The sequence below is a fragment of the Rhododendron vialii genome, chromosome 11a (assembly GCF_030253575.1).
Source record: "Rhododendron vialii isolate Sample 1 chromosome 11a, ASM3025357v1".
NCBI classification, from domain to species: Eukaryota; Viridiplantae; Streptophyta; class Magnoliopsida; order Ericales; family Ericaceae; genus Rhododendron; species Rhododendron vialii.
Window position 1 is genome coordinate 28,931,654 of NC_080567.1, and position 124,332 is coordinate 29,055,985.

Below are 124,332 nucleotides of genomic sequence, written 5' to 3' on the forward strand. Positions count from 1 at the left end.
CAAAGCACCAAGCAGTGTTTCTAATCTTAACTTCAGTGCTGGGAATACCAGTCATACAATTGTGCGACCACATAATCCTACCATCCTCAGCCAATGCCAGAGGGGCAATGATCTTCATATTCGTTGAGGAACAATAATTCTCCCCTGGGGGATGCTAGAAAGAATACAGATAATGAGTAAATGTGGATATTGAGTAGCATCACATAACAAAATGCCTAGGAATGAAGCGAGTGTGTAGCAACCTTAAGAATTTTGAACTGACAAACCTGGGGTAATACAGTCTGCACTTCTTCAGGAACCGCTTTGACCACATTTTCATGCAATTTCCCTTTAAGAAGATCCATCTTGTTCACAATAACGACCAAACCACGCCCTTCTTCCACTGCTCGTCTGGCTATAACAACTTCAGCATGCTTCATGCTCCTCCTAGTTTTTGCTATCTGGCCATCATATAAATGATACCCATGAAAAAATAAACTAAGAATACACTAAACATTTTCCCCTACAGTACATGACTGAAACTGAACAAAATAGACTCAAAATAAAACTACTGTGTCAATCAATAACTGGCATGCAATGATACTGACTAGGGGTGTATAGCCACATAATAAAAAATGAACGAAGATTTAAGACCATAGAACAAATCAACTCAACCCAATCCAATCCAAGTTTTCACGCATTGCAGACATTTGATACTTGATGCACCATGGGTACCATAAGTAACCAAACCGAGCCTTAAGTTCCAGTCAATTTGGTCGGCCTCGTGAATATATTTCCTCTTTTGATCTCTGTCAAGGGCATTGTGTAGTGTGATATCCAACAAAACCTAGATCCTCTCAAACTACTGCCTCTAAAGTCAGTTAAAGCTTATCAGAGGGTCTAACACTCTAATGTATAAAATTAACAGAGAAGATTTCATAGGATGCAAGTAAAGGAGAATAGATGCAGGAACATCCCAGAGGCCTGGCAATGCCAAGCCAGGACACAACGTAAAATCAGCCCATTTTGAGGGGAGGGGGAATGAGCACATAGAGCATTATTACACACTTGACACTTCTAGTGAGGCCTTTCTGTGTATTTGAAATGCATTTATGTGTATCAGTTGAATGGCGTCATAAAACTTGTTCTAATTAGGATGTTGGGATCAATTACATACAAAGATACAGACTAAATGCCATGTACGAGCAACCTTCTTATTCTATTTCTTGAGAATCAACAAAAACAGCATTCATTGGAACCTTGAAGCCCTTCTCCTTTTTGAGCAACCATGTATTCCCCATTACGTGCTGTTTTACTTGGGTTCTGAGCCAGAACTGATCATATAACACACATCAGCTAGGGATATGCACCAGAACTAAGCATATAAGACAATCACCCAAAAAGAAAAGCAGGTAAACTTTCGCAAATAAGAGAAGGATGGAATTTAATAATTTCCACCTGGGGAACTTGTTTCTGCACATGAACATGTAGAGATAAAATGTTGACTTTGTCCTTGTCCTTAACTCGCTTTAAGGAATACACTGTATGCTCATATTGATAGCTCACAGTTTTTGCAAGCATTTCCAGTTCCTATCAAATCTTTCTACACCAAGAAAACATCAGCATGCTTGGATATTGGGCTCCATTAAACAGCATTTTTTTCTGGACACACACGTAGAAAATACTCATCTGATGTGCAACAAAGAGCTTCAAAATGAAATAAGGTTTGGGCTATAAGCATACAAACACTCTAAGTTCACTAAAACAATTCAGCGGCATAACGAACGAATAATGGAATATGTTACGCACCTCTTCAGCATCAAGGACCAAAGCAACTACATGAGCCCTCATAAGGTTTTTTCTTGATTGCATAATGCTCAAAGATGCTGGTCCTTTGTCCTGCTTTGTCCTGCCCAGCCAACCAGCAGTGTCAACCTGACCACAAAACCGAACAAGAATGCATGACTTAGATCTAAAGGAGTTCAAAGGTGTAGCTAAAAATGCACCAAATCAACTAAAAATATGACTCCTAATGTGTACTATAAGATCCCAGCCTTCTGGAAGGCTAGTTCAAGGTACCATGAGGTCCAGAAAACAAAAAATTGGGTAGACCCACTCCATCCATGGCAGTACACAGCAACACACATTACATAAGAGAAGTAGAATGAATGCTCTAGAAGACAAAGTGGTTGTTTACCAAATTAAACCAGAAAAAAATGGAAAAAGATCACAAGGGGCACAGGATGGAAAATGGGGAATGCGAATGCTGAGTTCGGCTCTAATAGTTGGCTTCCTTTATGAATTTCATATTGGATCCTCCTCCACTTAGGCCACCGAATGTGGGAATGGTATTAAATGCAAAGGTTCAATTGAAACGAACAGTATTTGGAACAATAATTCAGGAGACGAGAACTAGCTCTGCACACATGTAGTGCTCAATTGTCTTATCTTCTTCCACAGCTGGTCCCAGGTAAATGGAGAGTACTTGAAGGTTAAGCAGCAATATAAAACCTACGATCTTGGGAATCTTCAACTTTGTTACGGCTGAGTGGAATTTTCAACTTCGAATTCTGGAAATTCAAAAAAAATATCGTAGAATTGTAGTCTATCCGAAGTTACTCCGATAAAGACCAGTTACGTTGAGTTAGGTATGCCATAGAAGACCAATACTCTCAAAGTACACATGTTATTGTGAAGAAAAGAAACTGGTATTTACCAAATATATAGTTCTGTCTCGATATTGAAACTGAGCTCTAACTGAATCTCTGGTCAAACCAGCTTCTGGTCCGACGAGAACACGATCTTCTTGTAATAGTGTGTTTAGCAAGGTAGACTTCCCAACATTTGGTCTTCCTACAATCGCCAGTTGTAGCGGCAACTTAGACTCCTCCTCCTCCTCAATGGAAGCTTCCTCCTGATAACCTGCATCTACAAACAAAGGGAAGACAAAACAGGTTATACAAATAAGAGCCCGAGACAAAGACACTGAATTCATCACCAAAAAAGCTACTTAAGAAGGTAATGCAGCAGTTCTTATGCTAAAGAAAACAAAAACAGAAGTATGTGATTTAGGTCAACACAAAAAAATGGATGTCGCACAGGTAAATCAGAGAGAGCACACGCAAAACCTGAAGAAGTACTTAATCTCCATTATAATAACTGTCTACGGAATGCAGAGAAAACATACACCTTTGATATGATCTCTAACTTTAAATCTCACTTGGTTCACAAACTATTGCTGATGTCCGGATGTCCATTAGATAATGGCAGCTAAAGAGAAACAAAAAGTCGAATCTATTGAGAGATGTCTTGTGTAAAAATTGTATATTTGGATGTTCACTAGCAATCAATACGATAGTGAACCAAACCTTCTGAAGACTAGCAAATTTTTCCTCGCACAAACAAATGAACAATACAAGTGGAAGTTGTGCAACTTGGAAGCAAAAAGGCAAGAAGGAAAATTACGAAATATGTTCTGAAAGTTTTTCAGTGGAATAGATGCCTCAGTTATCAAAGGAAAATCTCTGAGAGGTGGTTTCTTACCATTTACGACCCGAAGCATATGGTCCTCAAGCAATGGCTTTAGTGCTTCATAAAGTTCCGTCATACCCAATCCAGTCTCAGCAGAGAGAGCAATAGGATCCCCAAACCCTAACATATGAGCTTCACCAGCAGCAGCAGCAATAGATCCAGCACCATCATCAAGTGACTCGGATTTATTCATCACTACTATGGGCTTGATTCCAGGTGCATGCTTGCGCAACCACTTTCCAACATCCAAATCCATGGGCTGCAGTCCATCTCTAGTAGCAAATATCGACCAGAAAAGAAACTGTCGTCAACACTCAAAAGAACATAGAACAACAAGATAACAATACTAGCACATAAGTTTTACTTTCACCAATGAAGCTACATCTAAACTATAACAGAGCTCATAAAATTTAAATCAACTTCTTCAACAATGACATGACCCTGTTTCCACAAAAAAAAAAATATAGAATTCAAGTCAAACATTCATTCCTTAAAAAATCCCAATGCTGAATAATACTTGCCTACGTTTCTTCACATGATTCAAATTCTCATAATGACTAAATTTACTTCCTTTTTGGATCTGATATGTTTTGCCTAGTTCATGAAACTATATGGCTTGGAAAACTAACAATTCCTGAAGCAAAAAGAAGGTTAGAACTCATCCATGAAACTAACCTTGCATCTATGAGGAAGAGAGCGAATTGAGACCTTGCCAACACATTTCCAGTCATTTCTGCAGTTCTTCTAAGAACAGAGCCAGAGGAAGCCTCCGCTTCTAAGCCAGCCGAATCCAACACCCTGAACCGTAAATCACTCAATTTGGCAATCCCTTCTCGTATGTCCCGTGTAACATGAGCAGTAGGAGTATTGTACACAAGAGCCTCTCTCCGTCGTATTAAACTGTAACATCATGAAACTAACTCAACATGACGTAGCAGTTGTGTCTAAGCACAAAGGTCACCATGACAACTGCTACAAGTAAACACAGGCCATACATGTATAAGAAACACTAACCGATTAAACAGAGCTGACTTGCCTACATTTGGCCGCCCTATGAGAACTACCGTAGGTAGCAAGTTAATATCAACTTTTGTGAAATCAACTGACTTCTTCCTATCACTCGTAAGTTTTGGTTTCTCAACAACAGCATCATCTTCAAAGCCAGGAAAGAATTCCTCAAAGTCACTTCTCCCATCATTGCCCGGAACACAGACATCCAACAACGCATCCTTGGTTGCTCGGGCCGACAAGGTGCAAAACCCACCAGTGTTTTGAAATGCAAATGATATCAAGTTGCAATTAACCAAACCCGGATGTGTTTTTCCAATGCCATTTGCACCAATCCTCTTTAGCAAATATCCTAATGACCAAAACATCACAAGCAAAATACCAAATTTAACAAAAACCCATGTTGTCAAATCCTATTATAGAGATTCACATCCTTCCCAGAACAACAATTCCATATCCTTATGTGATGGAACCACGTAAGAGAATGGAACCATCAGTCAAATGGGTGTAAAATTACAGCATTTCTAGTTATTTTACCATGTTGGATACACCCATAATCCAGAGTAGCGTTCAAGAGTGCCCTGCCATTGTATAATCTGGGAGTTGAAGCACCGACATGGTTGTGTTGAGTAGCAGTGCTAGAGATGATACCATAACCACTGCGAATCTTTTGGGGTAAACGGGCTCGAACCCACGAGTGAAACATCCCAAAATCAGCTGTTATCACAGAAGATGTCTACATAGATGGTGAGACTGGTCCGGATTTAATCGGCCCCGCGAGTGGACGGTGGGACTGGTAGGATTAGTTCATATGCGCATAAGCTAACTGGACAGTTACTGAAAATAAGATGGTTCTTCTTCAATTGCATATGGATTAGAGAGGCTATATTGCACCTACAAATGTGTAATAAGTGATTGGTACTTGTACAACTGATATATACTGTAGATGCTCGAGCAGAAATGTTAATGATCAAAATTTGAAACTCGGCGGAATACCAAGTATCAAGAAATGGATGTGCGGTAGTGACGGAGGTGGACTGCGGGGCGGAGGTAGCGGTGGGTGGCGGAGGACGCCGATGATGGCGGTTCAGTGGTGCTTCTGGTGGGAAGAGGGTTTCACACGGTTTGGGAGAGAGAAGGTTTCCGGGTGGAAGGCTGGTGTGAGAGAGATGTTCGCCGGAGGGGGATAGCGAGAGAGGGAGGAGGGGATGGAAATTTGGAATTCGTTTGTCTCTGCGAGAGAGGGGTTTCACAGAGCAACGAATACCTCTTTTGCAATTGGCAGTAGAAGGATAATGGGCGGTGTTACTAGGGCCGAATAATAAACTCTCTGATGGGTTAACCATCGGATCATCAACTTTTTTTTGTATGATTTTTGTTTCAGATGAAAACTTATTCACAAGTTTTTTACGGCAGTAACCAATTGCAATCGTTTAAAAGTGATATATTCGGTCCAGATTTTATTGAAATTTTCATCATTAAAATCCGGACCGTTTAGAATATTTTTGGACAGTCACGATTGGCTCCGTAAACAACTATTCACGGCTCCATCGTTAAAAAAAAATTCCGCGATTGGCTCCGTAAACAACATCCGAACCATCTAGAATACTTTTTTAAAGTCCTCATTTAGCAAACACGACGATTATTTTTGAACGAAAGTAGTAGTTGAATTAGGATTGAGAAAGTTGAATTAGGCTTCATTCGGATTTATTCATCACTATTCAGATCTTGGAACAGTAACCCCCCTCCCTCCCCCCTCTCTCTATCGGCCTATTTGGATGCCGGAGTTAGAGACCAGATTTGGAGCCGCCCGGATATAATCTCCTGATCCCACTCAAATCCGATGTTTGGGAGTGAAAATGGCAAGGGGGATTTGAGCCTCTCCTGGATTTCTTCTCCGCCTCTTCCCAGATTAGTCTACCTCTTCCCGGATTAGGTAACGACATGGTGTACCCCTATCGTTAGTGAAGTGACTTGCCATTTTGACTGTTTCACCCTTCACTTTTCCTTTTTCATGTCTCCTTACACGGGCTAACAGAGAGAGATCGAAGACAGATGAGAGGTGAAGGAGTGGTACCTCGAAGAGAACATCTGCGTCGGAGAAGAAGGATGTTGACGATCGTCGGCGTTGGAGTAATCAGACCAGGAGTGGGCAAGGACGGAGGAAGGGGTTGGGTTTTGTCGAGTGGAGGCTGGAGGAAGGGGTTGGGGGGAGTGAGGGAGGCGAAGGCGGCAGAGGTGGATGTAAAGACCCGTAAATTCGTAAAATTTATTTAAATATTTTATAAGGAATAAAATGGAAGAAATTGATATGAAAAATTGAGAATTTGAGATAATATGTTATAGGGCTATACTTTAGGGGTGAGTGTGTGATTTATGCATAGTGTGTATAATATATGTATGTGTGCAGGGAATAAAAATTCCCCAATTCTCTTTTCCTCTCACTCTCTCGTTCCCTCATCCCTCTCTCCGCCCTCAACCTTTCTCTTGCTCTCACCCAAAATCACTCAAAACCTCCACAAAATAGCCTTCAACCTTTCATTTATTTGTGTATTGCAGCCCGTATTTCGTTAGTTTGAGCTCGAAGGAGGCGAATCCCATTCAATTCTAAGATTTGGGGTTAAGGCTTGGAGGAATTCTTTGGCTTTGTTCTTCAATCTTGAGGTAGGGAATTCTAACTTACAATATATGTTTATGACTTGTTTCTATTGCCTTGGTTTGAGCCATTGATCGTTGTTGTGGTTGTTATTGTTATTGTTGAAAAATCCATGAATATCTGCTAAGAATCTGCTCGAACAACAACGTTATCGATACCTTTTGTAATTGTTATCGATACCTTTAAGTTACCAAACCCAGAAAATCACTCGTTATCGATACTTTTAGCCCTTGTTATCGATACCCTTGCGTCTGGAATGCCTCTGGACCAAATGGTATCGATACCATTTTCCATGGTATTGATACATGTTGCTTATCTCCAGCTTTCACTGTTTTGCTTCATTTTTTACTATTTTGGTTCTCAATCACTTCCAACTTACCCAAACACTTCCCAAATAACTTTTAACTTGGTTACTTGTAGTTTAATGACTTTGTTGAATGTATTCATTACTTTAATGCTCGTTTGGATATGATTTCACAAAAATACTTTACGGATCAAAGTTGGGTTTGAACGATATGAACATGACGGATACATGATTTTGGAACTTTACGAACACGATGAGAACATTCAGGACATCCAAATGGGTAAGGTGCCTCACAGAGGACATCGGGGTCCTTTAATTGGCCCGGCATGAGTTATATACTCGTATTTGATACTTTAGGACATTCCAAATGAATAAAGTGTCTGGCAGAGGACATTGGGATCCTTTAATTGGCCCAGTTGAAGCTTCGGCTCATGACACATGTACGAGACACGTCTTGACATATGGTGTTTTCAAATTTTGTTCAGTAAGACACATGATTGGTTTTGAAAATGAAAGGTTGGAATCAGATTACTATTGTTGCCCTTTCCATTGGTTTTGGTTGCCATCTTTCATCCTGTGACCATTTTTGCATTTCATTAGCATATATTGGTAGATTAGAGCTTTCTATTGGGTTAGTGTAGCTCAAACTTTACATCATTTTTCAGGTACTAACCCTGGGCAGTAACTTCATGTTTGGAGTGCATGGAAGTGGACATTCTTTTGAAAGCTAATACGGAAGAGTTACTAACCCATCTTTGTAAATTATTTTTGAAAGATGTATTTGTAACTCTATTTGTAAATCTTTAGATTTTGGGAATATTTTAAGTTCTTAACTCTGGTTTAATATTTAGTACTTATGTTGATTTAGGACATGGAGCCAAAGATGCACTTTTTGAAAATATTTGGATGTTGAAGTGTTATTAAGGAAATGAGAATGTTAAACTCTTTTGGGATATTATCCGGATTATTATGAGGTTTTATGTATGAAAATTCATTTATATTTATGTTGAAAATCGATGGCGTGATAGTGGATCTGTGGGTGGGGTATTATTTTGGAAAAATGGGGAGTGAAGGAATCTGTGTATATCTACCCCCCTTTACATACACACACACACACACACACACACACACACATATATATGTATATGTATATGTATATAAATTTTTCTAATGCATGCTGATTTTTTCATTTTTTCACTTACTAATTACTACATTTGTAATTTTTTGGAAAATAATACTTTTTTATGGTAAAAAACATGATTTCAACATTTTGTAGTCTTCATAAAAAAACATTTTGTATTCTAAAATTGTATTTTCCTAATATTAAAGATAAATATCAATTATTCTAATTAGTATGAAATAAACCAATCTTGACTTCTTGAGCATTAAAAAATCAAAGTGGGGGCAATTAAGTCATTCAACATCTAATCTCATCATATCCACCTTTCATATCCTCCTTTTCAAAAAACTATCCAAACACCTCATTACAAATCCACCCTTCTTAAAAGATGGGGCCACCCTTCTTAACATATCACCCCTCATTACATATCCACCTTCAAATCCATCCTCATTCTATATCGACCCAAAACAAATCCTACATCCAAACAGGCCGTATGTGTGTTAATTTTCATGTGAAGGAAAGTTTTTTAAAAGAGGTGGGAAAAAAACAAGAATAAGTAACTAGTAATTATCAAATGAAATGCACTTATTTATTCAATTATAAGTTGTGTTGATGAGTATTCCTAATTTAGTTCTCATTCTCTTCTCTATCGCAACTAGACTCAGGAGTTTAGAGGTGCCTTTCATGCATTTTCATCATTTCATTCGGATCTTTCCATATATAAACAAAGTAGCACTTCCTTTTCCTTCCAAATGTATGCGCCAAAAAACCATTTTTATTTAACTAAAGCATGTCTATCGTGTACAATCAAACACAATGTGCAAAAAGAGGGCGGGGAAACAGATATTGAAACGCTTAGCGAGGACAGAACTATATGGTGCACATTCCAATTCTTTATTTCCCACCACTGTTTGACATATTTGGGATGTTCCCTGCAAATCACATAGTAGTTTAGTCAGCACCGCAGATTCGTAATGCACACAATCCTACGTATAACATCCAAATGCTGCAAATTAAAAGCATAATATGAGTGTTTGTTGCAACTTAATTGCTCAAGTCTCCTCACAAGATTAATCCATGGGGTGTTGCAGTAGACATGGAGGAGTTTTTGATAGAACTGAAGAGTTACCACATGGCGTTTCAGCAAATCACACATGACCCTTTATTTTAAAAACAACTTTAATGACTTACAAATCTTCATCACTCTCAAGATTTAGACAATGATTTTTTTAACTTGCATGTCTTTCAAAATGGAAGTCAATCTGATAAGATATATAAATATTGTATATGGGCGTACATAATCAGTAGAGATACTAATGTTACACGGCTTAACCATAATTGCCTCACCCCATTTTTCAAAAGTTATAATAGGAAGCAAAAATGCATACAAACATTACGTATCTGCTAAAAAATATGCAATTTCAAAAAATTCAGAGGAATTCAATAGAAATGGCAACATTATTCCTAAATCATGATATTAGAAATGATGAACTACAAATGTTGCTGAGTTTCTCTTTATGTATGTCATTCTCTAGAAGTATCTCATCAATGAGAAAGTAATATGACCAAAGACAAAACATCTCCCCATTAACAAGACATGCCCTAATGGAAGTTTTAAAAAACCATTACAATGAAACAACATTAACATCATTTGAGTTCAAACATCAACCTCCCTAATGAAAGTAAACATTACAATGAAAAACAAAGAACATTAACTGAATCAAATGAGAGATTTAGTTCCAATCACTATCCTAGAGATTTAGTTTTAGTCACTAGGCTCACCAGAACTTTTTCTCCTTCTATCTCCAGAGGAATGACACTTTCCTTCCACAGCAGGTGATCACCTTGCATAACTAGCATCTCTAGCCCCCTACTCCAATTCATGCTTGTAAACTGAATGAGCATACTTAAGAGATACACCGAAGGTAGCTACCACCATTTGATTGTAAGTATATACTGCAACAATTACCCCAACAAAAGTACAATCTCCCCTAAAGACAGGAGCATCAGATTTCCCAAAACCCCCAACCAAATCAAACTCCACCATATCAAAATACAATGCGTGGTGAAGTTTAGACAAGAAAATATTGTTGACGAATGGATGTTTGCAAACAATCCAAACAATCCGAGAAGGGTTGGCGACTACGCTAACCCTCAAAGTAGCAGATAACCCAGAAAGACAACCAAATGTGAAGACTTCATGACCCAAGTCCAACTCCATGAAACTTTCAGGTATTTCAACAATACGTCAGAAAATGAAAAATATTGGTCGAGCAGCGATGTAAGGACCCATAATTTTAGAAATTATTAAAAGGTTTATTCGATATTATACATGAGGAAAATATAGAATTTGTTGAGTTTAAATGAGTTGGGGTTAATGTGATGAAATTATTTGTAGGAGGCTGCAAGTGCAATATGTGTTTATGTTAGTATATATATATATGTGTGTGTGGGTGTGTGTGTAGAGAAATATTTTTACTCCTCACACTCTTTCTCCATCTGACAATCTCTCCCCCTCTCTCAGCACTCTCTCTCTCTCCCTCTCCAATACTCAAAACCCATGGCAAATAACCTCCAATCATTCATCCATTCGCGTTATTGAGCTCGTATCCCGGTCGGTTTAGCTTGAAAAGGCATATTTTGCTTGATTTGAGTTTTTGGAGTCTAGGGCTTGATCGATCTCTTTGGGTTCGGCTTTGATAATCGAGGTAGGAAAATCTAACTATCTTTATGTGTTTATGAGTTGATTGTGTGCCTAAATCGTATTTTAGTTCGTTGGATTTCGAATTTGTGTTCATTCTTGATTTTCTATAAATCGCCCGCTGTAATGCATTGGTACCGGTACCTACTTTTTGAGGTACCGATACCTTGCTCTCTGGATTGGTTTGGTACTGATACTTATATTTTGTGGTATCGGTACCCACGACTCAGAAAAACTGTTTTAAAATTTTGTTGGTCATTCGTCGATTGTGTTGATCCTTCATCACTTCTAACACCTCCGAACCACTCCTTAACATCAAAATATTTATTCATTTTGGTCACTAGATGTTCTTTCGTTCATAACTTCGTGTTGGGTGAAACTTGGATATTATTGTACTTTCAGTTGATTATTAATATTGAATGAGATCCGAACTTGATACACTTTTGATCCTTACTCGGAGATACATTTTTTATTGAGCTCATATCCTATCGTTTCATTCCATCCTTGTTACTATTTGTATAGTCTCTCACGTTGTGGTTCCTTCTTTGGGATTATAACACACGCGTTCATGAGTTTGATGGTAATCTTTTATGTTGGACACCTAGTATTGAAATGTTTGAACATAGACAATCGTGGAGTATTGGAATGAGAATCATGATGCGTTATGAATGATCCGTGAATAATTAGAACACTTGAACACTGATTATGAAATGATGACGATAATGAGAAATGTGAGACAATACAATTAACCAATAAACTGACGTTAAAATGGTGATGTGACGAGTTGTTATCGGTATGAGATAGGTTAATGCGATATGGGACGTGATGGAAGTACTCATTGACATGTAGGTGTCCCTCACATAACGATCATCGTAGGGTTGATGCTATTGTGAAGTCGTATCGATAGGTTTACATCGTGACTATATGTTGAATATGGGAATAGACCCGAGTAAAACCGTGGTGACCCTACTGCTCTACAGATTTGAGAATAGACCTGGGTAAAGCCACGGTGACTCTCTTCCGATTCGACTCAGGGAAAAGATCCGGGAAAAGCCGTGGTGACTCTAAGGGCAACGTTGGTTGTATTGAACTAAGATTTTGAATATCATTGTAGTATATGGTGACTAGAGGAAGATTTAAATGAGCATCCGTATGTTAGGCTAAGGACAAGAATCCGACTGTAGGGACAGGATAGATGACAAGACGTGACATAAAAGAAAGAGGGTTGGTATGAGGGAGTCTTCCGAGTTTTTAAACGTCTTGACTATGTAGTATGCTCATGGTTGGTTCTAATTGCCATTTCTTAACGATGTGAGCTTTTTTCTTTGCACTTGTCATCTCATATAAATATAAAGTTAGAGTAGATTTTTCTACTGGGTTAGTGTAGTTCAACCTATTATTTTCAGGTACATTTCATGTCACTGTCATGGAGTGCGTGGAGCGCATGCTGATGCATGATTCAAATATATTTTTTGAAGAGTACTCTATTATCCTTGTAAACTAAACCGCATTGTTATGTATTTTCTATTTTGGATCGTTGGTTATGTGGACAAGTTTGTGGAATTGGATACTGTATTGTATTTGGGGTATTGTATGTAATATTGTGAGGATTTTTGTATTTCAAATGGTATTGTTAATTATGTTGAAATCGATGGCGTAACAAGCGAAGCCAAGTTCAAAAAATGAAAAATATTTTCAGCCACATGAAGTAAAATGTTTTACTTGGTAAAATATTTTCCTGTTCTTTTTCGCATCCAAATACCAAAAAATCAGAAAATATTTTACGCCCAAACAAACGGAGCCTATATGACAATCTTGAAGACAATTGAAAGTGACCCGTCCCTTCATTAATGGCATTAGAATCAAAATTATTCTTTCATCGTGCGTTTTATTCCTATTTCCTCATCTAATCAAACATGAAAAAGGTATTCTAAATCTTTTTCCCTGTCATTTTTCCTTGGCAAAAATCTGTGATCCAAGCACAATGGAGTGATCTCCATTTCTAAAAGCAGTTCATCTCTACTAAAACCTCAATTTTGGTTTGATTGAAGTAGTGGGGAGGATTTCCCCTCAAGTGGTAAACCGCATGTTTAGAGCTAATTTTTATCTTCACAAAAAGTAATCAAGAGTTCTCCTCTCCCCTTTTCATGTAATATCTCATAGTAGTTACTCCATTTTTTGAAAACCAGCTAATCACCTTTCCTCCTTTTTTTTGTTTTTTAGGAAAATTTTAAAATAGCACATGATCTTTTACACAAACCACGCATAGATACTTGGCCTTTTAATATTATAAAAAAACACTTGACCTATTTAAAAATCCATCAATTTTCCACCGGCCATTACCTTTACATCCAAAAACATACGAAAATGCTGAAATAGCCTACATCTGGCCATTTGGAGGGAAACCAATTTACATTTTGGAGAAAAAACATATTACTCTACTGATTTCTCCCACTAAAACCCACCTGTGGGGTCATTGAGTTCCAATAACAATTATTTTTACTTTTTCTATAACTTTTAATTTTGTGGAACTACTTTTTGTGAAACTGTATCTATAATGTTATGATTTTGTAGTAGATAGTATTTATAATTTTTTGTTTTAATACGTTTTGAAACTTGGCTAGTTTGGACTTGGATGAATGTAATATGTAGTAAGCTGGTACAAGTATTTTGGATGGGCATGTGGTCCATAAATTGGTTATTGTAGTAAGAAATTGGTGCTGCCATTTTGAATGGGCATTTGGTCCATAAACTGATTATGGTATTAACTTGTTATTGTAATGGTTTGTTATGGGAGTAATGCTTACAAGATTTCATCTTGATTATTGTAACTATTTGTTTTTGTTGAATTGGTTATTGTACATTTTAGGGATTAAATTTGTGTGCCATTTTTTCAGCGGAGCTTGAGATGGTGTGAGGCAAATGAAGGAGAAGAATGAGATGTTTGGCGATTTTGGGACATCCTCATTCCACTTAATTTTTTCTATAACTTTTAATTTTTTTCGTATTTGAATTTTTTTCGTATTTTTTAGTTTTGCGCCTCACTTTTTTTAATTTTCAAAGACAACCCAGCGTCATTTTTTTCTCATTCGTTAATCTTAATTTACTCTATTTAGGGGGACTTGGGGAGGGGGATGAGTGTTTACGGGAATCGAACCCTACCCATGTGCATGGGAGTATAAGGGAGGCGCCAACTGCACTTCACTCCACTTGCCAGCGGCATTTACATAATAGAATTCATTACAAATATCTTGAACAAAGTCAAACTAATTATCTAACTATTGTAAAATGAAAAAAACATAAGGCAGACGATGTTTTTTTCCATGACTCAAACGTTGAGCTTGACGTAAACAGCGGCACTCACAATCTGCTATATATTCTCATCATCTAGAATTAGCAATCTCAGTGAGATAAAGTACTTGCCAAAAATAAAAGACAACAAATACTCAGAAGATCAGATGAACTCTAACCAAGTATAAATGTACTAATGAACTCCAAAATCTACAAATTTGACAAGACACGACGAGTTGACTCGCCAAAAATATTATGTAGGTTAAGAGTATTGTTCACACGGATATAATTGTGAAGCAACATTCTTCCTTGAAAGAACCGATCTATAGACGAAATATTTGTTTAAAGACGAAACTAACAACTCTCAAAAAGACAAGAGACAAAACTCTTACAGATCAAACAACGTGTCGTTGATCTGAAGAGACGAGATGAAAACAAAATAAAGACAGAACAATAAAAGAATATGCTTAGAACTACTAGCATCACCTTCCCCTTTGGCCGCCGTGCTAGGGTGTGAAACCATATGGTGAGAAAAAGGGAGAAGAGATGAGGTAGACTTTACATTTTCCCTTCTTCTTTTTCCCCTCTCTTCCATAAGTTCCAAAGAAATATTTAATGTATTCAACTTATATGTGAATTTTGAATTTCTGATAAATTGGTTCGATTATCATATCTCATCTTCTATAAATTACTCATACAAACTATCTTCATCCCTATATACATATCAGCCATTTTATCACATCTCCGTTCATATTATATCCACACAGAACTAATCCAGTCAGCAAATGACTTGTGAGAGTATCCTATTTGAATAAAGATCCAAATTCTTTGTATCCGTAGACCGTAGTGCACATCTGCACTACATGGTGTAATGCATTATTATGACTGCCCATCTTAACAACTAAGAGCATCCACAGTGGAATAATCAAAAATGGATAATCAAAAGTTGCCACATCATCATTTGGTTATCCATTTAAGGGGTTGCTAAAGTTAGCAATGTAGAGGTCCACAATGGTACAATTTAAATTGAATAACCAAAAATTGCCACATCACCTTTTTAACTTATAAAAATCTAGAAATTTTGACATAGAAAATAATTTTTTTAAAATAGTTTTCAAACTAATAAAAATAGGTTATTAGAAAAAGAGAAAATAATTTTTTGAAAACTTTTATTAAAAAAAAAAAGTTTTGGGGAAAAAGTTAAAAAAAAAAACAGTTTTTGAATAGAAAAAGTTTTTTTTTTCAAAAGAACAGTTTTTGAAAAAATAAAAAATAAATAAACTGTTTTGAAATAAAACTTTTCAAAAAAAAAAAAGGGTAAAACAATTTTAATAAAAAAAATGTGTAAAAAAACTGCTTTTGCAAAAAAATAAAAAACTGTTTTTAAAAGTATTTTTGTTATAAACATGTTGAAAATGACTGAAAGAAGATTTTTGTGTAATGATGAAGTACTTAATTGACGAAATGTGAAGATAATTAAATTTGATTATTGACAAAAAGTTGGTAGTTTTGATTATCCAATGGCCAAAATTTGATGAGTTGCTAAGATGTTTCTAAATTTGGTTATTCCAATGTGAACTCTTTTTAAGCAAATATTGCTAACCTTAGAGCATTCACAATGTAATAATCAAAACTAAAAGGTTGTTAAAGTTAGCAATGTTTGCTCAAAAAATTGCTCACATTTTAATAACCAAACTTAGCAACCTCTTAGCAATTCATCAAATTTTGACCTTTGAATAACCAAACTTAACAACTTTTACCAATAACCAAAACTCAATAACCAAACCCAATAACCAAATTCAAAACTAAAAAATTAAAAAACACCTCACATTAGAATCGTCTCATCGAGACGAATAATTTGGTGTGGTCGGGTGCGTGATTGGAACTCGTTTGCAATTGGATATAGATGCATTGCGTATTGTATGGGGTTTTTTTTATAGGGATACAAAAATAACCAATGTGGAGATCAAGTTTGTTAGGTTTGATTATGAACTAAATGGATAATCAAATGCTGACTTGACACATTTTGGTTATCGATTTTGATTATTCCCATTGCGGATGCTCTTAAAAACCTTTTTATTTTGATTATACCACTGTGGATGCTCTAATAGTATGGATTTAAAAAGACTTCAAGACAAATTATTCAGTGGTCTTAGGGTATTAGGTGGCGGTGCCTCGAGATCACCGAATAACAATAAGTCTATGAGTACATACATAAATTCATATACATACGTATTTTGGACCTGTCTCGGGTCCTAAAAAAATGATCCGGGCCACTCATTTTATTCAAAATAGTTTGTTTACGGTCCTTATAAAAAATCAACAAAATCTGATATCGATAAAGACGTTTACAAAATATCCAACTTTGCTTTAGAATTCGGGCTTGGATTCTGTAGCAAAGGTGGATGTTTCGTAAACGCCTTTACCGATATCGGATTGAGTTATTTTTTTTACAGGAACTATAAACAAAACTATTTTGAATAACATGAGTGGCTCGGATCTTTTTTGCAGGACTCGAGACGGGTCCAAAATGCATATGTACGCGATGTGCACACGAGTGTATGTACCTATAGCAGCACTCCATTTTTACTCCCATCTCAAACAGGTCATATAATCCACACAACAATTTTCTCTCTTTTTCATCGACCCGGGGGCTCTGCTGCCCAAAGGGCACAGCAGCTCCTACCCACACCACTAAAACGGGAACGTTTTGGTTAAAAAAAAAATACTTATCATCAATTTGCAATCCTATGGAGCAAAAACGTGATTATGAGAGTCTTAGAGACAAAATTTGATTATGTCTCGTTAGAATAATATGATTGGAATAATAAGATATTCACATCCGTTCAAACGGCTAAAAATTAGAGCACTTAAATTTTTTAACCATATTTTTTAATATATAAACGGTCTAAAAAATTAAGTGCTCAAGTTTTTACTCTGTTTGAATTGGTGCAAAGATCTTGTTATTCTTATCATATTATTCTAAAAGGTCGTAATTTATTTTTATCTCTAGGGCTTTTATATTAAGTATATGTTCTTTATTTAGGACCCTATGGAGCAGAAATGTGATTATGAGAGCTCTATAAACAAAAATTAATTATAACCCTTTAGAATACTATGATAAGAATAACAAAATTTTTGTACTGATTTAAACGGGGTAAAATTTTGAGTATTTAATTCTTTGAGACCATTTATATATTAAAAAATATAGTCAAAAAATTAAGTAATTCAATTTTTAATCCGTTTGAATTGGTGTGAAAATCTTATTATTCTGAAGAGACATAGTCAAATTTTATCTTTAAAATTCTCATAATCACGTTTCTGCTCCATAAAATTATAAATCGATATTAAGTATTTTTTTTAAACCAAAACGGCAACGTTTTGGTGGTGTAGATAGGGACTGCTGTGCCCTTGGCAGCAGAGCCCCCCGAGTCCCTTTTTCATTGGCCAAAGATATCCGGTTTGACTTTCCTCGACAGCCACGTAGGTTCTAGACACAAAGGTTAGACTCACGCCCATATTTTTTTTACTACATCAATCACCAAAATTCGAGGGTCTAAAACCCTTTCCCCTCTCTCTCTCTCTCTCTCTCTCTAATCCATCTCAAATTTCCCTCTTGTTTTCTCGTCAAAATTCTCCAAAACCACTGCTTATCTGCAAATTCCCTCAACCCAATCACGTACACGTGCTCAATTGCGGATATGAGCATCACCGACGAGAAACCCTAGTTTTCCGGAAAACCCTAATCTGGGTTTTCCCACTCTGATTTCGCTTGCAATTCCGTAAACCCAGCTTCAATTTCCGGACTAATTACTGTTCTAGTCTACATATAGACGCATTTTGAGGAGTGGGGTAGAGGAGAGAGAATGGAGGGGACACCGCACCCGATACCGAGGACAGTAGAGGAGGTGTTCAGCGACTTCAAAGCCAGAAGGGCTGGCTTAATCAAGGCTCTTACAAATGGTTCGTGTTTCCTTCTTATACATGCATACGCACATAGTATATAGAGCCGCCCTGAGCTAAAGCTCGGCGCTTTAGGCCACCAAAAATTTACAAATGTTAGGGCCCTCTTTGGTACTTCTCCTTGTACTAGTCCGACAAAAAAGGGGTCATCTTGCAGGTTCTGCGTGTATGTATCGCATAGGCTGCCTTGAAAGCCTTTGTTTTGGAGAATTTTTGTTTTGTCTTTGTCCGAGTTTTGAGTCCAATTGTTAACTTTTCCAATTGTGGAAAGATTAGGAACGAAATTTTATGAACCTAACTGACATACGATTTGCAGTTTTTTTGAATATTTTTCGGGGCTTGCTAAAATTTTGGTTCGTAAATTTCATTTTTTCCGCTTGAAGGACCCAGTAGAAATAAAGGTTTTTTTTTTTTATCCAGAACTGAAAATAAGTTGAGTGGAACCGATAAGATTTTTTACAAAATCGTATGTTTTTTTTGGCATGACTCTCTCTCTCTCTCTCGTGGGCCCACTTTTTGTTTTTGTTGTTTTTTGAGTTTTCCAGTCCTCCAGTAAAAAATTATGGATCAAATTGGAAAAACAGTTTACTTTTTTCCTTTTTAAGTTTTCCAGTCATCAAGTAACATGTTTTATTGATCAAATTAGAAATAGAAGCTAAATAAATAAATAAATAAAACGAAGTTTATTTTTCTCTTTTTTTCCCCAATTTTTACCGAAATATGTTCCGTAGTTTTTGTTTCTTCAATTCCCTTACGAACTCGAAAAATACTTCTTCTTTTTTTTACTATAAACTGAAAATAATTTCACTTGAGACAAAATGTCTTGAAAAATAGCCCTCTTTCCCTTGTCATTCGTTTTTTTTTTTACTCCCCCGTGTGATTAATTGGTTTCACTGTTTGTGATATGCAGAAGTTGAGAAGTTTTACCAGCAGTGCGATCCTGGTGAGTCCCCGTTGTTTTTTCCCTGTTTCCAATCTTATTCTGCAGGAATTAGATCTTATAGCCACTGTTGACTAGTAATTGTGGATTTTGTTGTTAATTTGAGTGATATTTAATGTCTTCATCTAATGATTATGACGCTTTGTAGGCTGAAAGTGTTAAATTGCGCGTCCATAGGGTTCGCTCCCATTCTCTTCCTGTGTGTCACCTGCTGTCAGCCAGACACATTTGCTTTAAGTCAACCTTGTGCGTCTGCATGGTTCTAGGAGTTTTTGTATTTCGCAGTATTTTGAGTATTTTTTTGCATGTCGCATATAGGGCTGAAAAACTTGTCAATACTATGGGAACTAATCAGTCTCTTCCTAGAAACTGGACTTAATAAGAAGTTTCTAAACTTATTTTCCAATTTATATGATGGCAAATCGATACCTTGTTGGAGAGGTCATTGATTCGTTGCTAGGAGTGGCTTAATGGTTAAGTTTGGTTTATCCTGTCATAGGTAAGGAGAGTAACTGATTGTGTTTTTGAACTTTGATTTGTTTTCTAAATACACACTTTTACTCTCACTATCTAATGACTAACTTTTCCTCGCTCATTCCGTAAGAACACATGTTTGCTGTTATTATTGAACTTGTCGGTTCTATGATGTGGTGGTTGTATAATGGGTTTGTGTGAACAAATGGTCCTTGACAAAGCTCAATGGAGGAAAATGATTTATATAGCCGACCCCAAGTGATTGAGACATAAGGCTCAGTTTGGTTTGGTTCTGTGATGTGGTTGGCTGCAACAGGCATGGCCTGTTATTAAAAGATTTTATTGGAATTGTTAATAAATTATCTTCTTGTAGTTTTTGGGCATCTGGGCACATGTTGCAACTCTTACATAGCATGCATGGCCATTGACACTAGGTTGGGCTAGTGCTAATCATTAACCAGAGAGGTGAATGTTCATATTGGAAGAGTGATGACTTATGCATTTTGATGCTTAGTATTATTTCTTGATTTTCATATAGTATATGGGAAGATATGAATTGACTGATGAATTACTAGTTGATCAGTGGTGTACCTGTCCATACTATGCAATTCTGTACTACGTGCATTACAGTTTGTAAGCTTTTCAGTTCCTGGGCTTATGATTGGAAGTTATGCTCCTTTGGCTGGTTAAACACTGAATTATGTAACAATGCTTGTGACAAGTTTTAGCTGAGGGAAAACCAGGGTATGTGTAAGATCACCAGTTTTTGAAATTTTATGTTCTTCCTCCCAATGCTCTTTCCTCAATAATTTCGTTTTTTTATCCCCTGAAGCAGTGCAAGTCAATGTTCTGGACCTCTTGTTGTTTAAGTGAACGGTTTATTTACGAAATCTGATCGTAGATCTTCATTGTTTTACCTGCTGCTATTTGTTTTCTGTTAGTTATCTTACACCACTTATGGTTGAGTTGCAACACGTTTCAGAATTGACTCCAGAAAAGTGATCTCAATAACTATGGTGCTAGAAGAATTAAGGTTGACTTCAATCTTAGTTATTTAGTGGAGTTTTGTTGATATTCATGTTACAAATTACTTCTCTCTTGAAATATTGAAAGAAGGCCATCCTTGTTGGGAGCGTGGGATTTCTTTAAAGGAAACTTAAAGCAGCAAGTGTGTCCATTTTTTTTTCAATTTTCAACTGCTGTAGTTGCTGGTGATGCGTTACATAAGTCATAATATATTTGTCATTATGTTGGAAAGAGTGCGAATTCGGAAATTTAGGGATGCATTCGATTGATTTTTCTTATTCATGTATATTTCTTGCAGAAAAGGAGAATTTGTGTTTGTATGGACTTCCAAATGAGACATGGGAAGTCAACCTGCCTGTTGAGGAGGTGCCTCCTGAGCTTCCTGAGCCAGCGTTGGGTATAAACTTTGCTAGGGATGGAATGCAAGAGAAGGACTGGTTATCACTCGTTGCAGTTCACAGTGATTCATGGTTGCTTTCTGTTGCATTCTATTTTGGTGCACGTTTCGGGTTTGGCAAGAGTGAAAGGTAATACCTTTACTGGAAGTTAACAGGATATTCTAGAAAGTATGTCTCTTGTTGTCTATTGTCTTTTTTGTGACCATAGTATTAGTATGTTTGAATGTAATTGTTACCTTCACAGGAAGTATTAATGGAGAAAAAGACATTTTTATTAGAAGTATATGCAGAAAGAACAAATTACTGCAAATGGCATGAAGCAAACCATTACACCTTGACTCTTTCTGTTTTGCGTGTTTGTGTTGTTTTCCAATTTCCATTGTTGCATTGTTTGTTTCCAGACATTCTCCCTTGATTATAGCTCTAATGTAGCACCTTCTGTAAGTGTAATCTTAAATTGAACAAGGCTCTTTTTGTGACTTTCTTTGTACCGATTCCATCCGGTGCCAAAATCACATGCATCTGTAACTGTCTTAATCAATTTGGACAGCAGTGTATGTTGTAGTTGCTTTGATGGTCACACTGTTTTCCTTTATTTTTATATTTGTATGTGTGTGTTGGTGTGGCTCTCTATTCTAGTTATCAACTCCATTCAATCTTATTTGCTTCCTGATAAGAACTGCCTTCTACGAACTCTGTTTCAATTTTCTTTCCACTTGCATGCTCTATGTATATTTACCTTGCATATATTATCATTGAGAATTACTATCTCTTTACCTCGTATAACCTCATAAACTGTTGATTATGCAGTTAAGTAATACTTACGACATGGTGCATCAATACATGGCTGATACCAAGTACTAAGCACTGGTGAATTCTGTGAAACAAAGTCAGTTGTGATCATAATTTTATTTCACAAGATCAACCTTTACCTATTTTAGACAACTGTTTGTAATTATTTGGTGTTTCTACTTGTAAAAATAGTTGGCAAAGTGCTACTCTCAGTTTACCACGCAGTAAACAATTATTATGTCTTATTAGTGTACAGGATGTAATGGTTTTGCATTGTCAGAATTTCTGGAACATCTGCTTCCCATAATTGCATACACAATGTAAAACACTGCCCTCACTCTTTAGTATTTCACTAGGTTTCTGCTTCTTTGTTTATGAATGTGAAAATTTGAAAACGTTTATTGCAGGAAGATTTTTGCTTAAAGGTCTGACATTTAGATGTTTTATACATTTTACTATTTTTCAGGTGGTTGAAGTCATAGCTTAGAATTGAATTTTTTGTCCGGTTCCAGTTTCTTTCCATATCTTCTTTGACTCTCGGATTGTGGATGGACTGCCCTCCCTCATTAGCATTCCCTTTAGAAATTGCGATAAATTAGCCATGTTTCTGTCTCTTTGTTTATGACAAGAAAATTTGAAAGCATTTGAAGTCATAGCTTAGAATTGAATTTTTCAGGGTTCCAATTTCTTTCCATATCTTCTTTGACTCTTGAGATTGTAAGTAGCCTGCTTTGCTGGGGAGATTTTCTCCTTGAGGGTGTATATCGGTTTTATCACATATTCTGATGAGATAATTTTTTAGGCTCTCTCTCTCTTTTTCTTTTTCTCTCTCTTTTTGTGTGTGTGCGCACAATGCACCATTCTGTGATGTCTCTGCCCTTGTAGATTTTTAGTCCCTCTATACAGGAGAAAAGATACAAAGTTGCTGTAGGTCCAGTTGTTCCTAGAATTGGCACTGGATTCTGACGTTGTGTGGAAAACCTTTTGTCTTGTTTTTGTTTATGGGTGGATATTAACATACTTTGTTCTTTGCTGTTATATGCATTTTGGCTTCATGTACTTTCTCTTGTACAGGGGTCGATCCCTCTTATAATTGTTGGTAAGAAAAGATCCAAAATTTCATTCCTTCCGATTGCACCTTCAACAGCCACATTTTTTGTTTTCCACTCGGTTCATCTGTCTTATGGAGTCTTCCTCTCCTGTTTTGAAGATCACATGGCTGTAAATGTTGACTAACTAATACAAAGTTTGAGCACAAAAACCACCAATGTTTGAGGAACCTATGAGCATATCAATGGCGTGCGCTTCATGCATATTATTAGCAAATGTTGCTTGTGTGCAAATTCTTTCTTTTCTGTTTGCTGTACTTCCATTTCTTCCGCTTTTCTTCTGGGCAGTGACACAGTTCAGTTTTAGGGGCAGGTTTGTGATTGCACAGGTAGCAAGACTTATATTTTGACCCCCGACTCTCCTGTGAGTAGAACTTCGTAGGAGGTTAGGGCTTCTGGATTTTTGTCCCAAAAAGGAAAAAAACATGGTCTGGATTTCAAGTAATTCCCTGTTTTAAAAGTTTAATAGGTTGAAGGTTTTCTGGTCGTAAACACGGTTATCAGTCTGGCGTGACAGCCTGATATATCAACATAGCATATGAGTTGGTGAATAAGCAATTAGGGAGAAAACTTATTCACCTATAAGTTTCCTCATTTTTTTAGTCAATTGTTGCATCAACATTTTTACAATAGGAAGCAGTAACTTGTTTTAAGAAGTCATGCAACTTGAAGTGTGCATAACATAGTTGTCATGATGCTTTTGTGTTTTCTTGATTGTGGTATGCCCACATAGATTAATTTGCTGCCAAAATAAAAGAAGGAAAGGATTTGTGTGAAACTCGTTCCAATATTATTTCCACTCAAGCTAGTAAAAGAAAGCTTTGTTGAGCTGGTATGATACTTGCGAGAAAGCCTTCATTTGCTCTTTCTGACACAAGTGTGGATTTGTTAGTAGGAAACTGTAGGAATGCATGCCATTTGCCAGTGAACTCAAAATTTATACATGAACTTGTGAATTGTGTTCTGCCCTCCCTTGCGTCCCCATTTCGTTAGGAGTTAAAGCACACGGACATGCAATGGCAAATCTTATTAATTAGCAATCTTGATTTTATGTTCTTTTTCTTCCCTTGAAGTGCTGTGGAGGTGCTTTGTTCTTGCAAATTGTGGTAACTTTTGTTTTGATATGAACTAGTGTTCTGAGGGCTGTAATTTGAAATTTAGAGAACAGATGGACCTGTGGAGTGGAATTTGACTAGTATATCCCTCTGGTAACACCATCCGAAATGAGATGCTTCTAGTTTTTAAGGCTGACCTTGTAACCTCATCGTGGGCAGTTCCCCAACTATCCAGACTTGCTCTTTTCCTGGCATAGTTTGTCTTTCTTTAACTCAGGTTGTTTTAGGATGTTTTGCCTTTTGTTTTTCAAGTAAATTGGATTGCTGTCTGCATGACTGTTCATTTTTTTCTCCTATTTGAAGGTCTTGAGCTTATTTTCCTCTGATGTGGCTATGTGGGTGAACATACTGCCATCAACCCATCACCTGTACCATTTAATCACGTATATTCCGGGCAAATACCAATCTGAAGTTGCAGATTTAAATGCTAATTCACCCGTAATGATAACCGAACTTGGCTCGATAAATGTCGCCGTTGTCTCAAATAAAACAGGAAGAAGGCTTTTTTTGCATATAGAGTTGATTCTGATCTCTTTGGAATTGGCATTTTCAGGAAGAGGCTTTTCCAGATGATAAATGATCTCCCAACTATATTTGAAGTTGTGACAGGAAATGTTAAGCAACCGAAAGACCAATCCGGTCCCCCCAACACCACCACCAAAAGCAAATCAAGTGGGAAGACGGTAAATTGGCCTTTTTACCTAACAGGTGTTCCTTTTCTGCATATTTTCGACTTCATTTTGTGATAAATCATATTCTCTTCTCTCTTTTTTCTTTGCTGCTTACATAAAGCAGTCTCGGCCTGAGCCCCAGCCCAAGGCAGTGAAGATTTCCCCTGCACCTCCCAAAGAAGAGGATGACAACGGGGAGGAGGAGGAGGAGGAGGAAGAAGAAGAAGAAGAAGAAGAAGCAGAAGCAGAAGAACAGGGAGCCACACTCTGTGGCGCTTGTGGAGATAACTATGCAAACGATGAATTTTGGATCTGCTGCGACATCTGCGAGAGATGGTTCCATGGAAAATGTGTGAAGATTACGCCTGCAAAAGCGGAGCATATCAAGCAGTACAAGTGCCCAAGCTGTAGTAGCAAGAGGGCTAGGGTTTGAAAATCTAGGTTCTGAAGCTGGAGAATGAAACATTAATCAAAACTGAAGGACGGTGTTTAGAACTTTTTCTCTGTTGTACTATTGTAATGTGAAACAAGGCAAGGTAATGAACCATCTTTAGAAGTTACTGAACTTAGAATACCTGTTGATGGGATTTGATTTGTGCTATGAAATTTATGTGACCTGTGTCTAGGGACTATGGTTTTCTTTGTGAATTATGCTTTAGCAGTTGCTGGCAAGAAATTTTTAGAGGTTGTTGCACTTCTTTCAGAGTTTGATTGTGCTTGCATTTGTTTTCTGATGGTTTGCTTGGGGCCTTGGGATATAACAGTTTTGTGCCACACTCTGTTTGGTTGTCAAGAAAAGCAAGGGAAAGGGCTTGCAAAATGAAAGTAAGTTCTTATATTTGAATTGTGTCACTATACAACAGTTTAGCCATATAGCAGAAATTGAAAGGTCAAAAACTAACACCGCTAACCTCACCAGTAGTCATTACAAGAACACTGTCCTTTGCTAAAACTATGAAATCTGTTATTGTCCCTAATAATAATCTCTCTCCCCTCCAATTTTGAAATCATCTTTATAGCCATGTGGCAATCCCAACAAATTCTCAGATTCTTCACTACCCTGATCACTGACCATGCTTCACTAACAAGTAGAGCAAAAGCAATAGCCAATTTCTCACTATGAGTCCCCACCATCTCTTCCTTTTCTTCCTCCTCAACATCTCTCAACACACAGCTCTTATCAGCTTTATATCCAGCAGCCCTCATCTTCTTCCTCAATTCCGTAAGTAACTGATAAATATCACTAGATCTTTCGTGTGACCGGTCACCAACTATAAACTTGTGCATCTTGCCACCATATTCCATCCAACTCCATCCGGTTGTCTTTTTCACTCCCCCTTCTCTCATTGCTTTTCTCACCCTCTCAACATCTTCCCACCTCCCTTTAGAAGCATACATGTTTGAAAGTAAAACATAGTTCCCAGAATTTTGCGGTTCTAGCTCAAAAAGTTTGTTTGCAGCAAGCTCGCCAAGGTCAGTCCTTTTGTGGATCTTGCTAGCATTTAAAAGAGATCCATACACCCCTGCATGGGGGTTCATTGGCATTCTTTCGATTAATTCCTTTGCTTCATCCAACTTACCCATGCGGCCTAACAAATCAACCATGCACGCATAGTGATCTACTTCTGGATCTTCAATTGAATCAAACATTTCACGACCTTCTTCTAATAAGCCACTGTGGCTGCATGCTGTTAAGACACCAATATTGGTTACACGATCCGGTTCAATGCCTTCCTCTTTCATCTTCAACATTAGTTCCAGAGCTTCAGAACCATTACCATGGGCTGCAAACCCCGTGATCAAAGTGTTGTAGGAAACCACATCTCTTGTTGCCATTTCTTCGAAAACCTTTCTGGCATCTTTCATGCTCCCACATTTGGAGTACATGAAAATCAGTGAATTATACCCCGAAATGCTCAACTTTATTTGGTTTTGGGTGATGAAATTCACCACCCAATTGCCTAATTCTAAAGCTCCAAGATGTCCACATGCTGAGATAACACTAACCATAGTAACCTCATCAGGGTTTGATTCCTTAGATGTGGCCATTTCTTGGAAGAGTTCAATTGCCCTAGCTGATTGCCCATTTTGAGCATAACCAGCAATCATTGAGTTCCATGACACAACATCCTTCTCAGACATTCTCTCAAACAGCTCTTTAGCTGAAATCAGGTCACCAACACGTGTATAACCCGAAATCATCGTGTTCCACACGACAGAATTTTTATGCTCACCCAACTCATCGAAAATCTTTCTAGCAGTCTCAAGGCTTCCACATTTTGCATGCATATCAATCAGTGCCGTCTTGACAAAGTAATTCAGATGGACGCGCTTCTCATCCATCATTTTGACAAGTGATTCTGCAAGACAAGGATCACCCCGCGATGAACATGAAGAAATAACCAAGACTAATGTTGTCTCATTTGGTTGAAACCCTGAATTTGCCATCTCAGTGAATAGTCGTATAGCCTCTTTGGGAAACCCATTTTGAACATAACCAGAGATCATTGCATTCCACGAGACAATGCTTTTCTCAGGCATCTCGTCAAAAACCCTCCTTGCGCTCTTCAAATCCCTCATCTTCGAAAACCCAGTGACCATCGCAGTCCAAGAAATAACATTCCTCTCAGGCATCAAATCAAACAATTCACATGCTTCAAATCCACACCCCCAACTCCAATAACCCGAAATCATGGAGTTCCAATCCACCACCGTCTTCTCACACATTTCATCGAACAGCTTACGTGCAACCTCAACCGGACCATTCTTCACATACACCCCCATCATCGCGTTGCGTACATAAACATCACAACCATAACCCAATTTCAGCACATGAGCATGTAGCTCAACCGCGGCCTTACCCACCGATTTCATCAACATGGGGTATGCAAAAACATCAGGCCTCACCCCACAATTTTGCATTTGACAAAAAAGAGTGATCACATCACTGTGGGCACCCGTTTGGGCGTAAAATCTGAGCATGTTTGTGAAGACAAGGGCATTAGGATTTGGTGCAGAGTCGAAAATGAGGCGGGTATAGGGCGGTGGCGCATGGAGGCGCGTGCAGTGGGCAATGAGATAGGCGGCCCAGTAATTGTAGTGGTGGAGGTTGTGGCGAATGGTTTGTGCATGGAGTTGTTTTAGATGATTTAGAGTGCTTAGCTTTAGTGCAGTGGTGCATGGATGTGACATGGGAATGGGGATGTGGGAATTTGGACATGAAATCTTTGTGAGAATAATCTTATTTGCAAACTTTTCCGTGAATAAGGTTTTGCTGGGTCATCTTTCATACAATTTCCAGACTATACTATCTTTTTATGATTTTGTAGATTATGATTTCATCGTTATACGTATCGCAGTAACAATTGGCCAATGACAGCTCACCTCAATGCTTTCTTGATCACTTCACCCCCTCAATACTTATCTCAATATTACATCTTCGCTGCAAACTACAGTACAAGGCATTGTGAAGATTTTTATTAGTTTCCAAATTTAAAGAGTGGCAATCTCTCTCTCTGGGTAAAACAAAGTGCAAAAATTGAAATCAAGAGTTTACATCACGAGGGTATTTAACCCGATTTAAATCCAAGTCTAGCGAAGTAAAAAAATAAAATAAAATGAAGGGAGATAACATTTATTAACAATAGTATATCCTAAAACAAAGGTATTCTCATTGCAAGAATTTTAAGTCTGTGCTAATATTTGGCAAGAATGTGTGCATATTAAATTAAATTAATTATTCAAAATAACTGTGGATTGTCAAATGATTTTTAGCCCTACTTTAATATTTGAGGAGATTGAGAGCATTAACTTAATATAATTACTATTGCGTGCGTTATTCGTGTCTAAATAAAATACTACTTTCCTAAAGCTTAGTGTCAAAAACATTTGTTCAGCTAAATAATCCACCCTAATACAACAATTATCTATAAATCTTTTCTAACGATATATTCTTTCCCTTAACAAGTTCTTTACAGCAACCTTAAATTCGTTCGGATTAGTCCATTGATCGATCAATTAAACCTCAATTATTTTCTAGGTACGTACAGAGTAAAGACTTATGGATTGTTCAGCTAAATAATCCACCCTAATAATTTTTTGTCCTTATTAAAAAAAAATTGCATTTGTTCGTTTTTCGTCAATTTTTTGAAAATTATTGCTTCGTCATGACGAAAGGAATCTAAAAAGTAAAAATTTATGATCAAAATCCGTTTTTTTAATAAAGACGAAAAAATTGTTTTATTGGCGTCTTTATTCAAAAAAATTGAGTTTCGGTTATAATTTTTACTACTTTTTAAAATTCTTTCATCATGACGAAGCAATAATCCTCAAAAAATTGACAAAAAACTAACAAATGCGATTTATTTTTTGAATAAGTACCAAAAATAATCCAAGAGTAGATTATTTAGCCGAATAGATAACTCAAACATCAATCCAAATCTCACTTCAATAACTGGAGATAATGTCCGGTGGTTCATGGACCAAACCTCGATTATTTCCTGTTGCCTGTTGAATAAATTTTGCTGCTGTTTTAAAGTGGATGAGAGATTGAGAATAAAGTGTGGAAGTGATCAAATCAAACTATGAATTAAGCTGTCAAAAAACAAATGGATATGTACAATCCAAACATGTCCTCATCGTTTGTATAACTCCAATTAATGAACATGCATTAACTTGAAAAAGAATGAAATAATTATGTGACTTCTTCTCACACCAGAACTCCATGTTAGAACTTGTGACTCGTATGTTAATATGAAGAGATACTAAGAAGTAAGAAGTTTTAGAAATAGGCCAGATGTCATCGCTCCGCTCCGACATTTGGCTCATCACCGATGATCTAGTGGAGTGGATTGGGCCGAAGGCCTGTGGGTTGGGGGGTGCGAGGGGCTACATATTTTTTTAATACATACAAAATACCGGATTAGGGTTAGAATAGACTACGTTTAAATATGGAAATTGATTTTAGCACTCCAAAAATTAATGGAGGGGCTCCAAAACGATGTCGTTTTGTGTATCAATATAGTTCAATTTTGGAGCCCCTCCATCAATTTTTGGAGTGCCAAAATCACAATCCATAAATATTCTATGTTGTAAACCTTGTTTCAGTTGATGATTGAATAAGAAACGACTGCTGCTCTCACTCCTGTGAACGTACTAGGTATTGGGGAACCATGTCTATTCTGTGTGTTGATTTCTTTACTGTTTTCTATTCGCATATCGTGTGTGTTTCGATCCTACACTCCATCTCCCACATGTTCTATGAATTTATCAACAGGCACTCTGCTGACATAGAACAAAGTAATGTAGAATGGGATGAACTTCAATAATGTTTTTATATATTTATTTATAGTGTTTTTCTTTCAAGGATGTAAGTTTGATTGTTTACGATTTTCCGCTTGACCAAAAAAAAAAGTAAGTTTGATTGTTTACCAAATATTTAGAATAAAAAGAGTATTTGTTTTTAGAGGTCACTTGACTCACGTTAACTGTCCTACAACACTGGTGATCAGATCAGAGTAAGACCCAAAATATATATGGTATTTCGATGCATATATATTCACATATTTTGCAAAAGAAATTCTTTTTACGCTTTTTTTTTTTGCATCTTTTATGCATGTATCCAATCCGATCTTTTATGCACATCGAGACTATACATGCACCATGAGCACATTTTAACAAATGTTGTATCCGAAGATACAATAAAAACTATTTACCTCTTAATTACTTACAAAATTCAGTGTTGTAGGTTCAGGAATAAAAATCTTGAAATTTATAACGGAAATTTCGGGAGCTATTGAAATAAAACACTAAAACCAATTAACTCAACTGCCACATCTAACTTTTTTTTTTTTTTTAATCACCAAAAGGGTATGAAGGGATGACTAGCCTAACAACCCCTTTGGACACGACCTACTTTCCGTGATAACAGACTATCATGACCATGGCACCAACTAAGTACAAGATGGCATAAGTACCGATATACCACCCCTGTCACCGGAGAGACTCGGAGCCTCCGCTAAATTAAGTTTGTAAACTATGGCTAAGACAGGGCCTGCTACTAATATTCGATAGACAGAGATGGGTACCCCCTAGCCTAGCCATACAAAAAGAATGCATGTGTTAAAAGTCCGCGGAGCATGTTCTTCGTACTTAACCCAAATTGGATTAGATTCCACTAATATATATAATCTGGAAACGTCATGCCATTTCCTACCAGACAAAAAATACTCACTCATCTTTGACTAGCTAGCTAGGAATACTTGAGAGAGAGAGAGAGAGGAGTTTTGGGACCGAGCAGGTAACAAGTGGCAGTATTGGTCGATGATCTAACTGTCCAAACGTATTTAATTTGGACGGCCCGTATTTACTCTCTCTCTTCTTTCACCTGTGCGATCACTCTCTCTCGCTCCTCTTTTTTTTTTTTTCTAAAATCCGAACCATCCGAAACACGTTTGGACTGCTGGAATCTACCACCCGCCCGGCACCCAAAAACTTCTCAAGGAGTAGAGAGGTCCAAAAACTAATGAAGATGGGATGAGAATAATTGAGAGGGACGTGATTTTATTTATTAGTGGGGGGAGCCCGGGGAGAGGGACGTGATTGAAAGAGGTGGGGTGGTGCGTGTGGCCCAAAAAAAAGTGTTTTGTGGGTGGCCCTAGCTAGCTGAGCTCTCACCCACATGCTTTTTCATCATCTCTCTCTCATCAATATGCTAAAAAAGAAAGAAGCAGGACTGGACATTGATTTTACTAATCCCAACTCCTTCGAACAACAGAGTTTTATTACTCACTGAGATTTGAGTCACTGTGTCTTCTTCTACATGCTCAATATTGTCCATATTCTTTTTTCTAAACAGATAGATACACATTTACACCTTCAAATCAGATCCAGATCTTGAGAAGAAATTAATTGGCCTCTCTTGCAAGGTAGGAGTAAGAATCTGTGTGGATTTGGCATTGGGATTAAAAAAATTCCCTAGGGTACTTAATGAAGGGGGATGGAATAAAATAGTTGCATGCGACGTGTTACGTTAACGATGAAAATCTGGAGACGTTTTGATGTTTTTAGTCAAATCCTGTGACATTGATGTTTTTAGTTTTCTTGATGATAATCTCTAACATTAATACTCGTGCCAGAAAGAAGGATTTTTTCCACTTGATAGTTGCTTTCATATATCAAGCGGTGGAAAAATAGTACTTATGTTTGCATGTATGAGAATTACAGCGACGCACAAGATTCTTTTTAATAGTATGAGCGTCTGTAACAATTCGCTAAGCCTAATTATGAGATTTTACATTTGACCTATCCGTGTTGAGATTGTATACGGGTAACCAACTAGATAACAACCCAACTGGTTAATAGTAGCTTTGATGATTAGTGATATACTTTTGTTATCATTAATTTACAGTCCAAAGCTAGTTAATTAGTTAGAACCCTGTTACACACAGATAATCTGTGCACAAATTTCATTGTGGGGCCCACCACGAGTCCCACACAAATAATTCGAGCCGTTCATTAAATGTAAAACAATTTCTCAAGGGTCTCCACACAAAATCAGCTCAATACAATGCCTATAGATGCTTGATCCAATCGTCTAACTTTTCAATATTCTAAAATCTTAATGAAAACTTAGACGATTAGATCGAGCATCTATTGGTATCGGATTGAGCTGATTTATTACGAGGACCCTTGAAAAAATATTTTACATTTAATGAACGGCTCGAATCATTTGTGTGGGACCCTTGGTGGACCTTACAACGAAATCTGTGCACATATTGTCTATGTGGGTAGACTTTTTGAATTAGTTATACTTTTTCTTGATCATGTTTCCACTTTTTCACTTCTACTTCCTTTTCTTCTTGAGTTATTGTGAATGAAAGCTACTTTCCATGATAATGAGTCAAAAGTACTATCCATATCATGTAAGTATTGTTTTTCTTATTGCTTTACCACAATTAACATTGTTAATTTTATCATTATGTGCTATGCAAATGGTTAAAAAGGCTGTAATCCCATTGACTCTTTTGGCCAAAAGAGTCAAGTCGTATGATTGATTTTTACTAGTAGAATTATAACTGACCACCAACATCAAATAGGCATGCAGCATGTACCAAAAAAGAAAAAGAAAATAAATTAATAGGCTTGATGTACTTTAAGATGAGAAAAAGGGAAATATAGTATATTTAGACTCCTAAATATAAGTTTTTTTAAAGAGATTAAAGTAGGTCTTGGCTTATTTGTTATTCAAATTCTTCATGAACGTATAAATTAAGTACCTAATCTTGCCCATTTAGGTCAACAGTTTGAACTTGAAAACTATTGTAGCATCATCGCTAATTAAATCCATCGTGAAAGAGCTTTAGAAGGGACCATGAGCCGAGTTCGAGTAATTTGATTCTTTTGTAGTAGTAGCACTTTATACTACCTCCATCCTTATTTATTTATCTATTTTTACTATTTTACACACTTTAAAAATTTGTACATATATTTTAATGCGAATTTTTAATATTATTTTTTATTTTATAGATCTCAATTAATTACTCCTGTATTATACGAAAATTTTAAAATCAAGAAACCCATTACAAATTGAAAAATATAAACAATTTAAAATATAATATAAATGTCAAAAATGAACCAACAAACTCAAACAGGATCCTAGCCATTATCGTAAAATAAGGAAAGAAATGATTGACCTAGCTAGATACACTTAGGTAAAAATGCCAATAAAACCCAAATCTAGAAAACAATCTTGTAAATCGTATACTATATTAAAAATTACTATAAAATGTGAAAACAATCATTTCATTTTGGGTTGTGGTTGTTAAGACAAAGTAAAAACAAAACCGAATCTAGTTGTCCGAACAGAGAGAGAGTAGGACTAGAGAGAGAGAGAGAGAGAGAGAGAGAGAGAGAGAGAGAGAGAATCCGCGTGTGGGGTGAAAAGGGAAAACCGTGAAAGGTGATTGTCTCGGCGGGATTGGAGGGAGTTTCGATTTTCATGTCCTTTTCCGCTCTAAAATCAATCCTTCCCAAATCTCTTTCATCAGCTTCATCTCCTTCCTTTCTTGTCTCTCCTACTTATTAAACCCTACCCATCTCTCTCTCTCTCTCTCTCTCTCTCTCTCTCTCTCTCTCTCTCTCTTGCGTGAGAGAGTGTGAAAAAAAAGTCTTGTCAGATCTGCACATTTCCTCCCCACTACCCACCACGTCTCTCCCTTGAGTCAAAACTTATCTCCACATATACATCACTCTCTCTCTCTCTCTCTCTCTCTCTCTCTCTCTCTCTCTCTCTATGTATAATCATATGTGCATTTCCGAAATTGCTGCTTGAAGCCCCACAGCCTCCTCCTCGGCAATGTCGGAAATGCACAACCGTGCCAGCGTCGGCGGGGGTGGATTTGATCCGAGCAATCTGCACTTGAAGAAAGAACTCACTCAAATCCGTAAAGCCGCTCGATCTCTCAAGGACCCCGGCACCACCTCCACCTGGCGCTCCCCCCTCAACTCCGCTCGATCCGCTGCGCCCTCCACTGCCAATGCGGCCTCATCCTCCAATAACAACCCTAAGTTCTCCGCCACCAACGGAGAAGGTCTCGTCAGCCAGCTCCCGCTCCGCCCCGAGACCAGCAACGGCAGCAGCGGCGCGAGGGAGAGGAAGGTGTTTCTGTACAACTGGAGGAGTAATCAGCAGAGATCGAAAAGCGGTCGAAGCCGTGGGCAGGATGGGGAGTCCAGTGACGAAGACGATGCGGAGGAGGAGGAGAGCTTGAGCGACGCGCGAAACGGCGGTGGCGGTGATTCGAGGAGTGATGCTCACGTTGGTGATAGGTATGCTTCGTTGATGATGTTTAAATGCAGAGGTAGTACTAAGCTAGCCCCGTCGATTAGACGGACTTCGATTAGGAAGAAAACTAAGATAAACCCTCACTTAGCTAATGTGTTGAGGCAACAGATAGTTAAGAGTAGGAGTTCAAAGCAAGCCCTAGAGGGTTCGGGGAGGGATGATAATGATGATGAACAATCTGATGATGGTACGGAGGATTATTGTAGTAATGATAACTCTGAGGATTTACGGTTGCTTTCTAGGCTTAGTAAGAGGAAGAATTGGCCCCATTTGTCTTTGAAGCCTTTGAGGAATAGTGGAAGAGAGGACTCTTCTTACACTTACAACAGTACCCCGGCGTTGTCGACAGGGTCTTTCAATAGGTACGGCAATAGGAATCCAAGTACGGTTGGGTCGTGGGATGCCACCACTGCATCGTTCAACGGTGGGGATGATGATGATGGGGATGATCCTTTGGAATTGCCGGGTCGCCAGGGATGTGGGATTCCTTGTTATTGGTCGAGGAAGTCGACCCCGAAGCATAGAGGGGATTGTGGCGGGAGTTACTATTCGCCTTCGCTTTCCGAGACTTTAAGAAGGAAAGGCAGCAGTATTTTGTGCGGGAGTCAAACTAAGTACCATAAACATGGTAGGGGATCAACTTCGAGTTCCAAAAAGAGGAGACTGATTTCGAGGGCTGCTCAAGGTGTTATACCATTGCTAACCAATAGCGGTGATGGCCAAGGGGGCTCATCTATTGGGAATAGTGACGACGAGCTCTCAACAAACTACGGGGAGCTAGATTTGGAGGCCTTGAGTCGGTTGGACGGAAGGAGGTGGTCGTGCAGCTGTAGGAGTCAAGAAGGATTAGAGCTTGTAGTTCCAAACGGGGATGGGGAAGGAGAAGGAGAAGGTGAAAGTACACCGGAAACCATAGGTAGCTTGAGTCAGAAATATAGGCCGGTGTTCTTTGAAGAAATTATTGGGCAAAACATTGTGGTTCAATCCCTTATGAATGCAATATTAAGGGGAAGGATTGCCCATATTTATATGTTCCAAGGTCCTCGTGGGTCTGGGAAGACATCAACGGCCAGGATATTTGCAGCTGCCTTGAATTGCCTTGCCAGTAAAGAGTCCAAACCATGTGGGGTCTGTAGGGAATGTGCTGATTTCATCTCTGGTAAGACCAATGATCTCATAGAAGTTGATAGCACTAGTAAGAAGGGAATCGACAGAGTTAAGCACCTTTTAAAAAACCTGTCCGTTGGTCCTTCATCAGCATTTTCACGATACAGAGTTTTTATTATCGATGAGTGTCACTTGTTGCCTTCTAAGATGTGGCTGGCATTTCTTAAGTCTCTCGAGGAACCACCTCCGCGTGTTGTGTTCATATTTGTGACTGCTGATCTTGACAATGTGCCACGTGCCGTGTTATCTCGGTGCCAGAAGTATATCTTTAACAAGATCAAGGATAGCGATATTGTGGCTAGACTGAGAAAGATTTCTGCTGATGAGGATTTGGATGTCGAACCAGATGCATTGGATTTGATTGCTTTGAATGCAGATGGTTCGCTTCGAGACGCTGAGACAATGTTAGACCAGTTGAGTTTGCTTGGAAAGACAATTACTTCTTCTCTTGTGAATGAACTTGTAAGATTGCTTCAACCCTTGCTTCCTTTACCTGATCTACTTCATTTTTGAGTCCCTTTCTCCTTCAAATGATTGAATGCTGTGTCATCCTCTCATTGGCATCGGTTCACTTTGGTGTTTATGCTTAGCTTCTGCCAACGTTGTTTGGAGCATAACTGCTTGCTAATGAGTGAAGGCAGTAATTTGGATAACTTTTTTTCTTTTATTATTTATGGAGATTTTGCTCTTTATAAATAGTTTAGCTGTGTAGTTTTTCAGCCATGTAGTTTAGCTGTGCAGTTAAGTGGTTCAAATCTATTTACTTTGTTTCTGTAGGTTGGAGTGGTTTCTGATGAGAAACTTCTGGAACTTTTGGAGTTAGCCATGTCATCGGACACTGCAGAAACAGTAAAAAGAGCCAGAGAGTTGATGGACTCCGGGGTTGATCCAATGGTTGTGATGTCTCAATTGGCCACCCTCATTATGGATATCATTGCTGGTACATATCACATCATGGATTCTAAGGACAACAGTTCATTCTTTGCTGGGAGAAGCTGTAAGTGCTGACCCATTTCACTCTTGTACATTTTTGTTCAAGGATAAATTTTGTTTTTGGTTCAAATGAAATACTCACACAAGTTTCTGCATGTAGAAGATATTGGATTTCTTCTACATGGTGGTTGAATGTCCTTTGTTGAATGAACAGTCCATTCATTCAATCCATTCTTTTATTTTGAGGTTGATGGTTTGCAGCCGAGACCACCTGTATGTAGACACGACTAAGGTTACGTTTGGTAGCTTTGAGTTTCTTTCGTATAAAGCACTATGAAGAAAATCTGGTGAACTCATCTATATCCTAGCAATGAACTGATTTAATTAGACAATAGGGAATTAACATCCGTGGGATGGTGAATCTCCTATCAGTACTTCTATTGATCAATTATTTAACAATTAACATTAATTTGAGGGTTTTGGAGCGATTTTATGTACCGATTGCTAATTGACATTGTAGTCAGTTTACAGAATCGTGGTCCGTATGAGCAGGTTAAAATTGGAAATAGCACTCTGCTCTCCAATCTTTAACAAAAAAAAAAAAGTGAAATTCTCTTACATGAAGGAGAGACAAAAGCCCAAAAAGATGCCAAGTGTCAGATAACGAATCGATGTCCTCAAACTTATTAAAAACCAAGCATTCCGCTCCAACCAGACCCAAAATAGAGTGTTCTGCATTATTCCTGGATGCTCTTACTCTCTTGCCGCTTTGAAAGCTGCTAAAATCATTCAAGAGCATTTGAACTCAATAAGCGGTGTGACCCTACAAATTTCCACCAATAAAAAAGTAGATGCCATAGGACGGAAGCCGTAGCAACACCTATATCATTCAAGAACATTTGAAATCAAGTAGACGGAGCCACCTAACAAATGTCCAAATAAAAGAGTCAATCTCATAGGATGGAAGCCCAATGACAGTGCAAGAATAAATGGTCCTATGATTTCGTTGTTCCTCCATACACATCTTGAACCATTATGGGCAAAGATAGGTAAGATCTCAATTGTGTTAAGTTATTATTAGTCGTCATACTTTTGTGGACCCCAACAACCATAAACACATCTGAACTTTAAGAGGCATGAACCCTTTACATAGACTTCTAAAGGGAAAGGAGGGGAAATTAGACTTATCATTGGCGATTTAAAAAAAAAAATTGACTCATCACCATTATTTGATCTTAAGGCAAAATTGTGAAGCATGACTAAGAAAGAACCCAGCTCAGAGTTTTCTAAATTGAAAATTGGGGAGGTTTTTTAAGAAGTTGAAATGGAATGAAATTGATGCTAAATGGGAAACAAGTGATCAACTATACAAATATGATAAATAGCTATAGAAACATGAGAAATTTTATGGGAATGAACGAACTGATATAAATGTGAAAACGACCCATCAAAAGAGGAATCTCCTTACCAAACATCATCTAAAAAGTGAATATTATCATCATTACCCACTTTCCAAGATACAGCCCTAGAAACAAGAGGAAACCTTCGAGAAATAGATTATCACAGAGATTGTCAAATATTCCTATTAACAATGGCATTCATGGAAAGATCCCTACTACTAGCTTGAGCCTCATATTTTCAAAATGAGTTACACTCATGGGAAAACCTCTATAACTACTATCTAAGTAGACCAATATTTCTTGCCACGATGTTTCTAATGACAAGATTGCCTTTTTCTTTGTAGACAGATTGATTAACTAGATGCTATATTTTTTTTCCCCTTTTGTCCCGACCACCCCGTATAAAATGTCGCGTCTGCAACCACAACCAAAATCTTAACCAAGACAATTGATAAGATTGGAATGCTCCACCAAAGTGTATCTATCTCCTCTAGAGAACAAAGTTGTTTTCTCTCTCTCTACCCTTTTCCCAATCTGGGCTATTACTGGAGCCCAAAAAGTCTTCCTTCTAGGATTGTCCCCCAATGTGATGCCCAAATACGTAAATGAGAGTTTCTTTGTGAAATTGATGCCAATGAGAAGCAAATATAGAATTTTGAGAAATAGCGATCGAAACATGATAAATTTTGTGGGAATGAACCAACTGATACAAATGTGGAAACAACCCCAAAAAAAGAGGAATCTTACAACCAAACATCATCTAAAAAATGAATATCTTCCTCAGTACCCACTTTTAAGATACAACCTATGAATAATAGATTGTCATGGAGATCATCAATTAGCCCTATTATCCATGCGAATTGGGAAGATCCCTACCACTACCTTTGTCGTCACATTTGTTCCTAATATGGAATGCTATAATAAGTTACACATGGGGAATTCTCTAACTACTTTCCTAGTAGATTATATCTCTTGCCGTGATGTTTCCAATGGCAAGATTCGCCATTTTGTTAGTAGATAGAAACTATGTTCTGATTCACTAGATACCTCCATTTTCCCTTTTGTCTATATCTCCCCATAAGAAATCCCGCATCTTTTTGTCTATTTTATTTGCAACCCTGTTCGAAATCACCGAGACTAGTGATGAAATGGTAATCAGACTGCACCAAAGTGTATCTACCTTCTAGAAAACAAAGCTGTTTTCCATCTCTCTTACATCTTACCAATCTAGGCTAAAACTGGAGCCCCATAAGACTTCCTTGTAGGATTTCCTCCTGACGGGATGCCTGAATACGTGAATGGAGTTTCTCTAACCCAATTGAAAAGAAGATGGAACAATCGGTCTCCTTGCCTTAGACTCTTGGAGACCTTAAACTGTTCCATTCCTGTGAACCAGAAGTGAAAAATTGGAAGAAGACAAGCACCTTGCATTACAAATTTGGGTACACAAATAGGGCATTAAGGGAATTCCACCCATGCATACAAAAGACACGGCCACACGACAAATGTCAGAATACACCTACAAAAGCATCAAAAAGCTTTGTAGTTTAAGATTTGGTTAAGAGAGGGAATTTCTCTTGCTCGACTCCCATGTAAGCAACATGCTAACAAAATTACTCTTAAGTTGAATATAGGACTCTCAATGCCATTACTAGTGCGTCAGTTCTGCTCTCACCTAATAAGCCACATCAAACATAAAGGTGCATACTGCCATCATCCAAATTTTCCTACACTGTCTTCCAATCCTTATCCTTTTTGGTTATGTCTTAAGTATAATATTGCATCATCCATATATCTGTGCTCATATGTTCTTTGAGTTCGTAATATCATAATCAAATTATAAGTGACTAGTGTAGGGAAAAATGCTGGAATCCCTTTTGCCAAATCAAACTGCAACACAGTGATATAAACAATAGTTCTATGTTGGTTAGATTGGAATTGCTTTGAATAATTTCGTTCGTGGCATTATGCACCTGAGTTGATACTTTCTTGGTGGGTTGTTGGCTTTAATTACTCCAATTGGTATTGAAACCAGTAAGGAATCGCCCAAGTCCTAAATAGCTATGATCCTGTTTGAATTTGCTTAACTAGATTCTGTTGTGTGAATGAATTGGCTTCTGTTTAAATGCTCATCTGTGTCTTTATGTGTCATTATGGCTGTTGTGTAACAAATACTCTGATTGTCCTGTATTATGGAAGATCATATAAAATGCATCTAGTACCAGTTTGTGTTTTGCTGTATTCTAGGTTACCATAAACAGTCTTGCTAACCTCCGCCCACTAGGTGTGAGGATAATATGCAGTAATTTCAAACAAGTTGGGATATCAATAGATATCTCATGGATATTAATACATTTTCACAAGTATCAATACACTTTTCCTCGGATATCAATGCATTTTTTACCTATTATCCTCTGTCCTTATGGTGGAGGTTAGCATTTTCCTACCATAAATTAGGTACATCACGCTGTAATGGACATATAGATAGAGGAAAAAAAGTTATGTCTACTGATTATGTGAGTTTCACCTTGTTAGTATTCAAAGTTCCTGGACCACATTAAATTTCCATTTTCTATTCATTTCTGCGGGTTCCTTTATTTATGGTCTTGTACCATTATTGCAAGCCTTTATTGATGATTGGAATATTCTCCAGTGAATGAAGCAGAACTGGACAGACTGAAGCATGCTTTGAAGCTTCTTTCAGAGGCTGAGAAACAGCTACGAGTTTCAAGTGAGCGTTCCACATGGTTCACGGCAACCCTTTTACAACTCGGATCCGCGAATTCATCAGATTCAACTCACTCAGGAGGCAGTCGGAGGCAGAGCTCAAAAACAACTGAGGAGGATCGGTCTAGTGCTTCTAAGGAGGCCACTACCCAAAAGCAAAGGGCCCAAATGTCAACCTCTCCTGCTGTCGTGTCTAAAGCTGCTCTCCAAAATCAGGCCATTCATGAGGATTCTTTCCTATTGGCTAATGGGATCAATGCCAATCCCAAGCACACCCAAAGAAAATTCAAAAGTGGTGATCTGTCAGCTGTTTCACACGATCAAGTAATGATATCCAGATGCGTAAACTCAGACAAGTTGGATGATATCTGGGTGAGATGTATTGGAAGATGCCATTCAAAAACACTAAGGCAGCTGCTTCTTAGTCATGGAAAGCTCATCTCTATCTCTGAAGTTGAAGGTTAGCAAACCTTTCTACATGCTATATATATAGTCTACTTGTCAAACTAGAATGCACAATGCTGAATTATTTCTCTATGAGCCATGTTACATGGACTCTTCGTAAATGTATGAAGTATTCGCGCCATCCACATTCTTAGTTGGACACTCGTGGAAACGTATTGGTATGCAAGTTGCCCGAAAAAGTATGCATCAAACTATCATATTATGCATGAAATTGTCTATGGCACCTAGTAAACTCAGTTTACATTGAAGAATAAAAGCAATATAGTAAACTTTTTGAAGATTTTGCTGAATCCCGATGGCCTTGGTTTGAGAATTGCATTAGTCCGACAATTAGTCTCATACCCACATCCCACTTCCGTACACGTCAATGTGATTTAGTTTATAAGAAGCATTAATGTGTGTTTACAACAATTCTTTGCTCATCAATACTTAGAGGTGCCATACTTATCGAAAAACTTAAAGCTATAAAGTGTACCAAAGAAAAAGGATCCTTTAGCTGTTGCCAAAACAATTGCTGCCAATTTCCGGAGTATCAACTATGGAGTTAATAGGATTTTGAGCTTCATTTTCTATTTGCAGGAACATCGTTTACAATTTGTACTTGACACCTGCATTGTTACATAAATCTCTCCCGTGTAAATCTGTTTTCTGGAGTCTCAGACGTTCTTCTTGCAGGTATTTTCGTTGCTTATATCGCGTTTGGGGAGAGAGACATCAAAGCTAGAGCTGAAAGGTTTTTAAGCAGTATCACAAACTCGTTTGAAACTGTTTTGCGATACAATGTAGAGGTTAGAATTATACTGTTGCCAGATGATGAAACTTCTTTGGGTCGGAAGCAGATGGACACAGCCGAAGAAATTAGTAAGGAACGAAAATCATTCCCCAATGCCAAAGATGGATATTCTGATATTGGTTCGCGTCAGGAGCCGCTGAAAAGATCTAGAGGCTTTGTTGATTCTGATGGTAAGCTGGGTGGAACCCTTCAGTCTGCTGCTGGATCACCAATCCCATTAGCAGAAGGGAATTCTAAAATGAGTGCGAAGGAGAGAAATCCAATGCAGAGAATAGAATCCATTATCCATGAGCAGAGGTTAGAAACTGCATGGTTACAGGCTGTGGAGAAGGGCACACCTGGATCATTGAGTCGTTTGAAACCTGAGAAGAATCAAATCCTTCCTCAAGAAGGCATCTATCCTCAGAATCAAACGAAACCCCTAAATTCTGTGGACTTGTCCTCCCAGAATTGGGAAGATGAGTTGAACCATGAAATGAAGATTTTGAAGATTAATGACAGGAAGGCTGTCCAGAAGGACCAGATCGGTAAGAGGGTTGATCATTGTCCCATCTCTCCGAGCTTGTTGCATGATAGCACCTATGTGGGCAGTTTCAGCAAAGAGAGCATGTGAGTTCTTATCAGACCTTCTATATATTATAGTTGTTTGCGCATATGCGCCCATAATTTTTTGGTTATCATATTGTCTCTGTTAAGCATCTTTAGTCTTTACTTGCACACGATTGTTAAAACTATTGAACTCCATACGTTTACCGGATTAACTCTTTGGCATGACCTGTTTAAGCTTTGCAAGATGCACTCCAGACCCACATATCGATGAATTTTATCTTGCCGAGGAAAAAGTTTACAAGATTCTAGGGTTCAAATAAGATTCAAGAAAAGTTATGGTAGATCTATGCACAAGTCGGTCTAGGAGTCAAACACCATTTCAACCCTTGTAGAGTGTAAATGCAGGTTTTCTGTGCTTCCCACTGTTGATATCTGAACAAATCCTGTAACTTTCATCTTAATTAGAAGAACTTGTGTGGCTATACGGGTAATTAGTGCATAGAAAGTTTAGTTCTTATGAGTGTTTTTATAGCAAAATCATCTTGGACTTCCTAGTCCTTGACAAGATATTGAATGATGGCCTCCAAATTACTTATTTGCTGTTGACACTCTACTGATGTACATGGGGCCACTGAAAACAGCCGGATCCGTGATCACTTGGATTTTTTATGTAATGTTTCATCAGCATTTCCTCCGTGGCCCCACTTCAAAGGGCATTCATTATATTCCTGCTGTACAATTATGTTGTGGTGACTCTGTGAACAAGGAAGTAGTGGATTATTTAGGATTCTTTTTAACCAAGTATAAAAGTCGGTAATAACAGCCAGAATAATGTGTCTTAACCCCATGTATTCTGTGGAATTCTTTTCTGTTGTAAAAATGCTGATACGATTTTCTGGTTGTTTCTACAGGGGATACGAATCAGGGTCAGGAGCTGGAGGTTGTAGTGGCCTTTTCTGTTGGAATAACACCAAACCTCAGAAAAAAGTAAAGGTATGCTACTACGACTGAACTGGTTTTATCTCATCACTTGATACAAAACTCTCTTTATGACATTGGTCCCTAAGGAAAAAAAATCAAATGATATAAACTTGGTGTATACAATCAGGTTAAACAAGGGGCTCCTGTTCGTGCGCATAGAAGTGCACGATTTTCATGGTTTGGTGAGTGTGCCAGATCGAAACCGACTGAGAGAAGTTTCAGACAATAATTGAATAGCTATGGACCATTGAAGTGCAACGTGCTTGGTCCAACGGCAAGGCTTGCCATAAGCGTGGCTGGTGGCTTGGATTTGAGTCAGAAGTGCCCTTTTGCTTTAACATGATAAGGTTGCGTACCTCTTGCCATCCCAAACCGTGTTGCCCTTTCTTATTTAACTTTCTTGTAGAGCCATTTTTCATGGATGTTGGGAGGGAAATGAGGAGAAGATTGTGAAGTTCATGCAACTGGATTCCTGCATTTCTCTTGATGCAGGAATATTTTATGAAAATAATAAGGAAATGGAGGTGCATTTTCTCTTCCATTCAGAACGATGCATAGCTTTACTAGCGACTTAGGAATGACTTTCCCGGAAGACCTAGTTTCACATTCTTGATTGTTTTCCGGACGAGTCGTAAAAGATGTTCCGTTTAAAAAATTTAACTTCTTATATTATGGAGAAAAATCAGGTGTGATGGTTGTTTCAGGTTGTTAATCACAAGGGTATTCTTTGACAACGGTTTTAGACCTGTTTATTATTCTTGAGGAAAAATTATTCAGTAATGGTGCCATTGTTAAGTGCTTGAGTTATTGCTTCACAATAGTATACTCTGAAAAAGACATACAACCTTGGCAAGAACCGCATTCCGCATATTATATGACCCGTGCTCCTTTAGGTTCATTAGTATTGTTTCACAATTTTGGTTTGGATCTTTGTCACTACTGTTCTTGGTTTAATTACAAACTTAAACTTTTATCCCATTATTATAGTAGAATTTTGCTCCAAGTATTGAAATATTAGGTTAACAATTAACAAACCAAATTTATGCAAACCATATTTGAGTAAGTTATGTTTTGATCAGAATCATCAGATATATAACCTGAAAAATTACCTGTGCCTCACTCATTTCGCTCCAGAAATTGATTAGCTATTGCATGGAAAACAGTGCAATATATGCAGATAAAAGCATTTTTTATAAACTACTCGACAGAATAAGCAATTATGTTCTGTGATCCAGGTTGTCTGGGGGAATTCTATTGAAATCCTACATTAATAGGATTACTCTATTTAGACATGGCAGTGAATCAAGTAAAAGTCCCCGCAGCAGAAAGTTTAACAAGACTCCCATTGCAAACAATTTATTTCTGCATCGCCAAAAGGATTTCATGTACGTACACAAGATGTTTGAGTAGCATTAAGATGGTATTCCCTTCATTTCCTTTCCCTAAATTAAATAAAATCCCTCTACAAACCAATGATCCAAAGACGGCCTAATCTTTTTTTTTTTTTTTGATCCGCAAAGACGGCCTAATCTGAAACTTTACTGAATTGACAAATTATGACTTTTCAGCTCAAACAAAACTAGCTCTCCATCATTTTCTACCATGACAAAATAGAGATCTCAGTACCTCTCAATTTACAGACTACCGATTATACTTCAGAATCTTCCGGTACAAACATTTATAATCAGAACCATCTTCTTTCCCATTAGTTCATTGTCCTCTAATATTTTGAGTGAAGTATTTTCATTAAACCTTACCAAAACCCTCACATAGACATGCTTATTTACAATGTGTTTTCCCAATCTGCCTAAAGAATGGAACAACAAAAAGGAGGGCAAAAAAGAGGGTGAATTTTCCTAGGATGCCTATGCAGACCTAGCTGGTACTCAATATCCTTTCTGCAAGCAGTAAATCATCAGGGGTAGTAACCTGCAGTTCATACAGATTCGGCATGTTAGTTCATAAGTAAAAAAAAAAAAAAAAAGCAAGTTATATTCACCACAAGAAAAAGAATCCACAAATCAATCTAGTCTGAAGTACGTGTACAAATCCACAAGGTGAAGCAGCTGTATTGAACTTCAAGATCATAGAGCAAATTCGAATTACCTTGATGTTGGTATAAGATCCTTCAGTTATGTAGACAGGATGTTTCAGGTGCTCCACGATAGACACATCATCAGTGACTTCAAGGCCATCCCTGCAGAAACGCTCGAGTATCAATCTTTGTCCCGGTTTCAATAGTTACAAGTATTGGAAGTCAAATAACTTTGTAAGAGTGTTACTCATAAAAAAGAAGAAGAAAGAATAACTTTGTAAGAGTGTTGCTTTCTATAGATGACAAATCTTCATCTCATTGCTTGGGTGCACTAGAGAGGTACCGAGAACACTTATACAGTTAGCAGCAAATTTATGAAACTTTCCATTTGTTGCAGAACCTTCAAATTAATGTCAGGTATTTCACATATAGAGATTCATGCTGCTAAAGGAAGTAAAAGTGGACAACAAAATCGGGAATCCCATCGAAGAAAATTCTTGCAGCGGAGTGACAAAATATTGACAGATTGCCAAACATATCTTGCCTCACTGCCTGAAACTTCATTTTGCAAAACTAGTTTTTCCTGGTCAGAGAACTTCAACTTTAATTCAAGAAACCTTGCCATTTTAATCACATAAGGATTTAGAGACAAGTATTCAACTGCGATATGCACATGCAGCCTTTTTATTTAGAATCTGTGCAAACAGAAGAGCCAACAAGTTGCATTACACCAGCCAAGAGGCCTTCGGCCCAACGGCATCAAGAGTGCATGTAGTGCAAGGAGAAAGGAGGTCAGGAGTTCAACTCCTCTTCCAAGTTGCTAATCTAACTATTCTAACACTACTGACTTTCGCTGACCCAAAAAAAAAAAGTTGTATTACACTAGAACTATGAAGTACCTATTGACGAGTTCAAAACCCTCCTTGAGCAACTCTGGCTTGATGACCTGGGGAAAAAACAGAGATTGAATGCAGTCTAATTCAAATCGGGTTTTGCAAAGTGAATTCAATACTTTCAATATTAAACCTGTGGGGTCTGCATTTCCCAAAGTGTTTTCCTGTCCAGAGTCCTTACAACAAAGGATTCACTATTTGCCTGCACAGAAGTTTGGAAATAATGTTCACTCTTCATACATAGATAACAAGGTAAATGCAGGCAGTTTGAAAACCATTTCAATACTCACCAGAAGCAAAAAGTACCCATAACAGATCTAATAGCATGTGGGTGATGGAAAATTCCCAAGTGATGATCTTTCACATAATCTTATTAGAAAGCTCACCTCAGTTCCCAATTATAGATATTGCAATTAGTACAAGGAGGAACTTAACAGTCCACTTACTGAACTAAAGTAAAATTGATCAGTTAACGGGTATCTATAAGGTAATGAATTAAATAAAGCCCCATTCCACCACCCTAAACATGTTTCTAGTTCTTTTGATTACGTACATTTTGATAGTATCCCATCGACCACGTTTTCTGCTACTAACTGATAAGATGCTCAGTTCACTCCTTGTCACCAAATCAGGTATAAAATTTACGTAATCAAAAGAACTAGAAAGAAAAGCCTAGAAACTTCTTCTACCTGGAACATCATTCATGGTAGAAACCCTCACTCTTATTGTAAAATTATTGCCATGATCTGCAAGTAAAAGTTTGTTTGGAGGCTTTTGTCCACATCAGCAGTTGCAAGAAACGTGATTGCAGCACCAATCTTATTGTACAAGTCAACTTGTTAACCCCACGCAGAAGTGGCTTCAAGGTGACAAACAACTATTGTCATTAAATATTAAACTTTATCAGGGCTAGTTTGGAAGAGAGCAACAAGAGGACTTCGAATGCAGCAACTATTATTCAACAGGGTGCATTTTGGAAGAGAGCAATTGGCAATTGGGTTCCGTTACTGTTGTACAGTTTTCCTTTCACCAGTGTGATACTGCCTTTGTAAAATTTCACCAGTGTGACACCTTTTGTGTGATACCTTTTATTTTATTCCTTCACTAATAGCAGCTGCTGAAAGAAAATAGTGGATAGAAATTCCTTCTTCAAACTATATTACACATGAAAGTAACACTATCACCTCTTTTATGGTAGCTTTAGCAGGAACACCAAGTACTGCCGCTCCATTCAGCCAACCATCCTTAAGAACCTGACCCAAAATAGCAATTGCGATTCTCAAGGACACAATTCTGACATCGTCAAGGAATTTATCCAAAAGCAATGAAGCATAAGAATGGAGCGAGTCTGGGAGTTTATGTTCTACTTTAATACATGGAATCACACGTATGAAATATAGCAAGTTTAGCAACAAGTAAATAAAGCATACAATGATGCCATAGAATATTTGAATTGGAAACAAATAACTATCCAGATATGATAAGCAAGTAAATCCAAATCACATTGCACCGGCTGCGTGGAACCTCAATCTACTTAACCCCCAAATCCCCTACATTGCAAGCTCTTGTTCAAGGACTACAAGGATATAAAAGATAATACGAGCAATTAGAGATGCAATAAATTCGACACCCCCTACTAGGAAGATCCAACCAGTTATATTGTCAATTGTGCCCAAAACTCAAGCTGTAAGAATATATGCCCAGGACAGTATGTTAGGCCATCTAACACCTACCCTCACGTGCAGGCCTGTATTGCACATAGAGATGCAAAAATCCATAGACACAGAAGCAAAAGCAAACAGGGAAAAAAGGCATGGTCAGAGACTTGTGGCAGATCCCTTAGGTTTATTTCTTAAAAGAACTTAAATCTCTTCTGGTGAGAAAATACAAGAACTCAAAACAAATCGAAAGAAGCAAATAAAAGAAACAATGAAATATTACGATGAGAAAAACAGGATAAAAAACTCTGAAAAGGGATAGCTGTTCTGTTTGTTGAGAAATCTGTTCTCATTTCAGCCAGGCTTTGGCCCCTTAAGAATCAGCAGCGACATGACTATTTTAAGTAATCACAATAACCTAATGAAATAAATTGGTAGTTGCTCATGCAAAGTCCACAGAATTGGCAGTTTGTTAGCGCAACACACTTGCATTGGTTGTTCTGGCTAAATATGTAGAGGACACACAGCGCTGACCACATATCATGTACATCGGTGCGGAATCAGAAGATAAGTAACCTTAGCTCTCTCTCTCTCTTACAAAATGAGGAGCTACAGATATCATTACGACTGTGAACTTTTCTGTTCAAACAAGTCTTTCTTCAGGACCATTCAATCCGAAAATCTAAATATGTAGAAATCAGTTCCTGACAGCAAACCTTTTTGACATCTCCAGGGGTCACCAGTGGTCTTGCAGAATCATGGATGCACACAAGTTCAGAATTCAAATCCACTGCCTGAAAACAGAACATCATGCAAGTTTTACCAGAAAGCGAAAGCAAGAATGATATCATTTGATACTCATTGGTATTAGCAAGACTTCAAAGCACATATAATCGGGATTACCTAATGCAACGAAATGAACCTATCTGACATTCTGGAAAATCTAAACTACATACCGCACAAGCACATTTGTTTCTAAAATATCTAGCAAAATATAATATTGCCTTAACCACCTACTACGACCTTTTATGACTAAGGGTAGATCACATAATACTAAAGATCTAATTTTGGAGGAGGCAAAGATAAATCTCATTTGAAAATAGTAAATGTTTCAGAACCAAATGCTAAGCAACAACCCTTCAGAACCAAAAGAACAGCAAATAACCTGACAAACTTTTCTTTTCTTTTGTTCTTTGTTGAAACCTATAATGCTTATTAAACGAGTAGAGCAACCGCATAATATGATCATCATGAAAAAGTAAGACACAAAAATAGAGGACAAGCAGGAAAAGGAGCAATAATGTACACAATAATAACGCATGCACCTGAAGTCCACTGTACACAGAATCTTGTCTCTCCTTTCCAGGTAATGCGAACTTCAGGTCTACATGAATCTTCTCTTTGGTGTCTGATAAGAGGACCAACCACTTAGTTTGGAACTCTTTGAAAAGACTACCAGAATATTTAAAAGCGAAGAGCAATCAAACAAAATGAGAAGGCAATGCATGAATGTGTAAGTGGTTTGACCCATAAAAGAGTATCTACAACCTTGAAAAATGTCCTTGTAAGAAGGATCACAAACTACGACAATCTCCTTCACTTCAATCATGTGCGAGAAAGTGTAGAAGCTGCAACATCATATACCATTCAGAAGTAGAGACATGAGTTTACGCTTCATACCAATGCTGGCTATAGTACCGAAACACAATTCATGAGTACTCTGCCTTTGAAATCTCTGAGCATAGATTTGAGCAGAAAAATGTCAGAGTAAAATCATAAGTCGCTTACGGTAACGGTAATGAGCACTCCCTGCCCGCTGTGATAGGTGCCAAATATAACACCCTTGAAATATGCAATAAACAAAGTACTATATACAAAACTCGGATACTACTGAGTAGAGCTGCAGAGGGCTACAAAGCACCAACTTCGACATGATTCTACCAAATCTCATTGACGTTAACTACTGTCTCGTCACTCCCACTATGGTCTACCTGCCTAAATCCTAATGATCTTTAAAATCTGGAGCTCAATGTCAATGAAAGTTGTCAAACCCATAGCAAACGAAGGTGTCAAATCAAAATAATCCATCAGATACAGCCTGGCGGTTGTATGTATCACCTTTCAAGTTTGAATAATGCCTGTACCATGTGACCTTCAAGGGGGACATCCTTCGTTTCCAGAAGTCCCTATTCGTTATAGGAAAATGCAAACTCCCCTGAGCAATGGTTAATGTGCAAAAGTGTGTTGGTATCCATGAAAACTGTACGTAAATCTCTGAAAGATATTGAAATGCTATATGTCTAATGTTTTTGACTTTGCATGTGATACAATGTATCCACCATTACCAAGACCGTGTATCAACTTGTAATCCATATACCGGTGATAAGAATGTGTCGAGTGGAGATGAGTTGTTGCAAGCTACCTATACAAGGCAATAGGCTGGCCCAGAAGTGGAAGATACTGCTTTGGCATGCTTGCCTAATTACAAAAACATAACAAATCCGTCATCTGGCAAATGAAGATTCAAGAGCTAAAAAAAGAAAAATTTAGGATTAAATATAGATGAATACAATTGTCTTTGGAAATATTTGTGCACGTGCATATAATTGCACCACAAAATTATAAATATGCATGCACAAAAGCAAAACCTGGCTATACACAGTCACACATGTGCAGGTGCAAAAGTACATCCAATGCATGGGTTTGAACTGTATATCTTGTTAGGCACACAAAAGAAGTATACTGGTCATGGTGCAACAGCTTAGAAATGATGGGAGTTTAATGAAGTGCAGTGGCATTTTGTTTGGATGTAATAATGAGAGAGAGAGAGAGAGAGAGAGAGAGAGAGAGAGAGAGAGAGAGAGAGAGAGAGAGAGAGAGAATTGTAGTGAAACTTGAGAGAGAGGTAACTTGTAAGTATTTAACTTTGCCTAGTCAGTAGTCACATAGAAGTGCATTGAGTTAGTGGTATGAAAACATAACATCATTAAATCCAGGATCGGGTGTTTTCATGTAACATGGTACAATGTAGGTACAAAAAAATGATACCAAGGTGACTGAGGTCACTTGAGTTTTATCTTCGAAAATCTAGTATCCATCTAGACTCTAAAGTATTATTGCTGAACCAAGTGAGGGTGGCGTGAGATTGAAAGTTAACTAGATTGATGTTTTCCTATTTCAATCAAGTAGAACTAAAATTAATAGCGAGGAATCATATCCATTCGTATTAAGACTACAACAAAACAATTGCATTTCATTGGATCATCAATTCATTTCAACAAACCATCAACCATGTCGGTCCATCACAATTAGGAATAAAATCTATACACAAAATCGAACCTAACATAAATAGGTAGAGAAAAAGAGAGATACTTACCCCCATTCTTTTTCCCTTTCCTCCAGCCAGAAGAATCACAGAGACACTTTTCTCCTTCACACTTTCAGAACCCTGTACAAGAATCAAAATAACTAAAGTAGAGTCGACTGAACATCTCAGCCATTGGCGGGAATTTCGCCCGCATCCGATCCCAATGTCTTGCTAACTACCGCGGTGGATAATACGCATATACTGCCAAGTAAATTAGAATTTCGATACACATCCGTCCACGGATATCAATTTTCGCAGATACCAATATACTTTTAATCGGAAATTAACCGAATCAGCTAATTCCAAACACAAAAACATGTCAGATATAGACCTACACGATACGATACTCGCCCGTCCAAAAAGATTGTTCGGTCAGTAAAACGAGAAAAAATGCAAACTTTTTTTACAAATTAAAAAAATCGTTGATATTTAGTACATAGCAGTAAAAAGATACTCGAAGATTCCCCCCCTCCCCCCCTCCCCCCCGATAAAAATGCATTATGTTTACGTTCTTGTTTTGCGGACCGGTTATTGGAAGGAGGTAGTATATACACATATATATGCCTCACCTGTAGCTCCCCAACTTTTGCAGAACAAGTGATCTTTGACTCGTCAAATTTGGAAGCAGGAATTCGTAAAACAGGCGAATTGGTTGGGCGGAGATTGGAGTGATTGGAAACCGAGAAATGCGGAAACGCGGGAAATCGGACGTTACTTCGAAAGGGTATTGGAAAGAAGTTAGAAGAAGAAGATGAGGAGGAGGAGGAGGAGGAGAGAGGGAGATTGAGTTGAAGTATCGTCGTCATCTCTCCTGTCTCCTCACCCACTTATACTCTCTCTCTCTCTCTCTCTCTCTCTCTCTCTAGATGTGTATTTTCTTGCATGTATGTACGAGTGTTAAAGGATGTGAGAGAGGGAGAGGGGCGAAGAAGACAAAGGTCGTAATGAATGGGGGGATGATAATGGAGCCTGGTTCGGTTTGGGAATACCTCTATTTTTAGGCGAGAGACCATAGCGTGCATTGCGAGGGGTTATTATTATACTCCTAGGTATCTTTTGTTAAGGCGTTGATTTTGTTACCCGTTTTTGTTAACATTAATAAAAAAAAAATGACAAAATCATTTTTCTTTGTTAATTTTCCATCTCGGATTTTAAACTATTTTTCCCTCTCAGTTTTGAAGTATTTGCAAACTAAATGAACTAAAGCCATGTTTTCACAAATCTTATGAAGGTCATTCTCCTTATATACACCAATAAAAATATGACTTTTGACTCCCCAGAGAAAGAAACCCTCTCGTGAGTAGAGATCGAAGCTTCAAGGAACCCTTGACACTAGAAGAAAGAGGAAGCTCGATACTTAGGCCATCCACAGTGGTATAATCAAAAAAGGATAATCAAAAGTTGACACATCAGCTTTTGATTATTCATTTAAGAGGTTGTTAAGCTTAACAATGTTAAGCTTCACTATCGTCACTTTTAGTCCATAATCAAAATATGGGGTCCACTAGAATTTCATTCTCTCTCCCCCCTGTTTTCCGTCATTCACTTCCCTCCATTTACGTTTTTTATGAGTTAAAATATATCGATTCATTTTCTTAATTTTGAAAAAAAAATCGGTGACTTCCTTACCTTCTATTATGATTTTTTCCTTCTTTTTTTTTCGGGGGTGGGTAGTAGAAACAGGAAAGAAGATTGAAACACCTTAATCCGGCAACGATGGATTGAATTGTAGATGATCGAGAGATATGAGTTTCACTTTTGGAGGAAAAAAAAGAGAAATAGTTTGTTGGCGAAGTGAAAAAGATATAGAGTAGCGAAAAATCTTGGCTACATAAAATTTTTATTTTTCAATTTTATTTTTTTAACCAAAAAAAAAAAAGAATGGGTGAAGAAGGGAAGAAGAAAATACTAATTGAAACACGTGTGTATACAAATTTTGGAACTAATTAACTTATGTGGTGTAGGATCCACAAATTTTGATTATTGAAAAAAGTTGTTAGTTTTGGTTATCCAAAGCCCAAAATTTGATTATTTCTAATGGTGTAGCTAAGTTTGATTATACCATTGTGAGTAATCTTTTGCATCAACATTGTTAACTTTAAAAACAATTGACATTTGATTATACCACTGTGGATGGCCTTAGGCCTCGTTCCAGAACTTGAATAAGTTCTTATTTTTTGTTCAATAATAAGGCTTGTTCCACAAAATAAGAAATAAGTACTTATTTTTTGGTTAAGGCAACTTAAAGCTCAAAAATCATGTGTTTACGCAAATAATTTTCCTATCAATATGGATCTTATTTGATAGATCTCATTGAGATTTTTAATATGGTGCAAAAAAAATTGAAAAATTATTTTTCATTTACGTTATTTTTGAGTTTGAAAATGTGAAATAAGCTGCTTATTTGAGTTTTCTGGAACAACCCTTTTTATTTTTCTTTAAGAAGTTCCAAAATAAGTACTTATTTTTAAGAAGGTTTCTGGAACGGAGCCTTAGCAGCCCACAAGCGATTATTTCTTTAAAGAATGCATTTCGCAACTCTCGTTTTATCACTTATTTTGCCACTTCCTTGTATCTTCATCTTGAGTTTCACTATTTAACGGAAACAACTTGACTATTATTAGTAGCATGTAGGTTCATCTAATTTAGCGAAAACGCACCCTAATTAGAGCAATGGAAACCAAGGCCAGCCCAAACCACGCAATGATCCGGTCCAGCAACTTCACCGTATCTGGGCCTTTCAGCCCAATCTACCCAAACAACAACTTCAGCCCTCTCTCTCTCTCTCTCTCTCCGTCAACCCATTTCCCATCCATTGAACGAATTCAACTCCACACGCAAAACATCGAGAGAGAGAGAGAGAGAGAGAGAGAGAGAGAGAGAGAGAGAATGGCGAAGCCACTGGGACCAACAGGGGAGTTCTTCAAGAGGAGGGACGAGTGGAGGAAGCACCCGATGGTGACCAACCAGCTCCGCCACGCCACGCCGGGCCTCGGCATCGCCATCGTCGCCTTCGGCATCTACCTCGTCGGCGAAGCCGCTTACAACAAGATCTACGCCCCTTCCCGCTCCCACTCTCACTCCGCGTCGTCGCCGTCTTCTCACCCTCATTGAGAATCACCAACCTTCTCAGGTACTTTCTTTCCTATACGCGGTTAGACCTTTTATTACTGAGCTTGCAATTAGGGCTTTTTTTTTTCTTTAAAGTTGTGATCTTTATGTATGTTTGTGCACGCTTTTAGGGTTAGTTATAATTTGATGGGTATGGATTTTGATTGGGTGAGTACCAGTGGCGACTGGAGGAAGATAGGAATATATAACTGAAACATGCATTTTATATTAATGAAATGATTTATAATCTATTTTTCAACAACTCACACATCAAAAGCTCAACATTTTCGTACTTTTCTGATTCCTCTCATAGACAAATAGTAATCCAAAAAAAATACTACGAAAAGTTAAACAAAAAAGCACGAAAAGTAAACAATACTGAAAAAGTATCATAGCAAAATTTTAGGAAGAATATGCCCTTACAGCCTTACTTGAGTGTTGTTGATGATTCGAGAGAGGCAAATGTTTAATCCCAAAATTTACAGCAAAAAACTAAACAAAACCTTACTAAAAGTATACAGTACCGAAAATTTTGGAAAAACCTGATTGTTGTTGAACAATGAGAGAGGTGCACAAAGATGAGCAATCGACTTGAGCCAATTGGACCGAGGGAAACTGGACTCACAAAGATGAGTGACTTTGTATGCGGTGGATTTCAACTTTTTCCAGGAAATAATCTACTGGGTTCAAAGCAAAATCTTATGGGTTCATTCGTTAACTTAGGAAAAAATTTAGTATAACTACAGGGGATTTTTTTCTGCCATGGGGTTGTGCGACCCCACAGTCAATGACATAGCGTCGCCTCTGGTGTTCTGATTTTATCCATGCATTTGTACGTGCTTCAGTTCCAAATTTCACTAGGCTATTTTCTTGTAGTATTATCGGACCATGTCTGGTTGACCGGTCTTAATTATCATGCTGGGAGGAGAAATGACCAACATCTAGCATTTCTTCAGGCTTGACGCCAATGGAGTTTCTTAACAATGAGGGAATATATAATCCTGTACGATGCGCAATATCACCGGGCTCATTGTGAGGATGGTCCTGAGGGAGTATTAGATACTTCATGTTTGGTAGGATTGGGTCTTCAAAAGGATGTATTGTAACCCGTCAATCGATTGTTGTATTCAAATGGTTAAAGTGACCTCTCGCAGGATTTGCAGTCCAATCCCATGTCTGCTTGCCTTAAGGGAGAGTGTGATCACTGTGATTATTGGATCAGTTGATGGCAAATGTTCACTGTGATTATTGCATTGTTCTGTTTCAAATTTGGGTGGGAATTTTGTCAAGTAGCTTGTTGGTGCTCATGCATTTTTTGATACATGTGTTTGGCTTGTATGTTATTTGGAAAAGGAAAGAAAGAAACACTCTAACATGGACCAGGAAGACATGATTTGTGAAGCACTAAGGTAATTCACCCTGTTACAACTCGGTGGACTATACTTCTGCTAGATAAGAAGATGAGTGTGAGGGTTTTCAAGAATAACTTGATGTGCTTCAAAGAAAAACCTATTCTGACGTAGTGCAAGAGGAGCATTAACTGGAATTTTTTGGGGACAGTGGATCTCTGGTTCATGGAGATTGTGCCTACACTTTAACATCTTCCGCTCTTTAGGTTGCAAAAAACGCTCAAAATCCTTCTCTATTTGCTTTTTGATTAAGCGGGGCTGATCTTGCAACTCTTGTGCGTGTGCTTTAATAACTCTTGCAAGGTTTTCCACTTTTAGAAAAGTACAGATTGAAGCACAGGTGAAACTGCCTTAATGTGAGATAGTTTTTTGGTTGAGACCAGGCGATAGTATAATGTGCTGCTTGATAATAGGATTGCCTGTTCAACATTTATCTGCCTGTGATCAGTTGTCTAGGGCTTGTAGTTTGCACATCAGAATTTTTGTTTCAGCTAGTCTAAGTTCTGAATTGACTCAAGTGCCAGTTGGAAAGAAATGAATGGAGGTTCTATCTAGGTCCGTGTTGTCAATACTGTTCTTGCATGATGCAGAAATGTGTATAATGGATTTATAAGCTTTTTAACTTTACTGCTTGTTTCCTAACTTTCTTAACAGTACAAGCAGTCAAGCACCATTGAAGCATGAAAATTTTCGTTACCAGAAAAAGGTTAATACCCCTGTAAGTTATGTTTTTTAAGGAGTGTTCCACCGAATAATTCACCTTCGTACCAAATCCAAATTAGTAAACTTAGCTACCTAATTGTATACAAAAGCTTTTCACATATGTGATGAAGAAGAAGATAACATATCATCAATTCAAATCAGGGGAGTAGAGTTTTTGGAAGGGAAAGAACTCAAGAAGTAAATAGCCTGTCATAATGCTCTAGAAAAGTCAATACGTGATTGATTGGAAAATGATAGATTATGTCTGATAGAAATTCGCTCACACTTCCGCATATACTTTGCCTTCTAATAATTACGATGTGTACAAGCCTCCTCTTTTGTGCCTCTGATTTCTGTTCCTTGTTCCAGAAGAATATTCATCCTAGGCAACGTAATTGAAAACGTGCACACATGCTCAACAAATCCACAAAAGGCAGGATTTGCATTGTTAGACTCAAATCATTGTTGAAACGACCTTCGAAATTGTATGCATAGAGGATGGGATATATTTTGATTAGGGCCGATAAGGCTCATGTAAGCCAAAGAGCTTCTTCTGTTTCCCCGTTCCCTGCCTCTTTGTTTTTTGTTGTATATCTCATCCCTAAAAAACAATGTACGTCTTCCCTAAATTGGTTTTTTCCAAATGCTTGTTTTTGCAGGTGGATGCTCAGTGCCAAGGGACGAGCCTTGATCATGTATCTAATGTTGATGTTTTAATAAAGCTCTTGCTGCACCTGAACGTGTTGCTTTTGGCTTGTTGAAGATTTAATTTGAACTTGAGATGAACTTCAGAGTATTGATTTCGTGAACAGAAATTACTACATTGTTGCTAAATTTGCTAGCTTAAAAATGTATCGAAGCTATTTTCTCTTCCACATTCTCATTTGTTAATTGGCCACTTTGATTGAGTTGCAATTTTCTCCTCTGAGTAGTGCAAATGCATTTTCTTTTTTAATCATCGGGCCAAAGGGCTCCGCATTAGTTCTGGTTCGTCTAAATGTATGGAATATGATTTGCACTACTATGAAGTTTTGGGTAGGCCAAACATTTTCTAAACAACTTGAACAAACGCTCCTTTTGGTACTGCGTTCAGTTTTTGATTTTGTGTTCATGTAATCGGGAAACAAGTTTCCAATTATACTGCTGAGAAGTATACAAATAAAAACATGTCAAGGACCTAGGTACATAGGTGTTTCCTTTTTTTGTTTTTTTTGGAAGACTCAGATGTTTTGGTCAAATTAAGCGCACTTCGACTAATCTTAAGGATCCAATCCTACTGGCTACTTGTGGGGACCCCAAGTAGGCAAAACCAACAGTTACTTTTCTTTTGTGGCTTACTGGCATGTAGTTATTTTCTAATTTCCTAAAAGTACTCCATAAAATTCAAATGCTTCACCAAGCCATTCGTCAACTGGTTTTGGCTCAGTAAGAGTTTGTCCTAGTTAAAATATCTTGTTTTAAGACATTACTGTTTTGATCATTGAAATAGAACTGGACATCAATGAGAAAAGAACCGAGTCGCTTTTGACTTGACTTGTTATTATACTTATGTAGTGGTTCGCCTTTCTACATGCCCGCGTCCATCAGAATGCCTCATTGGTTTGGGAAGAAGCCAAGCCGATACACATGATAAGCGAAGGAAAGACCCCTATTTTATGATGCTTGGGGAATGCAAGTTTGATCGAGGATTGGAGAGGAGAGGTGAAAGAAAAGGCTCGGGATGGATTTAGTAGCCTTTGTGCAAGCCGTATGTTGTGAGAGTCAAGTACAATAACAAGGGGGAATGTTCACCCGCTTTAAAAATGAACAAACAGAATTGAACTCTGTTTCTTTTGCCACAAGACTTCCTTCACTCTGATCATTTCAAAGCTGATCAATAGTAGTACTACCTGCGATATTAGCGAAGCTTGCCTAAAATGTACGCAACACTGTGGTGAACAATTAAATAGAAAGGAGGAAGTTACAAAGTTGACTTTGTGATCATCTCGTTGACTTTGTGAAAATTTTGCTACAAAGTTGACTACATGCTTCCAAACTTTCTCTAATTTCTCTCTCTCATCCGTCTCTCACTCTTCAAGCTTCTTCCAATGGCCGCTCCAAGAACCCACGAAGCCTCCACTTCCACCTCCCGCCACGCCTACCAAGTCTTCTTGAGCTTCCGAGGCAAAGACCTCCGCAAGACCTTCATCGACCACCTCCACACATCCCTAACCCAAGCCGGAATCCACACCTTCAAAGACGACGACGAAATCGAAACAGGCCAAGACATCGAGTCCGAGCTCCAAAAAGCAATTTCCCAATCCAAGATTTCACTCGTAGTTTTCTCCAAAGGCTACGCTTCCTCCACGTGGTGCCTCGATGAGCTGGTGAAGATCGCGGAGCGCCGGAGGGTTTGCGGGCAGGTTGTTTTGCCTGTTTTCTACGACGTGGACCCGTCTCATGTGAGGAAACAGAGTGGGGCGTTTTTACAAGCGTTTGGTAGGCATGAAGAAGAGGCGGGGACTGATGAGAAGAAGGAAAGGGTGAAGAGATGGAGGGAGGCTCTCACAGAAGTTGCTAATCTTGGAGGGAAGGTTTTGGAAAATGAAGCTGATGGGTAATTTTGCTATATATGGAAATTAAGTATTATGCACCATTAGCCTCTCTCTCTCTCTCTCTCTTTTTTCTTTGTTTTGATAATTTTGCTAGGAAAAGTTAGTTTGTAAATTTAAAGTTCATTTCTCAAGACATTGCTTCCTCTGCTTTGTAGGCATGAGTCGAAATTTATCCAGGAAATCGTTAAACAGATTTCAAGTAAGTTGAATCGCACAGTTTTGAATGTTGCATCGCACCAAGTTGGTATTGATGCTCGCGTCAAGAACATTGATTTGTGGCTACAAGATGGGTCGACTGAAGTTGGTGTATTGGCGATTTATGGTATGGGTGGAATAGGGAAGACCACAATTGCCAAAACTGCTTATAACCAAAACTTCGACAAATTTGATGGCAGTAGCTTTCTTGCAAATGTTAGAGAAGCTTCAGAACAACCCAATGGTTTGGTTCGTTTACAAAGGCAACTTCTCTCGGATATTTTGAAGAAGAAGGTCGAAAAGGTACACAATGTTGATGAAGGAGTCATTAAGATTAAAAATGCTGTAAACTGCAAAAGAGTTCTTCTTGTTCTTGATGATGTTGATGATTTAGATCAATTAAACGCTGTAACGGGGATGCGACAATGGTTTTATCCCGGAAGTAAAATTATCATAACAACTAGACATGAGCGATTGCTCAAGGCTCATGAGGTGTGTGAGATGTATAAGGTTCAGGAACTGGATGATAAAGAATCACTTCAGCTCTTTAGTTGGCATGCCTTTGGACAAGACCATCCAATAGAAGGTTACGTTGAGCTCTCAGAAAGAGTTCTACAGCATTGTGGAAGGATTCCTTTAGCACTTCAAGTATTGGGATCTTCAATGTCTGGAAGAAACATAGATGTTTGGGAGAGTGCAATAAAGAAATTGGAAGCAATTCCAGACAGTCAAATCCTTAAAAAGCTTAAGGTAAGCTATGATTCTCTAGATGATGACCATGACAAGAACTTATTCCTCGACATTGTCTGCTTCTTTATTGGAAAGGACAAAGATTACGTGGTTCGAATACTAGACGAATGTGATTTTTTCACCATAGTTGGGATTCAAAATCTTATTGAACGCTGTCTCTTAATGATTGGTGAAGATAATAAGATGAAGACGCACGACTTGATTCGGGACATGGGAAGAGAGATTGTTCGCCAAGAATCACCAGAGGAGCCCGGGCAGCGTAGCAGAATATGGAATCACAATGATTCGCTTTCCGTATTATCTGAGAAAACGGTAAGAAACATGTTTCTTCTCCCTTCCATTTGGTGTTTTCTTGGATGAGAAGTTACTTATCAGATTTACTATTATCAGGGTACAGAAACAGTCAAAGGTCTTGTGCTTGACATGCAAATGTTTATGGAAGGCCAGTCTGTTGGACAAATCTTCAGTAGTGAATCTAATGACGCAAAAAGAAAGCGTACCCAAGAATTTCTTGACGAATTACTGTTGATAGACCAAGGTAGGTCATTGAAACGAAGACGGCTTGACTTATCAAGGCACTCAATAGATGCTCTCTCAAAAATTGCTAATGAAGCAGGCTTGAAAACTGATGCAATTGCGAGGATGCACGAATTGAGACTACTTCTGCTCCATTATGTTAAGCTCACTGGCTGCTATAAGGAATTTCCTAAAAAATTGAAATTGGTCTACTGGCGCGGATTTCCTTTAAAATCTATACCCAATGATTTTCCCCTTGAAAGCCTGGTAGCTCTTGAAATGCGTAACAGCAGCTTGAAACAAGTTTGGAGCGGAACCAAGGTATGCCAGATTAAATTCTCTACTTTTGTGATTACATTAAGTAATGGAGAACTCATTTCATGTCGTTTGTTGATTTCTCCTTGCTTTTTTTAACTGGAACAGGTGCTTAAGTTATTGAGATTTCTTAATCTGAGTCATTCCCATAGTCTTACTAAAACCCCTGATTTCTCCAGACTCCCTAAACTCGAAAGGTTGATTCTGAAAGATTGCATAAGATTGGTTGAAGTTCATGAATCCATTGGAGAACTGGAACGATTGGTTTTTCTAAATCTAAGAGATTGCACAAATCTTCGAAAGCTTCCAAAAAGCATTTGTCAGTTGAATTCCCTTGAAAAACTCATTCTCTCTGGTTGCTCAAATCTCATTGAGTTGCCTATTGAACTTGGAAAGCTTGAATCCTTGACAGTTCTCCATGCAGACAAAGTTGCTGTTAACCAATTGGTGCCTACCACCGGTGAGGTGAAATCATGGAAGGCTCGCTTCTGGTCTTGGGTATCCAAACGAAGTAGAAGCCCAGAGTCCATCGGATTTTTTTTGGCTACTTTATCACACTCATTAGTGAAATTAAGCCTTGCAAACTGCAACCTTTCAAATGATGCCATTCCCATTGATCTTAATAGCCTGTCTTTGTTGCAGTACTTGAATCTTAGTGAAAACCCAATTAATACCCTACCGGAGAGCATCAAAGGTCTTTGTATGCTCCGAGACCTTTGGGTAGATTCATGCACTGGCCTCCAATCACTTCCTGAACTTCCCTCGAGTTTAGTCACGCTCAAGGCAGTACATTGCACATCTTTGAAAAGAATAACAAATCTACCAAACCTGTTGAAGTCGCTGTTTTTGGATGTTAGCGAGTGTAACAACCTAGTTGAGGTCCAGGGATTGTTCAAGTTAGCACCCATAGGAGACTTTTTTCCGGAAATGATCAATGATTTGGGATTGTTCAACACGGAATTGATTGGAAACAAAGAGGTGGAATTGTTCAACAATATGACAAAAACAAGAATCAGATGTACTGTGCAGGTGCGCTCTCTCTCTCTCTCTCTCTCTCTCTCGCGCCCGCATATGCTACCTGAAACGTGGATGGATCTAGTATCCTTGGATTTTGATTTTAATACTGTCACTCTCTTTGGGCAGGGACTTTATGAGTTTGGGATATTCAGCTCATCTCTCCCTGGGAATGAGATACCCGACAGGTTCAGCCAGCGGGCTAAAGGAAACTTCATATCATTCAATGTGCCTTCAGAACCTAATCTCAAGATGCGAGGCTTCAGTATATGCTTCGTCTACTCACGTTCCAAGGATCGCACATTCCGGTTTTGGGGTGAATCTTCATCCAGAAACTGGTATTCGTATTTCATCAAAATCAGCAATAAGACCAGGGGTCAGAAATGGATATATAGCCCCACTTTCCTTGGTATTCCAAGTGCTGGAGAAGATATGACATGTCTAAGTCATTGGAAGTTTGAGAATCAGCTGGCAGATGGTGATGAAGTGAGTGTATCGGTGGTTGGGTTGAGTGTTACTTTTCGCATAAAGGAATGTGGGATCAGCTTCGTGTACGAGGAGCAAAAACAGCAGAAGGGAACACCAACAAAGAGTGAAGAAGAAGTAGAAGAAGAACAAGTAATTAAACCTGTCGATGCCCGTCCTTTTCAAAACACGATTGATGGTCTTTTGTCTGCGTATCAGCTGAGGAGTGGTGAATATTTCCTCTCACACCCTGAGTACTTCATACTCGCGGAAGGTTCAAACAATAGTGATGCAGTTAGGTCTGTTTTGTATGAAAACTTATTTCAAGACAATGTGCAATGTACAGGTGCGCGTTATGTAGCTTTCTCATTTAATACTCATGTATGGGAAAGAACAACAATAGCAAATATGAGGCTCCTAACATAAAGAGTTGTTCATTTGGGATATGGGAAAAAAAATTCTTTCCTCTGCTTTATGTGATTCTTTTCTACATGTTGTTACAGGGTCTACATATGAGGGAGGCGAAGAAGTAGATGATGAGAGTGAAGATTATTTTGATGATGACACTTATGACGACGTAGATGAGGAGGAGTTGATGACCATATTGGGTTGGAAGTAAGTAAGTATTACCATCGTAATGATCGATGTCCCAATGATAACATATTTTCAGTTTCAATGGATTTCTAGTATAGAGCTGTGTTTAATAAAATACTACACAATTTTTTGGGGCCCCTCTTTTTAGCAAATTTTCTGGAACTTAAGGCGAATGCCTTGCTCGTCTTTGCTCTGGACAGGTACTCTGTGTTACCCCAAACTTAATTTAAGATCTTTCTCATGTTTCTGTAAGCCACTTTGCACTATAAATATGCTGCCAAGCTCAAATTTAAGAACCAGGAGATCTGTTTTGCTTGCTGTTTGTAAATTGATGAGATATGCTTTGAGACGGACAGCGAATGATGTAACGAAAAGGTCTTTATGCTAGTAACATTTTAGTAAGAATGATGAGGTATGGATTAATCCGATTCCTCTCATCGAGATGAACAACATGAGAGAAAAATTTGACTCAAATCTAGTACGAAATACTAAGAAAAAATAACCAAAAAGACCGCGCTAAGAAATCGCCAAAAAAGTTAGGCCGAAGGAGGCCTAATGCTTGAGTTCTAATGACTAACGGTTCTCTAAAGATCCATAAGCAAGTGTCTGCGCAAGCTGAAAGAGTCTGCAGGATAGTCAAAATTTGGGTAAGTGCAAATGTTATAAAAGTATGCCTTAATCGACTCCTGGAAACTTGAACGCATAAAGCTCAACACTATAAAAAGTTGAGACTGGAAGCAACTTATGCTTTCTTTACACGTACGGAAGTACTACTAGTTTTTTGGAACAGAGAGTTCTCCTGTACATATTATTATTATTAGTAATAAAAGCAGGGGTTCCTAGGAAAGTCAGCGTCATGGGTTCCTAGGCCGGTCTGGGGATTCCCATGGGGGAGATCTCAAGGAAACTATTCTTATTTTGTCTCTTATTTCCTTGCACTTTCCATATGTTTCCTTCTTGTTTTCATTTGCTTAGATCTGATAAATTCGATATTAACATGTTCTGTTTTTATTCTATTCCCTCACACACACACACACACACACTCTCTCTCTCTCTCTCTCTCTCTCTCTCTCTCTGAAGGATTTTCTCTAGTCAAACACCACTCCCCATCCCACTCTTTCCATCACCTGCTTTGATCCAAGAGCTTCAGATGGGAGATGAAGACTACTTACCAAGAAAACGGCTACACCAGCATTCCCATATGCCGTACAAGCTCAAACTGCTGGTCCTGGCCATAATATCCAACCTCCTGACCACTACCTACATCCTCAGTGATGGACCCAGCTCCTTCAACCTCCACCCAATTTCCAAATACACTCAACACCTCTCCATCCCTCTCCGCTGGAAGCCCTCCTCCGCTCTCCTCCGCGAGCTCAACGCCACCCACCGCCAAGTCACCGCCACTCACCGCCTACTCACTGCCACCTTTCGCCAACTCACCGCCAACCAACGCCAACTCAAGGCCACCCACCGCAAACTCACCGCCAGTCGCTCCCAGATCGACGAGTTGACCAAGCAGCTGAAGCTCAACAATTTTATAGTGGGAGCACTCGTAAAGGATCTCCGCCGCCTCAAAAATCCTACTTCAGCCAACCAAATCATCAACGACCCCTCGATTCTTAACTACATTAATGGTCTTCCTAACGAAACAAAGCTCGCCATCGGGCCCCACAAACTCCCGCTTGGGCACTCGTCCCAAATGGGATCCGACCAGCTCTACCTTCCCATTGGAGGAGCTTGTTTGGAGTACAAAGACGAGTTAACTCAGTACATGACATATACAGTTGGAGGTGAGTGTCCGGTTGATGACGTGTTTGCCCAACGACTCATGCTGAAGGGGTGCGAGCCACTCCCCAGGCGTCGGTGCCACCCAAAGGCACCAGCCGGATATATCAATCCCACACCATTGCCGGGCAGCCTCTGGGCGACCCCACCCGACACGAGCATTGTGTGGGACCCATACACTTGTAAAAACTACCAGTGCCTCATTGACAGGGAAAAAACACAAGGGTTCTCTGATTGCAAGGACTGTTTCGACTTACAGGAGAGAGAGAAGAGCCGGTGGCTCTTCGACGGAGGCCTCGACTACGGGATCGACCAAGTACTGAGCACGAAACCCCATGGCACGATCCGCATCGGGCTCGACATAGGCGGAGGGTCCGGCACGTTTGCCGCCCGAATGAAGGAAAGGGATGTGACCATCATAACCATTTCGATGAATTTTGACGGGCCATCCAACAGCTTCATTTCGTCGCGTGGGCTGTTGTCCATGCATCTGAGCATCTCTCAGCGGCTCCCCTTTTTCGAGAACACGTTAGACATAGTGCACTCGATGCACGTCCTGAGCAACTGGATACCAGATGCGATGCTCGAGTTCACCCTGTATGATATATACAGGGTTTTGAGGCCCGGGGGATTACTGTGGCTTGACCATTTCTTCTGCTTGGGGCACCAGCTGAATGCGACGTACATTCCGATGCTGGATGGAGTTGGGTTCAAGAGACTCAGGTGGAATGTTGGTTTGAAGCTTGATCCCCGGGTGGATGAGAATGAGTGGTACTTCTCGGCCCTGTTGGAGAAACCGATGAGTTAGTAACTATACTGAAAATGGCTTCTTTGTTAGAGATAGGACAGATTTGTGACTACAAAAGCATATTCTATCTGGAAATCCATTGAATGGTTCAACATGAATTTGGTTTAGATCCCCCAGGCATGATTACTGACCTGACCTGAGTTACGACGATAAATCAAGGAGTTTTATGAGCTTGCGATGACTGATAGTTTTTTTGTTGATGAAGCCAGTACCGTGCCATTCTACTAATCGAAACGAATCATGGGAGGGCCTTACGGCTCTAGAAATTTAAAATCAACGAATGCAATAGTTACTATGTAGAACCGATTGTTCATTTGTGGAGATCAAATTGTCCATAATTTCATCTTTCCGTTACAAGAACGTTTTCCCTGACATGAAGGCAAACAGAAAAAAACAGGAGAGCCATGCCAACATCTACGGCTATGGATACGGATAGGGTATAATGCTGGATTGGAAACAATAGAACTATAGGAGACTTGGGAGTCGAAAGTCGCCTTAATCGTTTTTACATCTCCACAGGTAACAACCAGAAGTTTATTACGCGGAATTGCAAAGGCCAGATCATTTACGTTGCAAATGTGAGACTGATCAATCTAAAGACTGGTCAATCTACCATTAAGAAACAAAATAACATGTCCAATGAGTCTAGTCGAAACGAATATGAGACTAGTGCTAGCATTGAAGGGATGCCGCCATCAAGCTAGTGGTTTTCAAAATCTTGTTTAATCAAAATCATATCAAGATGCCAAAATTGAGTAATGCAGGTTGAGAATTGTCAATATTTCTCATTAGAATCAGCATCTGGTTTAGCATAGCATCCGCATATAATGTGTCTTCCTCGCGCGCAGTCTTGGTACGCCTTATTAGGGAGAGGAAAAACCAGAGTTATATTAAGCTTGGAATGCTATCAAGGAATGTGCTTCCAAAAAAAAAAATGAGCTCTCAACAGCTCGAAGAAAACTCATTGTTAAATACGCTTACAATCACGTTCACTATACATTTTGATGGACTGTAAAAATATCAATACGTAAATAAAAATCAAATACGGGACTGTTAACTTTTAATATAAACACAGTCTCACAAAGAGAACTCATGCTTTGGGATTCCAACGATAGCAACTTGCCAAAGAAATGCAAAACTAACAAATCAAACAAGCCAAAATTTATCAGCAACAACTTGAGAGCCCAACGCATCAAAATCGAGATCGAAACTTGGTAGCGGCTCCCATTGCAATATGGAAACTAGTTCTTCAAAATCTGCATCCATGTCTGAAAGCCTTTGTGAGTAATTTCCCTGCCTCTCCACATCCAAAAATTCTTCTGAGAAAGGTGTTGGGGCAAGCCCGGATAGGGTATGAGGGTTCGAGGCATCAAAATCAAGACTGAAACTTGGTAGCTGCTCCGACTCCAATATAGGAACTTGTTCTTCAAGATCCGCATCTATGTTAAGAAGCATTCGTGGATAGTCTCCTTGCTTCTCCATTTCCGAAAATTCTTCCGAGGAAGGTGTCGGGGGAAGCCAAGATAGGGTTTGAGGGACTGATGCGTCAAAATCAAGACCGAAACTTTGTAGCTGCTTCGACTCCTGTATAGGAACTCGTTCTTCAAGATCCGCATCCATGTCAAGAAGCATTTGTGAATAGTTTTCTTGCTTCTCCGTTTCCAAAAATTCTTCAGAGAAAGGTGTCGGGGGAAGCCAAGATAGGGTTTGAGGGTCCGAAGCATCAAAATCAAGACCAAAACTTCGCAGCTGCTCCAACGTAGGAACTTGTTCTTCAAGATCCCCGTCCATGTCAGCCGAAAGCATCCGCAAATGATTTCCTTCGTTCTCCGCTTCTGAAAGTTCTCGCGAGTAAGGAACAGTTTCTGTTTCCGTTGCTTCCACCTTCTGTTCTTGCTCAGACTCCTTCCTAGCACGCTTTGCGGGTTTCCGGAGCGTAACATCAGCATCATAAGCAGCAGCAGCCTCAACATTCTCTGCTCTCCCCGTAGATTTCTTGGTGCACTTTACTATCTTGGTGTCTCTTGAGCCATCTCTTTTTATCCTACAAAGAACATATTCCCCTTTAGGCGATTGTTTCCTAGTACTCGAAGTACTATTACCATCCGGCTGCAAAGAGAACTCATGCATGGTCCAATAGCCTTTTCCCACGCTCTCGTCCATCGCTCCCGATTCGTTCGTGATCTGAAAACGCAGCATCCTCTTGTATCCTATCAATTCAGGATCGGTCTATTCGTCGTCAGGACCGGTCTGTTCGTCGTCAGAACCGGTCTGTTCGTCGTATATTGGTTCAGGACCGGTCTCTCCGTGCCACGAGCCACAGCCGGCCGTTCTAGCTATCCGTTTGTCGCTACCGCCTGCCTTGATCAACTTGGTGAGAACGTAGACGCTGCCTTCTTCCCACGGGTCGTTCTTGGTGAAAATCTGCCACGGGGCTTTATTTCCGGTCCCGTAAATCTCGCGTTCGAAAACGACGTCGCAAGGCAGGGCTTTACCCTTGCACTTCTTCCGAAGATAGTCGAGAACAAGTTCTTGGTCTGTAGGTCTAAACTTATAACCCACTGCCACGCTCATGTCTCTCTCTCTCTCAATAATCTTTGACAAATACTCTCTCTCTCAGTGATATCACGTTGTTAAGTCCAGGTAATAATGTGATGGTATATATATAGCAGAATATAAAGTCGGCTATGTATGTATGTACTAGAGTAGTACTGTACTACCTCCATCTACGGTCGCTCGTCCCTCACGAAAATAATTGTAATTTTTTGGAAAAAAAATGCGTCGTGCATATATAATTTTTTTGCACCAGTTTAAAGTGCTTGATTTGTTCTTTAATTGGTGTAAAAAATTTCAAAAAATTATGAATGAAAGTAATTTATTTTTCGATCCAAAAATTTCGTTGACTTTTTGCAGAGGAAAAGTAATTTGGGACGGTTGAGTAGTGCAAAGTAGGGGTGTTACGAACCCAACCGGACCGAAAAAGACCGAAAAAATCGACCGTTCGATTCGGTCTTCGGTCAAGGTGGCCGTGGCATAAAATTTTGGGTTCAGGGTGGACCAAACTGAACCGAACTTATTTCGGTTAGGTCTCGGTTTTGTTAAAATCTGGATCGACCGGACCGAACCGAACCCGACAGGACCGAACTACCCCGACCGGACCGAACCACTCCAAACCGAAGTACCTCGAACCGAACCAACTATATACTTAATCCTTATATTTATATAATGAGTTGTGCTATATGTACCGACCATGGGGGAGAGAAAATGTACCGACGGCCACCGGACGGCCGTTTCCGGCCACCGGACGGCCGATCCGAGCCGTCCAAAAATTTTAAAAAATAAAACCGAGTGGGCCTTCACGAGAATCAATGGCATCCGAGGTGTGTAGGGTACTTGATCCGAGCACCCATTTTTCGTGTATATACACGTATATACAAATATACACGGAAAAGGGGTGCTCGGATCAAGTACCCTACACACCTCGGATGCCATTGATTCTCGCGTAGGCCCACTCGGTTTTATTTTTTAAAATTTTTGGACGGCTCGGATCGGCCGTCCGGTGGCCGGAGACGGCCGTCCGGTGGCCGTCGGTACATTTTCCCTATGGTACCTGTCGGTACCAATAGGATTTCTGTTGTATAATTGGGTTTAATCTATACCTTATTCCCCTTGTCTCACCCTATGGTCCCTATCCCTTCTCTCGCCCAAACCCCTCTCTCGCCATGGCCGAAGACTGATCTCCACAGAATCTGTGGCACGAAGCAGAGACTCACGCAGAAACCTCAAACCTCTAAAACTCTTCTCCGTTCTCTTTCATAGATCTCTCTGTACCTGTTACTCTCGTCGAGACGAATCAATAATCTACAAAAGTTTGGCGTAAAATTAAAAAATGCAAAAAAAAAAAAAAATTCAAATAATAACAAACCAACTCATTTTAATTTTAAAAAAATGCAGCCTAATTAAGAGTTTGGCGTATTCCCTAATTTTATCTCGTCCTAGACTTCTAAACCCAAGAGCACGTGCCAATTAATTTTTGGGGAAAAAGGTTTCATAAATTTATTCCTCATTAATCAGATCAATTGATTTATTATGTGACTTTTTTTTTATCCTAATGAAATTGTCCCACGTATGATGCAACCCCATTCAAATAATAAAATTTTCCTCCTTTTGACAGTAGATTTTTTTTTATAACGTAGTCCCTAGACCAGCTTGCGCGCATAACGGGACAATAGAATTTGATAACCACCTATCATTAAATGTGGACAATATACGTTCAATGGTAAAAAATTTAAATTTTCAATACACTACGCCAAATTTTTGCATCGGCGGCATTAAAAAACCGCCAGTAATAGTCCCAAAACCCCTCTAAAAGTAAATTATCGCCGACAAAACAATTATAAAAAATACAAAAATCGGTAAAGGTTTCTGGCAATTAACGGCAGTTTTACTACTGCCGCTAAAAGTTCTTGGAAAAAATAGGAGAGCCATGCCAACATCTACGGTTATGGATACGGTTAGTGTATTTTTGCTGGATTGGAAACAATATAACCATAGAAGACTCGGGAGTTGAAAGTCACCTTAATTGTTTTTCCATCTCCACGGGTGATTAACAACCTGAAGTTTATTACGCGGCATTGCAAAGGCCAAGATCATTTATGCTACCAATGTGAGACTCAATCTCAAGATTAAGAATCTATCCTTAAGAAACAAAATAATATGTCAATGAGTCTCTGTTGGTCGAAACGAATATGAGAGCCTGGACTTACCATGACATGCCTCTGAATATTCGCTTTGCCGCGATAAGAAATGTAAGTGCAAGATATGCATATGCAGCACCAGATGCTTCGTTACCAAGAAAAATACTTTTTATCTTAATCAACTGCGTCTATTTGGATCATGAGAGTGAACCAACAAGCAGAAGGGTATGGGTTCCACAAAGAAAGATAGCTAGAGTATCTTGATTGAAAGGTGAGAGCTGAGAAAGATTCAGAGTCTAGCCAAAATTGAGAAGGATTGATTGTGAAGACAAAGTCGTTCGGGACTTTCTAATTGTTGAGTTCACTTACTATTCAGCATTGCAATGCCAGGTCTATTACATTTAGTGTGTTAAAACTAGCACTCTAGAGATCGATATACTACTATGGGGGATCAGAATAGCAGACTCTTCCTAAGAAAAGCCTTGAGTCTATATATTCCTAGTATTATGTTGAAAAATGTGGGGCATGTAGGTTGGATATCGGTTTTTGTCGCAAATGGCTTGGTTTTTCGTTTGCTTCTCTTTTTGTTTTTTCTCACAACGATGTTAACTTGTGAAAGAAATGAAAAACTAACAAGCAAAATTTACCGGCAACAATAATTTATGAAACAGAAGAAAAAAATTCAGCATCGGAGCTCTGAGTTTCAAAAGTTTCAAGATATAATTCCCATGATGAACTGATTTCCACCAGACCAAACAAAGCAACAAAGTTCCATACCGCTGTCAAGGAGCATTTGGTGAGAAAATTGTAGCATCTGTACGTTGTTTTCATCCACTCAAACTGAAATACTTCTTTTAGGTAATATAACCAGTATCTGTACGTTGTTTTTGTCCACTTCAACAACCACTACTACAAAATGGTATAAAGATCACGGTCCAAAAACTAAAAAGATCTCACTTTTTGTAAAAGCGTAATAAAATGTTATAGACTATAGTTTTAATCTCAGTAATAAGAAACTGAGATGGAAAGATTTTTTAATCTCAGTAATCTAAAAAGTGAGATTGTAACTTGAAGAATACAACTCATTCTCAAAAAACTGAGATTATATATGAAAGAATATATCTCGTTTCAAAAAAAACTGACATGAAAAGATTTTTTGATCTCATTAATCTAAAAGTGAGATTGTAACTTAAAGAATAGATCTCGTTTTTGAAAAATTGAGATTGTATATGAAAGAATATATCTCATTTCGGAAAAACTGAGATAAAAAGAACCTTTAATCTCAATCATCTAGAAACTGAGATCATAAGTTAGAGAATACATCACATTTTTTTTAGACTTGAGATGAAAGCTCTTATATAGGAAAAGTTGAAAGTTGCTTACCCATTAATCGACTTCGCGCGCAATACCCCTAAATAAATGTCACTCTCAATCATTCTACAAAAAAATATTTCGTCAAAAAATGGGATACTTTCGGCGATGAAAATATATTTTGTCACCAAATGGGTACCTTTGGTGACAAAATTTATGAAAGTTGCGTTTCGTCGCCAAATGTATTTCGAGTATAACTCTATACTCAAAACTCCATTAATTGAGATAATTCAAATTGGGTTTGAACAATAACGCAAAGGGCTACAACTTTCATGTTTATTAAAATTTCTAATTTTAATATTTAAAGGTTCAAAATGATGTTCGAAATATATTTTAATGTTAAACGCATATGTTATATATTAAATATTTCAATTATATATTGAAAAGTATGTATGGTGCAGTTGGTTGAAGTTTCTATGCAAAACTCAAGAGACTTAGATTCAAAACCCAACAGGATAAATAAAGTGGGATTTTTTTCCTTAGGAAAACGCCACTTTTAATCTCAATTTTTTCAAAAACTGAGATTATTAATCTCTAAACAACCACCGTTTTATAATGAAACTGAGATGTTAAGCTATTAAAGGTCACGGTTTTGTCATTTTTAATTATAGTTTTTATGTTTTTAGTCACAGTTTTAATGAGTTTTAATCACGGTTTTTATCATGTGGTTAAAAGATAAGGACTTTTAGTTACACCTTCATAGACCACGGTTTTGAATGCGAGATTAAAAGTGAAAGATCACACTAAATGACCGAGGTCTTTATCTATTTTTGTAGTAGTGAACCTTATTGAATTCATCACATCGGACATCATTTTATTGATGACAGCATAAATAGCACAATCCAATTGGCATAAACTACCATGAGAGAAATAAATGACAGAATGACTCTTTCATATCCCTTTGGTATTTAGTGATTGTACGCTACATACCGTGCAAAAGAAGCAAACCAGTAGGCATATAAAAGAAGCAAACCATTCGCAAGATCTAGATAAGTAGGTCTATACTCCAAAGCATGGAAAAATCTTATGACTGATAAAAACAACATTTAATTTCTAACCAATAATATCTATGAATTTTTTTGTTACTTATAAATGAACAATGAATGGGTTCAATGAAATAAACATCTACATCCTAATCCGCCACACATTTCTGTGGTCCGAAAACACAGCGTCCTCTTGTACCCTATAAGTTTAGGATCGGTCTGTTCATCAACAGAATCGGTCTGTTCGTCGTATATTGGTTCAGGACCGGTCTCTCCATGCCACAAGCCACAGCCGGCCGTTCTAGCTATTCGTTTGTCGCTGCCACGTGCCTAAAGGAGTATTAGATACTTCATGTTTGGTAGGATTGGGTCTTCAAAAGGATGCGTTGTACCCCGTCAACCGATTGTTGTATTCAAATGGTTAAAGTGACCTCTCGCAAGATTTGAAGTCCAATCCCATGTCTACTCTTGCCTATCAAATGTGCCTTAAGGGAGAGAACAAGAAGGGATAAGGTCTTAGTAAACAGCAATTCCCTGGTAGTGATTGCTGTGATTACTGACTCAGTTGATGGCAAATGTTTAGTCTGACTTGCGTTGGAGGAGTGAAGTTCCTCTGCCATTTATTGCATTGTTTTGTTCAAATTTGGGTGGGAATTTAGTTAAGTAGCATGTTGGTGCTCATGCATTTCTTGATACATGTGTTTGGCTTGTATGTTATTTGGAAAGGGAAAGAAAGAAACACTCTAACATGGATGATTTGCGAAGCACTTAGGTAATTCACCCTGTTACAACTCGGTGAACTATACTTCTGCTAGTTAAGAAGATGAAGTGTGAGGGTTTTCAGGATTAACTTGATGTGCTTCAAAGACAAACCTATTCTGACATAGTGCAAGAGGAGCATAAAGTGGAATTTTTTTGGGATCTCTGGTTCATGGAGATTGTGCCTACACTTTTAACATCTTCTGTTCTTTAGGTTGCAAAAAAAAGCTCAAAATCCTTCTCTATTTGCATGTTGATTAAGTGGCGCTGATCTTGCAACTCTTGTGCATGTGCTTTAATACCTCTTGCAAGTAGATTTTCCACTTTTAGAAAATTACCGATTGAAGCACAGGTGAAACTGCCTTAATGTGAGATGGTTTTTTGGTTGAGACCAAGAGATAGTATAATGTGCTGGTTGATCATTGGATTGCCTGTTCAGCATTTATCCGCCTGTGATCAGTTGTCTAGGGCTTGTAGTTTGCACATCAGAATTTTTGTTTTAGTTAGTCTAGTTCTGAATTGACTCCACTGCCAGTTGGAAAGAAATGAATGGAGGTTCTATCTAGGTCCGTGCTGTTCGATACTGTTCTTTCATGATGCAGAAATGTGTATAATGGATGTACAAGGCTTATTTCAAGCTTATAACTTTACAACTTGTTTCCTAACTTTACTAACAGTACAAGCAGTCAAGCACTATTGAAGCATGAAAATTTTCGTCACCAGAAAAGGTAATACCCCAGTAAGTTATGTTTTTGAAGGCGTATTACACCGAATAATTCACCTTCGTCCCAAACCCAAATTAGTAAACTTAGCTAGCTACCTAATTCTATACAAAAGCTTTTCACATATGTGATGAAGAAGAAGACAACATATCATCAATCTAAATCGGGGGAGTGGAGTTTTTGAAGGGAAAGAACTCAAGAAGTAAATAGTCTGTCATAATGCTCTAGAAAAGTCTATATGTGATTGATTGGAAAATGATAGATTATGTCTGATAGAAATTCGCTCACACTTCCACATATACCTTGCCTTCTAATAATTACGATGTGTATCTTTTGCGCCTCTGATTTCTGTACCTTGTTCCAGAAGAATATTCATCCCAGGTAACGTAATTGAAAACGTGCACACATACTCAACAAATCCGCCAAAGGCAGGATTTGCATTGTTAGTTAATCATTGTTGAAACAACATTCGAAATTGTATGCATAGAGAGTGGGATATATTTTGATTAGGGCCGATAAGGCTCATGTACGCCAAAGAGCTTCTTCTGTTTCCCCGTTTCGTGTCCTCTTTGTTTTTTGTTGTATATCTCATCCCTAATTAAAAAACAATGTACGTCTTCCCTAAATTGGTTTTTTGTCCAAATGCTTGTTTTTGCAGGTGGATGCTCGGTGCCAAGGAACGAGCCTTGATCATGTATCTAAGTTTGATGTTTTAATAAAGCTTTCGCTGCACCGGAGCGTGTTGCTTTTGGCTTGTTGAAGATTATATTTGAACTAGTGATGAACTTTGGAGTATTGATTTCATGAACATAAATTACATTGTCGCTAAATTTGTTAGCTTAAAAATGTATCGAAGCTAATTTCTCTTCCATATTCTCATTTGTTAATTGGCCACTTTGATTGAGTTGCAATTTTCACCTCTGAGTAGTGCAATGCATTGTCTTTTAATTATCAGGCCAAAGGGCTCCGCATAAATTCTTGTTCAGCTAAATGTATGGAATATGATTTACACTACTATGAAGTTTTGGGTAGGCTAAACATTTTCTAAACAACTTCAACAAACGCTCATTTTGGTAACGCGTTCAGTTTTTGATTTTGTGTTTAAAAAATCAGGAAACAAGTTTCCAATTATATTGCTAAGAAGTACAAATAACCAGCATCTGTACGTTGTTTTCGTCCACCCAACAACCTTATTCCATTCATCACATCGCCACCGGACATCATTTTATCAACGACAGGATAAATAGCGAAATCTAATTTGCACAAACTACCATGAGAGAAATAAATGACAGAGTGACTCCTTCATATCCCTTTGGTACTTAGCGATTGTGTGCTACGTACGTACAGCGCAAAAGAACAGGCAAATAGAACAGCAAACCAATAGGCAAATTAAAGAAGCAGACCATTAGGAAAATAGAAGCAGTTCTATACTCCAAAGCATAGAACAATCGTAACTGATAAGAACATTCCATATCTACGATTCTGTTTTCGATCGATTCCTTATAAATGAATGACTAATGGGCTCGATCGATCAATGACCTACTAGTAAACTAACATCTACTGCTCATATTTCTTTTGTTTTTCATTGCCCTCCAACAACAAACAACGGGCCTTTTACTCTCTTGCTCTTGCTCTTACAAGCTCCATTCCTCGCTCAACGCATCAAAATCAAGACTGAAACTTGGTAGCTGCTCCAAGTACTCCAATATAGGAACTAGTTCTTCAGTATCCGCATCAACGTCAAAAAGCATCTGCGAATAATTTCCTTGCTCCTTCGCTTCCGAAAATTCTTCAAAGAAAGGTGTTGGCATTGTCGGGCCGGGAAGCCAAGAATCAAGACCGATACTACTTGGTAGTTGCTCTGACTTCAATATAGAAACTAGTTCCTCATGAAGATCCGCATCCGACATGGAAGAAAGCATTTGTGAATAATTTCCTTGCTTCTCCGCTTCCGAAAGTTCTTCCGAGAAAGGTGTTTGGGCAAGCCCAGATAGGGCTTGAGGGTCCAACGCATCAAAATCAAGATCTGCATCCATGTCAAAAAGCATTTGCGAATAATTTTCTTGCTTCCTCGCTTCTGAAAGTTCTTCCGAGGAAGGTGTTTGGACAAGCCCAGATAGGGCTTGAGGGTCTAACGCATCGAAATCAAGATCCGCATCTATGTCAAAAAGCATTTGCGAATAATTTTCTTGCTCCTCCGCTTCTGAAAATTCTTCCGAGAAAGGTGTTGGGGGAAGCCAAGATAGGGTTCGGGGGTCTGACGTATCAAAATCAAGACAGATACTTGCTAGCTGCTCCGACTCCAGCATAGGACGTAGTTGTTCAAGATCCGCATCCACGTCGGAAAGCATCTGTGAATAATGTCCTTCCTTCTCCGCTTCCAAAAGTTCTTGCGAGTAAGGAACTATATTTTCTGTTTCTAGTGCTTCCCCCTTCTGTTCTTGCTCAAACACCTCCTTCCTCGCACGCTTTGCGGGCCTCGGGACCACAACATTCTTTACTTTCTTCGAAGATTTCTTGTTGTCTTTTGAGTTATATATTTTCTTTATCCTACAAAGAACATATTCTGATCCTTTAGGCGATTGCTTATTCCTAGTCGAAGTAGTACCATTACCGCCATACAAAGAGAACTCGTGCATGATCCAACGGCCTCCTTCCCCGCTCTCGTCCATCGCTCCCGATCCATTCTTGATCCGAAAACGCAGCATCCTCTTGTACCCTATCACACGACGCTTTTTGTCGAGTATTCGTACAGGACTGGTCTCTCCGTGCCATGAGCCACAACCGGCCATTCTAGCTGTCCGTTTGTCGCTGCCGGTGGCCTTGATCAGCTTCGTGAGAACATAGACGCTGCCTTCTTCCCACGGGTCGTTCTTGGTGAAAATTTGCCACGGGACTTTGTTTCCGGTCCCGTAAATCTCGCGCTCGAAAATGACATCGCAAGGCAGGGCTTTACCCTTGGACTTGCTCTCAAGATAGTCAATAACAAGTTCTTGGTCTGTAGGCCTAAACTTATAACCCACTGGTACGGTCATGTCTTGTTCTCGATCTCTCACCACTCTACTCTCTCTCTCTAATATTTGACAATACTCTCTCTCTCTCTGATCTCACGTTGTTAGTCCAAGTAATGTGATGGGATATGTTGAAAAATGTATGCATTATAATTTGTGAAAATTTATATGCATCTCTATTAATTATTTTGATGATTAATTCAATGATATTTTTATTCGGCAAATACAAAATTATCGAAAAGTCGATTCCCGAATTAAATATTTTCGTGACCTTGAAATATAGCATAAAGTCTCTTGGATTCATGATTTATATTTACAAAGACTTTATTGAGCTCAATACATGCTTTAACGGTTTATTTAGATGAAATTGTGAGCCACAGGTTGACGAACCGGCTGACAAGCCGGCTGTCTGAACAGAAAGCTGTGACAACCGGACGACCACCCGGATGACCACTCTATCAAACGGCTAGTTTCAAACGGCTAGTTTCCAACGGCTAGTTTCCAACGGCTAGTTTCAAACGGCTAGTTTCAAACGGCTAGTTTCCAACGGCTAGTTTCCAACGGCTAGTTTCCAACGGCTAGTTTCAAACGGCTAGTTTCCAACGGCTAGTTTCCAACGGCTAGTTCCAACGGCTAGTTTCCAACGGCTAGGAAGCATATGGATGGCTATATAAGGCATCAAGAACTCATTAATGAGTACATACACAAGCTACAACATTCCATATTATTGCAAGAGCAAATTCTCAAAAGATCAAAGCCAAAAATTCTCATTGTTCTTCCACTTTCATATTATTCTTGAGAGAAAATTTGTACAAGTCGTGAGCGATAATTTTCATACCTTCTTCACATACTTGTATTTCCTAAGTGAGTGTTTGAGTCAAACACTTGAAAGCTTAGAAGACCAAATTCGGGTTGGAATTTGGGTGTTATTGTTTTTGAGAAGTTTTCGGAGAAAATTCTTGCGGTTGTGCTAGCTCCTCGGGAAAGCTAGAGGCATTCGGTTCTTGTAAGCACCCGCAAGACTTACAAGTTGTAATCTTTTAAAGATTAGTCTAACCTTCAAGTAATTGCTTGAGGAGAAGTGGAGTAGGGCCGGACCGTGGACAAATCCGGACCGAACCACTATAAATGGGTTCTATCTCTCTATCTCTCTATTTTGATTGCATACTTATTGTTTGCATATATTGTTAGAGATAAATTTTTATTGGTAATTATTACTAGCAATCCTATTCACCCCCCCTCTAGGTTGCATAATTTGGGTAACAATTGGTATCAGAGCCTCGGCTCTTGTTTGTAGATTTAACCATCTAAGAGTTAAGATCCATGGCAACCACTAGTAATGTTTCTTGTATCGAAGGTCAATCGTCCAATAGACCTCCCTTGTTCACCGGAGAAAATTACTCTCATTGGAAAAATAGAATGATGATCTTTATTCAATCCACGGATTATGATCTATGGAAAATTATCAAAAATGGTCCCATTATTCCTACTAAGAAAGTTGGAGAAGAGACTATGCCTAAACCAGATTATGAGTGGAGTCATTTGGAAAAGGCTTCAATAGAAAAGAACTATAGAGCTATGAACCTTCTTTTTTGTGCTATTACTCCCAATGAATATGATTGTGTTTCCGCATGTGAATCGGCTAAAGAAATATGGGATAAATTAGAAATGTCACATGAAGGAGATAGTCAAGTTAAGGAGTCCAAAATTGATATTCTTGTGCATAGCTATGAGCTCTTCAAAATGAAACCGGATGAATCTATATCTCAAATGTTTGCTAGATTTGCTAGTATTACTAACGGTTTAAAAGCTCTTGGAAAGATTTACAGTCAATCCGAAATGACAAGGAAGGTGCTCCGTTCCATGCCAACCAATTGGGACACTACCACCTCCATCATCCTACAATCCAAAGATTTCTCAACATACACGATGGACAAGCTCATGGGATCTCTCATGACGGAGGAAATGCATCACAACCTCAAGGGTGAAAAAGAGAAGAAAGTTAAGGATCTTGCCTTCAAAAGTACAACAAGCAAATCAAAAAGCAAGGAGGATTCAAGCAACGAAAGTGAGGATGATGAAATGGCGCTCATCACAAAAACGTTCAAGAAACTCCTCAAAAATAGAGCATCTCACAAAGGCAGAGGATTTTCAAGAAAAGATGGAGGCAAAGAAGAAAGTAGCAAAAAGGATCCAATCATTTGCTACGAGTGCAAGAAGCCCGGCCACATCAAAAGTGAATGTCCATATGCCAAAAAATATTCAAAGAAGGACAAAAGGAGAGCTATGATGGCCACATGGGACAATAGTGACGATAGTAGCTCCGATGAGGACGATGAGCAACAAGAGGTCGCTAACTTGTGTTTCATGGCCATCGAAGAAAACGAGGTAGATCTCGACTCATCCTATTCCTTTGATGAATTATTTATTGCCTATAAAGAGTTGAAAGTAGAATTTGAAAAGGTTGTTTCTAAAAACAAATTTCTTAAAAAGGTTGCTAAAGATCTTTCACTAGAAATAGATGATTTAATTGAAGAGAAAGATATTTTGGAGGAAGAAAATGAAAGTTTAAGAACCTCTTTGGAAAAAGAAAAAGAGTATTTGAAGGATACTTCCAAAAACGAATATTTAGAAAAACAAATTGATGATTTAACTAATTCTCTTTCAAAACTCACTAATGGAAAAGAAAGTTTAGACATTCTTCTTGGAAAACAAATGGTTTCTTTTCACAAGGCCGGAATTGGTTATAATCCCACTCAACACAAAAATCTTTTTGAAAAAGATGTTCCTCCTTCTAGCCATTCTAAATTGACATGTCATTATTGTGGTAAAATTGGTCATATTTCTCCTACATGTCCTATGAAAGGATACTCATCTTCTAATGCAAAAAAGGTTTGGGTTCCTAAGAACCGTATCAATGCTAACCTTCAAGGACCCAAGATGATTTGGGTACCAAAAGTCAAGAATTGATGTGCTATTGTAGGTATGCTTCAAAAGTTCTCTCAAGGAAGGAAGTTGGTACCTTGATAGTGGATGTTCAAGACACATGACCGGTGACAAGAGGGCTTTCAATTCTCTTTCGTCTAAAGATGGTGGACATGTCACATTTGGAGACAACAACAAAGGCAAAATCATAGGAATCGGTGATATAGGTAATTCTCCTATTATTGAAGATGTTTTACTTGTTAGTGGTTTAAAACACAATCTTCTTAGCATAAGTCAATTATGTGATAGAGGAAATCGTGTTATCTTTGAAAAATCCAAATGTATCATTGAAAATGTCAAAAGCAACAAGACACTCTTCGTTGGACAAAGATTTGAAAATGTATATGTTTTTAATCTCAATGATTTAAGTAATTGTGATATAAAATGTTTTTCCGCTTTGAGTGAAAATAGTTGGCTTTGGCATAGGCGCCTAGGACATGCAAGTATGGATGCTATTTCAAAACTCTCTAGAAAAAATTTGGTAAAAGGTCTTCCTAAAATCAAATTTGAAAAAGATAGACTCTGTGGTCCTTGCCAACAAGGAAAACAAACCAAGGTTTCTTTTAAGTCCAAAAATGTTGTTTCAACTACTAGACCTTTGCAATTACTTCATATGGATTTGTTTGGACCAACTCGCTCTCCAAGTCTTTGTGGAAACTATTATTGTCTTGTTGTTGTTGATGATTTCTCTAGATATACATGGGTGATGTTCCTAGCTCATAAGAATGAGGCTTATCCTAATTTCACTAAACTTTGTAGAAGAGTTCAAAATGAAAAAGGATTTGTTATTTCTAACATTCGTACGGATCATGGAAAAGAACTTGACAATTCTTTATATGAAAAGTTTTGTGATGAACATGGTATTGGTCATAACTTTTCCGTACCTCGTACTCCTCAACAAAATGGAGTAGTAGAGAGAAAGAATCGTACTTTGGAAGAAATGGCCCGCACTATGCTTTGTGAAAACTCTTTGCCAAAATATTTTTGGGCGGAAGCCGTTAATACCTCATGCTATATTTTGAATCGAGTTTTAATTAGGCCTATCCTCAAGAAAACTCCTTATGAGCTTTGGAATGGTAGAATACCCAACATTAATTACTTTCATGCCTTCGGTTGTAAATGTTATGTATTAAACAATGGAAAAGATGACTTGGGTAAATTTGATTCAAAATCGGATGAAGGCATCTTTATTGGTTACTCTCTTACTAGCAAAGCATATAGAATTTATAATAAGCGCACTAATCTTGTTGAAGAATCTATTCACGTTTCCTTTGATGAATCTAATCCTTGTGCTACTAAGGATGTTGTTGATAATGATGACTTAGAAATTACACATGAGATTCATGACTTGACAATTCAAGAAAAAGTTGATGGTGATACTCAAGTAGAAAGCTCTCAAATCAAAGAAGATGAAGTTATTAATCAACCTCAAGATGTCATGGGAGACAACCAAGATCTTTCCAAGGATTGGAGATTCGTGCAAAACCATCCAAAGGACTTGATTCTTGGAGAAGTTTCGAAAGGGGTAACCACTCGCTCGTCTCATAGAAATTTTTGTGAAAATCAAGCTTTTGTTTCTCAAATTGAGCCTAAAAACTTTCCGGAAGCTCAAGATGATGAAAATTGGATTTTGGCCATGCAAGATGAGTTGAATCAATTTGAAAGGAATAAAGTTTGGGCATTAGTACCTAAGCCTCTTGATCACACTATTATAGGTACTAAATGGGTTTTTCGTAACAAGCTAGATGAATCCGGAAATATTGTTAGGAATAAAGCTAGACTTGTTGCTCAAGGTTATAATCAAGAAGAAGGTATTGATTTTGAAGAAACTTTTGCACCGGTAGCTAGATTAGAGGCTATTCGCATATTACTTGCCTTTGCATCTTTCAAAAATTTCAAGCTTTATCAAATGGATGTGAAAAGTGCATTTTTGAATGGGTTCATAAATGAAGAAGTTTATGTCAAACAACCTCCCGGCTTTGAAGATCATGTATACCCCGATCATGTTTTTAAACTCTCAAAAGCTTTATATGGTTTGAAGCAAGCACCACGTGCATGGTATGATAGACTTAGTTCATTCTTGCTTGACAATGGCTTTACTCGTGGAAAAATTGATACTACTCTTTTCATTAAAGCCAAAGGTAAAGATATGCTCATTATTCAAATATATGTTGATGATATTGTCTTTGGTGCCACTAATGATAATATGTGCAAAGAGTTTGCTAAGTGTATGCAAGGTGAATTTGAAATGAGTATGATGGGGGAGCTTAACTTCTTCCTCGGACTTCAAATCAAGCAAACTAATGAGGGGATCCTAATCAACCAAGCCAAGTATGCGAAAGAACTTATTAAGAAGTTTGGCATGGAAGGATCAAAGCCAACGAGCACACCAATGAGCACATCAACTAAGCTAGACAAAGATGAGAATGGTAAGGCCGTCAATGAAAAGATGTATCGAGGTATGATCGGCTCATTACTTTATCTCACTACAAGTAGACCGGATATAATGTTTAGTGTTTGCATGTGTGCTAGATTTCAATCATGTCCTAAAGAATCGCATTTAAAAGCTATTAAACGTATTTTTAAATATGTTGCCGGTTCTCATGACTTAGGATTGTTTTATCCACGTGGAGTTGCATTTGATTTAATTGGTTATTCGGATGCGGATTTTGGAGGTTTCAAAGTTGATCGTAAAAGTACAAGTGGGACTTGCCAATTTCTAGGGCACTCTCTAGTGTCTTGGCATAGCAAGAAACAAAATTCCGTAGCTCTATCTACCGCCGAGGCGGAATATGTAGCGGCCGGAAGTTGTTGTGCCCAAATATTGTGGATCAAACAACAAATGGAGGATTTCAATTTGCAATATGATCATATTCCTATTAAATGTGATAATACTAGTGCAATTAGCTTAACCAAGAATCCAATTCAACATTCTCGAACAAAACATATTGAGATTAGACATCATTTTATAAGAGATCATGTTCAAAAAGGGGATATTGAACTTAACTTTATTAGTACCGACAAGCAATTGGCGGATATTTTCACAAAACCCCTTGGTGAAGAACAATTTTGTTTCATTCGACGAGAACTCGGCATGTCTAATCATTTATGAAAAAGTTGTGTTCTTGATGTCAAAAGTTTTTTTTTTTTGGATTCAATGTTGAGTTGATTGAATTCGTAAATATCATACTTGATGGAGAGTACAAATGATCTTGATAAAGAAATCACCCTCCAAACATTTTATCATATGTTTCATTTTCCTGTGTTTGGTATGAAGAAAATCAGTTTTATGGTCTTTAATGTTACTCCTCTTAAACGATTTCTGGACTTAACCTGCATTTGTCAGTCGGATGTCCAAGCGGATGTCCAACCGGACAACCGTGAGGTTGAGACTTATTCAAGCTTTTGCGTTGCTAACTCTGATTTATTAAGTCTGTTACACTTAGTTTGTATGAACTTCATGGCTTAGTGCTTAAATTGTCTCTTATATACTTCACCGATATGAATTTCTTGTCTCTAAGCTTGCAGGGATAATCATTCTCGGTAATACCCCTCGCATTCTTTAAAAAGCTCTCTTTTAGGGGGAGCATGTATTAAGGGGACACAACAATAAACACCCGAACACAATTTTCTTCCCCTATTCTTGTTCTTTTCGGCGCCACCCCTATCCTATCTCTATTCGGCGCCACCCCTATCCTATCTCTATTCGGCACCGCCCCTATCCTATCTCTATTCGGCGCCGCATCTCTATCCCTTATCCTCAAACACTTCTCTCATACTCTATAAATTCAACAACACTCTCTCTATCTCTTCATCTATCTATCTTTCCTTCTCTCTCGGCCTAAATCTCTCATCAAGCAATGGCAAACATACCGCAAGGGTTACCGTTTGAGTTTTACGAAAGAGATGCCGAACGAGCAGAGTTCAGGTTGTTTATCCAAACCATTTGGATGCAACTCTTTATCTTCATTCTGCTGTGTGCGTTACTTACCATGAGAATACCACCATGGTTCGGATGGAATGTAAATGTGGATACTCTGTGGTATTGGATTGGCATTATAGCTGCCGTTGTAGCAGCCATTATTCGAGAATACGAAAATCAAGGACGCCAAGCTCTCAATGAACGAAGATAGAGTGCTACAGGGCAAGAGCAGCATGGTGCTGGAACCATGGCCCTATTGTTTTTCTCTTTTTAGTTTTTTTTATGATGTCACAGGGGGAGAAAAAGCCAAGTTTTAATTGATCTATCTTGCCATTTTGGGCAAATTTAAAAAATTGCTTGCTATGATCTGATGATTATTGCTATTACTCGTTGATCATAGATAACTGCTTTGGTGCATGTATTAAGGGGGAGATTGGCATAACTCCTACTTGAATAAAAACTATCATTTTGTGTCATCATCAAAAAGGGGGAGATTGTTGAAAAATGTATGCATTATAATTTGTGAAAATTTATATGCATCTCTATTAATTATTTTGATGATTAATTCAATGATATTTTTATTCGGCAAATACAAAATTATCGAAAAGTCGATTCCCGAATTAAATATTTTCGTGACCTTGAAATATAGCATAAAGTCTCTTGGATTCATGATTTATATTTACAAAGACTTTATTGAGCTCAATACATGCTTTAACGGTTTATTTAGATGAAATTGTGAGCCACAGGTTGACGAACCGGCTGACAAGCCGGCTGTCTGAACAGAAAGCTGTGACAACCGGACGACCACCCGGATGACCACTCTATCAAACGGCTAGTTTCAAACGGCTAGTTTCCAACGGCTAGTTTCCAACGGCTAGTTTCAAACGGCTAGTTCCAACCGGCTAGTTTCCAACGGCTAGTTTCCAACGGCTAGTTTCAAACGGCTAGTTTCCAACGGCTAGTTTCCAACGGCTAGTTCCAACGGCTAGTTTCCAACGGCTAGGAAGCATATGGATGGCTATATAAGGCATCAAGAACTCATTAATGAGTACATACACAAGCTACAACATTCCATATTATTGCAAGAGCAAATTCTCAAAAGATCAAAGCCAAAAATTCTCATTGTTCTTCCACTTTCATATTATTCTTGAGAGAAAATTTGTACAAGTCGTGAGCGATAATTTTCATACCTTCTTCACATACTTGTATTTCCTAAGTGAGTGTTTGAGTCAAACACTTGAAAGCTTAGAAGACCAAATTCGGGTTGGAATTTGGGTGTTATTGTTTTTGAGAAGTTTTCGGAGAAAATTCTTGCGGTTGTGCTAGCTCCTCGGGAAAGCTAGAGGCATTCGGTTCTTGTAAGCACCCGCAAGACTTACAAGTTGTAATCTTTTAAAGATTAGTCTAACCTTCAAGTAATTGCTTGAGGAGAAGTGGAGTAGGGCCGGACCGTGGACAAATCCGGACCGAACCACTATAAACGGGTTCTATCTCTCTATCTCTCTATTTTGATTGCATACTTATTGTTTGCATATATTGTTAGAGATAAATTTTTATTGGTAATTATTACTAGCAATCCTATTCACCCCCCCTCTAGGTTGCATAATTTGGGTAACAGGATATATATAGGACAATAGAAAGTCGGCTATGTATATACTTACTAGAGTAGTAGTGTACTATCTCTGTCCGTAATTACTTGTTCCCTACGAAAATAATTGGAATTTCTCGGAAAAAAAAATTACGTCTGTGTACCATTTTTTGAATTTCTTTGCATCAATATAAAGTGCTTGATTTGTTCTTTAATTTGGTGAAAAAAATTCTAAAAAATTTCCATGAAAGTATTTTATTTTCTGTCCAGAAATTCCGTTGACTTTTTGAGTAGTACAAAGAATGTATTTCTTAATCGAAACAAAAAACGTGACTTTAGGTGTAATTTTTTTTTTATCAGATGACTTTGGGTTAATTAGTTGGAATTAACGGACCAGTCGGTGGTGTTGGGTTAAATTGTGGAGTAATTATACAGTGGTCGCGCAATATCGCAACACCCTAATCTGCCACACGTTTCTGTGGAGTCGATATACATTTGTACTACTGATCCCCACAAACATGTATAGCAGAGCCCCATGTGACGATGTTTCAAGACCGCTAAATATTTTTTCTAGATTTTGTAAGGGTGGTGGGAAACTAGTGGATTTCCACTCCCGTCAATAGCCAATTTACAAATTTTTCTAGATTTTTTTTTTCGCATTTGTAAGTTTTGTACCCAACTAATTATGAGGATTATTAATTCTTCTTGATGAGAGAAATCGAAAAAATAAAAAAAATTCTATTTTTATCCAAGTATTTTGAGAAATAACCATTTTTTAGCAGATAAAGTGAAATAAGATGAATTATTTTGAGAAATAAGTGATATTAAATATCACTTATTTCTCAAAATATTTGGGTAAAAGTAAAAAAAATATTACTTTTCCGGTTCCTCACGTCGAGACTTATCAATATCAAAAGTTTGACGCAAAACAAAAAAATGCAAAACAAATTCAAATAATGACAAACAAACTCATTTTAAGTTAAGTTTAAGAAAGGAGCCTAATTAAGAGTTTGGTGTATTCCCTAATTTTCTCTCGTTCCTAGACTTCTACACGTACCAGTGAGGACGTGCCAATTAGTTTTAGGGAAAAAGGTTAATCAGATCAATTGATTTATTTTGTGACTTTGACCTCACAATTCTAATGAAATTGTCCCACGTATGATGCAACCCCATTCAAATCATAACTTTTTCCTCCTTTTGACAGTTGTTTTTTATTTATTTTGGTAACGTAGTCTCTAGGACAGTTTGCGCGTACCACAGGGCAGTAGAATTTGATAACCACCAATCATTAAGTGTGGATAATATACGTTCAATGGTAAAAAATTTAAATTTTCAATACACTACACCAAATTTTTGCATCGGCATTAAAACCGGGTCTCTAACCCCCCCCTCCCCCCCCCCCCCCCAAAAAAAAAAAAAAAAACCTTCGGCTTCAACATCTTCCTTCACCGCGGGGGGAGGCATTTTGCAGTCCATCCATCTCACTGCCCTTTAGGCCACCGACCTCCTTCCCACCTCGTCCTCTTCTTTGATCGCGCCACCGTTTATCACAGTTGGTGTAGTCGGTTCTGCTCAACAGCGTGGTGCGGTCTTGGGGTTGGAGGGAGGATTGTGTGTTTTCTGCTCCAATCGTGCCGCCGGCTATCAAAATTGGTGTTATCGGTTCTACTCAACGGCAGGTCATCGAACTTTGCTGTCCATCCGTCTCACTGCCCTTTAGGCATATTAGGCCTTTTGCTCTTAATTGTTTTGATCTGGGTTTTTTAGACCCATTTAGGGTGATTGGGCTTCAGCCTTTAGAGGGGCTTCGTCCCGTTGGGTGTTCTGAATTGGCTTCTTGCCAATTTAGTTATTGGGTCTCGGATTGGACTGGTTGTTCTACTGAACAAGACGTTATTTCCTTGCTCCTATTAGTCTTGTAACAATAACAATTTCAAGATTATGAATTTTTATTTTGCTATTCAAAAAAAGCTGCATTAAAACCGCTGTTAAAAGTCCCAAAACCCCACCGGTTAAAGTAAATTATCGCAGGTAAAAGTTCCGCCGGCAAAACAATTGTTGAAAATACAAAAACGGCAGTAAATTACTGCCAGTAAAGGTTTCTGGCTATTAACGGCAGTTTTACTACTTCCGCTAAAAGTTCTTGGAAAAAACAGGAGAGCCATGCCAACATCTACAGTTATGGATACGGTTAGTGTATTTATGCTGGATTGAAAACAATATAACTATAGAAGACTCGGGAGTTGAAAGTAACCTTAATCGTTTTTCCATCTCCACAGGTAACAACTAGAAGTTTATTACGCGCGGCATCGCAAAGGCCAAGATCAGTTATGCTGCCAATGTGAGACTCAATCTGAAGATTAAGAATCTACCCTTAAGAAACAAAATAACATGTCAATGAGTCTCTGTTGGTCGAAACGAATATGAGAGCCTTGACCTACCTCTAAATTCCTCTGAATATTCACTTTGCCGTGATAAGAAATGTAAGTGCAAGATATGCATATGCAGCACCAGATGCTTCGTTAACAAGAAAAATACTTTTTATCTTAATCAATTGTGTCTACTTAGATCATGAGAGCGAACCAACACGCAGAAGGATATAGGGTCCATAAAGAAAGATAGCCGGAGTTTCTTGATTAATTGAAAGATGAGAGCCGAGAAAGATTCAAAGTCTAGCCAAAGTTGAGAAGGATTGATTCTGAAGAAGAAGTTGTTCGGGACTTGAGTTCACATTTTATTCAGCATTGCAATGCTAGATCTATTACATGTGAGTTCAAACTAGCACTCTCGGGATCGATATATTACTAGGTGGGAAAATCAGAGGTTTAGGAAGGCCGGGGTAATGTCTTGTAAGTTTCTGCCGTAACTCAATTTCCGCCGTAACTGTCATGGTTTCGGTTTTCTGTACACGGTGACCCTTCGAAAAATCCTGGCTGCGACTGCTGTAGGTTGGATATTGGTTTTTGTCGCAATGGCTTAGTTTTTTCTTTTGCTTGTTTTTGGTTTTGAGGGTTCTCCCCTCTGCTTTGGGATTCCAATACGGATATACACTCCCTGCTTCTCTTTTTATTTTTTCTCATACCGATATTAATTTGCGAAAGAAATGAAAAACTAACAAATCAAACAAGACAAAATTTATCAGCAACAATAATTTTTAATATAGGAAAAAAAAATCAACATCGGCGCTTTGAGTTTCGAAAGTTTCAAGATATAATTCCCATGATGATGGAGCTTTCAAGCTAGGAGCATTTGGTAAGAAAATTGCAGCCCCTATCGGTTAAACGTTATTGCTTTAAACTGAAATACAATACTTCTTTCAGGAGATATAGAAACCAGCATTTGTATGTTATTTTCGTCCACCCAACAACCTTATTCCATTCATCACATCGCCCCCGGACATCATTTTATCGACGACAGGATAAATAGCAAAATCTAATTTGCACAAACTACCATGAGAGAAATAAATGACAGAGTGACTCCTTCATATCCCTTTGGTACTTAGCAATTGTGTGCTACGTACGTACGGCGCAAAAGAAAGCAAACCAACAGGCGAACAGAACAGCAAACCAATAGGCAAATTAAAGAAGCAAACTATTAGGAAAATAGAAGTAGGTCTATACTCCAAAGCATAGAACAATCGTAACTGATAAGAACATTCCATATCTACGATTTTGTTTTCGATCGATTCCTTATAAAAGAATGGCGAATGGGCTCCATCAATGACCTACTAGTAAACTAACTTCTACTGCTCATATTTCTTTTGTTTTTCATTCTCCTCCAACAACAAACAACGCGCATCAACTAACATCTACAAGCTTCATTTCTCGTTCAACCTATCAAAATCAAGACCAAAACTTGGTAGTTGCTCCAAGTACTCCAATATAGGAACTATTTCTTCAGTATCCGCATCAACGTCAGAAAGCATCTGCAAATAATTTCCTTGCTCCTCTGCTTCCAAAAATTCTTCAAAGAAAGGTGTTGGCACTGTCGGGCCGGGAAGCCAAGAATCAAGACCGATACTACTTGGTAGCTGCTTTGACTCCAATATAGAAACTAGTTCCTCATGAAGATCCGCATCCGACATGGAAGAAAGCAATTGTGAATAATTTCCTTGCTTCTCCGCTTCTGAAAGTTCTTCCGAGAAAGGTGTTTGGGCAAGCCAATATAGGGCTTGAGGGTCCAACGCATCAAAATCAAGATCCGCATCCATGTCAAAAAGTATTTGCGAATAATTTTCTTGCTTCTCCGCTTCAGAAAGTTCTTTCGAGGAAGGTGTTTGGGCAAGCCCAAATAGGGCTTGAGGGTCCAATGCATCAAAATCAAGATCCGCATCCATGTCAAAAGGCATTTACGAATAATTTCCTTGCTTCTCCGCTTCCGAAAGTTCTTCTGAGAAAGGTGTTTGGGCAAGCCCAGATTGGGCTTGAGGGTCCAACGCGTCAAAATCAAGATCCGCATCCATGTCAAAAAGCGTTTGCGAATAATTTCCTTGCTCCTCCGCTTCTGAAAATTCTTCCGAAAAAGGTGTTGGGGGAAGCCAAGATAGGGTTCGGGGATCCGACGCATCAAAATCAAGACCGATACTTGCTAGCTGCTCTGACTCCAGCATAGGACGTAGTTGTTCAAGATCCGCATCCACATCGGAAAGCATCTGCGAATAATGTCCTTCCTTCTCCACTTCCAAAAGTTCTTGCGAGTAAGGAACTATATTTTTTGTTTCTGGTGCTTCCACCTTCTGTTCGTGCTCATGAAACTCCTCCTTCCTAGCACGCTTTGCGGGTTTGCGGACCATTATAACATCAGCATCACTAGTAGCAACAGCCTCAACATTCTCTGCTTTCCTCGTAGATTTCTTGGTGCACTTTACTATCTTGGTGTCTCTTGAGCCATCTCTTTTTATCCTACAAAGAACTTATTCCCCTTTAGGCGATTGTTTCCTAGTACTCGAAGTACTATTACCATCCGGCCGCAAAGAGAACTCACGCATGGTCCAAAAGCCTTTTCCCACGCTCTCGTCCATCGCTCCTGATTCGTTCGTGATCTGAAAACGCAGCATCCGCTCGTCCACAAAGAACTCACGCTCGGGATGGTTTTAGTAGCCTTTATGCAAACCGTATGTGGTGAGAGTCGCGGTAATGAGGGGTGATCAGCAATGTTCTTTTCTTTTTTTTTGGTCAAGTGAAAAATCGTGATCAGCAATGTTCACCCACTTCTTCACTTTGATCATTTCAAAGTTTAATTTTTCTTTTTTCACGGCGATCATTTCAAAGTTGATCAATAGTAGTAATTACCAAGTTGACTTTGTGATCACTTCGTTGACTTTGAGAACCCACGAGGCCTCCACTTCCACCTCCCGCCCCGCCTACCAAGTTTCTTGAGCTTCCGAGGCAAAGACCTCCGCAAGACCTTCATCGACCACCTCCACACATCCCTAACCCAAGCCGGAATCCACACCTTCAAAGACGACGACGAAATTCAAACAGGCGAAGACATCGAGTCCGAGCTCGAAAGAGCAATTGCCCAATCCAAGATTTCACTCGTAGTTTTCTCCAAAGGCTACGCTTCTTCCGCGTGGTGCCTCGATGAGCTGGTGAAGATCGCGGAGCGCTGGAGGGTTTGCGGGCAGGTTGTTTTGCCTGTTTTCTACGACGTGGACCCGTCTCACGTGAGGAAACAGAGTGGGGCGTTTTTACAAGCGTTTGGTAGGCATGAAGTGGAGGCGGAGACTGATGAAAAGAAGGAAAGGGTGAAGAGAAGGAGGGAGGCTCTCACAGATGTTGCTAATCTTGGAGGGAAGGTTTTGGAAAATGAAGCTGATGGGTAATTTTGCTATGGAAATTAAGTATTATGCACCATTAGCCTCTCTCTCTTTTCTTTTTCTTTTTTTTTTTGATAATTTTGCTAGGAAAAGTTAGTTTGTAAATTTAAAGTTCATTTCTCAAGACATTGCTTCCTCTGCTTTGTAGGCATGAGTCGAAATTTATCCAGGAAATCGTTAAACAGATTTCAAGTAAGTTGAATCGCACAGTTTTGAATGTTGCATCGCACCTAGTTGGTATTGATGCTCGCGTCAAGAACATTAATTTGTGGCTACAAGATGGGTCGATTGAAGTTGGTGTATTGGAGATTTATGGTATGGGTGGAATAGGGAAGACCACAATTGCCAAAACTGCTTATAACCAAAACTTCGACAAATTTGATGGCAGTAGCTTTCTTGCAAATGTTAGAGAGGCTTCAGAACAAACCCAATGGTTTGGTTCGTTTACAAAGGCAACTTCTGTCGGATATTTTGAAGAAGAAGGCTGAAAAGGTACACAATGTTGATGAAGGAGTCATTAAGATTAAAAATGCTGTAAGCTGCAAAAGAGTTCTTCTTGTTCTTGATGATGTTGATGATTTAGATCAATTAAACGTTGTAACGGGGATGCGACAATGGTTTTATCCCGGAAGTAAAATTATCATAACAACTAGACACGAGCGATTGCTCAAGGCTCATGAGGTGTGTGAGATGTATAAGGTTCAGGAACTGGATGATAAAGAATCACTTCAGCTCTTTAGTTGGCATGCCTTTGGACAAGACAATCCAATAGACGGTTATGTTGAGCTCTCAGAAAGAGTTCTGCAGCATTGTGGAGGGATCCCTTTAGCAATTCAAGTGTTGGGATCTTCGATGTCTGGAAGAAAAGTAGATGTTTAGGAGAGTGCAATAAAGAAATTGGAAGCAATTCCAAACAGTCAAATCCTTAAAAAACTTAAGGTAAGCTATGATTCTCTAGAGGATGACCATGACAAGAACTTATTCCTTGACATTGTCTGCTTCTTTATTGGAAAGGACAAAGATTACGTGGTCAGAATACTAGACGAATGTGATTTTTTCACCATAGTTGGGATTCAAAATCTTATTGACCGCTGTCTCTTAATGATTGGTGAAGATAACAAGATGAAGACGCATGACTTGATTCGGGACATGGGAAGAGAGATTGTTCGCCAAGAATCACCAGAGGAGCCTGGGCAGTGTAGCAGAATATGGAATCACAATTATTCCCTTTCTGTATTATCTGAGAAAATGGTAAGAAACACGTTTCTCCCTTCCATTTGGTGTTTTCTTGGATTATATGATACTTATTATCAAGGTTCCTGTTATCAGGGTACAGAAACAGTCAAAGGCCTTTTGCTTGACATGCAAATGTTTATGGAAGGCCAGTCTGTTGGCCCAATCTTCAGTAGTGAATCTAATGATGCAAAAAGAAAGCGGTCCCAAGAAATTCTTGACGAATTACTGGTGATAGACCAAGGTAAGTCATTGAAACGAAGACGGCTTGACTTCTCAAGGCACTCAATAGATGCTCTCTCAAAAATTGCTAATGAGGCAGGCTTGAAAACTGATGCATTCGCGAGGATGCACGAATTGAGACTACTTCTGCTCCATTATGTTAATCTCACTGGCTGCTATAAGAAATTTCCTAAAAAGTTGAAATGGGTCTACTGGCGCGGATTTCCTTTAGAATCTATACCCAATGATTTTCCTCTGGAAAGCCTGGTAGCTCTTGAAATGCGTAACAGCAGCTTGAAACAAGTTTGGAGAGGAACCAAGGTATGCCAGATTAAATTCTCTACTTTTGTGATTAAATTAATTAATGGAGAACTCATTTCATGTCGATTGTTGATTTCTCCTTGCTTTTTTTACTGGAACAGGTGCTTAAGTTATTGAGATTTCTTAATCTGAGTCATTCCCATAGTCTTACTAAAACCCCTGACTTCTCCAGACTCCCCAAACTCGAAAGGTTGATTCTGAAAGATTGCATAAGATTGGTTGAAGTTCATGAATCCATTGGAGAACTGGAGCGATTGTTTTTTCTGAATCTAAGAGATTGCAAAAATCTTCAAAAGCTTCCAAAAAGCATTTGTCAGCTCAAGGCCCTTGAAAAACTCATTCTCTCTGGTTGCTCAAATCTCATTGAGTTGCCTATTGAACTCGGAAAGCTTGAATCCTTGACAGTGCTCCATGCAGACAAAGTCACTGTAAACCAATTGGTGCCTACCACTGGTGAGGTGAAATCATGGAAGGAGTCTTGGGTATCCAAAAGAAATAGAAGCCCAGAGTCCATCGGATTTTCTTTGGCTTCTTTATCACACTCATTAGTGAAATTAAGCCTTGCAAACTGCAACCTTTCAAATGATGCTATTCCCATTGATCTTAGTAGCCTGTCTTTGTTGCAGTACTTGAATCTTAGTGAAAACCCAATTAGTACCATACCGGAGAGCATCAGAGGTCTTTGTATGCTCCAGGACCTTTGGCTAGATTCATGCACAGGCCTCCAATCACTTCCTGAACTTCCCTCGAGTTTAGTCAAGCTCAAGGCCGTACATTGCACATCTTTGAAAAGAATAACAAATCTACCAAGCCTGTTGAAGTTGCTGTTTTTGGATGTGAGCGAGTGTAACAAGCTAGTTGAGGTCCAGGGATTGTTCAAGTTAGCACCTATTGGGGACTTTTTTCCGGAAATGATCAACGATTTGGGTTTGTTCAACACGGAATCGATTGAAAACAAAGAGGTGGAATTGTTCAACAATATGACAAAAACAAGAATGAGATGTACCGTGCAGGTGCTCTCTCTCTCTCTCTCTCACGCACGCATTGTGTTTGTGCGCACGCACGTCGATGGATCTAGCATCCATGATTTTGATTTTATTACTGTCACTCTCTTTCGGCAGGGACTTTATGAGTTTGGGATATTCAGCACAACTCTCCCTGGGAATGAGATACCCGACAGGTTCAGCCATTGGGCTAAAGGAAACTTCTTATCATTCAATGTGCCTTCAGAACCTAATCTCAAGATGCGAGGCTTCAGTATATGCTTCGTCTACTCACGTTCCAAGGATCGCACATACCGGTTTTGGGGTAATTCTTCATCCGAAAACTGGTATCCGTATTTCATCAAAATCGGCAATAAGACCAGGGGTCAGAAATGGATATATAGCCCCACTTTCCTTGGTATTCCAAGTGCTGGAGAAGGCATGACATGGCTAAGCCATCGGAAGTTTGAGAATCAGCTGGCAGATGGCGATGAAGTGAGTGTATCGGTGGTTGGGTGGAGTCTTACTTTTCGCATTAAGGAATGTGGGATCAGCTTCGTGTACGAGGAGCAAAAACAGCAGAAGGGAACACCAACAAAGAGTGAAGAAGAACGAGTAATCAAACCGGTCGATGCCCGTCCTTTTAAAAACACGATTGATGGTCTTTTGTCCCCGTATCAGCTGAGGAGTGGTGAATATTTCCTCTCACACCCTGAGTACTTCATACTCGCGGAAGGTTCAAACAATATTGATCCAGTTAGGGCTGTTTTGTTTGAAAACTTATTTCATGACAATGTGCAAAGTACAGGTGCGCGATGTAGCTTTCTCATTTAATACTCATGTATGGGAAAGAACAACAATAGCAAATATGAGGCTCTTAACATAAAGAGTTGTTCATTTGGGTTATGGGAAAAAAAAATTCTTTCCTCTGCTTTATGTGATTCTTTTCTACATGTTGTTACAGGGTCTACATATGAGGGAGGCGAAGAAGTAGATGATGAGAGTGAAGATTATTTTGCTCTGGATAGGTACTCTGTGTTACCCCAAACTTAATTTAAGATCTTTCTCATGTTTCTGTAAGCCACTTTGCACTATAAATATGCTGCGAAGCTCAAATTTAAGAACCAGGAGATCTGTTTTGCTTGCTGTTTGTAAATTGATGAGATATGCTTTGAGACAGACAGCGAATGATGTAACGAAAAGGTCTTTATGCTAGTAACATCTTAGTAAGAATGATGAGGTATGCATTAATCCGATTCCTCTCATCGAAACGAATAACATGAGAGAAAAATTGGACTCAAATCTAGTACGAAATAAGAAAAAATAACCAAAAGACCGCACTAAAAAATTACCAAAAAAGTTAGGCCGAAGGAGGCCTAATGCTTGAGTTCTAATGACTTAACGGTTCTCTAAAGATCCATAAGCAAGTGTCTGTGCAAGCTGAAAGAGTCTGCAGGATAGTCAAAATTTGGGTAAGTGCAAATGTTATAAAAGTATGCCTTAATCGACTCCTGGAAACTTGAACACATAAAGCTCAACACTATAAAAAGTTGAGACTGGAAGCAACTGATAGTTTTATGACCTTGCGACGACTGATAGTTTTATGAGCTTGCGACGACTGATAGTTTTTCGTTGATGAAGCCAGTACCGTGCCATTCTACTAATCGAAACGAATCATGGGAGGGCCTTACGGCTCCAGAAATTTAAAATCAACGAATGCAATAGTTACTATGTAGAACCGATTATCCATTTGTGGAGATCAAATTGTCCATAATTTTATCTTTCCGTTACAAGAACGTTTCCCTGACATGAAGGCAAACATAAAAAAATAGGAGAGCCATGCCAACATCTACGGCTATGAATAGGGATAGGGTATAATGCTGGATTGGAAACAATAGAACTATAGGAGACTTGGGAGTCGAAAGTTGCCTTAATCGTTTTTACATCTCCACAGGTAACAACCAGAAGTTTATTACGCGGAATTGCAAAGGCCAGATCATTTACGTTGCCAATGTGAGACTGATCAATCTAAAGATTGATCAATCTAAAGACTAATCAATCTAAAGACTGATCAATATTTCTCATTAGAATCAGCATCTGGTTTAGCATAGCATCCGCATATAATGTGTCTTCCTCGCGCGCAGTCTTGGTACACCTTATTAGGGAGAGGAAAAACCAGAGTTATATTAAGCTTGGAATGCTATTAAGGAATGTGCTCCCACGAAATGAGCTCTCGATTAGTTTTCTTCGAGCTGTTGAGAGCTCTCTTTTTTTTTCCACAGCTCGAAGAAAACTCATTGTTAAATACGCATACAATCACGTTCACTATACATTTTTATAGACTGTAAAAATATCAATACGTAAATAAAAATCAAATACGGGACTGTTAACTTTTAACATAAACACAATCGCACAAAGAGAACTCATGCTTTGGGATTCCAACGCTATCAACTTGCGAAAGAAATGCAAAACTAACAAATCAAACAAGCCAAAATTTATCAGCAACAACTTGAGAGCCCAACGCATCAAAATCGAGATCGAAACTTGGTAGCGGCTCCCATTGCAATATGGAAACTAGTTCTTCAAAATATGCATCCATGTCCGAAAGCCATTGTGAGTAATTTCCCTGCCTCTCCACTTCCAAAAATTCTTCTGGGAAAGGTGTTGGGGCAAGCCCGGATAGGGTATGAGGGTCCGAGGCATCAAAATCAAGACTGAAACTTGGTAGCTGCTCCGACTCCAATATAGGAACTTGTTCTTCAAGATCCGCATCCATGTTAAGAAGCATTCGTGGATAGTCTCCTTGCTTCTCCATTTCCGAAAATTCTTCCAAGGAAGGTGTCGGGGGAAGCCAAGATAGGGTTTGAGGGACTGACGCGTCAAAATCAAGACCGAAACTTTGTAGCTGCTTCGACTCCTGTATAGGAACTCGTTCTTCAAGATCCGCATACATGTCAAGAAGCATTTGTGAATAGTTTTCTTGCTTCTCCGTTTCCAAAAATTCTTCAGAGAAAGGTGTCGGGGGAAGCCAAGATAGGGTTTGAGGGTCCGAAGCATCAAAATCAAGACCAAAACTTGGCAGCTGCTCCAACGTAGGAACTTGTTCTTCAAGATCCGCGTCCATGTCAGCCGAAAGCATCCGCAAATGATTTCCTTCCTTCTCTGCTTCTGAAAGTTCTCGCGAGTAAGGAACTGTTTCTGTTTCCGTTGCTTCCATCTTCTGTTCTTGCTCAGACTCCCTCCTGGCACGCTTTGCGGGTTTCTGGAGCGTAACATCAGCATCATAAGCAGCAGCAGCCTCAACATTCTCTGCTCTCCCCGTAGATTTCTTGGTGCACTTTACTATCTTGGTGTCTCTTGAGCCATCTCTTTTTATCCTACAAAGAACATATTCCCCTTTAGGCGATTGTTTCCTAGTACTCGAAGTACTATTACCATCCGGCTGCAAAGAGAACTCATGCATGGTCCAATAGCCTTTTCCCACGCTCTCGTCCATCGCTCCCGATTCGTTCGTTATCTGAAAACGCAGCATCCTCTTGTATCCTATCAATTCAGGATCGGTCTGTTTGTCGTCAGGACCGGTCTGTTCGTCGTCAGAACCGGTCTGTTCGTCATATATTGGTTCAGGACCGGTCTCTCCGTGCCATGAGCCACAGCCGGCCGTTCTAGCTATCCGTTTGTCGCTGCCGCGGGCCTTGATCAACTTGGTGAGAACGTAGACGCTGCCTTCTTCCCACGGGTCGTTGTTGGTGAAAATCTGCCACGGGGCTTTGTTTCCGGTCCCGTAAATCTCGCGCTCGAAAACGACGTCGCAAGGCAGGGCTTTACCTGTGCACTTCTTCTGAAGATAGTCGAGAACAAGTTCTTGGTCTGTAGGTCGAAACTTATAACCCACTGCCACTGCCACGCTCATGTCTCTCTCTCTCTCTATAATCTTTGACAATACTCTCTCTCTCAGTGATATCACGTTGTTAAGTCCAGGTAATAATGTGATGGTATATATATAGCAGAATATAAAGTCGGCTATGTATGTATGTACTAGAGTAGTACTGTACTACCTCCATCTAGGTCGCTCGTCCCTCACGAAAATAATTGTAATTTTTTGGATAAAAAAATGCGTCGTGCATATATAATTTTTTTGCACCAGTTTAAAGTGCTTGATTTGTTCTTTAATTTGGTGTAAAAAATTTCAAAAAATTATGAATGAAAGTAATTTATTTTTCGATCCAAAAATTTCGTTGACTTTTTGTAGAGGAAAAGTAATTTGGGACGGTTGAGTAGTGCAAAGTAGGGGTGTTACGAACCCAACCGGACCGAAAAAGACCGAAAAAATCGACCGTTCGATTCGGTCTTCGGTCAAGGTGGTGGCATAAAATTTTGGGTTCAGGGTGGACCAAACTGAACCGAACTTATTTCGGTTAGGTCTCGGTTTTGTTAAAATCTGGATCGACCGGACCAAACCGAACCCGACAGGACCGAACTACCCCGACCGAACCGAACCACTCCAAACCGAAGTACCTCGAACCGAACCGACTATATACTTGATACTTATATTTATATAATTGGGTTTAATCTATACCTTATATTTGTTTTGTGTGCAATCTACACCGTCTACATAACTCAAACCCTATTATTACCCTCTCTATCTTAGAGTTTCTCATTCCCGCAGCCACAGCTCACAATGGCTAGAGAACTCATCCCTTATTTCCCTTGTCTCACCCTATGGTCCCTACCCCTTCTCTCGCCCAAACCCCTCTCTCGCCATGGCCGAAGGCTGATCTCCACAGAATCTGTGGCACGAAGCAGAGACTGACGTAGAAACCTCAAACCTCTGAAACTCTTCTCCGTTCTCTTTCATAGATCTCTCTCTATACCTGTTACTCTCGTCGAGACGAATCAATAATCTACAAAAGTTTGGCGCAAAACTAAAAAATGCAAAAAAAAAATTCAAATAATAACAAACCAACTCATTTTAATTTTACAAAAATGCAGCCTAATTAAGAGTTTGGTGTATTCCCTAATTTTATCTCGTCCTAGACTTCTACACCCAAGAGCACGTGCCAATTAGTTTTTGGGGAAAAAGGTTTTGTAAATTTATTCCTCATTAATCAGATCAATTGATTTATTCTGTGACTTTTTTTTTTTATCCTAATGAAATTGTCCCACATATGATGCAACCCCATTCAAATCATAAATTTTTCTTCCTTTTGACAGTAGAATATTTTTTTTTATAACGTAGTCCCTAGGCCAGCTTGCGCGCACAACGGGACAATAGATTTTGATAACCACCAATCATTAAATGTGGATAATATACGTTCAATGGTAAAAAATTTAAATTTTCAATACACTACGCCAAATTTTTGCATCGGCGGCGTTAAAAAACCCCCAGTAATAGTCCAAAAATCCCTCTAAAAGTAAATTACCGCCGACAAAACAATTATAAAAAATACAAAAATGGGTAAAGGTTTCTAGCTATTAACGGCGGTTTTACTACTGCCGCTAAAAGTTCTTGGAAAAAATAGGAGAGCCATGCCAACATCTACGGTTATGAATATGGTTAGTGTATTTTTGCTGGATTGGAAACAATATAACCATAGAAGACTCGGGAGTTGAAAGTCACCTTAATTGTTTTTCCATCTCCACGGGTAATTAACAACCTAAAGTTTATTACGCGGCATTGCAAAGGCCAAGATCATTTATGCTACCAATGTGAGACTCAATCTAAAGATAAGAATCTATCCTTAAGAAACAAAATAATATGTCAATGAGTCTCTGTTGGTCGAAACGAATATGAGAGCCTGGACTTACCTCTACATGCCTCCGAATATTCGCTTTGCCGCGATAAGAAATGTAAGTGCAAGATATGCATATGCAGCACCAAATACTTCATTACCAAGAAAAATACTTTTTATCTTAATCAACTGCGTCTATTTGGATCATGAGAGTGAACCAACAAGCAGAAGGGTATGGGTTCCACAAAGAAAGATAGCTAGAGTATCTTGATTGAAAGGTGAGAGCTGAGAAAGATTCAGAGTCTAGCCAAAATTGAGAAGGATTGATTGTGAAGACAAAGTCGTTCAGGACTTTCTAATTGCATGTTGAGTTTACTTACTATTCAGCATTGCAATGCCAGATCTATTACATTTAGTGTGTTAAAACTACCACTCTCGGGATTGATATATTACTATGGGGGATCGGAATAGCAGACTTTTCCTAAGAAAAGCCTTTAGTCTATCTATTCCTAGTATTATGTTGAAAAGTGTGGGGCATGTAGGTTGGATATCGGTTTTTGTCGCAAATGGCTTGGTTTTTCGTTTGCTTCTCTTTTTGTTTTTCCTCATAACGATGTTAACTTGCGAAAGAAATGAAAAACTAACAAGCAAAATTTACCAGCAACAATAATTTATGAAACAGAAGAAAAAAATTCAGCATCGGAGCTCTGAGTTTCAAAAGTTTCAAGACATAATTCCCATGATGAACTGATTTCCACCAGACCAAACAAAGCAACAAAGTTTCATACCGCTGTCAAGGAGCATTTGGTGAGAAAATTGTAGCATCTGTACGTTGTTTTCGTCCACTCAAACTGAAATACTTCTTTTAGGTAATATAACTAGTATCTGTACGTTGTTTTTGTCCACTTCAACAACCTTATTCAATTCATCACATCGGACATCATTTTATTGATGACAACATAAATAGCAAAATCCAATAGGCATAAACTACGATGAGAGAAATAAATGACAGAGTGACTCTTTCATATCCCTTTGGTATTTAGTGATTGTACGCTACATACCGTGCAAAAGAAGCAAACCAGTAGGCAAATAAAAGAAGCAAACCATTCGCAAGATATAGAGAAGTAGGTCTATACTCCAAAGCATGGAAAAATCTTATGACTGATAAAAACAACATTTCATTTCTAAGCAATAATATCTATGAATTTTTTTGTTACTTATAAATGAACAATGAATGGGTTCAATGAAATAAACATCTACATCTACAGCTCCAATTTCTTTTGTTTCTCATTCCCCCTCCCACAACACACATACCATCTTACAATCATACAACTATGTTTACTCTCTCACTCTCGCTCTGGCTAGCTCCAATATTCCTCGTTTAGCTGCAGTACTCTGTCTCTCCTCATGGTGGCGGAAACCAAGATAGGGCTTGAGGGTCCAACGCATCAAAATCAAAATCAATATTCCTTGTTTTTTTGTTGTATATCTCATCCCTAAAAAACAATGTACGTCTTCCCTAAATTGGTTTTTTTTCCAAATGCTTGTTTTTGCAGGTGGATGCTTGGTGCCAAGGAACGAGCCTTGATCATGTATCTAAGTTAGATGTTTTAATAAAGCTTTCGCTGCACCTGAACGTGTTGCTTTTGGCTTGTTGAAGATTATATTTGAACTAGTGATGAACTTTGGAGTATTGATTTCGTGAACAGAAATTACATTGTCGCTAAATTTACTAGCTTAAAAATGTATCGAAGCTAATTTCTCTTCCATAATATTCTCATTTGTTAATTGGCCACTTTGATTGAGTTGCAATTTTCTGCACTGAGTAGTGCAATGCATTTTCTTTTAATTATCAGGCCAAAGGGCTCCGCATAAATTCTGGTTCATCTAAATGTATGGAATATGATTTGCACTACTATGAAGTTTTGGGTAGGCCAAACATTTTCTAAGCAACTTCAACAAACGTTCATTTTGGTACCGCGTTCAGTTTTTGATTTTGTGTTTACAAAATCAGGAAACAAGTTTCCAATTATATTGCTAAGAAGTATAAATAAAAATAAGGGGAAGCTATGGTATACATGGTATACCGTATGTCTAAATTATGACAATTTGTGATTTTCATTATGCCGATTTTTGGTTTTCTAATGCATATTTATGATGCTAGTTACGACTTATACTTTAAAATTTACCTGTTGAACAGGGTTATCCATAATTAAAAAATATTGTTATTATATAACCATAATTATTTGTACAAAAATTCATAATATTTGTATCCCAACCAAATATATGCGTACAATATCAAAAATTAAATAATGCTAGCCATAAATGTTATAACAATACCATAAATTGTCATTATCTTACCACAATGAGTTGTATCAAAAATTCTTTGACTTGTATGATATTCCGTAACAAAATCAAAAATTCTCAAACCAAAATCAACAATTGTTATACCCAAGCCAAAAATATTTATAAAATAGCACAATTGTTATGATAACACCTAAAATTGTTATTTTCTTACCATAATGTGTCGTATCGAAAGAAAACACATGTAAATACCACAAATTATATAACAAACCACAATTGTTATGATAATACCATAAATTGACGTTTTTTTTACCACAATGTGTCATACCAAAAGAAATTGATTAAAATATTCCATAATAAGACACGGCTAAAATACCACAAATTCAGTAATATAACCAAATTTGTTATGACAACACCATAAATTGATGTTTTCATACCCACAACGTGTCGTATAAAAAAAATTCAATTAGCTTGTTCAGTTAACACTAATTATAATCGGAAAAATACCATACCATAATTAAATAATATAACCACAATTGTTATAATAAAACCATAAAGTGGCGTTACCTTACCACAACCTGTCAGATATTTTTTTTGTGATGATATATTCCATAACAAAATAAAAATATGTCATAAAAAATCCACAATAGTTATACCGAAACAAAATATATAGGTAAATTAAATACCAGACATTTATCTAAAAGATCTGGGGTTCAAGTCTTGCACCTTCGTTCCTATTTTTTTTAAAAGAATGTTGTTATTTTTTAGGATAAATTACATAGTTAGTCCTTGAAGTTTCATACTTCAATAAATCTCATCGTTCAATTTCAATACAACATTAAAATCTAATAATACACCATTTGAGCCCCACGTAAGGTGTTTTTTTTTTATTTATCGAAATCGTCTATCTTTTACAATTTACATAATATCAATTAGGTCTTTCGTACCAAGATGAAGTTGATGGCTTATAGCTAGATACTTAATTGAATGGAAAATATCATTCTATTATTCAATCTTTGTGCCGATGATGGAGCTTCCTAAACCTGATAGAGGCAAAAATTTACGTAGGTGACCTAATCAACAAACATAAAAAATTCAACGGATTTAATTGTCATTATTATATCACGGTTGCATGGCTACCTTATATTCAACTACAACAGAGGACTAGGTTTCATATCAAATATAAATTGAATGTACAATCTAAATGTCGTTAGTGAGTGTATTTTTAGAATAATGGATTCTTTCTCAGCGCACAGTCTTCAGTAAATTTTCTTGTAATCGTCATTTCTCTCTCTATCTCTCTCCATTCAAAATCCAAAATCCAAATACCAAAACGAACAACCTGGGGTCAGATCAGGTCAAGTTTCCTCCAACACCAGGCCGTCCAGATGGCCCAAATTTGTTCGGAGTGTTTTGGATATTTTGTAATTAAAATTGTTGCCAAACAGATCTAGGCCGTCTAAAACACTTTTGAACGGCTCCAATTCAAAAACTTGACCAAACTGGTCGGAGAAAACATGACCGGATTCGATCCCAGGTTTGGGGGATTGGAAAACCCTGTAGTGCAAGGCCTTACAAGGCACCCTGTAGGGCGCTCATAGACCATCGATCTTGACAGCGAGTGGTTGAGATATAATTTTTAATTATGACTGGTAAGAATTATTAATTACCGGTCATAATTGATTTTTGATCTGACAACGAAAAAAGAACCAAGTCGCTTTTGACTTGGCTTGTCGTTGTACTTATGTAATAGTCGGCCTTTCTACACGCCCACGCCCATCAAAATGCATCCTTGGTTCGGGACGAAGCCAAACCGATACACATAATAGGCGAAGGAAAGGACCTCTATTTCATGATGCTTGGGGAACGTAAGTTTGATCAAGAATAGGAGAGGAGAGGTGGAAGAAAAGGTTCGAGATGGATTTAGTAGCTTTTGTGCGAGCCGTATGCGATGAGAGTCGCACTACAGCAATGTTCACCCACTCCTCCACTCTGATCATTTCAAAGTGTTTTTTTTTTTTTTTTTCACGGCGATCATTTCAAAGTTGATCAATAGTTACAAAGTTGACTTTGTGATCATTTCATTGACTTTGTGAAAATTTTGCTACGAAGTTGACTTTATGCTTCCAAACTTTCTCTAACTTCTCTCTCTCATCCGTCTCTCACTCTTCAAGCTTCTTCCAATGGCCGCTCCAAGAACCCACGAGGCCTCCACTTCCACCTCCCGCCACGCCTACCAAGTCTTCTTGAGCTTCCGAGGCAAAGACCTCCGCAAGACCTTCATCGACCACCTCCACACATCCCTAACCCAAGCCGGAATTGATGCAGGAGCGTGCGTGTTAATGGGTATTGAAAATGACGTAAAATTCATGTTGAAGTGTCTTTCTAGCTTCTAGTCAAAGAGTCTAGTTGTTTGGTATTTTTTTTATGAGTCTTTCTATCATTTTATATGAATCTAGTTGTCTTTTATTTTCTCTAGAGTCTTCCTAGTAGTTTGGAGTCAAAGTCTTGTTAGTATTTATTATTAGTCTTCATGAGTCTTGATGAGTCATATTTTGTAATGCCTATTTATATGAGTTCTAATGAAATGAAAAGGAGAGAGTTTTGAGTTTATGAAAAATATGTGCAAGTGTTTCCTTGCTTGAGAGTGACTGATTCCTCCGACAATCAAGTGTGTGACTTGGTTGCGTGAGTGTCTTCCGCGATTAGCAACGTCGAGTGATTCCGTTGCCCTCGGTGAGTGGCTTCCCGGGACTATCCCATCCTTTGCGGGTTTCGGCCTGCATCAGGAATCCACACCTTCAAAGACGACGACGAAATCCAAACAGGCGAAGACATCAAGTACGAGCTCGAAAGAGCAATTGCCCAATCCAAGATTTCACTCGTAGTTTTCTCCAAAGGTTACGCTTCTTCCGCGTGGTGCCTCGATGAGCTGGTGAAGATCGCGGAGCGCCGGAGGGTTTGCGGGCAGGTTGTTTTGCCTGTTTTCTACGACGTGGACCCGTCTCATGTGAGGAAACAGAGTGGGGCGTTTTTACAAGCGTTTGGTAGGCATGAAGAGGAGGCGGGGACTGATGAGAAGAAGGAAAGGGTGAAGAGATGGAGGGAGGCTCTCACAGATGTTGCTAATCTTGGAGGGAAGGTTTTGGAAAATGAAGCTGATTGGTAATTTTGCTATGGAAATTAAGTATTATGCACCATTAGCCTCTCTTTCTTTTTTTTTTTGATAATTTTGCTAGGAAAAGTTAGTTTGTAAATTTTAATTTCATTTCTCAAGACATTGCTTCCTCTGCTTTGTAGGCATGAGTCGAAATTTATCCAGGAAATCGTTAAACAGATTTCAAGTAAGTTGAATCGCACAGTTTTGAATGTTGCATCGCACCTAGTTGGTATTGATGCTCGCGTCAAGAACATTAATTTGTGGCTACAAGATGGGTCGACTGAAGTTGGTGTATTGGCGATTTATGGTATGGGTGGAATAGGGAAGACCACAATTGCCAAAACTGCTTATAACCAAAACTTCGACAAATTTGATGGCAGTAGCTTTCTTGCAAATGTTAGAGCAGCTTCAGAACAACCCAATGGTTTGGTTCGTTTACAAAGGCAACTTCTCTCGGATATTTTGAAGAAGAAGGCCGAAAAGGTACACAATGTTGATGAAGGAGTCATTAAGATTAAAAATGCTGTAAGCTGCAAAAGAGTTCTTCTTGTTCTTGATGATGTTGATGATTTAGATCAATTAAAAGCTGTAACGGGGATGCGACAATGGTTTTATCCGGGAAGCAAAATTATCATAACAACTAGACATGAGCGATTGCTCAAGGCTCATGAGGTGTGTGAGATGTATAAGGTTCAGGAACTGGATGATAAAGAATCACTTCAGCTCTTTAGTTGGCATGCCTTTGGACAAGACCATCCAATAGAAGGTTACGTTGAGCTCTCAGAAAGAGTTCTACAGCATTGTCCCTGTAGCACTTCAAGTACTGGGATCTTCAATGTCTGGAAGAAACATAGATGTTTGGGAGAGTGCAATAAAGAAATTGGAAGCAATTTCAGACAGTCAAATCCTTAAAAAGCTTAAGGTAAGCTATGATTCTCTGGATGAAGACCATGACAAGAACTTATTCCTCGACATTGTCTGCTTCTTTATTGGAAAGGACAAAGATTATGTGGTTCGAATACTAGACGAATGTGATTTTTTCACCATAGTTGGGATTCAAAATCTTATTGATCGCTGTCTCTTAATGATTGGTGAAGATAACAAGATGAAGACACACGACTTGATTCTGGACATGGGAAGAGAGATTGTTCGCCAAGAATCACCGGAGGAGCCTGGGCAGCGTAGCAGAATATGGAATCACAATGATTTGCTTTCTGTATTATCTGAGAAAACGGTAAGAAACATGTTTCTCCCTTCCATTTGGTGTTTTCTTGGATGATAAGTTACTTATCAGATTTACTATTATCAGGGTACTGAAACAGTCAAAGGCCTTGTGCTTGACATGCAAATGTTTATGGAAGGCCAGTCTGTTGGACCAATCTTCAGTAGTGAATCTAATGACGCAAAAAGAAAGCGTTCCCAAGAAATTCTTGACGAATTACTGTTGATAGACCGAGGTAGGTCATTGAAACGAAGACGGCTTGACTTCTCAAGGCACTCAATAGATGCTCTCTCAAAAATTGCTAATGAGGCAGGCTTGAAAACTGATGCATTTGCGAGGATGCACGAATTGAGACTACTTCTGCTCTATTATGTTAAGCTCACTGGCTGCTATAAGGAATTTCCTAAAAAATTGAAATGGGTCTACTGGCGCGGATTTCCTTTAAAATCTACACCCAATGATTTTCCTCTTGAAAGCCTGGTAGCTCTTGAAATACGTAACAGCAGCTTGAAACAAGTTTGGAGCGGAACCAAGGTATGCCAGATTAAATTCTCTACTTTTGTGATTACATTAAGTAATGGAGAACTCATTTCATGTCGTTCATTGATTTCTCCTCGCTTTTTTTTACTGGAACAGGTGCTTAAGTTATTGAGATTTCTTAATCTGAGTCATTCCCATAGTCTTACTAAAACCCCTGATTTCTCCAGACTCCCTAAACTCGAAAGGTTGATTCCGAAAGATTGCATAAGATTGGTTGAAGTTCATGAATCCATTGGAGAACTGGAACGATTGGTTTTTCTGAATCTAAGAGATTGCACAAATCTTCGAAAGCTTCCAAAAAGCATTTGTCAGTTGAATTCCCTTGAAAAACTCATTCTCTCTGGTTGCTCAAATCTCATTGAGTTGCCTATTGAACTTGGAAAGCTTGAATCCTTGACAGTGCTCCATGCAGACAAAGTCGCTGTTAACCAATTGGTGCCTACCACCGGTGAGGTGAAATCATGGAAGGCTCGCTTCTGGTCTTGGGTATCCAAAAGAAGTAGAAGCCTAGAGTCCATCGGATTTGCTTTGGCTTCTTTATCACACTCATTAGTGAAATTAAGCCTTGCAAACTACAACCTTTCAAATGATGCCATTCCCATTGATCCTAGTAGCCTGTCTTTGTTGCAGTACTTGAATCTTAGTGAAAACCCAATTAATACCCTACCGGAGAGCATCAAAGGTCTTTGTATGCTCCAGGACCTTTGGGTAGATTCATGCACTGGCCTCCAATCACTTCCTGAACTTCCCTCGAGTTTAGTCAAGCTCAAGGCAGTACATTGCACATCTTTGAAAAGAATAACAAATCTACCAAACCTGTTGAATTCGCTGTTTTTGGATGTGAGCGAGTGTAACAAGCTAGTTGAGGTCCAGGGATTGTTCAAGTTAGCACCCATAGGGGACTTTTTTCCGGAAATGATCAATGATTTGGGATTGTTCAACACGGAATTGATTGGAACCAAAGAGGTGGAATTGTTCAACAATATGACAAAAACAAGAATCAGATGTACTGTACAGGTGCGCTCTCTCTCTCTCTCTCTCTCTATCAAGCTAGTGGTTTTAAAAATCTTGTTTAATCAAAATCATATCAAGATGCCAAAATTGAGTAATGCAGGTTGAGAATTGTCAATATTTCTCATTAGAATCAGCATCTGGTTTAGCATAGCATCCGCATATAATGTGTCTTCCTCGCGTGCAGTCTTGGTATGCCTTATTAGGGAGAGGAAAAACCAGAGTTATATCAAACTTGGAATGCTATCGAGGAATGTGCTCCCACGAAATGAGCTCTCGATTAGTTTTCTTCGAGCTGTTGAGAGCTCATTTTTTTTTCCAAAACAAAAAATGAGCTCTCAATATCTCAAAGAAAACTCATTGTTAAATACGCACACAATCACGTTCACTATACATTTTTATGGACTGTAAAAATATTAATTAATACGTAAATAAAAATCAAATATGGGACTGTTAACTTTTAATATAAACACAGTCTCACAAAGAGAACTCATGCTTTGGGATTTCAACGATATCAACTTGCGAAAGAAATGCAAAACTAACAAATCAAACAAGCCAAAATTTATCTGCAACAACTTGAGGGCCCAACGCATCAAAATCGAGATCGAAACTGGGTAGCGGCTCCCATTGCAATATGGAAACTAGTTCTTCAAAATCCGCATCCATGTCCGAAAGCCTTTGTGAGTAATTTCCCTGCCTCTCCACTTCCAAAAATTCTACTGAGAAATGTGTTGGGCCAAGCCCGGATAGGGTATGAGGGTCCGAGGCATCAAAATCTAGACCGAAACTTGGTAGCTGCTCCGACTCCAATATAGGAACTTGTTCTTCAAGATCCGCATCCATGTTAAGAAGCATTCGTGGATAGTCTCCTTGCTTCTCCATTTCCGAAAATTCTTCTGAGGAAGGTGTCGCGGGACGCCAAGATAGGGTTTGAGGGAAACTTTGTAGCTGCTTCGACTCCAGTATAGGAACTCGTTCTTCAAGATCCGCATCCATGTCAAGAAGCATTTGTGAATAATTTTCTTGCTTCTCCGTTTCCAAAGATTCTTCAGAGAAAGGTGTCGGGGGAAGCCAAGATAGGGTTTGAGGGTCCGAAGCATCAAAATCAAGACCAAAACTTCGTAGCTGCTCCAACGTAGGAACTTGTTCTTCAAGATCCGCGTCCATGTCAGCCGAAAGCATCCGCAAATGATTTCCTTCCTTCTCCGCTTCTGAAAGTTCCTTCTCCGCTTCTAAAAGTTCTCGCGAGTAAGGAACAGTTTGTGTTTCCGTTGCTTCCATCTTCTGTTCTTGCTCAGACTCCCTCCTAGCACGCTTTGCGGGTTTCCGGAGCATAACATCAGCATCATAAGCAGCAGCAGCAGCCTCAACATTCTCTGCTCTCCCCGTAGATTTCTTGGTGCACTTTACGTTCTTCGGAAATATCTTGGTGTCTTTTGAGTCGTATCTTCTTTTTATCCTACAAAGAACATATTCTCCTTTAGGCCATTGTTCGAACTCATGCATGATCCAACGGCCTTTTTCCAACGCTCCTGATTCGTCCGTGGTCTGAAAACACAGCGTCCTCTTATACCCTATCAGTTTAGGATCGGTCTGTTCATCGGATATTAGTTCAGGACTGGTCTGTCGGTCGTATATTGGTTCAGGACCGGTCTCTCCGTGCCACGAGCCACAGCCGGCCGTTCTAGCTATCCGTTTGTCGCTGCCGCGTGCCTTGATCAACTTGGTGAGAACGTAGACGCTGCCTTCTTCCCACGGGTCGTTCTTGGTGAAAATCTGCCACGGGGCTTTGTTTCCAGTCCCGTAAATCTCGCGCTCGAAAACGACGTCGCAAGGCAGGGCTTTACCCTTGCACTTCCTCCGAAGATAGTTGATGACAAGTTCTTGGTCTGTAGGTCTAAACTTATAACCCACTGCTACGCTCATGTCTCTCTCTCTCTCCATAATCTTTGACAATCCTCTCTCTCTCTCTCTCTCTCTCTCTCAGTGATATGACGTTGAGTTAGTCCAGGTAAAGTGATGGGGATATATATAGCAGAATAGAAATTAAGTCGGCTATTTATGTACTAGAGTAGTACCGTACTACCTCCATCTTCTGTTGCTCGTCCCTCACGAAAATAATTGTAATTTTTTGGAAAAAAAATACGTCGTGCATATATAATTTTTTTGCACCAGTTTAAAGTGCTTGATTTGTTCTTTAATTTGGTGTAAAAAAATTCAAAAAATTATGCATGAAAGTATTTTATTTTTCGATCCAAAAATTTCGTTGACTTTTTGCAGAGGAAAAGTAATTTGGGACGGTTGAGTAGTGCAAAGTAGGGTTGTTACGAACCTGACCAGACCAAAAAAGACCGAAAAAATCGACTGTTCGATTCGGTCTTCGGTCAGGGTGGTGACATAAAATTTTGGGTTCGGGGTGGACCAAACTGAACCGAACTTATTTCGGTTTGGTCTCGGTTTTAATTTGTTAAAATCTGGATCAACCGAACCGAACCGAACCCGACAGTACCGAACTACCCCGACCGAACCAAACCACTCCAAACCGAGGTACCTCGAACCGAACCGACTATATACTTAATACTTATATTTATATAATTGGGTTTAATCTATACTTTATATTTGTTTTGTGTGCAATCTACACCGTCTACATAACTCAAACCCTATTATTACACTCTCTATCGCATAGTTTCTCATTCCCGCAGCCACAGCTCACAATGGCTAGAGAACTCATCCCTTATTCCCCTTGTCTCACCCTATGGTCCCTACCCCTTCTCTCGCCCAAACCCCTCTCTCACCATGGCCGAAGGCTGATCTCCACAGAATCTGTGGCACGAAGCAGAGACTCACGCAGAAACCTTAGACCTCTGAAACTCTTCTCCGTTCTCTTTCATAGATCTCTTCTGTACCTGTTACTCTTGTCGAGACGAATCAATAATCTACAAAAGTTTGGCGCAAAACTAAAAAATGCAAAAAAAAAAAAATTCAAATAATAACAAACCAACTCATTTTAATTTTAAAAAAATGCAGCCTAATTAAGAGTTTGGTGTATTCCCTAATTTTATCTCGTCCTAGACTTCTACACCCAAGAGCACGTGCCAATGAGTTTTTGGGGAAAAAGGTTTCGTAAATTTATTCCTCATTAATCAGATAAATTGATTTATTATGTGACTTTTTTTTTTATCCTAATGAAATTGTCCCACGTATGATGCAACCCCATTCAAATCATAAATTTTTCCTCCTTTTGACAGTAGATTTTTTTTTTATAACGTAGTCCCTAGGCCAGCTTGCGCACACAACGGGACAATAGAATTTGATAACCACCAATCATTAAATGTGGATAATATATGTTCAAAGGTAAAAAATTTAAATTTTCAATACACTACGCCAAATTTTTGCATCGGCGGCATTAAAAAACCGCCAGTAATAGTCCCAAAACCCCTCTAAAAGTAAATTACCGCAGACAAAACAATTATAAAAATACAAAAATCGCTAAAGGTTTCTAGCTATTAACGGCGGTTTTACTACTGCCGCTAAAAGTTCTTGGAAAAAATAGGAGAGCCATGCCAACATCTACGGTTATGGATACGGTTAGTGTATTTTTGCCGGATTGGAAACAATATAACCATAGAAGACTCGGGAGTTGAAAGTCACCTCAATTGTTTTTCCATCTCCATGGGTAATTAACAACCTGAAGTTTATTACGAGGCATTGCAAAGGCCAAGATCATTTATGCTACCAATGTGAGACTCAATCTAAAGATTAAGAATCTATCCTTAAGAAACAAAATAATATGTCAATGAGTCTCTGTTGGTCGAAACGAATATGAGAGCCTGGACTTACCTCTACATGCCTCTGAATATTCGCTTTGCCACGATAAGAAATGTAAGTGCAAGATATGCATATGCAGCACCAGATGCTTCGTTACCAAGAAAAATACTTTTTATCTTGATCAACTGCGTCTATTTGGATCATGAGAGTGAACCAACAAGCAGAAGGGTATGGGTTCCACAAAGAAAGATAGCTAGAGTATCTTGACTGAAAGGTGGGAGCCGAGAATAATTCAGAGTCTAGCCAAAATTGAGAAAGATTGATTCTGAAGACAGTCGTTCGGGACTTTCTAATTGTTGAGTTCACTTACTATTCAACATTGCAATGCCAGGTCTATTACATTTTTGTGTTAAAACTAGCACTCTCGGGATCGATATATTACTATGGGGGATAGGAATAGCAGACTCTTCCTAAGAAAAGCCTTGAGTCTATTTATTCCTATTATTATGTTGAAAAGTGCGGGGCATGTAGGTTGGATATCAGTTTTTGTCGCAAATGGCTTGGTTTATCTTTTGCTTCTCTTTTTGTTTTTCTTCATAACGATATTAACTTGCAAAAGAAATGAAAAACTAACAAATCAAGCCAGGCAAAATTTATCAGCAACAATAATTTATGATACAGAAGAAAAAAATTAGCATCGGAGCTCTGAGTTTCAAAAGTTTCAAGATATAATTCCCATGATGAACTGATTTCCACCAGACCAAAATGAAAAACTAACAAATCAAGCCAGGCAAAATTTATCAGCAACAATAATTTATGATACAGAAGAAAAAAATTCAGCATCGGAGCTCTGAGTTTCAAAAGTTTCAAGATATAATTCCCATGATGAACTGATTTCCACCAGACCAAACAAAGCAACAAAGTTACATACCGCTGTCAAGGTGCATTTGGTGAGAAAATTGTAGCATCTATACGTTGTTTTTGTCCGCTCAAACTGAAATACTTTCAGGTAATATAACCAGTATCTGTACATTGTTTTCGTCCACTTCAACATCGGACATCATTTTATTGACGACAAGATAAATAGCAAAATCCAATTGGCATAAACTACCATGAGAGAAATAAATGACAGAGTGACTCTTTCATATCCCTTTGGTATTTAGCGATTGTACGCTACATACCAGGCAAAAGAAGCAAACTAGTAGGCAAATAAAAGAAGCAAATCATTCACAAGCTAGATATAGCGAAATAGGTCCAAACTCCAAAGCATGGAAAAATAGTATGACTGATAGAAACGACATTTCATGTCTAAGCAATAATATCTGTGAATTTTTTTGATACTTATAAATGAACAATGAATGGGTTCAATACTTCAATGAAATAAACTAATCTACAGCTCCAATTTCTTTTGTTTCTCATTCCCCCTCCCACAACGCACATACCATCTTACAATCTTACAACTATGTTTACTCTCTCGCTCTCGCTCTTGCTAGCTCCAATATTCCTCGTTCAGCTGCAGTACTCCGTCTCTCCCCATGTTGGCGGAAACCAAGATAGGGCTTGAGGGTCCAATGCATCAAAATCAAGATCGAAACTTGGTAGTTGCTCCGACTCCAATATGGAAACTAGTTCTTGGTAGCTGCTCCCCTTTTTCGAGAACACGTTAGACATAGTGCACTCGATGCACGTGCTGAGCAACTGGATACCAGATGCGATGCTTGAGTTCACCCTGTATGATATGTACAGGGTTTTGAGGCCTGGGGGATTGCTGTGGCTTGACCATTTCTTCTGCTTGGGGCACCAGCTGAATGCAACGTACATTCCGATGCTGGTTGGAGTTGGGTTCAAGAGGCTAAGGTGGAATGTTGGTTTGAAGCTTGATCGCCCGGTGGATGAGATTGAGTGGTACTTCTCGCCCCTGTTGGAGAAACCGATGAGTTAGTAACTATAATGAAAATGGCATCTTTGTTAGAGATAGGACAGATTTGTGACTACAAAAGCATATTCTATCTGGAAATTTATTGAATGGTTCAACAGGAATTTGGTTTAGATCCCCCTGGCATGATTACTGAACTGACCTGAGTTACGACGATAAATCAAGGAGTTTTATGAGCTTGGGACGACTGATAGTTTTTCATTGATGAAGCCAGTACCGTGCCATTCTACTAATTGAAACGAATCATAGGAGGGCCTTACGGTTCCAGAAATTTAAAATCATCGAATGCAATAGTTACTGTGTAGAACCGATTGTCCATTTGTGGAGATCAAATTGTCCATAATTTCATCTTTCCGTTACAAGAACATTCCATATCTACGATTCTGTTTTCGATCGACTCCTTATAAATGAATGACGAATGGGCTCGATCAATGACCTACTAGTAAACTAACATATACTGCTCATATTAATTTCTTTTGTTTTTCCTTCCCCTCCAACAACAAACAACGCATGCACATTTTACTCTCTTGCTCTTGCTCTTACAAGCTCCATTCCTCGTTCAACATGTCCAAGGCATCAAAATCAAGACCGAAACTTGGTACGTAGCTGCTCCAAGTACTCCAATATTGGAACTAGTTCTTCAGTATCCACATCAACGTCAGAAAGCATCTGCGAATAATTTCCTTGCTCCTCCACTTCCGAAAATTCTTCAAAGAAAGGTGTTGGGGCACTGTCGGGCTGGGGAAGCCAAGAATCAAGACCGATACTACTTGGTAGCTGCTTTGACTCCAATATAGAAACTAGTTCCTTCATCCGACATGGAAGAAAGCATTTGTGAATAATTTCCTTGTTTCTCCGCTTCCGAAAGTTCTTCCGAGAAAGGTGTTTGGGCAATCCCAGATAAGGCTTGAGGGTCCAACGCATCCAAATCAAGATCCGCATCCATGTCAAAAACTATTTGCGAATAATTTTCTTGCTTCTCCGCTTCTAAAAGTTCTTCCGAGGAAGGTGTTTGGGCAAGCCCAGATAGGGCTTGAGGATCCAACAAATCAAAATCAAGATCCGCATCCATGTCAAAAAGCATTTGCGAATAATTTCCTTGCTTCTCTGCTTCCGAAAGTTCTTCTGAGAAAGGTGTTTGGGAGAGCCCAGATAGGGCTTGAGGGTCCAACGCGTCAAAATCAAGATCCGCATCCATGTCAAAAAGCATTTGCGAATAATTTCCTTACTCCTCCGCTTTTGAAAATTCTTCCGAGAAAGGTGTTGGGGGAAGCCAAGATAGGGTTCGGGGGTCTGACGCATCAAAATCAAGACAGATACTTGCAAGCTGCTCCGACTCCAACATAGGACGTAGTTGTTCAAGATCCGCATCCACGTCGGAAAGCATCTGCGAATAATGTCCTTCTTTCTCCGCTTCCAAAAGTTCTTGCGAGTAAGGAACTATATTTTCTGTTTCTAGTGCTTCCACCTTCTGTTCTTGCTCATGAAACTCCTCCTTCCTAGCATGCTTTGCGGGTTTGCGGACCATTATAACATCAGCATCACTAGTAGCAACAGCCTCAACGTTCTCTGCTTTCCTCGTAGATTTCTTGGTGCACTTTACTATCTTGGTGTCTCTTGAGCTATCTCTTTTTATCCTACAAAGAACTTAATCCCCTTTAGGCGATTGTTTCCTAGTACTCGAACTACTATTACCATCCGGCTGCAAAGAGAACTCACGCATGGTCCAAAAGCCTTTTCCCATGCTCTCGTCCATCACTCCCAATTCGTTCGTGATCTGAAAACGCAGCATCCTCTTGTATCCTATCAGTTCAGGATCGGTCTGTTCGTCGTCAGGACCGGTCTGTTCGTCGTATATGGGTTCAGGACCGGTCTCTCCATGCCACGAGCCACAGCCGGCCGTTCTAGCTATCCGTTTGTCGCTGCTGCGTGCCTTGATCAACTTGGTGAGAACGTAGACGCTGCCTTCTTCCCACGGGTCGTTCTTGGTGAAAATCTGCCACGGGGCTTTGTTTCCAGTCCCATAAATCTCGCGCTCGAAAACGACGTTGCAAGGCAGGGCTTCTGCACCCTTCGACTTCTTCCTAAGAAAGTCGATAACAAGTTCTTGGTCTGTAGGCCTAAACATATAACCCGCTGGTACGCTCATATCTCTCTCTCTCTCTCTCTCTCTCTCTCTCTCTCTCTGATCTCACTTTGTTTTAGTCCAAGTAATGTGATGGGATATATATAGCACAATAGAAAGTCGGCTATGTATGTATTAGAGTAGTACCGTATTATCTCCATCCTTGTCCCCCACAAAAATAATTGTAATTTTTTGGAAAAAAAATACGTCGTGCATATATATATATATATACACTCCGGTTCTGATCCAGGATCCCGGATTTGGGAATGGTCCGGGACTGTGCTGTGAGCCGTTGGATTAAAATCCAACGGCCTGGATTAAAAAAGGGAAAAAAGGCTCCAATAATTACACTTTTTCCCCTCCCCCTCACACTTTCCCCCTTCCCCTTTTTTCTCACCTCTTCGTTCAAACAGAGTCCAGACCAGAGAGACAGACGAGAAGAGAAGAGAAACGCGAAGAGCGAGGAGAGAAGAAGAACGAAGACGAAGACGAGACGAAGACGTTCACGAACGACGGTATCTCTCTCTCTCTCTCTCTCTCTCTCTCTCTCTCTCTCTCTCTCTCTCTCTCTCTCTCTCTCTCTCTCTCACTCTCGAACTTGAACTCAAAAAATCTCGAACTCAAAATTTCTGAATCGGAAGAAATTGCTCTGAAATTAGGTGATTTTTTTAGGACGAACGACGAAGAACGAAGAGGAGGAGAAGAACGAAGGAGATCGACTGGAGAACGAGGTATATTTTTCTCTGTCATATTTTTCTCTCTCGTTCAAAAAAATTAAAATCTGGTTCTGATTGGCCCGACTTCCCACCTGAAATGCCCCATTCCCCAGTTTGATTCTTGGGCTCAGCATTGGAACCACCTGAGCCACCCCAACCTGCAGTTTGATTCAAGGGTTTAGCTACTGATTTCCCTGCAGTACCCCATCCTCCAGTTTGGGATTTTTCAGCTTTAGACCCACCTGTGCTACCCCAACCTGCAGTTTGATTTAAGGGTTCAGGTTCTGATTTGCCTGCAGTACCCCATCCACCAGCTTGATTACTGGGTTTCTCAGACTTAGAACCACCAGCATTAGCCACCGGCAACGTCGCTCGATCCAGGTAGTCACAACCTCCGTTACCTTAAAAATTGCTCGTGAGAAAATCATACTTTTTATGGGTTTGTGCTGGATTTGTACTTAATTTGAAATTCAAGCCCTAGGGTCAGTTGTTATATATCAGAATCTTTATCGATTCAAGTCGAGTGAGTGGGGGTTCGATTATGCTGAGTTGTTTGTTGTGTAAAATTCGTAAAGAAATTTACTTTAAAATCTTTGCACTTTTTTTAAAAAAAATTTCTCGTCTGGCTTCCCTCAAAAAATAGTTTTGTGACGAAAAGCATGCGTACAAATTTTTTTTTTACTTTTTTTCTGGTATGGAACTAAAGACTTCCATGAGAACTTATTAGGAATACACGACCAAAGCCAAGAACACTTGCTTTTCACGCGGAAGCCCTCTGATTTTGTTCGTAAAAGTCAAAACTTTGCACGACTCGATCAGAATAATCACAGCAGCTATTATTTTTAACTTTGTCCGAGTATTAGAAACCATCGGCTGAGGCATTCTATCAAACAAACCGAAGTGTATCAAGTGCGGCAATGTCGCTCGATTCCGGTAGTCACCAACTCCGTTTCCTTAAAATTACTGGTGAAAAAATTATATCTTTTCAAGGGTTTCTGCTGGGTTTGTGCTTAATTTGAGTTTCAAGCCCAAGGGTTAGTTTGGTGTTATGCGTTTAAGTGGGCAGAACTCCCACCCGTAGACCATCCTCCAGTTTGAACCTTTGGTTCTGCCTTAGAAACACCAGTATTGCCCCACCCACCAGTTTGATTTTGAGATTCAGCTATAGAACCACCTGTATTACCCCAACCCCCACTTCTATTCTTGGGTTCGGTGTAATTAGAACCACATCCACGACGAAGATGGCAATTATGTTTGGCTATAATTAGGATTTTTTGTTCTGTTACTCGATTAGGGCTTTTTGTTATGTTGTTATGCAAGTTTAGGGATGTTAATTTAGAAACAAAATCAAAATGTTTGGCCGATATTGTGTTGATTTGTTGAAAAATAAGAGTTTTGATGGGCCATTTGTTTTCATACGCTTTGGTGCCACTGTGAATGTTGACAAAACACTAAATGTTAGCTTATAAATTTTATTGCTCATATACTAATTCGATTTGATAGTCTTTGCTATTTCCAGTTACGCATTCTTAAGAAGGAACGAAGAAGAAATGGAAGAAGAACAAATTTCTAATGTCAATCCAACTCCCTTATTTCCACCACCACCACTGCAAAGGTATATTTCTCTCTCTCATGTAGAAAAATAGGATAGTTACAATCACAATGGTTTATTTATTCTTTTGTCTTTTGGTGGGTAGAATGCAGTCTGTAGATGATATACAACTACTATCACCGTCACCTTCTCAACCTTTTGAGGAGTCTGCTAATTCTTCTGAAGCACTTTACACTCCTGAAGTCAAAAATGAGGTGATACCGAAAATTGCACAACAATTTAAAAGCTTAGAGGATGTTTTCAAAGCTTATAACAATTATGCATTCGAAGCTGGTTTTAGTGTGCGAATCAATTCTAGCAAGACGGATAAGAATCGTGAAACCATTAGGAAAGAGTATGTTTGTTACAAAGAAGGGGAGAGTAAATGTTCTGAGGCCAGTCAACGACAACGGGGTTTAACTAGGGAGAAATGTGGTGCAAAATTAACAGTAGTAAAAAATCGGTCAGGTGAAGGGTTTGTTGTGACCCAATTTGTGGAGGGGCATAGCCACCCTCTTACGACGCCAAGAAAGAAGCATTTCTTGAAATCTCATCGTCGAGTGTCAGTTGCACAGAAAGCGTTAACGCAACAACTAGCAGCTGCAAATGTGTCAACCAGCCAACAAATGAGTGTTTTAGAGTTGCAAGCTGGGGGTCTCGAAAATATTGGCTGTTTACGGCGAGATTTTTATAATTCTCAAAGGGATATGAGGAAATATGTAGATGGACATGACGCCAACATGTTGAAAGAGCTTTTTGAGACTGAAAAAGAAAAGAATCAAGGTTTTACGTATACAATCGAGGAAGATGATGAGCACAGGCTAACCCATTGTTTTTGGGCCGATGCGACGTCTAGGAAGTCATATCAGTATTTCGGTGACGTGGTGGTATTTGATACTACATATAACACGAACAAATATTGCTTGATGTTTGCACCTTTATTAGGGGTTAACCACCACGGGCAGACAACGCTTTTTGGGTGTGCCTTCTTAAGTGACGAAAAAAGTGAATCATTTGAGTGGCTTTTCAAGGAATTTTTGAAAGCGATGCCTGGACCACCGCCCAAAATGATCATAACTGATCAAGATCCGGCAATGACAAGAGCAATTGCTTGTGCTCTTCCCAATACGTTTCATAGATATTGTATTTGGCACATTGTTAGTAAATTTTCTGAGAAAATAGGTGCATTGGCATACAAAGAACATTATGAAGAGTTCAAGAAATGCATTTGGAATTCCGAGAGCCCTGAAGAGTTTGACGCAACATGGGCATATATTGTAGGAAAATCGAACTTGTCCACCCATCAATGGTTGCAGGCCATGTACGAAATTCGTGGCAGATGGGTTCCTGCATATACGAGACACATTTTCTCTGCCCACATGACAAGTAGTCAAAGGGCTGAAATTTCTCATGCATTCTTCAAGAGGTATTTGTCTGACAATAATTCAATGTATGAATTTGTGACACGGTTCGAAAGGGCACTTGCACGTCTACGACATAATGAATTAGATTTGGACCACAAAGATATAAATGAGAAGCCAGTCCTGAAAACCTCATGGTCGATGGAAAAGAAAATGAGTGAGTTATACACACTCCATTCATTTAAGAAATTTCAGGAGGAAATATTTCAGGTTGGTGCATATGTTCTTACGATACTACATGAGGATGAATGTCGCTCTGTGTGGAAGGTTCATAGGGAAGAAATGGAAGGTTCGAGAGGTCGTGAGGTGTTGGTAGACAAGTCATCGAACCGTGTGAGTTGTAGTTGTCAGATGTTTGAATTTGACGGAATTCCATGTCGACACTTGTTGGCATACTTGTCTTTAATGCAGATTAGAGAACTCCCTAGCACATACATTTTGCTAAGGTGGACTAAAACTGCAAAAGCAGGCAGAGTTTTTGATGACTTGGGCAGTCATCAAAAACTCTTATGTGACAGTTCACTTTTGGTGAGGCGACAAGGTGTCTTTCAACTTGCTTATACAGTTCTTGATGACGCTGTATTAGATGAAGAAGGAACTGAAATTGTGCGAGAAGCATTGCTATCTAGTCAAAAGAAGATTGCATTTATGAGGGGTTCTCGTCAAGATGGTTCAACGAGTTCTATCCAATTGCCTATTTCTCTCGGAAGCCAACATGGTTTGAAAGAACCACTGAAAGTTAGGGCAAAGGGTTGTGGTAAGCGTTTGAAAGGAGGGAAAGAGAAGGCCGTCAAGAAAAGTAGGAAATGTCATGGGTGTGGGTTATTGGGGCAGTCGCATGACAAAAGAAATTGTCCGAAGCTTATGAACACGTAAGTGTACTTGTCTATTTATAAATTAAACTTGATTGTTTACATGCATAATATATTGTACTTGTTGTCTTATTTTTTTAGGTCTTCACAAGATGCTACTATGTATGACGACGACGACGACGACGACTTTGCCGATGAATGTATGTGTTTGCTTAAGTGAATTACGGACTTCAAATAGGTAGTCAAATACGAACTTGAATGCTAATTTTTTTTATGTTTCAGGAACTATATGGGTTTGCGGGTATGGAGATGACATTAGCAAGGCACAGGCTACATGATATGTGTTTTTGAGGATGTTGTCTGCTATTGGATCTGTTTTAATAGGTCCCATCTTATTTAATAGGTCCCATCTCTGGGAATGCCCTGAAGGACGACATTAGCATTAGATTTTCATGCTTTTACTGAAGTGGTTCTGGTTGTTTCACTCTCCATTCTGGTCTAATTTTAGAACTGTACTGTATAACTCTTACTGTAGGAGGATCGGGTTATGGTAATTCATGATGTGTTTATTTATATCAACTTCCCAATCTAGAGCCGGGCCAATGTTAGATGATCCTTTCAGGATCACACTTCTAAACCTTGTCTACAATAATCACTTGTAACGGGGGAAGAGGTAAAATGGGAGAAAAAAGATACACAATGATTGTAAAATGGATGTCTTTTGTGAACTTTGGAGTTTTTAAATTGGAAGCGAAAAAAGATACACAATGATATTGCTGATCATGTTCAATCTCCCCGAGCAAAGAGAAGTGGTTGGTTGAGTTTTGCTTCCGCTACTTTTATACTGACAATAGAAAAAAATTAATTGATGATATGGCAAGGGATTCAGTTGGTCATTAATTTTAAAGATCATTGCTTTGGGTGTTTGATTTGTTTCTAGGAAGCATCAAAGTATTTTTTATAACTCCTGTGTTCGGGGACCAATCTCATCGTTCATTTGCGGGGGTCCTTATTAAAGTTAGAGCAAAACTTTTCATACATTGACCCTAAAAGAGTTGACAACACCTCAACGTTTTTTAACCTAAAGCCTTAGTTAGGAGAGAGCAAGCCCCTAAGTCATTGGCCTTGTGGACACCCCATTGGTCAAACCATTCCTTTTTTTTTAATGTTACACCTATTCTTTGGGATGCCAAAATACCGATACACGGCAGAATCAGAGAGATGAGTTTGAACAAAACATGGGATCTCTAAACAGTGTATATGGAAATTTCCGCGCAAATTAGAGATGGAAAAAGAAGACCAGCTGTCCTTGATATGCATTTCTGTAGCAGAACACTACCAAAGGGGATGCGATGGTCCACCAACCCAATGGCTTGTAACTAAGGTAATTATAAGATCAATAGAGAAATTTAGGGAATAAGGATTGTCCAATTTGAGCTTTAATGAAGTTTGTCCAACTCTTCCACGGAAGAGAATAAATATTCCCTAGAAGAGTATATTTTAAATCCGGACCATTAATTGGTTACAGTAGAAGTTCCATACGCGAAATCGAATCCGGCACTGAAATACATATAATATTTACGCATACGTAAAAGTCAAGACACAAATGCCATCCACAGTACAAAAGATCAGTATCGCCTAGTTCAACAGAAGTGACTTCAAGTTCACTAGTATATCCACCATCGCCACCACTGATATTCTTGATATCCATAGCAGACCCAAATGCAAAACCTCGGTCTACAGTTAACTTTGTCCAAGTACCCCTAACCTACAGTACACTCCCTTCTATATTCACAAGCTTTCCACTGTCCAAGAAATCAAAGTGCAAGTTTCAATGGTGGCACATTCCAGTAGCTCACAAAAATACTATTCAAAAGCGGTCAACTACACAATCATGCGGCCAAATGCTAGTTCCGGTTAAGAGATACTACTACTACTACCACTACCACTACTTGAGATCACTGGCTGCTTTTGCCACACATGTACGACACAACACAAAAAAAAATAATCCAAAGGTAATTCCAGTTCATTTTCCCCTCATTTCTCATTCTCTTTCGCATTGCATCAATCTCCTTCTGCATGGCTTCAATCTTCATCTGCATTGTGATTGTTGTCCTCTGCATTTCTTCACTAATGCTCATGGATGCTGAACTCTCACATTGTTCAACAGTCCTCACAGCCTTTTTTTTTTTCTAAACCATCATTGGCCCCAAATCAGCCCTTCCTTGCGAAATACAAGGCTCATACCAGCAAAAAAAACCACAATCTGAAGAACGTTCGACCTAGGGTTTTTTAAACACAATCCAAAAAACACAATAACAACTTAGGTTTCAACTCCAACGAACAACAATAGAATAACTTGGGGCAATGCATGCAGCTCACCTTATAATTTGCACATCCGAAGAACCTTCGACCTGGGTTCTTTTGTGTTCCAGATTTCCTCAATATTGTTGGTTCTCCGCAATAACAAAAGATCCCAAAATCGGGATCACCACTTCCATTGTTATCCCAACTACTTCCTTCCATTAAATGGGTTGCTTGTCTTATGATTCTCCTCCTATAATGTAAAAATTGGCAAAGAGTTATCTAATTCTAAGGCCACAGAGTGTGCCGCAATATGTAAATGTCTTTGCAGTAGTAAAATCAAGTATTGAGAATCAAATCCAAGTCACATAGGGTGCTCTTTGCCATAGTTCACATAATACTAAAAGACTACAGGGGAGGTAGCATCCAATTTTTATTAGGTAAAATCCTAGATGTTATGTGAGTACAAAAATTCAAAGTAACCATGCTCAAGTGAAACTTCTAAGAATGTAGTTTCATGAAGCATGAGTCAACATAGAGGGAGAATATAAGAGAATATGTGAAGCACTTGATCCAGATCTCAGACCAATGTCGTAGGATAAAACATGGGCCCATTCACTGAATTTAAACATCCATCTAAAGAAAATAATTCATCTTAGAATTTGAATAAATGTGGAGGAAAGGGTTGGATTATGATAATACTAAAAATAAAAAGTTTCACATTCAAAATTTACACACCCATATGAAGCCCGTTTATCAGTCAAGAATCCCCCAGCCATAACCTCGTGTCCGGTCCCTTCATGAAAACAAAGGGTCAAGTGGATCATATTGTTTAGACTAAGAAAAATCACTCCTTTTTAGTACCCAAAGCCACCATCTTCGAGTTTTTTAGGACAGATGCCATACTAATCAAAATACTTTGCTAAT

General features: G+C 38.8%; 10 protein-coding genes and 2 pseudogenes across 18 annotated transcripts in view; 7 read left to right on the forward strand and 5 right to left on the reverse strand.

Moving 5' to 3' along the window:
- LOC131306335 (uncharacterized) overlaps positions 1-5,795 on the reverse strand; it is an 8,984-nt gene extending 3,189 nt beyond the window's left edge. The window contains exons 1-8 of one of the 2 annotated variants that reach the window (XM_058332507.1): positions 5,515-5,795; positions 5,056-5,412; positions 4,525-4,870; positions 4,186-4,410; positions 3,523-3,782; positions 2,696-2,907; positions 1,789-1,914; positions 243-440 (exon numbers count right to left, since the gene is read on the reverse strand). In XM_058332507.1, coding sequence (XP_058188490.1) covers positions 243-440; positions 1,789-1,914; positions 2,696-2,907; positions 3,523-3,782; positions 4,186-4,410; positions 4,525-4,870; positions 5,056-5,224 — 1,536 coding nt within the window. In that variant the 5' untranslated portion in view covers positions 5,225-5,412; positions 5,515-5,795. The remainder of the gene's footprint in view (positions 1-242; positions 441-1,788; positions 1,915-2,695; positions 2,908-3,522; positions 3,783-4,185; positions 4,411-4,524; positions 4,871-5,055; positions 5,413-5,514) is intronic. The other variant, XM_058332508.1, reaches the window with a different exon arrangement.
- Positions 5,796-18,112: 12,317 nt separating this feature from the next.
- LOC131306336 (PHD finger protein ALFIN-LIKE 6) lies at positions 18,113-25,772 on the forward strand. 2 transcript variants are annotated; one of them, XM_058332509.1, is made up of 5 exons: positions 18,113-18,553; positions 19,464-19,496; positions 21,292-21,520; positions 24,961-25,090; positions 25,200-25,772. In XM_058332509.1, the coding sequence occupies exons 1-5, from the start codon at positions 18,457-18,459 to the stop codon at positions 25,509-25,511; spliced, it is 801 nt and encodes a 266-aa protein (XP_058188492.1). In that variant the 5' UTR covers positions 18,113-18,456; the 3' UTR covers positions 25,512-25,772. The 2 variants fall into 2 exon arrangements, with proteins under 2 accessions (XP_058188492.1, XP_058188493.1); XM_058332510.1 differs by having other exon boundaries at positions 18,115-18,553; positions 25,203-25,772.
- Positions 25,773-25,916: 144 nt separating this feature from the next.
- Positions 25,917-28,587, reverse strand: LOC131306337 (pentatricopeptide repeat-containing protein At1g14470). Its single transcript, XM_058332511.1, has one exon. It carries the CDS (start codon positions 28,268-28,270, stop codon positions 25,991-25,993), a length of 2,280 nt encoding a protein of 759 aa, XP_058188494.1. The 5' UTR covers positions 28,271-28,587; the 3' UTR covers positions 25,917-25,990.
- A 5,400-nt stretch (positions 28,588-33,987) lies between these two features.
- Positions 33,988-44,671, forward strand: LOC131306340 (protein STICHEL). Its single transcript, XM_058332515.1, has 6 exons — positions 33,988-36,551; positions 36,867-37,086; positions 41,076-41,609; positions 42,290-43,016; positions 43,868-43,949; positions 44,065-44,671. The coding sequence occupies exons 1-6, from the start codon at positions 34,434-34,436 to the stop codon at positions 44,164-44,166; spliced, it is 3,783 nt and encodes a 1,260-aa protein (XP_058188498.1). The 5' UTR covers positions 33,988-34,433; the 3' UTR covers positions 44,167-44,671.
- Positions 44,672-45,509: 838 nt separating this feature from the next.
- On the reverse strand, positions 45,510-52,898 carry LOC131306343 (2-C-methyl-D-erythritol 4-phosphate cytidylyltransferase, chloroplastic). Of its 3 annotated transcripts, XM_058332523.1 has the most exons (11): positions 52,460-52,898; positions 51,900-51,971; positions 50,946-51,001; positions 50,072-50,151; positions 49,849-49,931; positions 49,240-49,317; positions 48,050-48,118; positions 46,999-47,067; positions 46,872-46,918; positions 46,044-46,134; positions 45,510-45,866 (listed from the first exon to the last, which is right to left on the reverse strand). In XM_058332523.1, the coding sequence occupies exons 1-11, from the start codon at positions 52,694-52,696 to the stop codon at positions 45,813-45,815; spliced, it is 936 nt and encodes a 311-aa protein (XP_058188506.1). In that variant the 5' UTR covers positions 52,697-52,898; the 3' UTR covers positions 45,510-45,812. The 3 variants fall into 3 exon arrangements, 1 of the variants encoding a protein (XP_058188506.1); XR_009193836.1 differs by lacking the exons at positions 45,510-45,866; positions 46,044-46,134 and adding an exon at positions 47,555-47,742 and having other exon boundaries at positions 46,888-46,918; positions 52,460-52,877; XR_009193837.1 differs by lacking the exons at positions 45,510-45,866; positions 46,044-46,134 and adding an exon at positions 47,555-47,724 and having other exon boundaries at positions 46,889-46,918; positions 52,460-52,877.
- A 1,757-nt stretch (positions 52,899-54,655) lies between these two features.
- LOC131306344 (NADH dehydrogenase [ubiquinone] 1 beta subcomplex subunit 3-B-like) lies at positions 54,656-102,203 on the forward strand. 3 transcript variants are annotated; one of them, XM_058332524.1, is made up of 2 exons: positions 54,656-55,023; positions 57,772-57,987. In XM_058332524.1, exon 1 carries the CDS (start codon positions 54,780-54,782, stop codon positions 55,002-55,004), a length of 225 nt encoding a protein of 74 aa, XP_058188507.1. In that variant the 5' UTR covers positions 54,656-54,779; the 3' UTR covers positions 55,005-55,023; positions 57,772-57,987. The 3 variants fall into 3 exon arrangements, with proteins under 3 accessions (XP_058188507.1, XP_058188509.1, XP_058188508.1); XM_058332526.1 differs by lacking the exon at positions 57,772-57,987 and adding an exon at positions 102,052-102,203 and having other exon boundaries at positions 54,691-55,023; XM_058332525.1 differs by lacking the exon at positions 57,772-57,987 and adding an exon at positions 75,339-75,551 and having other exon boundaries at positions 54,691-55,023.
- LOC131306339 (TMV resistance protein N-like) lies at positions 58,712-66,480 on the forward strand. 3 transcript variants are annotated; one of them, XM_058332513.1, is made up of 7 exons: positions 58,712-59,708; positions 59,862-60,963; positions 61,042-61,189; positions 61,268-61,488; positions 61,591-63,307; positions 63,465-63,576; positions 64,636-66,480. In XM_058332513.1, exons 1-7 carry the CDS (start codon positions 59,200-59,202, stop codon positions 66,146-66,148), a joined length of 5,322 nt encoding a protein of 1,773 aa, XP_058188496.1. In that variant the 5' UTR covers positions 58,712-59,199; the 3' UTR covers positions 66,149-66,480. The 3 variants fall into 3 exon arrangements, with proteins under 3 accessions (XP_058188496.1, XP_058188495.1, XP_058188497.1); XM_058332514.1 differs by having other exon boundaries at positions 58,714-59,708; positions 61,042-61,488; positions 61,591-62,511; positions 62,626-63,307; XM_058332512.1 differs by having other exon boundaries at positions 61,042-61,488.
- On the reverse strand, positions 76,315-77,777 carry LOC131307076 (NAC domain-containing protein 67-like). The gene has a single exon (XM_058333493.1). The coding sequence runs from the start codon at positions 77,713-77,715 to the stop codon at positions 76,315-76,317; it is 1,401 nt and encodes a 466-aa protein (XP_058189476.1). The 5' UTR covers positions 77,716-77,777.
- LOC131307077 (disease resistance protein RPV1-like) lies at positions 91,273-95,890 on the forward strand (annotated as a pseudogene).
- LOC131307078 (disease resistance protein RPV1-like) lies at positions 100,554-108,840 on the forward strand (annotated as a pseudogene).
- A 6,821-nt stretch (positions 108,841-115,661) lies between these two features.
- Positions 115,662-116,585, reverse strand: LOC131307079 (NAC domain-containing protein 37-like). The gene is made up of 2 exons (XM_058333495.1): positions 116,132-116,585; positions 115,662-116,062 (listed from the first exon to the last, which is right to left on the reverse strand). The coding sequence occupies exons 1-2, from the start codon at positions 116,583-116,585 to the stop codon at positions 115,662-115,664; spliced, it is 855 nt and encodes a 284-aa protein (XP_058189478.1).
- A 2,241-nt stretch (positions 116,586-118,826) lies between these two features.
- Positions 118,827-121,566, forward strand: LOC131307080 (protein FAR1-RELATED SEQUENCE 5-like). The gene is made up of 4 exons (XM_058333497.1): positions 118,827-121,161; positions 121,243-121,317; positions 121,384-121,402; positions 121,486-121,566. The coding sequence occupies exons 1-4, from the start codon at positions 118,940-118,942 to the stop codon at positions 121,564-121,566; spliced, it is 2,397 nt and encodes a 798-aa protein (XP_058189480.1). The 5' UTR covers positions 118,827-118,939.
- Positions 121,567-124,332: the final 2,766 nt, after the last annotated feature.

What these genes read in the sequence shown, in the direction of transcription:
- LOC131307076 (XM_058333493.1), bottom strand. Translation starts at nt 77,715, where the DNA reads ATGACCGTACCAGTGGGTTATAAGTTTAGGCCTACAGACCAAGAACTT.
- LOC131306337 (XM_058332511.1), bottom strand. Translation starts at nt 28,270, where the DNA reads ATGTCACATCCATGCACCACTGCACTAAAGCTAAGCACTCTAAATCAT.
- LOC131307080 (XM_058333497.1), top strand. Translation starts at nt 118,940, where the DNA reads ATGGTTTATTTATTCTTTTGTCTTTTGGTGGGTAGAATGCAGTCTGTA. An exon ending in TGTCCGAAGCTTATGAACAC is followed by an intron (nt 121,162 to 121,242) that starts GTAAGTGTACTT and finishes TTATTTTTTTAG; the next exon opens with GTCTTCACAAGATGCTACTA.
- LOC131306340 (XM_058332515.1), top strand. Translation starts at nt 34,434, where the DNA reads ATGTCGGAAATGCACAACCGTGCCAGCGTCGGCGGGGGTGGATTTGAT. An exon ending in ATTCTTTGCTGGGAGAAGCT is followed by an intron (nt 37,087 to 41,075) that starts GTAAGTGCTGAC and finishes AATATTCTCCAG; the next exon opens with TGAATGAAGCAGAACTGGAC. An exon ending in AGTTTCAGCAAAGAGAGCAT is followed by an intron (nt 43,017 to 43,867) that starts GTGAGTTCTTAT and finishes TTGTTTCTACAG; the next exon opens with GGGATACGAATCAGGGTCAG.
- LOC131307079 (XM_058333495.1), bottom strand. Translation starts at nt 116,585, where the DNA reads ATGAGCGTACCAGCGGGTTATATGTTTAGGCCTACAGACCAAGAACTT. An exon ending in GTTCTCTTTGCAGCCGGATG is followed by an intron (nt 116,063 to 116,131) that starts GTAATAGTAGTT and finishes GGATAAAAAGAG; the next exon opens with ATAGCTCAAGAGACACCAAG.
- LOC131306344 (XM_058332524.1), top strand. Translation starts at nt 54,780, where the DNA reads ATGGCGAAGCCACTGGGACCAACAGGGGAGTTCTTCAAGAGGAGGGAC.
- LOC131306343 (XM_058332523.1), bottom strand. Translation starts at nt 52,696, where the DNA reads ATGACGACGATACTTCAACTCAATCTCCCTCTCTCCTCCTCCTCCTCC. An exon ending in TTACAAGGACATTTTTCAAG is followed by an intron (nt 49,932 to 50,071) that starts GTTGTAGATACT and finishes TCCTCTTATCAG; the next exon opens with ACACCAAAGAGAAGATTCAT. An exon ending in GATCTTATACCAACATCAAG is followed by an intron (nt 45,867 to 46,043) that starts GTAATTCGAATT and finishes TATGAACTGCAG; the next exon opens with GTTACTACCCCTGATGATTT.
- LOC131306336 (XM_058332509.1), top strand. Translation starts at nt 18,457, where the DNA reads ATGGAGGGGACACCGCACCCGATACCGAGGACAGTAGAGGAGGTGTTC. An exon ending in GGGTTTGGCAAGAGTGAAAG is followed by an intron (nt 21,521 to 24,960) that starts GTAATACCTTTA and finishes TGGCATTTTCAG; the next exon opens with GAAGAGGCTTTTCCAGATGA. An exon ending in GCAAATCAAGTGGGAAGACG is followed by an intron (nt 25,091 to 25,199) that starts GTAAATTGGCCT and finishes GCTTACATAAAG; the next exon opens with CAGTCTCGGCCTGAGCCCCA.
- LOC131306339 (XM_058332512.1), top strand. Translation starts at nt 59,200, where the DNA reads ATGGCCGCTCCAAGAACCCACGAAGCCTCCACTTCCACCTCCCGCCAC. An exon ending in TTGGAAAATGAAGCTGATGG is followed by an intron (nt 59,709 to 59,861) that starts GTAATTTTGCTA and finishes TCTGCTTTGTAG; the next exon opens with GCATGAGTCGAAATTTATCC. An exon ending in CCGTATTATCTGAGAAAACG is followed by an intron (nt 60,964 to 61,041) that starts GTAAGAAACATG and finishes TACTATTATCAG; the next exon opens with GGTACAGAAACAGTCAAAGG.